The sequence below is a fragment of the Myotis nattereri genome (genome assembly GCF_964212035.1).
Source record: "Myotis nattereri genome assembly, chromosome: 7".
Taxonomy (NCBI): domain Eukaryota; kingdom Metazoa; phylum Chordata; class Mammalia; order Chiroptera; family Vespertilionidae; genus Myotis; species Myotis nattereri.
Window position 1 is genome coordinate 16,258,696 of NC_138082.1, and position 144,179 is coordinate 16,402,874.

At 37.5% G+C, this 144,179-nt stretch overlaps 1 protein-coding gene and 1 pseudogene across 2 annotated transcripts; both read left to right on the forward strand.

The window, feature by feature from the left end:
* Positions 1-5,261: 5,261 nt before the first annotated feature.
* On the forward strand, positions 5,262-87,342 carry CPS1 (carbamoyl-phosphate synthase 1). Its single transcript, XM_081096033.1, has 30 exons — positions 5,262-7,483; positions 8,525-8,663; positions 9,237-9,314; positions 10,941-11,039; positions 12,178-12,273; positions 15,808-15,997; positions 16,921-17,078; positions 18,799-18,927; positions 21,451-21,595; positions 23,048-23,258; positions 25,152-25,350; positions 28,375-28,551; positions 31,808-31,926; positions 50,725-50,866; positions 52,418-52,483; positions 53,405-53,468; positions 55,216-55,397; positions 60,168-60,362; positions 60,768-60,835; positions 62,481-62,556; positions 64,825-64,902; positions 67,342-67,449; positions 69,294-69,383; positions 70,976-71,146; positions 73,555-73,629; positions 76,307-76,405; positions 83,096-83,155; positions 83,925-84,037; positions 85,381-85,510; positions 86,271-87,342. Exons 1-30 carry the CDS (start codon positions 7,467-7,469, stop codon positions 86,367-86,369), a joined length of 3,573 nt encoding a protein of 1,190 aa, XP_080952159.1. The 5' UTR covers positions 5,262-7,466; the 3' UTR covers positions 86,370-87,342.
* A 13,792-nt stretch (positions 87,343-101,134) lies between these two features.
* On the forward strand, positions 101,135-101,726 carry LOC308522747 (large ribosomal subunit protein uL6-like; annotated as a pseudogene). Its single transcript has one exon. The product of its transcript is annotated as a large ribosomal subunit protein uL6-like (transcript).
* Positions 101,727-144,179: the final 42,453 nt, after the last annotated feature.

The following is a 144,179-nucleotide window of genomic DNA, read 5'->3' on the forward strand; positions in this document are numbered from 1 at the left end:
AAATTTCGATGCCTTTGACTTTGCTTACCCGGATCATGGTCTCAGCCTAAAATAACTGATTGTACTTCTCAGAGTGGTTTCCAAATGTACTGTGAAAATTGCTTTATCTTTCCAGGTTGAGATAAAGATCTCCTGCTTTTGGTTATGAGTATTTATAAAGACATCAAACTCTTAGAGCAGCTGTTTAAGTCCCCATGAACTGATCCTGTCAGCACCTTCATCACTGCTCCCTCCTAATTGTCTAACTTTTTAATTTGATAGGGCACCACGCTTGGGAAGATTGAATTTGAAGGTCAGTCTGTGAATTTTGCGGACCCCAATAAGCAGAATTTGATTGCTGAGGTTTCAACCAAGGTGAGAAATTTTCTTTCAGATTTTGTAGTTCTGTTTATCTTCCTTTCTTATAATATCAAAATTTTCATTTAGGTCAAAGTCATTTTAGAAGCACCATACTTGAAGGAGAAATGGGTCTTAAGCAACTAAAAAATATATATATTCTAAACCCGTCCATTTAACATTAGAAATTGTTTAATATTATTTTTAACTTCCTTTTTTTTTGGTTCCCCAGTTCAAAACTTTAACAATGTCAAATAAAGGAACTGTTGACTTGCCAGAGACAGGCATAGTGCCGATCAGGAGTCAGAGTAATGGCCTGACAGAGAGTGGAGAGCACTTTAAAGAAATCAGATACAATAAACAGAGTCTGGGGTCACTTTGGGTAGGGGAAAGTATTCCTTGAGATACTGAAGATTTACTGTATTATAGCTCAATTCAAAAATGAGTGTTCATAGTAATCACTGTGCCACTCCAAAGTCAGATATGTTTAGTGTATATTTATAAGAGGGTGTAGAATACATTTTAGAAAGATGTCTGTTGGATGTGATTGAATATTTATTAATGTAGGTGTAAGTCTCTTGGGCTATAGTCTCTGTCCTTGGGACAGAGCTAGTGGGACAGGCAAATGAGTAATCACCATGGACAGAATATTGTGGTAAATGCTGTCCTTAGAATGCACAGTTTGCCACAGGAGCAAGGGCATGCGTGGGGCAACGTTGAACTAGACAGCTGGATCAGGGAAAGTTCTGCAGAGGAGTTGGGTTTGTTCTGAGACATAAAGAGCAGGTAGTTAAATGGATGCACTAGGAGAACTGAGTTTCAGGCACAGAGAATGGCATGTATTTGAGAGGCATAGAGGTATGCAACAACATGGTACTTTTGAAGAGTTATGTGTTTTTGGGTATGGTTGAACCAAAGCGTTCACATATTTGGTTAAAGATGAGTGGAGATGCACTATGGCTCGGTCCAGCAGGGGTGGGCAAACTTTTTGACTCGAGGGCCACAGTGGGTTCTTAAACTGGACCGGAGGGCCGGAAAAAAAGCATGGATGGAGTGTTTGCGTGAACTAATATAAATTCAAAGTAAACATCATTACATAAAAGGGTACAGTCTTTTTTTTTTTTTTTTTTTAGTTTTATTCATTTCAAACGGGCCGGATTCGGCCCGCGGGCCATAGTTTGTCCAAGGCTGCACTCTAGAGGGTTTCTTGTCATTGGTTAAGTCAACAAAACTGGAAGCAATTGGGAACTCATTCAGGATCATTTCGGAGAAAAATAGACTGGATAAAAGAGCAATTAACTAGGTTATTGTGGCTAACCAGGACAAAACCCGCGAGAGCCTGGGCTGAGCCATAACAGCAGAAAAAGAGACATTGAGGTGAATTAGACAAATGGGAGAAGGAGGCACTGGGTGTGACCAGATAAAAGATCAGCCTATTTTATCAGCAATTTCAACTAGTTTGAGTGAGCACAGTGATGCTTTCAATAGGAGTTTGAGATATCTGTTGGATTTGCTATGGGAAAAAAATTTTGTACTTTAAACTTAAAGGGTTGATTGCTACTTTCTGTTTTTACTACATAAAATAAGAGACAAGGCAGAGTTTTCTTTCCTAGGAATATGAATTTGGTTACCATTGAACTTTAAATGTGGAGAATTCGGGCCAGTTGAAACCCTTTTGAAGTCATTACTATTGGCTGGCTCTACACTGGAAATTATATTCACTATAGAAGAGATGCTATAAATGTCTCTTCCTTCATCACTGGGGCAGCAAAGCGTATCTCTTTTAAATTTCATTTTAAATAGAATTATTCACCACAACATTTTATTCCTCTATACATCAAACATACAATTTCTTGCATAAGATAGCTCATGGTTATAGTGGTCCATTTAAAGAGGCAGTTTTGTCTTAGAAAAAATACAACCAACATTTTTTGACTACTCAGTTAATTCTTATTAAACAACAACAACAACAAAAAACAATAAAACACAACTCTGTCCAACCAGTGTGGCTCAGTGGTTTAGCATCAACCTATGAACCAGAAGGTCATGATTCTATTCTTGGTCAGGTCCCATGCCTGGGTTTCTGGTTCCATCCCCATCATTGATGTTTTATTTTTCTCTCCTTCTCCGTTCCTCTCTGAAATCAATAAAAATATATTAAAAAAAAAAACCCTACCCAACTCTATTTCATGGCTGAGGAAACCGAGGCTTATCAAGTAAATCTATTTAAAATCAAATGAAATTTGCCAAAGTCTTTTTAGAGCTGGCCTAACTTGAACTCCAGTGACTCTTCATGCTAACCTAATGCTATTTTTGCCTCTCATGTTGGTGTGGTTTGACTGAGACATTTCCAGAAAGCGCCATTTCTAGGATCTTGTTAAGAAGCGTTCTCAAGGCTCTTGGTGACTTTTGTTCTTCTTGACCCACATCTGGCAGGGTCAGGATATGTTTGCATATTCTGCTCTTCTGCCTGGGATCTCCATTTCTCTCTCCTCCCTGCTTGCCTTCAAGAAGTCAGTTCCTCTGTGAAGCCTCTTATGACTTACTCCACCTTTGTATTCCATGTCATTTTATAAATAGCTTTGTTTAAAAACAAAGAAACACAACACATCATATTTAGATCCTTGCAAGAATTGTCTCTCTCACTTTTCTATGGTTATCTGTGAGTTTTAAAATTAGACACATACTTGTTTATATATCTGGAATGTGATCATGCCAGATGAGATATTCACTTGTTTTAATTCTAAAATTTGTCCATTCAAATGGCATGATGCTATATTCTTTGTATTTGTTTCTATGCATTTCCATGTGAGTTGATTTAGTTTGAGGCACAGCATGAGAAAGGGCTATTTTTCCTTTTAAATTTTAGAATTGAGAACTATGTTAAACATGTAGTCTAGCATTTTTCAAACATGAAGGATATTGAGCCTGGAGACATTCACCTTAAAAAATTTCTATGGTCAAACAAGGTTGAAAAACACTGCATAATATATCCCTCCTGGAGTGTCCTAATGCAAATTCATATAGTCACATGTCTGTGAGGTCCTGGGTAACTTCTATCATTCTGTAGGGAGAGTATGTAATGTGTTTGTGTAGAGATCAGTTAAAAGGAGCCTATCTGTATCTTCATATTAAATCAAGGGAGAGAGTGCAATGGTGAAAGCTGGTTCTGTTTCTTAATGCCAGAACAATTAAATAATTTCATTTTACCTGTGATAAATGTATATTGGAATCAAATCATATTTATTCTATGAATTTTGCTTTGGTGTGGTTGATAACTTAATTCATTGTCTTGTAATTGCAATTTGATGTAGCTACAACTAGACCTTAATGTTTCTTTGTTTTTTAGCAGAAGCCTAAGGTTAAGAATAAATCTATACTTTTCAGATTATCTGAGGAGAGAGATTATCTGTAACATTTATGGAGCAGTTCAGCAATAAATCCTCCGGATCACAGATGGACGGGGGTATTTTCTTCTCTAGAATAGTCAACAAGACAAAAAATATAAACTTCTTCTGAAATATAGTCTAAGGATTATGATTTCACATTCTGTAGACTTTGTGGAGAGAGAGACATTCCAGTGAAAGTAAAATGCTTTTTCAAATATTCAGATTGCAATTTTAATCTAAAACCTTTTGCAAGCTTTGAATTATCCTAAATTCAGAATGTGCCAGTGAACTCTGAAAGCTGGTATCCCTATGGATACCCAGCTCTCTAGGCTTCTCTCCCTGTATTTCTATTATTTTTCCTTTTATGACTTTGGGAAACTACTTCTCAGGTAAAAGCCTGTGAAAATGGATCTGACTCCACACAGTGCTTAAGACATAGGTAATGATTATGTTATGCTCCGGGATCCTTTTATGAAGTCTACCATTTAAATGCAAACGATTGCACAGTAACCTTGAGGGACCAATGGTCTACACTAGCCCAGCAATTCTTCAGACTCTCTCTCATACTGATTTTATCCATTAGCCCCACTGCATAAGCCTAATGCTGTACCCTATCCCCACTTTACTGCAAGTTGACGATCAAGTGGTATTTAAAGCATGATATACCTATTACCACATCTGTCTAGTGCTGAATTGAGCAATAATACTTGAAAATTCCATTGCTACTGTTTGTTAGTGAGGTAAAGCATGAGAAACATGGTTGTTAACTATGGAAGCAACCAATTTCTTAGCGATCATTGTTATTACTGTAATCAAAATTTTATATAAAATAGTAAAGCACTTTTTTTAATCATAAAAAGGATACAGACTGTAGCACTTGCTGTGTCTTTCTTAAAAATTGATTAATTGCCAGTCATTCCCAAATACTTAGCAATCAATCTGCCGCCAATCTAAGTGTGAAGCATCCTCAGATATGCTTACGATATTGATGTATTGCTCATATCTGGAACTTCCCTCTCACTCTTTGGTTTTTAAAATGGCAGGATGTTAAGGTGTATGGCAAAGGAAACGCCACGAAAGTGGTAGCTGTAGACTGTGGGATAAAGAACAATGTAATCCGCCTACTTGTAAAGGTAAGTAAATCATTCCATCTCAAGGGTAAGGATTTGTAATATTGATCGTTTAGTGTTAAGCTGATTTCCTGTTTCAGAAAAGCTTGTGCATTCTTCTAGAATGTCAGGGAATCTGCTCTCTTCTTGTTGCCTTTGATCTACAAAATGATACACTTATCCCTGTTAAAATGAGAGAAGTGGACCATGTTAAAAAAAAAAAGACCTCAAAGGCCACAAAAACAGAGGAGAAAATGATGACTGTTCTTATCACTTATTGATTGACATTCTGAGACATGCCATGTTCACATTCTTGGGGTTTAGAGATAAAAACAACAACAACACAAAACAAACAAAAAAACTAGAGTCGGTTGGAGAACTTCTCTATTGGGCTTTATTTATTATGCACATCTTTGCAGAGGTCATTCCCTGATACAGTGCAAACTTTCATGCTGTTTTATATCAACTCTTGGACAACCATTAATATTAAACCTTAAAAATCCTGTAGGAGACTTTAACTATAGTGTTTAATTACAGTGTTTTCGTACATAGTTGTTTTTGTTGAGTTTTCTCCTTCTCCCCCTTCCTGTCCCGGTCTCTGTTACTGCCTCTCTGGGTAAGTCTGCCTCTGTTTCACACACACACACACACACACACACACACACACACACACGCACACACACACGTACACGTGCGCGCACACACACACAGGCACACACAAGCACACACACGCACGCACACACAGAGATATATGTGCATACTATCAAATTAGCATGAGTATCGTAGAATTCTTTAGTTCTTTGTTAGAGAATATCAGAAGTGTCCAAATCATGATTTTTAAATTCTGGTCAAGTTTAGTAACAACAATGTCCATGGACTCTTCAGTAGCAGATGCTGTGGATGGTCTGTCCATATTTCCCTCTGCGTTCAACATTTTGCCTGACTTCCAATTGCAAGTGTCTGCATTTCATTGACTGAGGGCTCTCTGTGGTTGGTTGGAGGCTGCTGGCATGCAAAGTGCCATCGAATTAATGATCTTGCTGCAGCCCCAACCAATGACTAGAGAGGGTCATTGTGTAAATATCCCAGCTTCTTTGCTCCATAGCTGGGCTGTCTTCAAGATGGATGTTCTCACTGGCGCTCAGAGTTCCTGGGCTGAAGCTCTGGTTGTCCATATGGTAACTGCCTGAGAATGCATACTTGATTGGAATGCCTCCCGGTGTCATTTTCTATTGGTATTTCTTGAAAACACTTCAAAATAAACTTCTTTTTCTCAAATCCTTGTCTCAGGAAATGTGTCCAGGAAACCTTCAAAGATATCTTCTTATTTATATTTATGTAGAGAAGTTCTAACTTTTCAATCAGAATATAAATATAGGTAATGTGAGAAAACCCCTGAAAGAAAGCTGATTAAAATGTGATCAGACAAAAAAGGCAAAACTGAAAAAGGTGGTAGGTGACCCATTTTAAGTTTTGCAGAAAATCAATTTACCATTTTTTGTAATTCTTTATCCCATAATTCTAGGTAAGATAGCCTGTATTCCCGTGTGCCCAAGCATGAAGCTTTTAGGCTCTGAGACCTTCTAAAGTGCGGGAAAGTGTATTATCTATCTTTTCAGGATCACATTTTTATTAGTGTTTTTTTTTCCCCCTCCACTTTTTATTGACCATTGGCTCCATTTACATCACACAAAAACAGTGATGTTTTTGTCTGTCTCTGTTAAGCTTTTATTTGAATCACATGCTATTTTTTCCTTCTCTTTCGGGAATGGTTACTCAAGAGACGGTCTAGTGAAATTACACTTTGGCAAAAACAATGTTATTAAAGTCTGATCATTCTTGTTTTTCCTTTCTAGCGAGGAGCCGAAGTGCATTTAGTTCCCTGGAATCACGATTTTACCAAGATGGAGTATGATGGGCTTTTAATTGCCGGAGGACCTGGGAACCCAGCTCTTGCACAACCACTCATTCAGAATGTGAAAAAGGTGTGCAAACCTGGGGGTAGTGTGTATCTGTGTGCGAAGTGGAGGTAGTCTGGTCTATTACTGCTCTCAGCTGCAATATACTTTATTTATTCAGAAATTTTTTATTACTCCTACTTGTGCCCTCAGAGGTAATGTCAGCACAGACATGTATTAGGGCGAACCAATGAGGAAAAAGAGCTATTTTTTTTTAAGATAAAGTAATTGGGATTGTGTCCTTAAGTTCAGAGAACTGGAGCCCAATCTCCAAATGTGTCGTTCCTTACAATCATGGAATGACAACTTGTGTTCCTCACCATGACCTTGGGACCTATAACACACCCAAGTTTCTAAAGAAATTCTAAACTAGATTTATTTTAATCTGTATGTTAAGTACATTTTATTGAGTTCTAATGCTATAAATTTGTCAATCATGTTCTGATTTATAATTTACCTTTTTATTCAATGATCATTCTGTTTACCTTGTTAGTTAAGGGAAAAAAGGATGCTTCCTTTTTATTCCTTGAGAAGCACTTTTTGGGACTGTACTTCTGGGTTAATAAAAATTCTTCCTGATTTAGATTTTGGAGAGTGACCGCAAGGAGCCATTGTTTGGAATCAGTACAGGAAATTTAATCATAGGATTAGCTGCTGGTGCCAAATCCTACAAAATGCCCATGGCCAACAGGTAAGGCAGTTACACTTTGTTTATAGTTAGACTAGCCGTAAAATACTATTAGAAACTAAATCCAGAAGACTTAGTGATCTCCCATGCCACTTTCTTCAGAATAAACAGATAATCATATATGGCTCACAGGTGTCTGACTACCTGATACCACTTTCATTGTATTTGTGAAAGGCAGCCTTTTCTAACAATAACATTGCTGTATTTTAAAGTTATTTTTCCTTCCCTCAGCATAAATTGAGATTATAATACTCAATCAAATGGCATTCTAAGGAAACTGTTCTGATTTTAAACTTGATTTCAGAGCATTGATAGCGTTGTAAGGCTGGGTGACTTAAGAACTGAGAAATCTTCAAATCCTCTAGTCAGCAGCTCTCAACCTGTAGGTCGTGACCATCGGAAAACACATATAGCATATCAGATATTTACATTACGATTCATAACAGTAGCAACATTACAGTTATGAAGTAGCAACGAAAATAATTTTATGGTTGGGGGTCCCCACAACATGAGGAACTGTATTAAAGGGTCGGGGCATTAGAAAGGTTGAGAACCATTGCTTTAGGTTTTACTAGTACTTTCTTACCCCAACGATGTTAACCTATTGTACATGGAGCTTTCCCTCATGGATCACCTTTCACAGGAAGTATAATTCAAATTGATTCCAGACTGAGTCGTTTCTCTTTATTATCTCCTGTAAACTCTCATCTGCCTTTACAATTACTGTGGCTCCTTAAAATAAGTCGCTTAGATTTGTCAGTCTTTGTTAAACTGGTAGGCAACTCTTAAGTTCTTCGTATGAGTGCAATTCTCCCTTTTCCAAAACTGATTACAGAAGTTTAATAGATATGATATTTAACACACAACGAAGCTTCCCGAATTGATTTTTGTTGCTAAGATTACTGGGATTAACAATCTGTGATTTTTCTTACTAAACAATTGAAACTTTTGAATTTCAATAGTCTTTTCTTTTTGCTATTTTACAACGAATGTGCTTATATTCTCCCCCTCACTTTTCCTTCTCCTTCTTTCTTTTTTCTCCAGAGGGCAGAATCAGCCTGTTTTGAATGTGACGAACAGACAAGCTTTCATTACCGCTCAGAACCATGGCTATGCCCTGGAAAACACCCTTCCTGCCGGCTGGAAGCCACTTTTTACAAATGTCAATGACCAAACCAATGAGGTAAGTTGGGGATGAGAAATGCAGGGTTTTTAATACTCTTATACAGATACCTTTCTCCTGTTTATGTGAGCTCTTTGGGGGGTGTGTGGGGAACAACTCTATTTATAGGAGTTCATAGCCCTCTGCTTTTCCAAAAGTAACTTCTCGGTCTTATTTTCTCATCAGTTGACTCATTAAGATCCATTCTTTGAGTGGTTAATCAATGACTGTCTTGCACACTCATTGTTAATGGGGCATTGGTAGAGATCTGTTGAAACCACTCAGTGAGCCTCTGGGACTAAGCACATGAAGTAGCCTTTGAGAAGACCCCTGGAGAAGCAATTTAGGAGATGAAGATCAGAAGAGGATTTGGGTGTATTATGAACAGAGCTTTGAAGGGTCCCAAAGGCTATAAACCAAATCAGTTGTTTTTATTAAGGGGACCACATTTGGTTGAATCTTTGTTGGATTATTAGCAGTTAGTTTTTTCTAATGTTCTTAAGCATTTACCTCAGCTTTTTGATGTGAATAATATGTAGCCTTGGTTGGCACCCATTGTTTCAGAAGACATTTCTCCCATTTCTCGTTCCTTAGGGGATTATGCATGAAAGCAAACCCTTTTTCGGTGTGCAGTTCCACCCTGAGGTCAGCCCAGGGCCAACGGACACTGAGGTATGTTAGAAAGATGAAGCCTGTTATAGAATTTTAAGTCTTTAAATTAGAAATGTATTTATGTGAAAAATCGAGAAACCAAAATAACCACCTTAGATGATCTTGTTACAGAACATTCTCAAGATGGGTGTTGTGATAATATTCTCATTGTATCAAAATTTCCTCTCCATAACTGTCATGGAGGAAGTGCCTGTCCTTTTTTTGTTTTTTTGTTTTTTAATTCAAAGTGGGGAGTCCCTTAAGAAACCTGATGCAATGCTATTTTTATTTAAATTATTATCATTCTGATATATTTAGTTCTAAAATTTATAATTGTTGTCCTATGCAAATGAATTTCCCCTTGCTCTCTTATTCTCATAACTGAAATGAAATTTTAATCCCCCATCTGTGACTTCACGAAATCTCTATGGCAACTGGTTGTGTAGCCATAGAGGGAGAATAACCAGCCGCAGGAGAAGGAAGGAGGGCAGCAGTGTTGGGCAGAGAAGGGGGCATATACCAACATGCATATGAGTTGAATGACTTAAGAAAAGAACCATGAAGAATTCTTAGAGATGTTTTGTTTGTAATTTAAATATCTCTACTTTTATTGTGTGAGCTTTTGGTTCAATGTCAAGGACATCTTTGCAAAACAAGAGCTTGCAGTGATACTCAGAAAAAGTCTGGGAAGTGTGGTGTGACTCTGCATCTCTAACACCCCAGGGCCTCCAATAGTAATGCTGATGATTCTTCCCTGTCAGCAGATACTCTCAGAAAAGACACCTAGGCAAAAAGAGGGAGAGAATAAAAATTTTCTGTCTGTAAACTCTACTACCTCATTTAGTCTTCTACTGAATTGTGTTTTCAGATTTGTGGGTTTTTTTCTTGTTTTATTATAATTAAGAAATAATGGTTCTTGATAGCCAAAGTGAATATAGCATTACTTACCCACAATAAAACTCATAAATTAAAGTGACTTATGTACACATATTGTCTAATGCATGATACTTTTTTGAAATTTAAAATGTAAATATTGCCTATGTAGTACTTCAAATTAGGAACATTGAAATCAAGATATATAATATGCAGTATCACTTAATCCTTATTTTTATCCTGCCAAATAGTTGCAAAATGAATATTTTTGTTGAAATTTCTTAAGCCTGTTGCAAAAATAAAAGTAAATTTATTGGTAAAGTTTAAGAATAATCTTTAGAGATATTTTTAGAGCTTATAGAAATTTTAAAAATCCAATTATTTCTAACTTTAGGGAGCACAAGAAATATAGCATAAGTAAATTATCACCAGAATTTTACTTAGAAGAAGAAAATGATTCATAATTAAGAGGCTGCAAACTTAATATTCTCCAAAGGCATTATCTGAAATGTTCACTGTCTGCTGAAAAATTTTTAAATAGGATGTCACATAAGCAGTTAGAAGTGTTTATTTGATCTAATTTCCGTAGTAATAAATATTTAGTTTTGCCAGAATTGGCAAAAAAAACAAACAAACAAAAACAAATATTGCATAGAAATACTTACCCTAAAAATTATTTATCTAAAGTTCAAATTTAAGTGGGAATACTGTATTTTATCTGGCAACCCTGTGAGTTTTGAAGCTTCTAACTAGTTGGTTACATTTTTTTTCTAGTATCTGTTTGATTCATTTTTCTCACTGATAAAGAAGGGGAAAGGAACCACTGTTACATCAGTTCTACCAAAGCCAGCCCTGGTTGCATCTCGAATTGAGGTCAGTATGTGTGGCCTTCTTTTTGGTTTATGTATTTTGGATTTGCTCTATCATGTAATGATATATTTAAGTTAATATGTAAACTTTTCCAATGTTTATGAAAGATGATTGGTATTATTGTAATCTCCCATCACTTTAGCATCTAACTATTTGGTCTGTTCTTGATTATGTTCATTGGAATTTTCATGTTTAGATTTAAACATCTTTTAAAGTTTAATTCTTCTAGGATGTTTGTAATAAAATAGCATAGTAAACAATAGGGATTAATTTAGCTTAGAATTTGATACATTTTTTCATTACTCAATAAAACCATAGCTTTACATATGCTTGAGACATAGTTCAGACTACAGAATTGTTATAGGTGATGTAATTTTTTAAAAAGGATTATTATTCAATATTATGAATTGAATAATATTTACCTTTAGAAAGCAAATGGATAAGAATTAATATATTCTTGAACCCTTACCTGTTTGAACGTATACTTTAATATAAGATCTCTACCCATTTCTTTCGTGGTTTAACCACACAAATACCCACACATTATTATTCAAAATTTAGAGAGATATATATGTATATAGTTTACAAACAAAAATAATTGATTTACATGTTTACATGAAATAAGTTAAGTTAGATAATTTAATGAGTTCCATGACAACCTTTTCTTTTTTTTGAGATGAAAAGATTGGCCAAAATCTAGCTTCTCAATGTGGAGTTAAAGTGTGGGTTCTTGGTAGTGAAAGAAGCCACATACCATATAGCATTTTTTCAGATGCTTTTCTTTTTTTTTTTAAATAGTGAAGGAAATGTATAATTTAGGATTTCAGTGACTTGCAGATAGTAGGTGCCCAAAAAATACTTGGTGAAGCAAATCAAGTTTTCCAAGCCATTGTCTCTTGCAGTAACCAAGAACATCTTTCTCCTCTGGAGGGCTCGGCAGTTTAGGAAGACCCAGAGGCTTGTTTGTTTTTGTGCCAATCTTTTGTTCAGAACAAACCTATGAAATATTGAATGCAATACACTTACTCAATTAAATTTTGGGAGATTTTTATCTAAAAACATACATATATGTACACACATGAGATTTATGAACCAAATCTTCTTAATAATAAAAACAATGCCTTTTTTTAATTGCTTGCAGGTTTCCAAAGTCCTTATCCTAGGATCGGGAGGTCTGTCCATTGGTCAGGCAGGTGAATTTGATTACTCAGGATCGCAAGCTGTAAAAGCCATGAAGGTGAGAGAATATGATCTTTGCTAAAATTTATTTTCACCCTTTAATGAGTCTAATTAGTATTGCATAATTTAGATTTATGACACTACTTCTTTTCAAAGTCACTATAATTAATTTCCTTACCTATTCTACACATCTTTTATTAAAGGAGGTTTGATCACAGACAAGGTATTTACTTTCTCCAATGTGCACACCTATACATTAATTTAGATTGGTCCTCAAAATTGTCTACATTATCTCCTATTTATAACAAAAACATATAAAGCCACACTTATAGGTGTTTCTAATTTCTTTTGAGGTAGTGAGCTTTTTGTCTTTTGTGTGAAAGAGTGAATTTAGGCATCCTTGGTGCTCTAAAAGTACTTCAATGTTCTTCGGATGCTTCAGGCATTTCTCTGGTTGAAATGGGAAGATCCAGTTGGAGAAGCAGTGCCTTTTGTTCAAGCTCTAGAAGTTATTATCTGTCATTAGGGAACCCAGTTGTCCCACCTGTGACTTGGAATGGATGACCTATCAGGATGGTGTGGTTGCATTTCCAAGTGGAAAAGAGGATTTGATACTACCCAAGCTGGGAAGAACATCCTCCCTATTTCCTCAAAGTCTCTTGAGATCTTCCCAACTCTTCACCTAGTAAATGAAACTTGAGAAAAATTACACTGTAGATGTAAGGTATTTCTATTAAAGAGCTAACCAGGCTTCTTTTGGTGTCCTTATTTCCCTGGATAGTCCCCATTTAGGTGCTCATCAGGCCATCCAGAGGCACAGTGAGCTCTCTGTGACCTTGCCTGAGGCTTTGCAGTGTGAAGCCATTTACCAGAGACCTGACTAGGAGAGAAGGACATAGGGAAGGCAGCAGGAGACTCAGACAACAAACATGGGAAATAGTTGGCATTTTTTAAATTTACTTTTTGTTTTATTTAGTATTCTATATACAAAGCTTTTCACTTGCCAGATGCCTGATAAAAAATGTAGAACATAGCCCCTAATTACCTTACTCTTCTTCCCATTTGTTTTTAATATTTTCCTCCATACACACATGGGTGTTCGTACATATGCACACATATTTTCCATGTATATTTTAAAAGGATACTTTATTGTACTGTGATTCAATTGATCTTTAAATAAATAGTGGATGTCCAATGGTTTAGATTGATTAGAACATAATCCAAGTGTGTTCTGGATTTAGAACACATTTTACTAGCAAATTTTTTTTAAGCCTACTTAGTAGTTTTATGAATAATTAGTATTTTCATGGCTTGTATTTTTTATGTGCTTTAACATTCATTATGTGAAGTTATTTAAATAATATAAATTATTTTATATAGTATTATTAATTAGGAAGTTAATAGAGATACATTTATGAACCAAATATTTTAAAAGAATTAAATTTTGCATGTATTATAGCCAGAACTATATGAGAAAATGATGTAAAATTTATTAAAATTGTTTGAAATTATTCTTAAGTTTTAAAATGAATACCCATCACATGCACATATGGGACTTTTACTATATAGTTTTATTTATGAAAATACCTATATTCATCATACAGTCCATTCAGGAAAATACAAATATATTTAGGCCTGTTGGTACTTTTCTGTCGTAGCAAGACCTTGTGCAACTTCTGTTAATGGTCCAATATCAGTTTAGACCTAATTACTTACACTCCAACCCATATTTTTAAATGAAATTGCTTATCTGTATGTATCTATTTAATACTTTGCTAATACACCTGATAATCCTTTTAAAATAATTCCTTCAAATTTTGAAAGATGACTGGTATTGCGGAAGGGCATAGGACTTGAATCATAAGAGTTGAATCAAGTTTTAATTCTGGATCTTTCCAGCTATATGATCTTTGGCAAGTTAGTTAACTATTGAATCTCAATTTTTTTTTTATCTGTAAGGTGGAAATTTCTCTTGTAGTCTTGGTATAAAAATCAAGTAAGTTAATAAAAAGTATAAGTTTTAAGGCACTATTTGAAAATAGCATGAGGTATATTTAATTTTTTAATTCAGATTTCCCCCCTAGGATGTGTAGGGCTTTCAAAGATAATTTCTGTACTTTCAACTGAATATTGTTGACTTTTTAGAAGGTTCAAAATTGATATGCTAATAGGTAAAATAATAAGAACCATCTGGCCATATTTTATAATCATTATTTTTGCTAAGTTTCACTCTCATCCTGGTTTATAAAGTTATTATTCTTAGTAGCCTACATGAACAATTATTTTGGTGGTCTCTCCAGATGTCAAGAATGAGATAGGCTATGAATACCTTCAGACACACACATACACGCACATATTTTTTCTTTTTCTTTTGCCATATGGTCATTTTCTTTTTATATAATATGTATAAACAGTTGTATAATGCTCTTTGTTAAAGCACTACAGCAAGCATGAAAATATAAAGAAAATAGAAACCAGCAGAAGGCTCTCAGTGCTTCTAGCAAGAAGGGAACACATTACCGTGCATTTTAAATGTGCACCAATGTTCTCCGACAAACATTAGAAAGGGAAGCAGCTTTGATGATGCCTCCAGTTCCATTTCATAGTTTACTCATTAATTTTTTTTGGAATATTATGTTCTTTTAAGGTCGATTGAACTGTAAAGTTCAGTAGTACTCAATGTCAATGATAGGGTCTTGGAAGCTGTGGCCTTAAGCAAAACAATGTATAATGAAACCAATTTTACCATAGCCTAAATGATATAAATAAGAGTTAAGTCCCTATGGAATTTTTCTGGCCACCAAAATTAACACCAAACTTCTAAATGAAGATCCTGAATACTTCTAATATTAAACCTTGAAATAAATGTGAGCTATACAGACATTTAAGAAAGATGAATGAAAACAAGTAAGAGGATTATTTTCCAATCTTCTGTCCACTTCAGGGTCTTGAATGGCCAGAGCCTCTCTCAGAAGTTCAGGGTATAGACAGGACCCACCCCTGATAGGAGGTCCTTCCATTGAAGGGTGAAATCACATCCACACACACTCAAACTGGAATCATTTAGACCCACCAGCTCATCTCACTGCACATCTTTGGGATGTGGGAGGAATTTGGAGCACCTGAAGAAAACCCATGCAGACATGGAAAAACGTGCAAAATCCACACAGACAGTGGCCCCATCCAGGAACTGATCACCCTGCCCCATTCATGTTATAACAAAATGACTTGAACAAAACCACATTATTTGGGGACCTGCTATATTTTTGGATATCTGGTCAAACTCTATAGAAATCATTTTCAGCGTTGCTTGATAGCTTCAGTGGCAAGAAATTCAGGATGATCTTTATGAGGGAGGCAGTTCTTTTTTGGATAGTTTTATTTTCACTCAATTTCTTCCTTCCTTTCACCAAATGTTTGTTTCCCTCTAACTTCCATTTACTCACTCACTCACTCACTCACTCACTCACTCATTCATTCAGTACCTAATCCATTACCTAATCTAGTCATTACCTAATAATGCCCTGAATTGAAATATGGCCATTCTCTTCTTTAGACCATGTTTTCAGATTTCTGGATCCTTTTGTTTCAGGAAGAAAATGTCAGAACTGTCCTGATGAACCCAAACATTGCGTCCGTACAGACCAACGAAGTGGGCTTAAAACAAGCAGATAGTGTCTACTTTCTCCCCATCACCCCCCAGTTTGTCACAGAGGTCATCAAGGCGGAACGGCCAGATGGGTTAATTCTGGGCATGGGTGGCCAGACAGCTCTGAATTGTGGTGAGTTCTTTTAAGTTTGATTGTAGAATTTGGGTACATGCACTTATGTGTAATATTTTTTTGCTTGATTCGACCTAACAATTTATAAAAGATTTCCTCTAATGTGTGAGGAAGCAGCAAATAGCTACCTGAAAATGTCATATGATGAGTAGAATGTCTGAGGAACAAAATGAAACCTTTTGCTTTAAGGCTCCAGAGTGGCCAAGTAGGTTTCTTGGGTCTCCATCCTCTATCCCAGGATATTGCTTCTCTCTGTTACCAGTGAAGTCCTAAGAACTATTATGAATGAAAAATGAGAATTAACATTGATAAGTGCCTGGCACCCTTATGTCTCAGCTATTTCACGTCTATCTTCATGGTCATCTAGATCAGTCTCTCTGCCATCCCTTCATTTATATGCTGAGTCGAGTGCTCTGTCCTCTTTAAAATGCCTCAGACCTTTGGAACTAGATTGTGAATGAGGATATCATTAGCTATTTGGGGTAAGGAGTTGGCGATGTAATTTGTATGACAAATATAAAACACTTAGCTAAAGTTAGCTAGTGAGTTAGTGAAAACACAAACCGTCTTGATAATTTTTAATTCATATCTCTGGGCTTATTTAAATCTCATTAAGAATGGACCTTAGAATGGAAGGAAATATACTAAAATCTTAAAGCTCACTATAATTCTATGATTTTTATTAAAGACAATAATAAAATCATTTGAAGTGGTAATAGAAGGAACAGTTATATCAGCAGAATATTTTGCTAGAATATCTTCAGAATTTTTAATTCAAATTTTTTTTTTTACCTTAAGTACAATTCTATTTTGTATTGTGGTGGCTTCTTGAAGTTAATTTTAAGATTTAAAAAAATGGTATTAAAGAAGACATAAGAGTTTAAGATAAAAAAAAAAAAGCTGATTTAATTTGTTCTTCCCAGGAGTGGAACTATTCAAGAGAGGTGTGCTCAAGGAGTATGGAGTGAAAGTCCTGGGGACCTCAGTTGAATCCATTATGGCCACAGAAGACAGGCAGCTGTTCTCAGATAAACTAAATGAGATTAATGAAAAGATTGCTCCGAGCTTTGCTGTGGAATCGGTAAGAAACCTTTGTTCTGGAGAGACAAGGCCATTATCTGTTTGGTTGTAGGGAGAATGTTTGTCATGCCTAAAAGAAAAGTTACAATTATTATACTTGCATATGTGTTCTTCCAGAAATGTATTAGCACCTCAGAGATATTATTTAAAAATATATTTTAAAATAGATTTTAGAGAGCAAAAGGAGAGGGAGAGAGAGATAGAAACATTAATTATAAAAGAGATCATTGATTGGCTGCCTCCTGCATGCGCACCATTGGGGATCGAGCCTTGGACCCAGGCATGTGCCCTGATGGGAATCAAACCGTGACCCTTCTGGGTCATAGGTTGATGTTCAACCACTGAGCCATGCAGGTCCAGCAAGATATTGTGTATTAATTGCACCATTCAATGCTCAACTTTTAGGGTTAGGTATTACTATTTCATTTTATGAAAAGAAAAGTATAAATCAAGAAAAATGATTTTATCAATGCCATGGAATCTCAATCTCCTGAATTAAAACTAAGAACCATACTAACTTGCAATGCCAAAGTAATTTTTACCTTCTTCCCACAATCAGTGACACATCTTGTGCGTGCAGACGACCTGCAAATGGAAAAATCATTAGATTTAAATTTTCTTATTAAAATGAGATAAACATTTAAAAATGAGATTATTAAGATAAAAAAGCCATTGGACCTAATTAGTAAGATTTATGACTGAGAAATCCATGGCTTAGATGTTGAAAGAGGACAGATTATATTGCGTTTCTATTAACCGTTTTCCATTATATCCTGTGTATATTGATGGGCATGGAGAGAAAGTCAGCTTTCCATGCATTTGTTTTTGCCCCTGACTTTAGTCCTGATTTCCACATATAGTCAGTGGAGTGGGGGTGCTGGATGCAGTTTTTGATGCAACTTCCCCATTGAAGAAATTGGCAAACCCTTAGGGATAAGGGGAGTACAGCTGGACTGACTAAATGTGGGTCATGCATGTTTCAGTAAAGAATGCTGTCAAGTACGTGCTATGTTACAAAGCTGTCAGTCAGGAATAATCCCAGGACAGCTCTGCTGAACATTTGGAAAGCTCCTGCCATCCATTCATTCTTTCATTGCCAGATTTAATTATGTCCTTGCTTCCTCAGGATGAGAAACAGGCATATGGGAAAGGTGTAATTACATTCCCATTGGTGGTGTAATAATATTCCATGACAGAAAAATATAGCCATCATGTGTTGTATTTTGTAAGTTATAAAAAAGAATTCCAAGCTTTTGGGACTGCTCTCTGACTGAACTTGAAAAATTTTCTCTATATAATATTCCTAATGGCTTATTGCAGTAATAATAAGTTAGTTTCAGCAACAGAAAACCTTGTTTCATTAAAAGATGAAGACTTTTAAGCTGAACTAAAAATTCAATATGGTGTCCATTCTCAAATTAATGCAGGATATTTTATTTTGGGCCATTGTTTTATGTTGGGTTTTTTTAAATGCAAAAATAAAATTCACCACAAAGAAATTAAAAAGGGTCTTCACTGTATACTGAAATAATCCTAGAATTTTACTTAAAAATTGTAAAACAACACTTGCTTTATGGAAGGAGATGAGAGGATAATAGAACATGTCCATAGTCATTCCCCTCAAATAAACTGATCTACCTGAATGGCCAGACTCTCTTGGAATGATTGTTTCTGCTAGTGTGGTCAGCTTTTAAACTCTGAGCTCTTGTTCTTGTTGACAGATTGAGGATGCGCTGAAGGCAGCAGACTCCATTGGCTACCCAGTGATGATCCGTTCTGCCTATGCCCTGGGTGGGTTAGGCTCAGGCATCTGTCCTAATAAGGAGACCTTAGTGGACCTCAGCACAAAGGTATGTATCTTCATAGACCATCTTAACAATCGAGACACTGATGTGACATACCCTTTCCATTAGAGAAAGTTATGTAGACAAAAATAACCTTTTTTCTATTTATTAAATCACTGTCATGTTCTCTAAAAGTGTCCAAATACAACTCCTTTGAAAAGGAAATGCAGTATAATTACTTACATTGGAACAGAGTGGTAAGCCAGCTAGTCCTAGGTCAATCTTTATTTTCCTGGCTATTGATTTCAGTATTATGAAGTCAATCCAATTCTACCTTCCTCTGCTTCATAGTCTGTTTTAAAACATTCATAATGCTACAATATATTTTAGTGGTTTAAAACAACTAGAATATAATGTTCCATGTTCCATTATTTTTTGAAATAATATCACATGAATGACATCCAGTAAGTGAAACAACACACATTGACTAGTTTAACTTTACCTCAAACTCAGCTGTTTAATGTGTATGTAGTATAAACACCTCTTAATAACATAATCAAGTGAGCTCTCTGCCAACTAACATACACATATGGGTATAAGCAAAAGTGAGATTTGAATGTTTATAATTTATTACTATAAAAATGACTTTAACATACTACTGAATACTTCTTTTCTTAAGTATTAGAAGGCAAATCTGGACAAAATTAATATGTGGTCCAAAAAATAAATTAGAGATGAACACAGAAAACATGCTTTATGAAAGCAGATAGTTTTGCCCACACTCCATTCCCTCAGAGTACAGCAGCGCCTGGCAGTCCTGGGGGCTTGTTGAGTGCATGCATGTTCAGCCAAAGGGCCATGTAACATACATGGAAGTCATGCAAGAGAGTCTCTGTGAAGGCAATTTTGGGGAGAGCTAAGTAAAGAGCCCAACCACAGCTTTTAGCTTTATCGTACTTACTTTTAGAGTGAAACAAAATGAGGCCCTTCAATTGTTGAAGGATTTTGAGAAAAAAATAAGTAAAATTAAATATACTCAAATAACTATAATGACAAACTTACATGTCAACAACTTGGATTTAATATGTATTTATGCTCTATTAAAATATATACTTTTTACAGTATAGAAACCTTTTGAATACTGAATTGTCTAATAATTTTTACTAATGAAGACAATTTTGTATTGGGATACTTTTTATTCATATTCATATTACTCTAAAATAATCAATAAGCTATTGAATGATTTTCTTTGATGAAAACCTTGCTTTTCTCTTGAGAATAGCTACTGATATCATTATATCCTAAAGTACCCCTATTCTCTTGAGGTTATAATTAGCACCATAAGAAACTGCACTAACTCATCTGAGTCCCTAAGTCAATGTTTTGTATAAAATCTGAGATTTGAAAGGGGAAAAAAAAAGAAGTTGAGGCAACAGGTGAATATGATGTAAATTGCCCCTGTGCCCAAATCTTTAGTCTACTTCATTAGAATGCAAAACGCTTTCCCAATTTCACATGCTTTCTTTCCCAGATTTCTTCTTTTAGCAGGCAATTCTAACAACAAATTAATCATTATTAAATTGTTGACGCTGGCTACAGAATTTCCTAACCACTTTGAAAACCTTATTATGGGCAGCTGTGGGGACTAGTGTGTTCCAGTTTCAATTGCACATGTTGGAGCCAATGGTGTTGACTGAGGTCAAAACAATAGTGTTGAGACCCATTACGGACAAACTTACATTGAGTTATTTCATTTTACTGCCTGCTAATAACTTGAAAACCATTTACTTTCCCCAGTTGCTTTCTCTTCTTTTCAATGCCATCACAAATCAACTGTATTAAGAGACAAAGGACATTTCTGTCTTGGATTTCAGCCGCTAAATGTCCTGAGGTCAGAGACGGCCTCTTTTATATTTTGAGTTCAGTTCTACCTACCGCTGAGTACTCAGTAAATATGAAATGATGATTATACTAATTCATATCTGTTTAATCAGGCATACATGATATATGACTCAGAGTACTTAAGCACTTAGGCAGTGATTAACCATAATAAGAATTGCATATGATTCTTCTAATTCCCAAGTTTCATATGCCATCTTGGCTCACTGTTTACAACCATCATCATCGCCTTTCTTCTCCTCATCAACATCAACTGACTTTCATTGTGTATGTCGCCGTACGCAGCACCCCGAGCTATTTTGGAGAAAGCCAGAGTCTTTAGATTTATGTTTCTATATTTATTCACACTTATCACATTTTCTGGTTTCACAGAAGCCTAGCTGCCGAAATAATTTCATTTCCCTCTGCCTGATTGCTCAATTATTTTCCCGAATTAGTTTGATTTAATGTCATATCAGCACTTTGAATGGCAAGCCTCAATAATGTAAATCAAGCATATTCACTGCAGGATGCTATTCCTAGTACCTCACTGATTTTTTGACACATTGCGCCTTCCGGAGAGCAGAGGAGGATGGAGGCTGGGCTTGAGACTTCGGTGCTGACCAGTATTTAGGCCAGGACGCTGAAAATATTCATGTTTAAACCAGTGCCTTTTCTTACTCTTTGATACCTTTTGTTACCCATTTTTAGGCCTTTGCTATGACCAACCAGATCCTGGTGGAGAGGTCAGTGACGGGATGGAAAGAAATAGAATATGAAGTAGTCCGAGATGCTGATGACAATTGTGTCACTGTGTGTAACATGGAAAATGTTGATGCCATGGGCGTTCATACAGGTAGGCAAAGAATCTTTAAGAATTATAGTAATGCCTTCAGCTCATGTGTCCGATAGCCCATAGCAGTCTTTATTAAGTTTTTTCCTTTAAATTGCCATTCTTAGCTGACAGTCTAGTGATAAACATTTTTATACATAGAGTAAAATTGAAAATACTCTCACATTTTATTTGATCATCAGAAAAATCCTATGAAGTAAGGCAGGGATTATTATCCTGATTTCAATCGAGGAAGGCATCAAATCTAAGCAATATAATGTGAAGGTGAAATCTATAAGACTTGATGTTGAGAAGTAAGTAGCGATGTTAAGAAGACTTAAAGCAGACTGAGGTGTTTGTCCCTAGTGAATGAGAAAATAGCCACAAGTAATAGAAATAGGTTTCTCAGGAAGGAAACTAGTTAGACAAGGGGGCACAAATATTGACTTAGGATTTAGAAATGCTACATTTGATGTATGGGTGAAACTCATAAGAAGAGGGTTAAGAGTATAGGATTAGAATTCAAGAATGTGATAGAAGTAGAGAATTTGATATAAAGTCATTGAAAGTCATTGGTATAAAGGTAATAATTGAAGCTGGAAGCATTTACTAAGTATTCAAGGGTAGAGGCATAGAAAAAAAGAGAATAGGGTAAAGGATGTAACATTAAGATTTTATAAGGCAGAAGAAAGAGGAAGGGTTAGTGTGGAATAAAAATGAATGATAGGAAGAAAAGCAGGGGAGTACAGTATCAAGTAAGCCAACCTAAGAAAATATTTTATAAAAGAGCTTTGGTTTCGGCTGTATAAAATGCTCTGAAAGGTTAAAAATGAGTTTTTAATATGGCTTTGGATGTTCAAGAGGATAGTTTAAGTACAAAATTGGTTATGTGAGCCATAGTGAATGGAATTATATCTCAATGAATGATAAGCAGAATTGGTAAACGTTCAAGAAGTGTAGGCATGTAAAGAATGAGAGATGGGTTCTTGTGATTATCTAGCAATGTTGAGGGAGGGGCTTCTTGGGCTCCTAGAGATCTGTCATGTTTTCAGGCAGAAGGGATGGTGACTACAGACCAAGAGATTAAAGATACAAAGGACTCTGATTGGAGAGGAGTGAGAAAATGGGAAGGAATGAGATATAGAAACAGGTGGAGAGCCAGTCTGAGTGAAGGGGAGATGATATTTTATGAGAGGAAGAACTTGAGAGACAGATAATTTGAGATGAAGAGAAGGGAAATTGAAAAGTTAATGCCAATTCAGTAAGTAGATGACCGAAGCCTTGACAGCTAGATGAGTTTGGGAAAGGTTAGGAGGGTTTCTGTAAATGTCAGAATAATACAGGTAAAACAAGAATCAGAGGAATTAATACCTGATGTGCCTTATGTATAAGATAACTCTTCTCCCAACAAACCCTTAGACTGTTCTGTGTCTTGTATCACACACACAAATTAATGAGTGCTGCTTGGCTGTACAGGTGATTCGGTTGTTGTGGCCCCTGCCCAGACACTCTCGAATGCGGAGTTTCAGATGTTGAGACGCACTTCTGTCAACGTCGTTCGCCACTTGGGCATTGTGGGTGAATGCAACATTCAATTTGCCCTTCATCCTACCTCCATGGAGTACTGCATCATTGAAGTGAATGCCAGACTGTCGCGAAGCTCTGCCCTGGCCTCCAAGGCCACTGGGTAAGACCAGAATGCTCGGCCATGGGTTTGTGGATGGTTCACAGAGAGAACCGGGAAACTGGCAGCTACTGAAGACTGTGCTACATTTACAAACTAAAGTCCCCATTTCTGTATGCTGGCTCCAAATCATTTAGGACCCTCAGGACATGGTTATTAACGAGCTTGCTGCCAGATTGAGGCAAATGGTATTGCTAGCTGGCTTTGTTTGCTGGCTAATCACAAACTAATCAAAATCTGGGTGGTCAAAGCAGGCTGGGGAAAAATCTGCTTCTTAATTACACTTTGCAGATGTTGTTAAAAAGTGCAAATTAATCCTTAATTTTACTTCTCAATCGGCTTTTTCACGTGTAGCAAATGGTGGACAAATAATATATATAGTTCACTTGACTCAAGCATTCAATATGCATTATTTTATTTTAGCAAAAATTCCACAAGACCAAACAATATAGGATTTTTCTATAAATAAAGGTTGCCACCAAATAAATAAATTTGTCCTCCACATAACAACTGCTGACAAGCATCATTAGAGGAAAAATTAATTAATACTCTTTATTACTATTAATGTTATGCATCTGGCATTTAAATTATATGCCATGTAAATGAATAAAATATTTACCTCTAAATAGAAGGCATGTTGCTCTAGGCCAGTGATGGCGAACCTTTTGAGCTTGGCATTTTGAAAAACCCTAACTTAACTCTGGTGCCGTGTCACATATAGAAGTTTTTTGATATTTGCAACCATAGTAAAACAAAGATTTATATTTTTGATATTTATTTTATATATTTAAATGCCATTTAACAAAGAAAAATCAACCAAAAAAATGAGTTCGTGTGTCACCTCTGACACGCGTGTCATAGGTTCGCCATCACTGCTCTAGGCAAAAGACAGGAGACCCGAGTTCTCTTTCTGGTTCTTGTATTGACTGTGAGACTTGGAACACATCACTTATTATCTCTCTCAGTCTCCTCACCTGTTAGATGGTGGAATTGTACTACAGAACTCATAAGTAATTCTACAGTGTCACACTGAAACTATAGTTATCACACTGACACTCCAGAAGAAGCTAGTCCAGTTTCCAGAATGATAGTTCTGTGGAAGCCCAAAGTTCAAAGATAATTTGGAGATAGAGCAAGGACCTAAACTTGCAATGCCTACTTTTTCTGACTATTACATAACCCATAGTTTCAGCTAACTCCACTGTGTTCTCAGGTGCAGACATGCATATATTTTGGAGGTTTTACACAAGTGAGCACTTTATCAAGGCAACTATTTATTTTGGGTTGAAAAGATGAAGGTTGGGAGCTATAGCGCTGCGTGTCAGACAAATTAACCTTTTATTATATAGGATGTGAGTCACAATAAAGTATAGGGATTTCTGCCTCTATACTTTATTGTGATTCACATCCTATATAATAAAAGGCTAATATGCAAATTGACCAAACAGTGGAACTACTGGTTGCTGTGATGCGCACTGACCACCAGGGAGCAGATGCTTAAGTCAGTGCACTCCCACAGGGGGAGCACTGCTCAGCCAGAAGCTGGGTTCATGGCTGGCTAGCACAGTGGCCATGGTGTGAGCCTCTCCTGCCTTCGCGGCAGCGCTAAGGATGTCCGACTGCCAGCTTAGGCCTGCTCCCTGAGGGCTCCTGGACTGCGAGAGGGTGCAGGCTGGGCTGAGGGACCTCCCCACCAAGTGCACAAATTTCTTGCACCAGGCCTCTAGTTATTTTATAAGTAGCTATTCAATATTTATCCCAAATGGAGAATCATGTGTGTTTTAGATCCTGATGTAGAATAATATCAGAATTTCTAAGAAAGACCAATTTATGTTTTAGGCTCTTTTTAATACTTATTGCTGAAAGAAAAAAATAAATTTATCTCTTCCTTTATAGATACCCATTGGCATTTATTGCTGCAAAGATTGCCTTAGGAATCCCACTTCCGGAAATCAAGAACGTTGTGTCAGGGAAGACATCAGCCTGCTTTGAACCCAGCCTGGATTACATGGTTACTAAGATTCCTCGCTGGGATCTTGATCGTTTCCATGGAACATCTAGCCGAATTGGTAGCTCCATGAAGAGTGTAGGAGAGGTGAGTCCTTGGTTTATTTCTTTATTTCATCCTTATTCCCAGTTATTTTGTCTCATTTTGAATATCATTGAAAGTTCTAAGGTTGCCTGGACACTGGGTTCATAAGTGAAGGATATAGAGGAATTTAATTTCCTCCCTAGTGTTTCTCTATCTCTTTATTAAACTGTTAACATTAGGCATGTAATGACCATTTAATGGATTTAAGAGCATCTAAGCATTCTAGTATTCTAAAGGAGCATTCAGAAGGAGAGGCCATATGTGTAGGCATGTAAAAAATACACATGTATTAAAACACATGTTTATATTTAATAGTATATAACTGAATTGTAATGTAATTTATAACTAAATCAAGACAATAATAATATATAAAAGATAACATCGTGTACAAAAGACCAATGAACTGTGATTAAGAGTTCAACCTTAGTTTCTGAAAATTGTGGCTGTCATCTCTGGACCTTACTTTTCTTCTAGAAAAGAATGCAGCAAGAGTGGAAGATCTCTCATGATCCTTCCAGCTCTAAAATTCTACATTAAGATGAGCACAGTAGAGTATTAAACCCCTTTTATTAAACTGAAATGTTCCAAGCTTTTAGCACCTTTCAATTTTACATAATGCTCTATTTTAAATTCTAAATTAAAGTTAGCTTTTGATTATTCCTTCATCCGAGAAGCAGTGCTCTTTGTGCAGGAAGAAACAAAAGAATTCAGATCCCCACCTCTGAGATTCACTCTCTTGCCACTTCCACCAAGTGTTTATTTCTTTTTGCATCCAGGAGGCTTGGTATAGTAGAGAGAACATGAGAGTTGGCACCAGATGAACTTGGGTTTAACTCTTGGCATTGCCACTTACTAGCTAGAGACACTTGTGTGAAACACTGAGCCTCAGGTCCCCCATCTGAAAAATGGGAGATGATAATACTCTGTGGGGCTCTTGTAAGGTTTTGGATTAATACATGTAAGTGCTTAGTAATAATTTTTAAGGTAGATTCACAGCACATTTCCAATAAATGTATTGCATCAGTATTATTGTCATTGTTTATGAGTAGAATTCTTTGAACACAAGCAGTATGTACAAATCTCAAAATCTATCTCTATCTGCCTGTCTGTTTTACTTTAATTCATCGCTATCTCTGTATGGTCAATGTAGGAGTTCTTAGTGTATGTCTAGATATCGAAGCCAGTTTAGATTACACAGCAAAATAACCCCTACTTGTGACCTAATGTTCTATTTGGCCTTCATTTCCCCAAGATACAGGTTATAGCATAAACTCAGACTAGTCATTTTAGAAACTCAGACTAGTCATGTCACTAATTATAGGAAATACAGTAAACCATCCACTAATGCAGGGGGAAAGAAAAAAATGACATTTTACTGATCAATCATATTCATATGTGAAAGGCAGACCTATTACTGTTTTGGTTTCCTTAGTTTCCACAATATTAATGGAAAATTGTAAAGTAATGACAGATAAGGAACAACTTGACCTTTTAAATGAAAATGTCTTACTAGTTGTAAAAGACGAGTAGTAGTTTTTCTTCTTATTGTTGTTTTAAATCTTATTTTTTTCTATAACGCCTCAAGGTACACAATAGAATTAGAACTCAAATGCCATGAAAAGTTTTGTTGGTAGTTTGTTTTGCCAAAAAACAATGTTATTTAGTTTACATTTTGTGTGAAGTGTCCCTTTTCATAATGTTTAGTTTAAAATTTGTAGGGAAAAGAATATGAGATAATATTATAATGTTTTCATTTAGGGCTTAATATCTGAGTTATTGTCAGTTAATTTTAACCTTCAGTTCATATAGTTTAACTCAAGTTAGTGTATACTTCCTGAGGTCTTACTACCTGCAGACACTGGGACAATAAAGCAATGAGTAAGATAATTATTGTGACACATTAGTTAGTTTATAGGGTTAACACTTAAATATGTAATACTTACAAGTGTTATTTAATATTTCAAACATATTTTCTTAATTTGACAGTACCATGAAACATCTTATATCTGGCAGCCTCTCCCATGTCTAGCTGAGCAAATCTGTGAACATATTGTCTAACTCTTCAAATACCACTATGCCTTGCAAATTGCATATCTGAATTGCACTAAGATTTCATCTATTCCCACTCCTGAGAATCTTCCCTTATTTCTAATTAAATTTGAAGCAGTGTAGAAAGGTTATCTGGCATGCTTTAGTGATCTTTGAATATGTATCTTGTCACACAATTGACAAGAAGATTTACCAAACTGATATTCATTAGAATTCAGGTCCATTTGAGGAATCATGGGATTTTACTGACAGCAGCATTAATACTATTATTATTTTGAATTGGCGACCAAAAATGCATAGCAATCTATTATTTCATGGAATGATTCAAAGACAGTGTTTATCCACTGAAAATAACTAGGTAGGCTTCAAAAGTCAATTTAAGTTTAGTTCTGACTTGTAACTTGTTCAAACTAAATCACCACGTTGTTTTTCTAATTGATTAGTGTATCATCAGCTGTAAAGATTGTGGGAAGACACATTGAATTTGTCATGGAGAATTTAATTTCCACCTACTCTTAAAATCTGAATCTGTCAGTATTTGTTACGACTCTCAAGGTTCTATTAATATTAATGCTTAGCTATAAGAAAACCAGCCTGTCTTGGGTACTGACTGATATTTGCTCAGAATAGTTCTATTTATGTGTTAATGTATGCCCAAGGACGGGTCTATATGTTCTGGCCACAGATTCCTATTTTAATACTATGGTATGGAGCAGGTACATGTGATGTCCTCCTCAATCTCAGCAAATACAGCAAAATTCTCTAAGTGGTAAAAGACTGACCTAATGTTGAAGTCTTTATATCAAAATCATTGAGATAAGGAGAGAAGAAAAATAAAACCTAAATTTGAGTAGTATTCTTCTGATATTTGTTTTATTCCTAAGTCTTTTCTGAAAAATATTCCTTTTCTAGTTCTGTTACAAACTAGAAACAAATAAACTCTTTCTTTAAGTGAGAGTTCTTAAATGTGTATTACAGGTCATGGCTATTGGGCGCACCTTTGAGGAGAGTTTCCAGAAGGCTTTACGGATGTGCCACCCGTCCATAGATGGCTTCACTTCCAGGCTCCCAATGAACAAAGACTGGCCATCGAACCTAGATCTCAAAAGAGAGCTGTCGGACCCATCCAGTACCCGCATCTATGCCATTGCCAAGGTAATATATGACAAAGGGTCCAGAGACACTATTTTTTCAGAATATAGGCAGCCTGAACATTAAAGTAAAATCTTAAATTCAGGGACTCGGGGAAAGATTTTAATTCTCTTTAATGCTATTAAACTGGAGATTTCTATGGATTTAATCAGATTATTCTACGTTAATTAAAAAATTACCCTTTTTTTTTTATTGGGCTTTAAGCCTAGAGTTAAGGACACATTACAGTTTTAAGGGATGATCAGACAGATGAAATGTTTCTCCTTTTTAGTGTATATAGTATCAATACTCTTAAATAGTTTTGATAATATTGGCTTGTCATTTCTTATCACTCTCATAACTTGTTCCTTGAAAATATGTTAAATTATATTTTAGAAAAGAAGATGTATAAAATAGAATCACTTAGTATGGGTTACTTAAGACTCTAGAGTACTCTATTTACTTGCTTCTTTTTCTGTGTTTAAAAAACAATAACAGACTATAAAGAACTTTCATGATTATAAGCTTTTCTCTATGTAATTATTTTATTGGTTTTACTTTTAGAATAAAAAAAGACCCACAACTCTCACTTCCACTCCGTAGTTCCCTTTTATGCAAATTAAATGCCACATTAATCTCCTTTCATGTTTACTATGCTTAGAGTTTTGAAGTTGGAGCTTATCTGATTTTATAAAAGGTGACTTGGCCAGCTGGGATCTGTCTGGTCAGAAATCCCTACATGGCTCTTTGACATTTAAGGAAGCTTAGGCATTAATCCTCCCATAGTATCAAACCACACTGGAGTTACAAAGCCCTGCTGACCATTTTTTTGCCTGGGTGTGTGCCTGTGGGATGAGTTGATGGAAAATATGAATTTTGTCTTTAAAAAGGGAATGTGTTTTTGTAATTTGTCTCCTTGTAACTACAAAAGGCTGTTAGTGATTCTGAACTCACTGCAACTTTCATGTCCAGATATTGAGAGTCCTAGCATATGATGTATACTCTTCTCACCTTTATGGCTTCTAAATGCAGAATATTTCATTCCCATTCAAATTCCGGGAGATACTAGTATCTTTTGATCAACATTTCTCAATGTTGAATTTCAAGGTACTAGAGAATTAACATTTTTCTGTGGTGGAGGGGTGATAGTAACGATGAGAGGTTAACTCTAGAAAGCCATCTCACCTTCTTTATTGGTTTTATTTCAGTCTTTTGTTTAAAAAGCAATGCACTATATTCATGTGTGTATGTGTATGTCTATATACATGGATTTCCTCCCTTAAGTCTAGTTATCATGCTTCTGCCATTTTGAGGCAAATGAAAAAAAGGAAGTATTTCCAAGTTCCCAGCAAGGCTATAAAACTCAAGCAAACCTTTTATTCTTTTCTAACAGATTTATAAAGGATGAGAATTCAGGGGAAAATGTGCAGAGATTCTTTCTTGCACAGAATACCCTATGTTTGAGCGAGAAGTGCGGGGTCTGGGGTATAAATTATTGTCTACCAGAGTGCCGGGAGAAGGAACTGATTTCTATTTGTTAGAGGTCATCATTACTGTTCATTTCCACAGCAACCAAGCACTTGGTGATTTTGACAAAGAGTGTGAGAACTGTGGAGGGCTGAAGGGGAAAAAGAATGAAGGGAGTGTGTAAATCTTCGCTCGGTTTCATGATTCTTAGAAAAGGGCAACTTGCTCTGAGGTCTGATTTTTGCAGCAGTCTTATTTCAGGATGACTGGATCATCACCTATTTTGATTTGGGGAGAACACAGGGCATTACTTTTGGTTTGAGGAACATTAGCGTCACCTCAAACTTGTTTGGGGTCATTATGAACTTCATTATAGCCGTGCTACACAGCAAAGCCTTGAAGATGAAGTCCCAAGACAGGCGGGATCTTACCCTCTGTTCAAAACTGCATGTGTGACTGTATTTGTCCTTCCTCATGGTGACATGATTACAGTATTCTAGGTCTTCTGTCACAAGCAGGGCTATCACCGTTATGTGATTATATGCAAACTTCCTCTGGTCTGTCAACAGTGCTCCAACTTCAGGCTCTATCCTCCTCACAGTGTTGATAGCCAACAGCTAATTGTGCTTTAATTGCTTGGAAAATAAGACAGAATAGTAACTTCTTGGGAATCTGTCTGTAATTACAGGGAGAATTATACTTACAAAATGAACATGCCTTTGAGTACTCCCATTAGATGTCATCTTATTCCAATCAACAGAATTATGAACTGTGCTATCTCTCTCCACAGTTATAATTATGGTCTCTCTGATACTAGAAATAAGTAAAAGTTTTAAGAAATTTCAGTTCTGTGGGTTGAAATATTTAACACCAGAGTGCTAGTCACATCTACCTCTTAATGGGATTTAAAAAGATAGTGTGCCATTCTAAAGTATTTTGTTTTGGAATAGTATCAGATTATTTTTTATTTGGTATAAGTATATATCTAAAAATAGTTAAAAATAAGAATAGACATCTTTTGAATATGAAAGTTTTGGTTTTGAGAATTTATCTCTTCATTTAGTCGCTTTTTCTACTTAGCCTAATGACCCATAGCTGTAATTTTACTTTTGAGAAATTGCTAAAATAAGCTTCAGAGAAAGGCTGAGCTGCCTATCAGAACTGAAGCTATTACTAAACTGTTTTGGAATATATTAAGATTTTGCAAAATGTCTGTCTTAGTGCTACGTCAAAGTAACTGATTCTAAATAATTTCTTGTTTGAAGTCCTTTGTGAGGGTATAGTCTAGAGAAATAAGACCAAGACAGATTTGACCCATATATTCTCACTGACTAGTGTGCATGCATTTGGAATGAGGTGATAAAAGGATGCTATTTGCTAAAGGGTAAGCATCCAAAATACAAGTCAAATGATCATTATAAAAATTCTAGATTTTTCTTACCAATTTGGCTTAAATGTAGTTTCAAGAGATTTCCTTTAATTCCAAAAAGATGTCCCAAATTTAGGATATAATTGGTAATATAGACATATTAAGAGCAGGAGGCAGAGCCTGTTAGGGTGATTTTTCTGAGTACATACCACTCTGATTAACTCAGCACACCTCCTTTGATGTCATTGTAAAAATAGTTGGCAGTATCTGTAGGTTTATTGAGAGGAACATCAGTGATATGGTACCAGTTTCATGTTTTATGTCTCAGACTATAGCCTCAGGCTCTCTGAGTAACAAGGAGAGGGATGCTGCTCAATGTTTTCAACCAAATAAGACATTTATAAACTGTTTTCCAAAAAAATGTATCTCTTCTCCTTTTGGCAGGCTTTGGAAGACAACATGCCCCTTGATGAGGTTGTGAAGCTCACATCCATTGATAGGTGGTTTTTGTTTAAGATGCGTGACATTTTAAACATGGAAAAGACACTAAAAGGGCTCAACAGGTAAGGCAGTATGGCTCTAGTCACTCCAGATATCTCCTGGGTAATTTTCAAATAGTTTTCCTCTTACCCTTAAGCATTTGGACAAAATTACGGTTCAACAAGGTAAATAGTGCCAAGCTTGAAAAGCAGTGGCCATAGCCAGAAGAAATGGCAGTTTTAAAATGTTTACTTATTAGAAGGTACCTATTAATATTTGAACTGTCTCCTACCCCCATCCATGCCATCAAACATAATGATGTTTTTATTAGGTCTTTTGAACTTATGAAAAGCAATGTACGCTTATGATATCATGTGCTATTTAACTACTAAACATTACCTAGTTTAAATTTGAATAATCAACAGAGTAATATTCCTATTTTCTATACATTTTCTGAATTCCAAGTTTTTCTCTTTTTAAAAAAATTGGTTTAATTGATATTTCTTTTTAGAGAGAGAGGAAGGAAGAGAGAGACAGAAAAATGGATGAGAGAAACATCAATTGGCAGCCTCCTGCATTCTCCCTTCTGAGGATCGAGCCCACAACCTGGGCATGAGCCCTAACTGGGAATCTAACTGCAAGCTCTTGGTTCCTGGGCCGATGCTCAATCCCTGGGCCACACCAGACAAGCCTATTTCTCTCTTTCAACATCAACCTACACATCGCTGTACATTGATGAGCCAATGTATTCTGCTTGCATTTTACTGATTTTTTAACAGTGGGACTTCCAGTTCAGCCTGTAAATAAGCCACATTCCGGTTACTGTTAACAGACTCTTTACCTCTCACTAATTTACATTTTTTTACCTCCTTCATGGCCAATGACTTTTAAAATTTCATGTTCACAATATTCAGATAATGTCAGTTCTTTAAAATGTTTTTAGTTTATGAGGTTAGGCCATTTGTTGGGGCACCTCAGGTTTATGGAATCATAGATAGGTCTTAAAAATCTATTTAAATGCCTTATTTATTTATTTATTCATTTATTGTTGCTGATTTATTATTTTTTAAAATTTACCTTTATTGTTGAAAGTATTACAGATGTCCCTTTTTTGATAAGAGAGGTCATTATCAATTTAAGGGACATAGTATAATCCTCTTCAGCACTCCCCTTTAAGAGAGCTCTGAAATATACTGCTATTGGAAAGAAGCCTCACCTACAAGCATATGTTTAGGGAGGGAAAACATTTTTCCAGTATAAATTGTTCTCCAATGATTTGAGAAAATGTAGGAAAATTCATTAGTAAAAATGTGGTTGAGGACAGAGGAGGATCTCGAAGCCTTGATTTTCAACTGTTTAGCAGCCACAACATATACTGTGTTTACTTAAACAAGATGCATACAGACTGAGCACTAAAAACACTTGCTTTTCTTTTTGAGCAAAATGAGGTTCTTTTTCATCTATTCAACAGTTGCCCAAAACAAATGCTTGATTTTGAGAACTGGCAATTCCGATCTTGCTTAGAAGTCATTCTTCCCAGTGATCACATAAAATGAACAGTAGAGAGCAAAGGAGTTAAGAACCGAGCCTATACATTCATTTTAGAATTTTGCTGACTCAGAGTTTCCTTTCTGGGTTTATGATGCCAGCAGAACTTCCATGTTGAATTATAGTCAGTTCCACCGTTTTCAGTTTCAAACAGCTGATTTCAAATGCCTGTGAAACTGCTCCAATGAAACCACAAGAGGGTGCTAGAAACTTACAGTATGCCTGTTGTAGCCCTGGAAGAGACAGGTTGAAAAATAGCAGATGTTATTGTGATCTAAATTTCCACTTGATAAACATTCTGATTTTTAGACAAATTCAATGTTTTGACTGAATAGTTTTTGTTACAACCAGAAGGCAGCTTGAGATTCGAGCTAAACAGAAATAAGTGTATATTGATAGTGATTAAGTTCCTAGGAGGATTAGAACAAGTCACTGTTACAGGTCACATAACAGCTTTCTGACTTCCACATCCTGTTGCTGATAATTTGACATTTTCAGTCATAATTTTCTTGCATAGGTCTATTTTTAAATAAGGGTATTTTCTATTAGTCATAATTACTTACACCAAGCACTTTTATATAAAGCTTTTAATAATTTAAAAGATTCCAAAAAGTTATACTTACAATGATCTCAACAAATGACTCATGGTATTAGTAAACTTAAACCCTGAATTCATTATTATCTGAGTAATACTTCACTATTTAATTCATTTCTTTCTGGTGTGTCATAGATGCACAAATAGCTTTTTGATAATGGTAGCTATTTAGAGGTATTAGATAAGTGAAATAAAAATAGATGGCCTCTGAAGCTATCTGTCTCAGTCTTTCTGTGGGGGTCTGAAGGTGAAAGCATATTCCAGCTGATGGCATGTGTAGGACTCCAGCTTTCTTGCCCTCTTTTGATGAGCTTCACCATCAGTATCTTCTTCTTGTATGGATTATGACATCTGCTTTTTCTCAGCCTCTAAATATCCAGGGAGGGTTAGTCCTTAGGCATATATAGCTCGATCAGTAATAGTAGCTCTCTAGTAAGAGTTGGTGCTCTATAGCTGAATTACGCATTGCCAGTTTAGAGAAAGGGTAAGAAGATCACTTGTTCTTTTTTATTTGCATTTATTTGAGGTTCACTTATTTTTTTTTTCATTAAAAATATATTTTTATTGATCTCAGAGAGGGAGAGATGGAAACATCAATGATGAGAGAGAATCATAGATCAGCTGCCTCCTGCACATCCCCTCCTGGGGATTGAGCCCACAACCTGAGCATGTGCCCTAACCTGGAATCAAACTGTGTTCTCTTGGTTCATAGGTTAGTGCTCAACCACTGAGCCACGCCGGCCAGGCTGTGGTTCACTTATTTTCAAGATCTCAACTTCTTCAGCATCGGAAAGTCTGGCTTTAGGCATAGGCCTAAAGGAAGTAGCTATGTATATGGTGTGATTTGAGAGATTCCCCCAAATTCACTTGCTTCAACATATCTCTGGTACCAATGTGCCCGGTCTCTCTGCACTTTTCTTATGGGTTCTCATAATAGGCATCGGGGGTCTCAACTGGGAGAAAAGGAGAAACTTAAAGAGAAGACATAGTATAGATACTAGATGTGGAAGAAGGTTCACCTGGTTCCTTCCCTGTGCACCGGAAGGGGCACAGGCTGTGGAGCCAGTTGGCTAGACTGCTGTGCAGTCTTTCCCACTGAGGCACGTTACCTCCCTCACTTCTTCAGCCTCACAGTCTTCCTGCTCCACTTTATAGTTTATGGAGCTTAAACGACATAAGTGTAAAGGAAACCTGGCACATAATGAATATCCAAAGAGGTTTTCCCTTTTTCCCCTTGAACATGAAAATACTACTTATTCTAATGAAGACCATTTTGTGACTTAGATATATGCATTTAAAGACTTTTTCAGAGTCACAGTTTGCATTTGCTTATCTATATTGCAATATATCATTCCTTAATTTTCTTTATGATGCACTGTCACTTATTTTAATACCAGATTATACTTTTTTTAAAAGGAAGCAACGATATCTCATCATACAAATGTTGTTATCCTTATCAAAAGATCAATAACACTTCATATGCTAGTAAACAAAATTTCCCACTCTATAGCAGTTAATCATGCTATAATTCTTCTAATATTTAATAAACAGGGGATGAGAATATCATTCAGATTGATGGCCAGTCTATACTTATATTTACAGATAGTCATCTCAAATGAGATCTAGAACTTGACTCCCAAATTGAATATACCCACATATTTAGAATATATGCTAATGTCCACTGACTGGAATGGGGAAAACAAAACTGATCATAGCAAGGTCAGCATTAAGGAAATAGATGAGCTTTCCATGTATTTGAGAAAGTGAAAACTTATGGTAAGCAATCCCTTGACTTGAAGGGTGGAGATAAACACAAAATATAGTGCAGATGATGAATGAAATCCCATCCTTCTTCTGGGTGATGAGACAAATTAGGTGGGTGTTAGGATAACCCACTCAGCTCCTGGTTCTGAGTCTTTGCTCTCATCAGAACTTGTCGTCTCCAATCCATGAGGATAGCAATGGCGACCTCATGAGACTTCCAGAGCAACATCCATTCTTACTGACCTAGGAGATAATCATTACTCAGACAGCTTCAGCAAACACTTTCTCTTCCCACCTGAGTTCCCTGACTTTCTCCTTTTCCTCTTAAATTGTTTATGGTTGCCCAGGGGTATGCTAGGAAAGTTGACTGTTCCAGGCTATTCCCTAAATTTATAAGCTGGTGTAGTAGTATCAATTGACCTAGAGTGATAATATATTTTGTAGTGGGTTTCTTAAGGCTTTGAAAAGTTTCTCTTCACTCAGTTTGATGTGAATTGTATCATGTAGGATTCCAAGGCCTATTACATACATACATTGGGATTTAGATGTTTCATCTATTAACTTCACATTACCAGATCACTTTGCCAGAAGTTTAAGAAAAGTTAAGTCTGCCAGAATTTTTAATGGAGTGGCATTTATATAAACCTTATCCATTGGCCTTTACTACTGAGATAGCCAACCTTTAGTATGCTTATTTTCACCATACTTACCCTATCAATACCGAGTCAAACATAAATGCTCCTCCCATATAGCATTTTCACCAATATTCACTAGAAGGGAAATATGCTTATTTTCATCTATGAAAAACTACAAAAACTCACCTATAGTACTTTCTTCCATTAGGGCATTGACAGATTCCACTTTGGTTATGCAAATAGATCTGGTGTAGAGGGCAGAATTGCAAGTACCATAAATCAGATACTTATGTCAAGTGTCTTCATCTATGAGGTTCTCCTGATATAGCTGATTCCCTAACGTAACAAAATAATGTAATTAGAACTCTGTTAACATAGAGACTTGGATTTTGATTCTCTCAAACAGTTCTGAGTGCCTTCCAACTGTAAAATAATAATCACCAAATGTATTGACTACATATTAGGCACTATTTTAAGCTTATTGTTTTATTTAATGCTTACTACTACGAAAGGGAAGTAGCAATTACCCTGATTTTATATACAGTAAACTGAGACACTGAGATATTTAGTAACTTCTTTGCTATCACATGCAAATAAATGACTTACATGAGATCAATCCTGAGAGGGACTACAGAGCCTAGGATATTGGATATTTAATCCCTATGTGATCTATGCGTATGCATGTGTATGTACACACGCATGTATACACACACATGTATGTTTAGTTGTCTGGAAAGGCAAATTATAGATAACATCTGGAGGAAATAAGATGACATATAATAGAAAGTTTCAGTAGAGTAACAGTAGTAAATAAAGGATGATAGTCCTATCACCATAGAACCAGCACATACCAGTATGTTAAGGTTTCAACTAAATTCATAAACAGGCACAGGAACAAAGATCTCACAGCGGAACCCCTTTTGTCAAGGAAGAAAATTAACTACAGTAAGGCTTGTTTGTGAGCAGGAACTATTTCAGGACATTTTATCCCAAACATTTTTATTTATAGCAAGTTGGATTAGCAATTTTTGATGGAAAGGCAACCATGATACTTTAAAAAAATGAAACATGAACAGGCAAGGAAAAAAAATGTGAGTGTTCCAGTTGCCAGCTTTGAGCATCCATTTACCTTCTGCTCTTTTTCAGTTTTTACAAATTTCTTTATTTTGATTTTTGAGGTTATTTATCTATTTTTGACTGCCATGTCTAACTCAAGGATTTTATTATACCTGCCTAAATTATATAATTTTTTCTTTTACTGGATCAAACTATGTTGAATTAAGTTTTGAATTCTTCCTACGTTTAAGTGATTGCTTAAAGGAGATGGCCAGCCTCTACTCTAGCGGTACCGTGTTAAATTACCCGAGGAAGGTTTCCGTCATTTATCATGATTGCTTCTTCCTTTGCATGTACTTCAATTTGGGCAATTTTCTTGGAATGGCCCATTTTGCTTTCTGTATCTTTTGTACAATCGCTGCTGTTTCTGTTAGCAACATTGTGGGTTACTATTTTTTTTTAAAAAAAATCTGTTTCATGCATTTTAGATGAAATTAGGGGATTTGATCATTGTGACACAGTTCATCCCATACAAGTATAGGAGGCTGAGATTTGGATCTCTTTCTCTATTTTTGATATTATCTTAATTTACTGTGGGTAATTGTGCAAATTATCCAAAAATTGTTTTTACCCCCACCGTTCTATAGGTTTCATGCGTGGTTGTTTTTTTTTAACTACTTTAATTCTAATAATTAACATCCATTCCCCCTTCATGGCCACTTACTGCTATCTTCACTATAATAAAAAAGAGAACGTGTCCTTTTGAAGGCCCAACGACAATAACTATGTTCAATGTGATAAACTATGTGCATTGGTTAAGTGCTGAAACATCATAGGTGTGCCTATGCCTCAGAACAGCCTAGGGCAAGCCTGGTGAGTTCCACTTGGGCATTCAAGTGCTAAATTGAGCTCAGTAGAGTTGGCCATTTCCCTGCAGCCACAAACTTCGGGCAGATGTAATAATGCAAGTGTCACCTTAGCTGGAACACTCCCTGTGAATGTCCTCTCCTACACATGTTAGTTTCTATTAACTTTTTATTTAACTTGCTCACGAAGCATGAACAAGCCAGACAAGAAAGTTTTGTACTTATATTTGATTGAAGTTTCAAGAGAAAAAATGACACCTAAAAGATGTTAAAACTTAGATATAAGACAGAAAAGAGCTGGCACTTATTTCTAATGATAATTTATATTTTCTTGTAGGAGAAAATGAAAAATAAACAACTTTAGCTTTAAAGTATACTAAATATAGAAGAAATTAAGGGAAGAAATATGTATGTCTTTTTTATAACATATAATTGCATGTTATAATTTTTAATGATACTTTGCTATGACATGTCACTGTTTTCCCCAATCCAGTTTGTGGACATTCAAATATATACTACCTTTGTGGGTACTTATTATTTTGATGTAGAATGGAAATGGAAATGTTTGCACATTTTAGTGGAACCCATTGATTTGATTTTTAGAAAATGAGTTATTTCCTTTGACCTCACTATCAACTCACACTATATTTCTACATCTCCATTTCACCCTACTCCTTTCTTATTTTACTGGGCAGCCATGAAGCTAGATGGATATATAATATATGTGAAGTAATTAACTCTAAAGGAAAATACTTTTATCAGTTACTACATATTACCATTCTATGATTTTAGCCCTCATACCCTAAACCACTTATCTAATGAACCTCATTAAAAATACTAGAAATTGGGATCACATAAAAGGTTATTTTCTCTCTATAAAAGTGGAGTATTACTGTGGTAATTTCCATGCCTCTGTGAACTAATGCTAAAAATACACTTTATTTTAATTTTTTTATGTTCCATATGATAACATAGGTTATTGTAGGTAATGTCATAGATTTGATAGCCCTCCATTAATTTTTTAACTGATAATTTGTTGAATAAGATAGAATAAAATTTTCATTCAAATGCTTAATGTCCTGAGAATTCTCATTGAATTCATTATTTAAATAGTATTTTCATAGTTTTGACAAATAATTATGCAGTTTGAAAGTATGAGAGAGTAGTTGATTCTGGCATGGGCAAGATGAATGTTTTACTTAAAATGTTTTCAGAGTGATTTCAGATCATTCATAATATGAATCTTGTATGCTTTCTTAGTATTGATTCTTATATGCTTAATCATTCCAAAATTTTTGTTGATTTAAAATAACATATACTCATAACTTGCACGTAAATATCTGTCAATAGTCAATAATTAATAGATTTCCCCTATGTCAATATCTCAGCCTGATGGGTTATGCATTTACTTGATGGAATTTCTCTTTATTAGGAGCTGTTATTAGACCAAATGTTATTTGTTCATCTATTCAGTCAATGTTATTTATTACCTATTATGTACCAGACATGGTACTAGGTCTAGTGCTATTTGTTGATGAGTAATTGGTAGTCCTTAACCTGCCTTCAATGAGTTTGTAATCTATATTTGAAGATTAAATATATGCATAATGATATATAAGACAGGGTGCTTTTTAAATTTTTTAATTAATTTTTAGAGAGAGAGAGAGGAACAGAGGGAGAGAGACAGACAGACAGACAGACACACACAGAGAGAGAGAGAGAGAGAGAGAGAGAGAGAGAGAGAGAGAGAGAGAGAGAGAGATGTCGATTTGTTGTTCTACTTATTTATGGATTCATTGGTTGCTTCTTACATGTGCCCTGATCAGAGATTGAACCTACAACCTTGGCATATTAGGATGACACTCTAACCAAGAGAGCTACTTGGCCAGGGTAAGGCAGGATCCTTTTAATGTACCAATAAGAGGCAAAAGCATGAAACCATGAAAGTTTATAGGAGGTTAAAAAAATCTCTAAGACCTTTGCATATGTTAACTCATATAAGTCTCAATTTAAGAGTTCCTAGAAGGTATGCATTCCTACCCCATATTTTATAGATGAACCAATGGCTAAGAATGTTTAAGTATGATTTTCAAGAGTTCAGAGGTAGTGCATGTTTGAACCAGGATTTGCGTTTTCAGGACTTTTGGAATCCAAGGACAGTGTTTTTCTTTCAATATATCCCAATGTCATGGGAGCCAAAGGAAGAGAGACTTTAAAACAAAAGAAGTAAAATAAGGAGACACTTTCAACAATATTGCAGTTTAGGGAGAGCAGAAGGGAATTCAGCAAGTCCTCCAAATTTGATGATAGGGGGTAGGAGTAGTAGCTGGATTATAAGGATCAAATGTACAACGAGAAAGAGATAAGTAAATGAAAAAAATTTACTTAGAAAGTGACAAATCGTGTTTGCTCTTCTTTTGTTATATTTATGCTATGTTTCATAAAAATGAAAATCTTTTTATAAAGAAATGAAGTATATGAACAGAATTGGGTGGATATTATCTACCTACTAGAGGCCTGATGCATGAAATTCTTGCAAGAGTAGGTCTGCTTTCCCCCGGCTGCCGGCACTGGCTTCCCTCTGGCACCTGGGACCTGAGTTTCCCTTGCAGCCCCAGGGGTCGTCCAGAAGGTCATCCAGAAGGATGTCCAGTCTCATTAGCATATTACTTTTATTATTATAGATTTGCTCAATATATATACTGGAGCCACACTCTTTCACTTCATTGTTCTGTAAATATTATATGCATGCTAGTGACAGTCTCCAATTAAATTGTAAATTCCATTATGACAAATTCCAATATACTATTATAAGCTTTTCTTAAGAGCTTTTGCTATGTTTGTATGCAGAATAGAATTCACTATCCTAAAGTATAGTGTGAGTTCTGAAACAGAGGACCAGCTTCCAATTCTTTATTTACCATATGTTTTCTTGGAAATTGGCCTTGCATAGAGTAAACACTCAGTAATATTTGTATGATAGCATGCTCATTAAATAAATGAAGAACTATTCCTGGTAGAAATTGAAAACCAGAATTTCTTTGTCATGCCAAAGGAGAAAAATTGAAGTGAAAAAAATGCATTAAAATTTTTGGTTGATCAAATGGACCCACAAATTTATTAATTGAAAAATATATAGTCCAATATATAAACTCACTCTGTGTTAGAAAACATTGTAAATTAGCATCTCTAGTTTTTCATTTTTCTAAGTGACTATATACCTACTAATTAGTTGGGAAGGTTCTGAGTAACCTGTTTTCTAATGAAAAAGGACTCATTTAATTGTTTTATATTGACAAATAGAGATTATAGACACTGTAAGCATTATCATACTTATATGGACATAAAATCTCTATTGCCCTTTGAGAACAACCATTTGTATTATTTTGACAAAAAATTATCCAAGTTTTCAAAATTGTAACTTTTAGAAAAGTGTTTCTGAGAGAGATTCATCAATATTTATAGTTGTAGTGAAGTCTCTGAATTAACTGGCAACAGCAAAGTCTTTATATACTTATAGTATTTATAACACAGAGATCTCTGTTTCTCTGGTGACTTTAAGGTACATTTCTCTTATAACACAGGTAGAAAATGATCACTATTCTATTTTTGTGGATGGTGAAACTGAGTCACACTGAGATGTGGGTCATGCCTCATGTCACACCAGTCAGAGGAAAGCAAGAAATGTAGCCCAGGGCTTCTGCCTTTGGTTCTAGTCACTAATTTTCCAAAGCTTCTTTTCAGAGAGATGACTTTTAAATCAGACAGCTGGAGATCACTTCCTCCTTAGCTGTCAAGTGGTGAGCTGTGTGTTTTCCTGCTTGAATTGCTGACCCCATTTAGAGCAGGAACGCTGTAAGAGATGTGCCCTTCTCTAGAACCCTTATGAGGAAAACACGAGGTCTGGCAGAGAGAGCCCCCACAGGTCACCTTTGAAAGACTTAAATGGAATTTCCAAGGGTACGGGGATTTCCTTTTTAATATTACTATGCTTATAATCAAAGACTGTAGGTACACATGCATGCATGCACATACATCTATTTTTTTTCTTTAAATAAAATGCAAATGCCTAACTTCCCATGTTAATGCAGGTGTGAGTGGAAAACTTCTGAAGCATATAATAGAAATTGAATTTAGGCAAAAGAGGCTCCATGAGCTAAGTGACAGGAGCTAGATCATCACCGACTGACCCCCAGAATTTGTTCACGTGCTCATTCATACCTGAGATGCCTTTAAGGAGCGTAGAGCCTTCTCATATGCCCTTGGCAATGAAGTGGTGTCTGTCCTGAGGAGCATAAGGCAGTGGTTGTGCCTCCCAGCAGAGGAAATGCCTGATGCACATTCTCTCCAGATTGCTTGTAATTGGCAGGGAGTCCAAAGAGGTGGCCCTCACCACCACAAGGTGTAGAGACAGGAATGGTTCAGGGAAGAGGGAGGGGACTGCGAGGAGCTGGGTGCAGGGGACAGGTTTAGGTGACTTGCCGGTTCTGTTCTGCTTAACTGCTGCTATTTCTTTTCTTCTTCTTCCTTGTTCTCTTCTCCTGTAAGGACTGCTCCCCCCTTCTCCTCCTCTGGCAGGAAGCACTTATTACCAGCTTGGCATTGTGCTAAATAAACTCTTTATACTTTTATTGTTTCATCTGATTGATTTTTTTTTCAGCATAGTCGGAGGCTGACTCTAGATTTAGCCCGTGGTATTTGCCTAGCAAAGGTTGGAATAGGCAGTTAGGCATTATTTGCTGATGTGAATATAATGATGATGTAATGGCCATCACATCAGTGTCAAATTGGCCATGTTGACATTGCACATACTGCCTCATCTTCGACCCTACTACATACTCTTTAGCTGATGGAATGATTTAATTGACCACCCTTTGCTCTAGGCAGCTTGAAGAGTGAACTACTCAATTTGGTCTTGAATATATATATATATATATATATATATATATATATATATATATATGTATAGTCATTAGTGTGAAGTACATGAGAATTGTTGCTATGATGGCTATTAATGTGCATTTATATGTCTTCTTCTACAAAAAACTCTCAGGGATAAAAGAGTTTTGATTGCCATGTAGGTAGTAACCCTCCTATTAACATAGATCTAATATGACATGTGCCAGGAATTTAAATCTAGAATTTTTCCACATTCTCTTAGAAATGCCTTCTCATTCCCCCTACATTTCTCTATTTAGAAAAGGCATGATATTTCTCATTCAAGGACTAAAAAAATTGGTCAAAAATTATTTCTATATATCTTATATTTAGTCATACATATAATTATATTGTCATCAATAGTATATAAATGGCCTTACCAGATTAAAAGCAACATCACAATATTTCTGAATTATTGGGATCACTAAAAATTTTTTAAAAAATTAAAAAATTGCCTACTTAAAAATATCTACAGTATCTATTTCTCATAAGGTTTTCTCCTTTGTTTTGATTTTGTTGTTAATAGACTTTAAAGTGAAATATAGCCGAAACCGGTTTGGCTCAGTGGATAGAGCGTCGGCCTGCAGACTGAAAGGTCCCAGGTTCGATTCTGGTCAAGGGCATGTACCTTGGTTGCGGGCATATCCCCAGTAGGAGATGTGCAAGAGGCAGCTGATCGATGTTTCTCTCTCATCGATGTTTCTAACTCTCTATCTCTCTCCCTTCCTCTCTGTAGAAAAATCAATAAAATATATTTAAAAAAATAAAGTGAAATATAGTTTTATATTTCACTTTGTATAGCTGTCCTTAAAAATCAATACTTGTGCTAGTATAGCATTATTGTGATAGTGCTAAGTGGACCCAGATTCTAACAGGTAATTTTCCTGATGGCAGCCTTCTGAACATATGGACAGTGGATATAGACGTTGTTTGTCCTGCGCGTGAGAGAAAGATAGAGGTTTTCTTAATTCCCCCAAAGGCCTTATTGCTTTATAGAATCAGGGCATGGTGCTCTCAAAAACGGAGAGAAAAGAGTAGTATTTATCCAATTGCCTGGGCTTTCTAAATGCTGTGCTGCTTTTGAAAAAAAATATTTTTTTTGCATTTTTCTTAAGGAAAGAGGTAACAAGCTATTTCCTTGAAAGAAAAGATGAGAGACATAACTTCTCCAGTGATTGCATAATTGTGATTGTGGCATGGTCTTGAACTTGTGAAACACCACAAGATAACCAGTGAAGCTGTGTAAAACTCGGGGGAGAGGCTGATGAGGGGTCTCAGGGCGGAAAACGTTTATCTTACTCAGTTCTCTTTCCTTAATACAGCAGGTGTCATTCCTGAGCACCAGGCCTAGGGTTTTGCCCAGCTTCTGCCTTTGGGGGGATCTTTAAAAAGAAGATAATAAAACTGCAAGTCCCTCCCATAGTTGTAGGCCAAGTGAAGTGCTCATTTTCACATTAGAGCTTGTGCAATCTGGAAGGATATTTGTTTAGTGTTACTTGTGAGTTGGTGGATTAGATAAAAGCCAGTCAAGTGTAAGAGTGGTCTGCGTGAAGTGCGCTGTCTCCCTGGGTCATTGCCATGCTGCCGGCGTTCCTCCAGTCTGCTAATAGATTTCCCCAGCTCCTCCATGCCAGGTGAAAATTTCCTCATTAACGGGAATTTATTCCATTTCCTTTTATCATTTATTATTGAAGACTAAGTGTGAGTGGAGGAAGTTTCAGAGATGAAGGGGTAGAATTTTAAACAACAAAATCTACATTGGAACTCAAAGAGAGAGAGAGCAGAAAGCCTGGTATTGTTTATAAAGCCAGAGAACACACTAGAGACTTACCCCTGTAGCAGCTGAGCTGAGCTGTCTAACCGTTCAAAGATTATGGCCGAGTGTGTAAAAGTCTTGATTGTCTGTTTTTCAGATGTTTTTTCCCTTCTCAAATTTCAGACTGTCATTTTGTGCTGCTGGGTAGAGAGAAATTGAAGATTATGAAAAAGCCAGCATCACAGTTATTTGGTGTTTCTTTGTTTTATTGTTTAGCATGATAAAAGAGTAACCTTTGAGGAGTTTGCCCTTGAACTCTGAAAGCAAGGAAAGCTAATAGGGGAAAGAAAATTTGGATATATAGAGGACACAGCTCTGAAATATGGATTTAATGTTCCCAGAAGTAAAAACAAACAAACATATTCAGTACACACAAATCCCTATTAAATAACAGAAGGATAATTTATTTATTACATATATTTTAAAACTGTGCTTTAGTACAAGGTACTCCATTCAGCTGATCACATTTCTCACTTGGTATAATGCTCCTTTGATTTACAATACAATATAAACGGAGCATTCCCTACTGAGGTTTCAAAGAGTGAGTAACAAATTTAGTGTTTATATTTCTTTTAGCAATTATTCTGTTTCGAGTTTGTTCCAAATTAAGGTATTCATTTTCCTTTGGAAAAAATAGAAATATTATAGCCCTGTCCATAAGTATGCTTCTTTTTAGCTTGATTTAAACAAATCTTACTCTGATGAAAGTTCTTTTCAGCAGACAAAATAGAAGGCAGCCCAATCTGGGCAGATAAAGATGAGGATCATGTATCTGAATCTCCACATTGTTAAATGAGCTTTTATGTTCACTTCAGATTATTCATCTTGTATTTGACTCTGAAGAGGTTTAACCTTATCTGAATCACTGGCCCAAAGCTAATGAATTGTGTCTTCAAACTGTCTCTTCTTTTATTTTATTATAATGGGGCTCAAAATAAAATTTTGTATCCGAACAAGTAGGGAATAAAGTCAATTTTCTTCTGGGTGTAATGGTATGCCAGCCAGCCTTGTGTTATGCAGAAGCAGTAGAGAGAGCAGATGAGGGATATATATAGAGAGAGGGGCAACCTGCTCTCTGTCTTGGAGTTAGGGTCATTCTGCAGAATTAGGTGGGAGGGATCTAACTTTTCTCTGTCCTTGTAATTGCCAGAGTAGGTCATAATCAACATCTCTTTTCTCAGTGAGGGGCATTGTAAAGTGCTTTATGCTATTTCATGGACATGTCTAAAGCATAGACATGAATAACCAGTGAGACCATGAATGAAAAACTATAGAACATACGTCACATTGAACTTCACATGAACATTCCTACCCGATATTTGCATTCAGGTTGAGATAGATGAACATGAATATATTCACATGCCATTCCAATTAATACATGCTAATTTTCAAGATGTTTAAAAAATATCAAATCATGCTATTGATCTAATTATTTGAATATTGGACAAAAGTTAAAGCAGTTTTTGGCTCACCAAGAAAATATCCTGAGATTCAGTTTGTGAGCTTAAAACATGCACTCTGCAGGCCAGCTTGATGCATCTGTTTCAGAATTCTCACCTGGTATGATTTGAGGGGGCACCAATGGAGAAGGAGTTTCAACTACCATTCTGAAATTCTGTCATTCATGATTCATTATTTTGTGTTGCTGTTGCTCTTCTCAGGCATCCTGCTAAATAATGAAAACTCTCTGGGGTGGATACGCTATGGGGAACAGTAACAATTGAGTTATTCCTAATGACAGATATTTTTTGCCACCAGAGCTGAGCACAAAATTAATTCACTTTACTTTTTTATGCATAAGGTCAGTTCTATCAATCAGCCTTCCTTTTATTTAAAATTTTTGTTTTGTTAGTAGGAGTTCAATATTTGGTGGGTGGAGAAACACTTTGTATATTTTCTGGAAATATCTTTACATATTCTATTGGACTTTTTTTTAGTGGAAAAGAATAAGAGGAATTGTGCATATTTCAGCAAAAGAAAACATTGCATAGCCGAATGTGGACAGAACAAATGCAAATGTATTGCATCCCTAATAGAAACGTGAGGAATTTGAGTGGTTTCTTGTTTGCTTGGTTGTTTAACATCATTATTTATAACTTTCATTTAAAGCAATATAGGAACCTTTGAGGAATTATTTTCTTATAATTATTTTCTTATATGTTATTCCATATAAGAAAAAACAAAAATCACCCAAGGCAAAAAACAAAATAACAAAAACCCCAAAACATGACCCAAAGATTAAAGATTAATATATTACTTCTGGTCATCTTTGGACTTGAAGAAATTGCATTTAAGCTTGTCCATAGTCAAAATTATAGGCACGGTGGTTCTTTTCATGGCATATTTCCTATGTGTATGGTTAGGCTTAGTTATTTAGGTTGGTGCGATGGTCAATATAGTAATATAGTGTGGGTTTTGCCTCAGATAGTTTTTGTAATAAAAGAAATGTCTTACTGAAGATCTACTTATTCTTTGCTCATCTTTTCTTTTACGCTATCCCACAATGATGGGAAAATGCTCTGGCAAATAGCTAGAAAAATCTATGGGTAAGAATTGATGCAATGTTATATGTAGTGTGGTTCTCCACTTAACTCAACCTTCATACCTATGCTTTTAATATAATTGCAGATCACAGAGAAAATGTGTAGCTTTTCCTCATGCAGGCAAACATTAACATGATTTGAGATCTTCCACAAAAGTCATAATTGAAGATATTTATTTGAAAAGAACATCATTCAAATTTCTAATTTAGAAAAGGAGCTTATTTTTCAAGCACTTCCACTTTGGGGCTGAATGCTCACTTGCACATAAACAAATGAGCAATTGGTTTACGATCGTAGTCTTGGCACGGAAAGTGGAAATATACCTTTCTAAAGCAAATATCAACAGCAACAAATCCCGTCCTCTGCTTTTGTCTCAACAACATTTTTGGGGGCAACACTAAAGCTAACCGCCATAAAGTTGTATGATTCAAAGACTCTCAGACGCTCAAAGCCTTTCCAGACTTTCCCAGTAGAAGCTGGACACACTTCCTCTGAGCGAGCGCCTCCTGTTGTATACTTTTCTCTTATAGCACCTCTCACAGTGTAGATACATCAGTAGGTATTTGGTTGCCTCCTAATATATTCTAACTTCCTTGAATGTAGAGATTCTATACTTTATCTCTCTGCCATTAAAATAGGTAGCACAGAGCCTGATACACAGCACATGTTTACTAAGTATTAAAGAATGACAGTGAATGTAGCCCTACCTCCACCATCCATAATTTCTTACTTTTTCCAACTATAAATCCTCCATTTGTTTCCTACACCTATGATATCTATTGCTGCCTCACATGATTGCAATGAAGTTGCCCTTGCTTATAGCACATCTGTCAACTCCTTCATCTATATAACACTACATTTTCTTTATGGATCTATTCTCATCCTTCTACTGCCATAGTATTTCTCAGCTACAACCACTCACATTGTTATCTCCTTTTTCTGACCTCACATTTCACCACACAGCTTATCTCCCCATAAAATGTGTTGAATCACTCTATCATTCCATTGTTTCAAATATTGTTTTGTATCTTCTTGAGAAGCACTGTCTAGTAGAAATTTCTGAGATGATAAAATATTCTGTAATCTGCACTGTCCCGTGCAATCGTCACTAGCCACATGTGGCTATTGGGCACTTGAAATGTGGCTAGGGTGACTGTGGATCTAAATTTATAATTAAAAAATAGTTTAATTAATTGACACTTAAATTTAAATTTTTATGTGTGGCTAGTGGCTACCATGTTGGACAGCACAGTTCTACAGCATATAACACAGTGCTTGACACACATAGTGAATGAAAATCAGATTGTGTTCAAGAATTTGGCAGGAAAATGTATTGCTCTGATAGAATGCTTATCAGTTACCTGGGAAGATTAAAAATCTAAATGGGAATATAAAAATAAGAAATGAAATTCATTGGGAGAAATAACAAATTGATTTGAGAGACAGAAGGGAATTTAGATGGTATAGGAAAAAGTATATTAAATAGGAAGAGCTGTAGCTGCAAAAATGTAAACTAATATTGATATCAAAAACCCAGAGAAATCGCTATTAAATATACCAGCAATATTCTCTTTTTTAAACTCAGAATATGAATTCATTAAAAATGATGGAAGAACAGAATGAACAAAATGCAATGGATTTCATTCAACTACATTCTAATAGGAGAATTTCAGTGAAAATACTTTATTTATTATTAGATCATCTGATGACACACTGTTATGTTTTAATTTTATTTAATTGACTATCAAACTATCATAACAGAATTTTATTGTACTGACTATTGCTGGTCACAGTTACTTGGTTAAAGATGCTTTTACAGCAGTATTCTATATTTCTGAATATTGGGCCTGTGTAAATTATTTTTGTGTACATTTTGAATTCTAGTTACAAGCTGATTTCAATAGCTTATTTGTCTTTTCTATAAAATAAAAAGCCATAGAATTATAGTTATCTTAATTTATTTAATAAGTACTTATTAAATGTTTGTGGGCCAGACAATGTGCTAGGCTTTGGGAATAATTTGGTAAATAAGTCAAATGTATTTTTTGCCCTTGTGGAACTTGAATCTAGCAGAGAAAAGTCTGGTTGCTAAAAATAAAATAAACGAAAGTAAGAAACATTTAAAATACCAGGTGGTGATGCCATGTTAAGCAGTATGCGTCCGAATTCCAACTTGGTTTAAAATGTAAGCATCAGTTAGGAGCCCAGGAAGGTCATTGTAGATGAGAACAGACTGAGAAGTCTTCGTGTTTGAAGCCTGGCTTTTATTGACCTAAGAAGGGTGCTTGGGAGGTGGAGAGAAGCTGAGTAGGTAACAGGAATAGCCAAGGCTTTGCAGATGAGAGAAACAGCATGGATCCAGTCCAACTCATGGAAATGAGGGTGGGGAAAGTGAGGAGATAAATCTGGCTTGAGTGGAAAATAATCATAAGGCCAAAAAATAACTTTTTAACAGAATGATATGTGATATTAGTAAATAAAGGCAGTTTATGGAGAGAATTTTTAGTCTGATACAATGTTGGGATGCCCAGGAAAAGGTGATTCTCAAAGTTCATGTACATAAAGACCTGGACCACAGGTCAGACACTGGAGAAGGGGCTGCAGATTTGGGTGTCATTGACTGCTCGTGAGCCAGACTAAAACTTGAGGATAGAGCCTTGGGAATAAATAGTAAATGGTTATTGGGAATAATAAAGTAGGGTGAGAAGCAACTTATCATAAGCCAGAGGAAGATACTTTAAAAATGGCGCATCAAACATGCTGACAGGATAGGAGATGAACATTGAGGAAGAGCTCCTCAATTTAGTAAGGGGGGGTCCCTGATTATTTTTAAAGAGGAAATTCATCAGGACAGTAAGTGCAGGAACCATTTTTTCAGGAAATAAGAAGAGGGTGCATACGATGTGAAAGGAGGAATCCACATATTTAGAAGATCAGCATTGCAAATAGTAGACTTCATAAAGGCCATAAGTGTTAGTGGGTTATTTGTGTATTTTTAAAAGATAGATCTAAACAAGTTGAACCTAGAAAATAAAGACCTTAGTGTTTTTGAAATTGAATAGTTCATGGCTGCTTATTGTGGTTGTTTCAAACGTGAGTCTCTTTCTCATTAAATCCCAGTGAGTCCGTCCCAGCAGAAACCCTGAAAAAGGCAAAGGAGATTGGGTTCTCCGACAAGCAGATTTCCAAATGCCTCAAGCTCACTGAGGCCCAGACAAGGGAGCTGAGGTTGAAGAAAAACATCCACCCTTGGGTTAAACAGGTAAAGTAGTTTCCCTTTCTTCTCAAGATTCCTCAAGTGAAATGTGGGTACCAACTCATAGGGTCATTGTCAATAAAAAGTGGGGTGGAATTTGAATGTGACTCTGCTTGTCCCATCGAAGCCCAATTTTATTCGGCGCAGGATTTATTTATGCTTAAAAGGGAAAGGATTAAGGGGTAACTGGGATGCAAAGGTAAGAGTGAGTACATGATTTTCTTGGCCTAAATGAAAAAGAAAAGTCAAAATGACTTCTCCTCTGCTTTTTGACCAAGTGCAAATATATCTGTAGAAAGAGAAATCCTTAATGTAACAGAAGGACTTGTAATACCCTAGCGTGTTGGCTGAGGCTCTTGAAAAGAATACTTATCTCTTTTGGCACTAACTTTTTACAAGGTAATACTTTATTTTAAGTGCTCCATCATTATGGATCATTTAGTATTCATTGTGATAGGGTTGGGCATAATGAGCTCATCTAGTATTCATGACAATCACATAAGAACTTCCATAGGTGTACCATTGCGATTTTTTTTTTTTTTTTGGCCTTTAATAGTAAAGCCATCTCTGGCTTAAAGTACCACCAGCTGGTTTTGTCCTTTAAAATCAATGACCTTTCCAGTGTGCTCAGGGGGCACATGCATACCCTTAGGTCTCAGGCTTAATGCTGAATATTTTCTATTCAGCAATTATTATCTATTTTCCTTATCACCTGCTTGACACGAGCTTGCCCTCTAAGCTGAGCTTCTGGCCCTTGAGAGCTGAATTACCTCTATTGATTTTACTTTTTTTGTTAAATGAAAACTTGTCTCCTTTCCCCCTCCCCCAGGCTTTATGAAATTTGTGTCATCCAATTGTTCATTGCCATAGGTACTTGAATCAGACGCATTAATTTGTGAAGACATCCTACATATAGGTCTTTTGTTCTGATTTTAGATTTTATCTGCAGCTGTTTTAGACCCCTTGGCTGAGTAAGCCTTGGTACCCTGCTGATTATATGACCACATTGTTGTGTTCATGAGAGGTACTACCATAATGACTCAGTGATACTCTGGGATGTATATTGTCATTATTGCTCAAGTGATAATGAAATTCTTTCATTCCCCCCACCCCTCTTACTTTCAGAATTAGAAAGCAATTGGATTGTACAACATTTGTCTTGTCTTTATTTATGGTGGTAATAGGCATTAAAGGAATATGAGTAGAGCACCAAGAAAAACCCCAAATCATTCTTTTAAAAAAATGTTAAAAAATCATTTTTTATTGATTTCAGAGAGGAAGGGAGAGGAAATGAGAGATAGAAACATGAATGATGAGAGGGAATCATCAATCAGCTGTCTCCTGCAGGGCCCCTACTAGGGATTGAGCCCGCAACCCTGGAATGTGCCCGTGACTGGAATCAAACCTGGGACCCTTCAGTTCTCAAGCTGACGCTCTATCCACTGAGCCAAACTGGCGAGGGCCCACAATCATTTTTAAAAAAGAAATTATAACAAAGAAAGAAGAAAACTCCTTATTTATTTATTTGTTTATTTATCTATTTATTTTCTTTTTCAGATTGATACACTGGCTGCAGAATACCCATCAGTAACAAACTACCTCTATGTTACCTACAATGGTCAGGTACAAACTGCCACACTGCCATATCAGAAATCTCTAGATTTAGTAAATGGTACACATGGGTGAATATCTGTCTTTTGTCTTTGGTTATCCTATATAATAAAAACCTAATATGCTAAGTGTCTGGTCGACCAGTCGGCCGTTCAACCAATCAAAGTATAATATGCTAATGATATGCTAAGGCCGTTTGCTATGACATACACTGACCACCAGGGGGTAGATTGTTGACCAATTGACCAGTTGCTATGATGTGCAATGACCACCAGGGGGCAGATGCTCCAACCGGTAGGTTAGCTTGCTGCTGGGGTCCTGCCGATTGAGACTGAACAATTTGGGCCAGACATGCCCTGGAGCCCTCCCACAGTCCCTCCCCAGCTAGCCAACCTCCCACATCTCTCCCCAGCCCCAATCGTGCACCAGTGGAGTCCTTCAGCCTGGCCTGTGCCCTCTTACAATCTGGAACCCCTTGGGGGATGTTGGAGAGCTGGTTTCAGCCCAATCCTGCAGGCCAGGCTGAGGGACCCCACTGGGTGCACGAATTCATGCACCGGGCCTCTAGTCTAGTGGTAATAAAGACATCATGGGGATCAGATGTGATGATGTCTTTCTGTACTCATCTTTGAAGAACTGTCTTAAGATGATGAAATCAAAAATCTTAAAAGATAAGGACAATCATTACATAAACCATACAGTTATGCCATGTTCTAATGACTAATTTAAAAATATCAAACTTATTATTATTATTATTATTATTTTACAAACAAGTAGAGCTTTTATAGCTTTATACTTGGAAGTTCCCAGACTCATAGAGGATGCATGTCAGCAAGAGGAAGAACGAGAAAGACATATTCAAAAGCAGGACACATAGTTTAATTAGAGGGAAGAATAACAATGATTTTCACATCTTCTTTTTTGTCCTCTCAGGAGCATGATATCAATTTTGATGAACATGGAATGATGGTGCTGGGCTGTGGTCCATATCACATTGGTAAAGTGATAACTTATATTTACATAGGGCTTTACAGGTTATGTAGTACTTTTCACATGTTTTTATTCTAAAAACTATGTAAAATAGATGCTATCATAATAAATATTTTGCAAATTAGAAAATTGAGGTTCAGAGAGATGAAGCCCAAACATATGCAGCTATTAAGTGGTACAAGTGGGACTCAAATGTGGCCTCCGCACAAACTCCATCTCCTTTCATTTCATCATCATCCCTTTATCATTTTCATCCTCATGAACTAAATTGAGTCTTTCACTGGGGTTGAGGAATGAATTTCACTTTGACTTTTTTCTCTTCTAGCATAATATTTCACAAAGATCTATATACATCAGCCAGAATTATGTTTGTAGATGCAATTTCTGACTTAACATATAATTTCTGTTGACATCAAATGCAAAGAGCTTTTCTTATTGGTGCATAGAGCATTATATGATTTGATTAAGACATTCTCACCAGAAATTGTTATATATTCCTCCCAGACACTTAAACATAGATATTTAATAATGAATCAAGATCTATTACAGTTGCAAAGTATGTGTTTAAATAGACAATGATATTTCCTAATAAGTGTATTTAACATTTAGTTTCTGTAAGACATTCTAAAATGGAAATGATAAAATAGATTACTTAAATGTATATAGCCTTACTTTGTTACTTTCAGCATAGTCTATTTTAGCTTTTACAATTAACTAAGTGCTTTAGATATGCCAGTTTACCAATTTTTGGCTAAATCATGGAAGACAAGTGTTTATACTTTTACTACTGTACCTTCTTATGGCCCAAACTCTGTCACCAGGACCTACCCTTTTCTTTTCTAGACCTATTTTCCTTCCTCTTCAAATTTTACCTGATTAATGCAAAAATTCTGCATTACCCGATGGCCCAGGGAAAACTAGCTGAGATGACAGTCAAATCTATATTTAATTGATAGTGAGAATTAACTTGCTACTGCATTTGCATAACTTATTCTAACAACAATTTTTAGGAGACAAAGACCAAATGCCAAGGATTAGTACAAATCCTAGAACTTTCAGTTCTATGACATCCCAGTAGAGGTGATATTTTGAGCCATTTAAGGCCATTATTATACTTCAAATTACTTCTTAGAAGGTCACTCACTCTGCATGGGGTGGCCTTGCCAACCTTAAAAGGATATGCTTGGAAAGGACAGGATTTCTAATCGATTAAGATATGTCAGAGCTACAAGGCACCTCAGGGGATCATTGGGTTTAGCCTTCAGACAGCAGCGTAAGTGGAAGGACTGAAACAAAAACTCAAGTATTCTGATCACTAACTGAACTACTTTTGTGTACTGAGGTCAGTATGTTTTCTTTGAATTTCTTTTCAGTAAATGAGGGCTGTTTTTTGTTCTCATTACAATGATCTCCCATTCACTCTAAGGTTCTGTATGCTTCAAATATGGATATGACCTATTGCAGAACTTAGCATATAAAACAAACCAACATGTCATTGTTGCTTAATTAATCTCTGTTTTTCCTGCTATTAAGATAGTACACATAATGGATCTGAAATTTATATGTTGGAGTTTTAAAAATTGAATTGAATTGAGGAAAGGAAGGGGCAAATAAATCAAATGTAGGCAGAAAAAAAAAATGGAAAGGGCATTAGCTACCTTAGCTTGAACTGACTGGCAATATATTTCTGCTACTCTTTGTGTTGTAACTTCAAGCTTCTCCTACCTCTCTTCCCAATCTCATTGTCTCCACAGGCAGCAGTGTGGAATTTGATTGGTGTGCCGTCTCCAGTATCCGCACGCTGCGTCAACTTGGCAAGAAGACTGTGGTGGTGAATTGCAACCCTGAGACCGTGAGCACAGACTTTGATGAGTGTGACAAACTGTACTTTGAAGAGTTGTCTTTGGAGAGAATCCTAGACATTTACCATCAGGAGGTAAAAAAAAAAAAAAAAAAAAAAAGAAAAAAAAGAAAAATATAGGCAGTGCACATTTTATATATGTGTTCATGTATATAGATTTAGATTGTAATTCCCCTCAGGATAAAAAGCTGTCAGTGTCTTCTGTTGTCTAATTTTGTAGTGAAATTCTAAAAATAATCACCCCAGTCTTAGATTCTAGAGGCCCTGGCTCAGAGTGATTATTTTTCATATAAAATTCACTCTTTCTTTCTAAGCATTCCAGCTATATTAAAAACTCCTCTTGGTAACAAGTGCCAGGCACATATTAACTAGTACAAAGCAACCCCAATAGATATTTTGCAGAATGATTGAATTGGTCATCCAGACATACAGCAAGCAGCCTCTCTCTAGTTCATGAACTTGATAATGAATCACAGTTCCCAGAGGAGAGAAGTTGCTTGTTCACAAAGGACCAGTTAATTCTTTGTGCTGTCAGATGAAGCCATTAGTCTTCCATTTAGATCGACGAGACCATTGCGAATGATTTTGTAGGAGCATTTTCCTACAGATGCTCCTCCACTCCCACTCTAATATTACTGAGTGTATCTTCCCTGTGGATTCAGATAATCAGTACTTATATTGTTCTTTTCTTAATGAATTATATGAATGTAAAAGTGCACTACATGCATGTACTGTGAAGGTAACATAAGGTTTGTGGTTGAAATCCCATTGTAAAATATAAAGTATAGTGCTGGAACAATGTGCTGATTTTTAGTGTGAAGTAAAATGGACAGAAAAAAAGAAAAATGAACAAATTTAGGATGATGTACCATTAGTTGTCTATTTGGGTCTGGTTTACTAATTTTTGAATATAATACATTTTAACCATTAGGTAGAATATGCACAATTTTTAGTTTTCTCCCTACCATGGTTTATCTAATGATTCTGTAATATTCATTTCAGATGCATAGATGGGGATAAAAAATAAACGTAGTCTACAAATGTTTCTTGAGCACCTTTTAAATGCCAGGTTTAGCAAGATAGAGAGCAAAACGGCCAGGTCCTCACCTTCAAGGCATTAAAATAAAACTGGGATTCATGACATAAATATGGGAAAAATTACATAATTATTTAAAAATATTAAGCATTGCAGGCAGTAGCAGCAGGCATTTTACACACATAATTAATCATTTCCCCAGGAATTCTTTAAGGAAAGATTAGAAACGTTTGTGACTGCCTTTGGATATAGTTACATGTGGATATTAATGCGTTCTTTTCACATATAACTGTATTCAGTGTGATAGAAATAAATAAATTGCCCTTTTTGAAGCTAATTGGCAATTAAAGTGCTACTATATATTATAATGTTATTTTAAATGTTATGTTGGAGAACATAAGAATAATATTCCATTAATGCACTCTTTAGACTATCTTAGGAAGTTACACAAATCACACATACCTGTACATATATGTGTATGTATTTTTCTTTTCATGAGGTGGTGGTGTGTCTCCTCATAGCAGGCTGCACAGTTGCTCATAACAGGTTTTTCTCAACCTTTAGGAGACTGTCCTTATCTGACCTTGGATGCCCCTAGTGAGGCTGAAGGCACTGAGGCATTCCGTAGTAAATTTGCTGAAAATTGGAAGCACATCTAAACTTATTCAAAAGCACACATTTCAGTCACTTAGAAGGGCAATGGGCTTTCCCAAAGATCTATAGCTACACGAGATGATAGAAAGTATGATGGGTCTCTTGGTGTAGTTCAGGATCAAAATGGTTTCCATGGCATCAAGGGAGCACCTCTAAAGAAACATGAGGGAGAAGTAAAAAAGGTGACCTGCCCTGTGAGTAAAGCTGGTTGCTTTGAAGGGAGTCTTGATCAGAGGCTGAGTGAGAGGAGATGCTAAGAATGCTGAAATTTCCTTCCTACTTGCTCTTGTTTTTTTAAAATATAAAATGTTATAATGATATATTCCTTTGGTTGCAGACATTAGTTTAGTGCTAATGGGTTTTAAAAAGTAGGAAGCTAAGCTGGGTTAAAAAGATACAAACACATGTAGGTGAGAGCAATATAACTTTGGGAGTCAATGGAATTTGTTTAGGCTAAAGGTTTTACATATTTGTGAAACAATATTTAAATCTTAGAATATTTATTTCAGTAAATTACTTGAAACTATTTAGATGTGAAGTGATTACGATGATGATAATTTACCTGTGTGAGATACCAGGTTCTCTTCTCTAAGCCCTTGCAAATTCTGTACTTGGAGTTGGGGCTATTTTCAAATAGAATTCTATAGAGTTCTTCTAGAAAACTCTCCTATATTAACTTTGTCTTACAAACATGTTCTTTTCTACTGAATTCCTTTTGCTATGTGAGCAAAACTTGCACTACACCATCTCACCATTACTCTCCCCCATTCCTATGGGGATGATTTGTCATCCCCATGATGATCTGTATTTCTGGAGGTCAATAATGAGAATAGGGCTTTGCCAGTGAAAGTTTTTCTATCTACCACTTTTCAAAACGAATGTTTTAGAATAGCTCTTCTTGTATTCTGTAACATTAACCATCTCTGAAACCAGCTAGAAAAATCGTTAGCTTAAGATACAAAGATTAAACACAGCTGCTTTACAAAATGTAGAATTGAGTTCAACTAAGAAAGATGGGCAAGTCATTTACCTTTACCAAACCTCAGTTTCTTTAGATGTAAAATGGGGAGAGGAAAAACCGCCTCAGAGAGACACTCTGAAGGTCATACAGATGTAGTAACAAGTAGCAGTTTATATTATTATTGTTTTGCAAGTTGCTAATTTCTTAAAAAATAAAAATCAATTTCATACAACTAACTACTTTGAAAAATGTTGATATATTTATTAATTAAAGGCTTTTAATTCAATTTTAAGCTCCTATTTAGTCCAGTTAACTCCAAATTTTTCTCCCTTAATTTTAGAAATTATTTTGGAGTCATTCACATAAGAGACTTTTGTATACATTTATTTGAGAGGAATTTGTTTTTTAAGCTTTTAAAATATTAACAACATTCATAAGCTAAAAATGAGCAAATACAAACATTATAATCAAAAGAATTCTTAATTTTTTGAAAAGTACATATTGAATATAAAAATGATGATAAAAGTAGCCAAAATACATTTGTAAATATACAGAACTGTGGATTATTATTTTCAATACTATTTACAATGCATTTAAGCACGCAATTGCAGGTGTTTGTGTAGGCAGAACTATAATTTCTGAGAGAAATTAGCTTCATTTTTTTAAAAAGAGTATTTCATAATGATTTCAAATAATGATAAAATGCACTTGGTACATATCTATTACTTCAGCAATTCTAATATTTCATTAGTAGGTCATTAAAGTAAACACAAATTATGTCAAAATCAATGGCCTAAATATTAATATTATATTTCCTAACCTATAATAATAAAAGGGTAATATGCTAATTAGAGCAGACGTCCTTCTGGACAAAGCTGGGGCTGGAGGGAAGCCCGGGTCCCGGGTGCCTGTCTGTGGCCAGAGTGAAGCCCCGGTCCCAGGTGCCAGAGGGAAGCCAGTGCCAGCAGCCGGGGGAAGGAAGGCCTAGTCTTGCACAAATTTCGTGCATCGGGCCTCTAGTATTAATAATAATGTCATTTATACACTTGTATTAAAAACTTTACTGTTTATTTCTATGTAATCTTTACTGTTTATTTCTATAGTGATCTTGTGAAGTAGGTAGGTACTATTGTCTTAATTTTACAGATAAGAATTCTGAACCTTCAGGTGGGTTTCACAGAGGGAACCAAAAAGGGAAGGGTCTTCCAACTTCAAATCCAGCTTCCAACAGTCCACATTAGCTCACCCTCACCACTAGAACACCAGTCTTGAGGAACTTTGAGATTTTATGTGTGTGTTTTTTCCTTTTTTAATTCTAAAGTTTTGACTAATAATAGAAGATTAAGGTTAAAGATTTGGGGCTGATTGTAAGGCAAATAATAAGGAAATAGGATCTAAAAATATCAGTGAGTCCTGCAGACAGGCTCCAGGGTAGCAGGAAAGCAGAGAAGATGTTAAAATAGGAGATGGGATTTAGACTGGACTTTGGCGTAAGGAGAGTTAGAGTTTAGATAAGGGAGAGGAGAAAAAAAGGAAGGAAACAATAGTAGGGGGAAGTGAAGTAGTGCAGGAAGCTGTAGCTGGGGACAGTGAGCCCAGTCTTCTGCCTGGGGCCAGGTGAAGTGATGATAGATAGTTTGGAAAGTTTTAATTGCTCTGTTGGTAATGAGTTTACACTTCATCCTTCAGGTGATGAGCACCCTTAGAGAACTCTGAATATAGGAGTATCTTGTAGGATAATTAATCTCAATGTGAGTGGGTGGGCTGGAGGGGAACGGAAGAGGCCAGCGTTCGAAGGATGGATCTGAATCCACTTAGGAAGTTACAACAGTAGTCCAAGAATAAATTGATTTCAGTGTAGAATATGTGATAAAAATATTTATGGGTTTGCTTTTCTTTTTCTAATTGTCACATATGCAAATGTCACACATGCATGTGTAATTGTGAGGAAGTCATATATGGTAGTAATGTGGAATTGTATAGGACCTTACATGTAAGTGCCTGGCAAGTCAGAATTAAGTCCATCTATCTCTTTGTGGCACAATCTAATATTATCCATTGACAGGAGAAATGAAACCATCATGTTAATTATTTTCATGTTAACCATCATGTTAATTATTTTTCATAAGGAAATGGAGGCAGTTTCTCATGATGAAGGTACCCCAGTGGCTGATGTTGCACATGTCTTTTCCAGGCCTGCAGTGGCTGCATCATATCAGTTGGAGGCCAGATCCCCAATAACCTGGCAGTGCCTCTGTACAAGAATGGTGTGAAGATCATGGGCACCAGCCCTCTACAGATCGACAGGGCTGAGGACCGCTCTATCTTCTCTGCAGTCCTGGATGAGCTGAAGGTGGCTCAGGCACCCTGGAAAGCTGTCAACACTTTGGTAAGGAGAGAAACACATGTCTGTTTTCTATGTTCTCTTTTGAAGAGTCACAACCTAAATGTTAACTACTGCAGGTGTTAACTGCAGGGCACATAGAACACACTCTGCTTAGTGAATTTAAAGTTGTTGTATTTCCATGATTGCAGTTAAATGTTGGTTGTAAATTGATAGGAGTCTCATAAAGATTCAGACAATGAAAAAAAGTTCAAACTCGTTTTGAACTAGGTTTGATATTTAGAATTAGACACTAGAAATTTTATGTATTCCGATGTCCAATTTACATTTTAATGGTGTTTTTTGAGAATAAAAAGAGTTGTGTTATTACTTATAAGGAATCTGTTCTGCATTTTCATGGAATATGTTCAACTACTTATACATTTTTTTGTTGTTGTTTCCATTCATTAGAATGAGGCGCTGGACTTTGCGAGATCTGTGGGCTACCCCTGCTTGTTGAGACCTTCCTATGTTTTGAGGTAATATCTTGTTTTCCAAACAATGATTTAAAAATGAAGAGATAGAGAACGGCATGCTGTGTGCTAATAGCAATAGGCTCTGATGTCTAGTAATTTGTAAATCCATCAACAATCCCAAAACCAATACAGCCAAATTGAGGACCTATGCAACAGTCCTTCAGTTTAATGCTTTTCCTTCAGGGAGTGGCAATAGGAAGATACTGCAGTCCTATATCTTAGAAGCATGGCTTCAGGCATCTTCTTGCCAAACTGTGGGAGGATAATTTTACATTAGAGAAGAGGACAATTAGAGAAAAAACAAACCAAAACAAATGTGAGATAGCTCTCCTCAGCATCTGTTTTCTATTACCTGGAAATGACAGCTTATTTTTTATTGTTGTCAGCACCTTCTGATGGTGCCTCTGGTTTGAATTCTTGAGTTTTTGAGATCACATTTTTTAAATAGATGAATTATAATGGTGAGGGAATGGGCAGTGAGGATCTTTTATATTAAACCTTGAAACTAAAACCTATCATCAAAGGAGAAGTTGTGAATTATCACTTCCTCTCTTCAGATGTTGCCACATGTAAGGAGCTACTTCACTGAACAGGGGATAATAAGAGAAACAACAATTTGCTGTGCACAATTTGAAAGTGTAAATGGAATTGGAGATGGGATCCTTTAAAATAATGAAAAATTTCAAATGAGGTGGAAAACTTTCCTTTTTATTCAAATGACATTTTGTATAAACCACAGTCCAGTAATACTATTCCTTTGAGATACTACTGTTAGTTTAGTTTAAACACATAAATATTTAAGGGGGGGTTGCAGAAAGCAGTTTTGACTATTGCATTTTCTTTCTCATCTTTATCTATATCTTTGTTTTAGTTGCCTATACTGTGAATTATCAGTGTTATAGCCTTAGCTTTCCTGTCTTAAATAGATAAAGAAATTGAAAGCTCTTTATGCAAAATTTTGCAATAAAGTAGAAAAGGTAAAAAAAATTTACTACTTTTAAACATGGAAGTAGAAAGTAATTTGTTTTCCTTATTTTCCCCCTTCTCTTAGTCTTCCTTCCAGTCCACTTTGAAAACGTCAAAATTCGGAGTAAATAGATTTCAGATAGCATTCTTTCTGAAATATTTAAAAAGGACACAGTTGAATACCTTTCAGTCACATACTGTGCATTATATTTTCAAATGTTACTAAAAAAATAGATTCTTGTGTAACCTGGTTGAGATAGTAGTCTGACCTGTTTTGGCTGGGTAATGAACTCTGAAGAAACAGAGTTAGAGAAACGAGATCCTGAGAAGAAACTGTTAAGGTTCAAGAATGAACTGGAACCACTAGAGTGAAAACAAGGACAGAAATCAGAAAGGACAAACGTTGGGGATGTGCCATCTCTAGAGCTACCGTGGTTTTCTTTGGGCAGTTATCATAGGTCTAACCCCTCCTCTTCCTCTACTTCAGTGACTTTTTACTTTGGTCACTTGTTCTGTTGATTTAATGGAGTAAAGTCTCAATTTAGAAAAAGGTATCTTTTTATTTATTCTGGACCAAAACTAGAGGTTTCCTAGAACCTTTCTGAGAAGCAATCAAGTCTAGGATGCTCTACTTCCAAAGTGGTAATGAAACTGACCTATTTTTCCCCACCTCTTTTCCTAGTGGGTCTGCCATGAATGTGGTATTCACTGAGGATGAGATGAAAAAATTCCTAGAGGAAGCCACTAGAGTCTCTCAGGTAGTGTGCAGTTTCCTCCTGTTGATATCTACCTCTTCTGCTCATTGCTACTGTATTTCATGTGTTGTTTTTCTTTGCACATGATGTTGTTAGGATGGTTTTCCTTCTTCTTTTACCCACTAGTCTCCTACAGGTGGGGATGAAAAAAATCAAGTGAATTTACTTTTAGATTCTTAGGGTGAGTTGAAGAAGAGGATAACTAGTGCGTATTTGATCACAATAGAGGTTGATATGACTTTAGATAGGAGCTGGTTGGATAAACATCCTGTCTGATCATGAGTGAGATGCTGGTTAAATGATCCCTGGACTCCCCAGCCTCAAGGGCTGCCCAACCATGCTCATGGACCCTGATTTTTAATTCTCATCTTTGGAAAGATTTTGCCTAAGTCAACCTTGCAACTTTAATGGTAAATGCCTTCCCTCACCTGTTGATTTTTTTTCACTTTGGTATATTCTGTTTTAGTTAATAAAAATATTTGTAATTTTGTGGTGATTCTACCACCTTTCCACACTAATGCAGCTTTTACTTTCTCTTTTGGTGTTACCTCAGTGCAATCCATTTAAGATTTGCCCCAGTTGGGGTATTGATCTGCAGATCTTGTAATGTAGTAGATGAAAGTAATGTTTTCCTTTTAAAAGCTTTCAAAAGCTAGTTGTGGAGATTATATATATATATATATATATATATATATATATATATAGAGAGAGAGAGAGAGAGAGAGAGAGAGAGAGAGAGGGCACACAACTTAAAGAAAGAAGTTTGATGCTAGGTGAGTGGAATTTGGAGGGAGCTAAAGAGTGAAATTAGAGGCATTTCAAAGAGGAATAAAGAGCATGTGTTCCTGTACACATGAAGCTTGACCTCCCTTCTGTGTGATGGTTGCCCCGCCCCCCCCCCCCCCCCAACCAAGGACATTTGGGCAGTGAAGAGAATAGATAAACATAAAGAGTGATAAGATACAAGAAGTGTAAAAAAAGAAAACCAAGTGGATTTAGAATTCACTTTTGTGTGAAAGTCAGATAACCAAGGGCAGAATCTCTCCAATGGGCCAGTCTTCACTCATGTGCTCAGGAGTGAGACACTACCCTTTGTTGAATTCTCTGCCAACAGTCCTGTTGTACTCCCCTCTGGAGAAACCAGCAGCTAGATCAGCTGGTCTCATGTGAGTGATGAGGCAGGTATTCCCCCACCCCACCCCCCCGCTTTTTTTTTTGCCTGAACAATGGATCTCATAGAGCTTCTACTTGTTAGAATATTTTTAAAAATATTTTTTTTCTCGCTAGCATGTAAATAGAATGCTTGCAGGACCAATGCGTTAAATAGAGATCCTGACTGAGTACTTTCTGGTGCAAGTCTCCCCATCAAACTATAGCAGAATCTTGTATACTCAATGCAGGGACTCTAGAGTAACTGCTACCCCACTCCCTTCCGTCACTCATCTATTTATGAATTTATTCATATTTAGCACCTGCTATGTAATGGTATTGTTCTCAGTAACAGGGGTTATATTCATCAAAAGATAGATCAGCCTCTGTTCACATGAAGGTCTCTCTTTGCTAGAGTCATCAGAAAATTAGAATTAAATACAATTAAATATGATGAGCATTACAATAGAAAAAGATATATGATGTTGAGGTATAGTGTATAGGTATTGGGTTCCAGTCCCTAAAGAAGAGATTTTTAAATGGATTTAAAATGGTTGATTCATAATTAAAATATTTACATCGTGGGTGTGAGAAGAAAGAAAGAACAGCATTGTACAGACCCAAAAGCTGAGGAAAAGCATGCAGTTTCTACCATAGAAACTGGTCAAACATTCACTATATGGCTAAGGCGCCAAGCATGGTGAAAAAGATAAGCGTAGGAAGACAGAAAGAACCTGAAACAACAACAACATATAATTATTAATAAAATACATATTTCATTCCATAAGTTATCTGTAACTCTGGAAACAGAAAAGGAACCCCATGCTGCCCTCTCCTTAGTTCCCTCCTTTTTCTAACTCACCTAGAAGCCTATATTTGAAATTCCAAAACTCGTGTTCCATTCACTGAGTCCTTAAACTTGGAGAAGCAGCCTCTGTCTCGCTGTAAACAGAGAATGACCCGTTCTTACAAAACAAGTTGGCTCGTGTGTTTGTGTAGTGTGAGAGCATTAAGTTTTTTTGCAAGTATTGCCCTGATTTTTGCTTAAGGTACACAGCTTACTTGACAATACACAGATAATTTCAGCTAAAGGTTCTGTCGTCCTGTTTTCCGTGGTGACAGGAACACCCAGTGGTGCTGACAAAATTCGTTGAGGGCGCCCGGGAAGTTGAAATGGATGCTGTCGGCAAAGAAGGGAGAGTAAGTACTTTATCTCCGTCTCCCCCATCCCTGTCTTCCCATCAAATATCACTTTCCTTGGCAGTTTTGAAACATAACACAGATCAGAGTTTATGATTTATACAAAACAGGTCTTTAATAATAATGGACAAGCTGCTCAGTCGAAATAATTTTCAAATTCACTGACAACTCTGTTGGTGTGTCATGGGTACCACATTTCCTATCTATCATACTGTTAGAATTTCTCTTTGATGATATTCAAAATTAATTATCATCCGGTACTCAACATTCTTTTTGAATAGATTTTCTCTCTCATTTTCTTTTGTTTAAGTTTCCTTTTATGTTCCAGTGGATATTATAAAAACATCCAATACTTTTCTTTCAGAAGTTCCTAATTGAATCCTTAGTTTTTCTTCTCTCTGGATTTTCCATCTACCCCCTTTTTAATAAGGTGATAAAGGCAAAACCAAACAGACTAGGGTGGATAATGATAATAACATAAAATTGGCTTACACATCACGTCTCAGATTGCTAATGCAATGAATGCATCCAACTTCAGGGAGAAACAAAAATGTGAAGAATGTGTTCCTTCAGTATGCTAGATGTGTAGTCAGGAATTTATGATTTATCTGGCAATATAGGAAGTTATGTTTTAAGAAGCTCATGTCATTTTATTTGCTTTAAGAAAATATAAAAGGTTGGCCTTTGTCTTCTACTGTGCAGATGCCACAAAACACTACTGAAGATGTAAAAAAAAATTGTCTTCTAAATTAGCAGTTCAAAATGAGGTGCTTTTTTGATAAAAAAATCTATATAATAATGATGACTTCTTACCACAGAATCATATAATCCTTAGGATTATTTATTTTAACCCCACATCCAAAGATGAACATTTTTTTTTTCACTGCATTTGGGAAGGTGGTGATTTTTGTTGTTGTTGTTGTTTAACTCTTGGTGATACAGAGCACAAAAAGTCATAAAATTATATATATATGTATATATATAGTTTTGTTTTGAGGGTTTTTTTTTGATATCTCACATATTCCTTCTTTGAACGAAGGTGTGCTTTCCTATAAATTTTTCTCCCTGACTTCCTGACGTCCAGAATTGTAGAGCATATGTAAAAAAAAAAAAAAAAAAGGAAGAGAGTCTTTCTACTTTTGTAATCGTTTAAATATCTGAGAATGAGTTATAAATAAGAGGAATGTAGTCATACCAGTGGAAGTGGGGAATACAAGACTGGCTTAGAAAAATTAATATTTTTGTTCAATTTTGTGCTGGTAAAGTTGGTCTGTTGGTCTGATTTGGCTCTAAGTTGCAAGATATGCTTTTGCCCTAAGCTTTTCTCAGACAGGGACCACTACTTATCATCCTGGCCTACCTCTTTTTGGAAATTTTCCAAGTTATTCACATTATTTTAAATGGACACAGTACTTCGGATATATAATATTTGCAAAGCTCAGTTGGACTATTGCCTCCTTATTTCTGGACACTGTAAAAAATTAAGTGCTTACTATGCACTAAATATCATGCCAGACACTCTATACGTTTTCTCTTTTATCCTCACAAACATTCTATGAAACAGACACTACTGTTATTTCCATCTTATCAGATCCTGCCCAGGCCACAGGACTATAAATGACCGTGGGACTGAGACTCAGATGCCACTGTGCTTTAAGTCATCTATAAATATGATAAGCAAATTGCAGCTATAGTTTATTTAAGTCTTTTACAGTCACCCAATTATTCTCCAAGACTCTAAGCTTTATCGTTTCCCAAAGACACACATTATTAACATTCTGGTTATAGTGCTTGAGGCCATAAATATTAGGCTCTGACAGATAAAAGTTCAAAGTCCTGACTTGGCCCCATAGTAGTCACATGTACTTGAATTATTTTATTCTTATATTACCTTAGTTTACTCACCTATAAAGGGGACAAGAATATTGTCCTTTAACTTCCTTCCTCTCTCAGATTTCAATTTGATCTCTTGATCTTTATACCTGAAGTGTTCTTTCTGGTCCACCTGTTATGACATTTACCTCGCTGGCTATTGATCTATCCCATCTTCTTTCCCTTTCCAGTGTCTAAAACCTAACCTGGAAGGAAGAGATAAAGATATCTCCAGTGCCTCCCAAATGCTTTCGTTTTCTATCTGTTCTTAAACATCAATAGGAGTTGGGTTAGTTGTCCTCTTTTCCTATTATTTATACCTGTTCCAATCACTGGGAGAGGGAGGTATGCTCTTCACCACTCTCAGGCTCCCCTAAAGGCAATCTGTCACTGCACAGGGAGGCTTGACAAGTCTACTGTGCAGCTCCTTCTACTCTGCTCGTCGGGGACTTGGCAAAGAAACCGGTCAATGCTCGAGGCATCTTTCAGAATCAAAGGGGTGGGCAAGGCAGTAGCTTCATTGAAGTAGGTGCCTGACAACTCTTTCCAAAATCTTCTCTTGGCCAGGTCATCTCGCATGCCATGTCTGAACATGTGGAGGATGCAGGTGTCCACTCGGGAGACGCAACTCTGATGCTGCCCACACAAACCATCAGCCAAGGAGCCATCGAAAAGGTCATCATTTATAAATAAAAGTCAAAGGGGAAAAGCAAAGATAAAAACATTTTTTAAAGCCAGATAGCAATATAGGATGTGATTCAGGCAAAAGTTAATTATGAGGGGAACTTCCTTGCTCAGAGTCTGCTCAGTATTTTGGAGATAACAGTTCCCATCACTGCCTTTGGAGTCATTTGGTTGTGTGCTAGCCCAGTGGTTCTCTAACTTCAGTGTGCCCTATGGCCACCTGGGGAACTTATTAACGTGCAGATCCCAGGACTCACCCCAGTTTCTGGTTCTGTAGTTCCTGGCAGAGCCCCCAAATTCACATCTTTAACAAGTTTCCAAATGATGCTGTTGCTACTGGTCTGGCGACCACCTTTGGAAAACTATGCTGCAGATGATGCTAATTAATGTTTGAGAGCTACTTATGGGTGAATAGCATATAAAGCAGTGTCTCATGGTTAGAAGCAGGTATGCAGCAGTCCTGCAGGAGTCTTCTGGAAGATTTCACTATTCTCCCCTAACTCCACCTGAAACCAGAACTCTCTGAAATGTCATTTTTTTACCTCTCTATTAGAACCACTGCTTTAAAGACCTTCCCAAGAATGAAGACTGACTCAGTTCTCAGTATGCACTGCTAGGTGTATTCTTAGAGACTCTCATATTATTTCTGGCAGATGTTACTTTAGTCTTCAGGTATTTTAGGTCTAGCTTGGCTTTTTTAGTGAGTCTTTCTAATAACCCTGACATCAGAATCTAGGCAGGCCTGTCTGGCTGGCGGTACATTGGGTGTGATTCTGAAGGTCTTACCTTATTCTAGAATGAGAAGGTAGCAGGATGCTTTATAATACCAGAGGCATCAAAGAACAACATTCCAGGGATACTGAAGCATGCAATTGACTGACCTATTTGGGGGGTGGGGAGGGGCAAGAAGAGATAACCAAGGAACTTCATATACAGACAATAGTGTGGGGAAGGCATGGGGAGGGAATGAATGGGAGCACAGTGAAGGGGACCAGTGGGTGGAGGGAGAAGGGGGACATCTGTAATACTTTCAACGATTAAAAAAAAAAGAACATCCCCGGATTTCAAATGCGTTTCATTTTCTCTTATCAGAATAAATGGCTTCAAGAGCTCTGATCTTTCCAAGTCTCTCAGAGCTCAATATGCCATGACCTCTACTTCCTTTAATAACCAGTTAAGTTGCCAAACCACTGTTGTAAGTGTAATGAATGAGGAGTTCTTGCTTCTACAGTTAGGGCCACCTCTTATCTTGGGTATCATCTGGCCCTGGCTATAGACATTCCTATATGTGACATGCAAGCCCTCCCTGCAAGGAAGAACTATTTCCTTCTGCCCATGATATCTACCCTTGCAAAGTGCGGGGCAACAGAGAAGCACATAAAAGAAATCTCTCTGGTCTCTTTGCAATACCATGTAATTTCAGGCCTGCACCTCTCAGAAAGAGGGTCTTTAGATTAATATAGAGTTTGGTCTCAGTTTCTGGTCCTAAAGCAACTAAACTGGAAGATTCCATTTAGCCCTCAAAGTGAAACCAGAATATATTATTGTAGGTAGATATGAGCATTTGGCAGAGATATAATTCTGTAAATTATTTGCTTTTTCCCCATGGTATTCTGGTGTGAATATTTAGCACATATTATTATTTTGTTAAAAGAAGCCTAATAGTGTCTATTACTACTACTACTACTACTACATCATCATCATCATCATTATTATTGGAAATGTAGCTCTCTATACAGAGAAATTGAAGACATACAAATTTAAGGATCTTTAACTTTTGGGGAAATTTATCTAAGATATGCTCTTAACTCTATATTATTGTTCTTTTGATTTAGGTGAAGGATGCTACCCGAAAGATCGCAAAGGCTTTTGCCATCTCTGGCCCATTCAACGTCCAGTTTCTCGTCAAAGGAAATGATGTCTTGGTAAGAAATGCCAAAGCGTGAGAGGAGAGCACCGCTGTGTTAGATGTTGTTGGTTTGTGTCCTTCTAGTAATCTTCCCTGTGGACACAACACAGAGCAAGTGAGACCACCTGCCGCTGTTAGTAACTGGGTATAGGATGTTCACAGTGTATAAAGCCTGCCTAGTTTGAAAGCACAGGCTCTTGGAGGCCCTGATGTGTCAGTCACAACTTTGTAAAGCACTCTGATCCATTGGAGAGATCACTGTCTGCCACCTACAGTATAGTATAGATGGATACAGTGACTACCATAAAGTAATCAGAACACGACATGTGTAATAGTTATACATTACATGCCCTGAAGTGTTGCTTTACTCTTTTCCAAAAAAAGAAAGCTGTTTTTTTTATACCATTTACCAAAATATAAAAAAAGGTTAAATCAACTAGGTTAGTTTTAATTAATTTAGTCTATTTCATTTTGCCAATCAGTAAACAGTATTGATTCAGCATCTGCCATGCAAAGTCATATGATGGTTACAAAAATTTATAAAACACAGTCTCTGCTCCAAAATATCTTTAATTTAATGAGGGCTAGGAAGAAGATGAATTTGTAGAAAATCAGCCCAGCTGGCATGGTTCAGTGGTTAAGCCAGGGGCTCATGATTCAATTCCGATCAGGGCACATACCCGGGTCTTGGGCTTGATCCTCTGTATAGGGTGGGTAGAAGGAAGCCGGTCAGTGATTCTCTCTCATCGTTGATATTTCTATCACTCTCTCTCTCTCTCCCTTCCTCTCTGAAATCAATAAAAAATATATATTTTAAAAAAAGGAAACCATAATATAAGTTAGAGTACAATAGCTGCTAGAAGGGATGTACAAATGAAATGGTATTGGCATCACAGAATAGAGAGAGCATATCCACTGGTGTGCATGTGTTTGCATGTGCACAAACGTGCACACACACATATGTGCATGAGCATGTATTTGAGTGTCATTTGTCTGGTTGTTTGGTTTGAAGTGGATTATAAAAGATTTCAAGGAAGATTTTGTATTTTGAGCTCTATCTTAAAGAATGGCTAGGAGAAAGTTAGAGAGGACATCACACATAGAACATCTATGAGAAAATTCGGCACATTTTAGGAGATAATGACTAGCTCAGTTCAGGAAGATCATTTTTTTTCTAGGGAAATAATGCAAGGTAAAATGGAAAGCAAGATTGGGGCCATGAAAGTGGTACAAGATAACACAGAGGGGCATACTGAGACAGGAGGGTAGAAGGCCTTCAAGGATTCCGCTTTAATCTGATGGCCAGTGAAAATCCAATGACAGCTTTCAGTAGGGATGTGGGATTATCTGAGCTTGCATTGACATCAGTCCGTCAGCAATGCAGGGCAATGGAACTGTGGAAAAGGAAAGAAAGTCAGAGTTAAAGTGACTAATTGAAAGCAAACCAGTTAGAAAAGTGCAAGCAGTGGGAGTAGAGGGAGAAGCTGGCAAAACAAGGGCTGGTCCCAGGCAGGAAGAGCTGGAACTCAATTGCTGGGGAGAACATTAATATTATTGTTATTCGCTCTCACCATCTTTGTCTTCTTTTGAATTTTGTTATCTTTGTAGGTGATTGAGTGCAACCTGAGGGCTTCTCGATCCTTCCCCTTTGTTTCCAAGACGCTTGGGGTTGACTTCATTGATGTGGCCACCAAAGTGATGATTGGAGAGAGCATTGATGAGACCCCTCTTCCAACATTGGAGCACCCCATCATTCCTTCTGACTATGTTGCAATTAAGGTAACATTTGAAAAAATGTATTAGTCATTTTTGTAAGTTCCAAGGAAATGAAAGGAACAAGTTTTCATCAATAGAACCTTGATATTTTATGAACCTTCTCACTAAAGTGCTGGACTGGAAAGTTAATGATATTTCCTTTGAATATGTAATGAAGATGCACTAGAGTCAACTTTATGTAAACCACTGTGCATTTCAAAATAACTTTAAAACCATTTAGAACTGAGTCAAAACTGACTAGCTGAGTGAATTATAGACTACGTTTATGAAGCTGATGCATGATGGTGCCAGTTTAGTTGGTAAACAGAAATCATGGATATATAGTGTTAGGATGAGGCTTGAACTGAGCCACATTTGAATTGTGCCAAGACTTCAAGAATGCATGAATCTTGTAACAGTCTTTCTCCTGTGGTGTTGGTTAAATTCTTGCCACCTTGCCAATTGTTGCTTAGTCTCTACTTTCTTTAGTGGTACAGTTTTCCCACTTGAAAACTTGAGATAGCAGTTGCGCTGTGAGACTGATGAAGTTGCCAGCACCTTTATGAAGAGTGACCAAGAAAATTTAAGGGTTGTTCACTAATTTCATATATATGTGTATCTCATATTTTAAAAATATTTTTATTGATTTCAGAGAGGGAGGGAGAGAATCATTGATTGGCTGCCTCCTGCATGTCTCCTATTGGGGACTGAGCCCAAAATCCTGGCATGTGCTCTGGCCAGGAATCAAGCTATGACCTCCTGGTTCATAGGTCACTGAGCCACACCAGCTGGGCTATATGTATATTTATAATGATAACTCGTAATGAAGCCATTGTGCTTCTCTAGCTGCTTCCGGGTATCCATGCCCAGAGCATTTATAATTGTGACTTTAACTACTTTAATGGACAGGCATGAGGATTAGTGAGATATTATATCAACATATATGAATTTTTTAGTTGAAGCACACATGAAATTAATTTATATTGAGTGACATATTTATGTGACACATGTTTTAGATGCCTTCCAGAAACTTCCATTCCTACATGTACTAGTGAACTCAGTCACAACTGTGCTACAGTGGAGACTCTGACTTCTGACTTACACAGTGGAAGCCTTACCTTGAAGCTATAAATAAAAGTTACTTATTAATCTTACTTAAGTTAGTAATTTAGGATGCTTGGATTTTATAGTGTACTGAAATAGAATGTCACTTTTTATGTTGGGGAATGGTAGCATTTTAAACCTGGAGACTATGACAAAACATAAATCATTAAAGCTTTCAAGGGAACACACACACACACACACAAACACACACACACAGACATATGTGTGTGTGTGTGTGTGTGTGTAAATTATTTTGAGACCAACAAGGTCCTGAAAAATATTTTCCACTGAAGATTCTATATAAATTTCAAATTCATGTTTCTTTATTCATAGATACAGGAATATGTATACACATGAAACAAGGTATACATATGAAACAATTTCCCACTAAAAATAATATTGATGGGTAGATATGCATTTTCAAAATGTACTGTATCTTTTAGTTTACTTCTTTCCTAGTTATTATTGAATATGAATCTACTTTTTTCAAATTATTTATTTATAGTGAATCTTAATATAGCCCTGGATAGGTAGGTAGACATCAATAAATGAGGGTATTGAGAAGCTAGAGGGCAGGAATGTATGATAAGTTGACTAAAATGACTCAGTAAAATGACTCCAAGTTAGAATTCCCATGACAACTCAAAGGGTGCCTGAATCTAAGGAGAAATAGTCTAGACCAGATAAATGGATATATGCAAGAAATAAGAATTCAGTTCTCACTGAGTTGCACTGATAAAAATGAATGAAAAGGAAGCACTCCTGTCCATGTTCTAGTTCATATGAAAGTTCTGAGCGAAAGTGTTTCCAAGCAGAATGTTTTTTCAAAGCTTTTAAAGAGGTGTCAACAGCAGTTTAATATCTCAGAAGTCAGCTCACAGACAGACATTTCTGGCAAGGTGGCTTCTTGCAAGTTCAAATGATCAAAACAAGAAGAGGAATGTTTCAAAAGCCAACCAAGAAAAAAATGTGTTTGAACTCTGTGTTTGGGTAGACCAATGCCCAATAGACTTCGTTTGAAATCACTCCAGTAAGACTCTGTGTAGGCCAGATTAGAAACACTGGCTTAGACTGGTCACAGGGGCCCTATTTACAGAAATAATTTGTGATTATTTAACCCAAGTTTTTGGCTAAGAGCTCAGGAAATTCTTGGAACAGAGTTTTAAAGCCATTTTTCAAGTCAGATGCTTGGACCAAAGAGATTCTTTTTCCATGTCTACCATAGCCTAAATGAATTGTGTGAGAGATGATTCACTTAATATATTTTTTCTCTCTTAGTCCTTTTAAACATTTCTCACATGCGTTTTCCTCCCCCTTATTTCTGACAGGCTCCAATGTTTTCCTGGCCCCGACTGAGGGATGCTGACCCCATCCTGAGATGTGAGATGGCTTCCACTGGAGAGGTAACTAGTTAATGATAACAAACACTTTCATTAAGTCTACTTTGAAATTTCTGGTTTTCTGATCTGAATATAGTAAAGTAAGTTAGTAAATAGTAATGAGGACACAATCTTCTGTTATTAGAATAAGTCTGAAAAGGGCTTAAGAATTTTGAGCTAAAGAAAAATCTTTTACTTTTGGGGACCAGATTCTAAAATCAACTTGTGAATATAATACATGTATTTCTAATTGGTTTCCAAATTACACATTGAGAATAGCTTTCAAATATTTTCTAGGTCTTTCTTTTTATTTTAAGGTTTTCAGGTCTCTCTGAACCCCTCCCCCCCATTAGATCAGTGGATTTTTACTAACAAAATGTAAAATAGATGTGCATCATCAGAAAGATCATGGTCCTAAATATTGTGCAACATGCAAATATATGCAAAATTTTAGAACGACTTTCAAAGCAACTTTAACCTCTTGGGGATTATCTAAAAACTATAATGGGAGTGGCCACTGGATGTCCCTCTTCACTTGTGTTGGGACTCTGTCAGCTGAAGGTTTTTTCAAGAATGTGAAATGTGTTTCTTGTAGAGAGCTGTCAGATTCTAGAAAGTTCCCTACATGTCAGTGTCAGGACATTTTATGAATCACCTAGCTCTTGACAGACTCACCAGATACAACCTTCACATTCTCATCCATGCACGCAGGACTGTCAATATTAGACTGTGAGGCATCATTGCTTCCTCTTGGTATTGAGGAAAACCTGAAAGGGGAAACGTTTAATTGCAACAAAGACGTGATGTTTTATATGGTTGCCTGGTTACGAGCATGGTCTGCAATGAGGAACCATGTGAGACAGGAAGGCAGGCAGTGAGGAATAAATGGCTATCTTGTTTGTATGTGGATTGACGACTGTATTCTCTTAGCTCCTTTGCTGCTTCTTTTAATTTACTAGGTGAGAAAACCCACCATGAAAGCAAAAGGCCTCCATTCCATTTCCAGTCATTGAAAGAGACTCTCTTTGGGTTTATCTTGAGCCCATGGGCACTCAGTAGAGGGGCTATTTTCAGCTGGCCCACGGTTCAGAGCAGGGAGAGAATGTTTTCCTTCATGCCATTTGCTCTGGTGTGGCAAATCCATTTTCAGTGCCGAAGTCCATTCTGCCTCCAGACGTACATTATTGGTGTTGTTGAATTATGGAAATATGAAAAAAATTAGAAATTAGGCTCTCCCTCTGTTATATCTGTTTCAGAAATATAAAAAGATAATTCTTCTTCCATTATTAGAGTCATATTTCCAAGTGTCACTAAGTCTGATGTTACAAGCTCTATTGTATAAGCAAAATCTGAACAATAATTCTAGCTTAGTGCAATGTCAATTATGTTTCAAAAAGACATTTTCAGTGTTCAAATGGCTTATTGAGGGGTGGAATGAACCTTTAGCTCCTGATCCAGGCAAGGGCATTTTATTTTCCTTGTGGTGAGGTAAGGATGTCAGTCCTAATCTTTACTTGAATATCTGACCATATGTTTTTCGGTAGAAAACAGCTGAAACCTCTTATGTGCTGTTGTACTTATATGCACTTATGATGGGATGGCCCAGGTTCTTTCATTAAAATTTGGGTACCATTAACTTAGGTCCCATTAAGTTAGTTGGCCAGAACTTGACCAAAGAAAATGTTTACTGTGGAGTATACAGGGTGGGGCAAAAGTAGGCTTACAGTTGTTCATATGGAAAATAATACAATGGTTAATAAATAACAATGCAAGAATAAACTCTGTGTTTAATGTACCTGCAACTGTAAATCTACTTCTGTCCCACCCTGTATATTGGTGGTCAACTGAAGGTCAACCTGATTTGAAAACTTTCCTTTCATAGTAAAGGAGTCATTTGCTTAAAGAATGAATTTAGCCATCAGTGTTATTTACTATAATGGTGGCTCTGTACCTGTGCCAAATGATGATGTGCATGGCAGAATCTACTCCCATCCTACTCACATATACCACTTGTTCTATAGTTGTGCTGGCCATGTGACTTGTAGTTATATTGTAGTACAATTATGGTAGATAAAGCCTCTATATATCGTAATGCTATATGTTATTTTGGAATTGTTTTTTACTTATGGCTGCAAGTTTCAGGGCTAGCAGTATGGTATGTAGGTTCATTTTATGGAAATTATAAAAAACAAACAAACTCCTTTGAGATTTTCATGGATTTATTGAATTGCTCAGAAGGCTTTCGCATACACTGTGTGAAAGGACTCCTGAAGGATTGATCAGCAGTTATGCATTTGTGCTACTGACCTGTGAATTCATGCACTGTTGCATAGCATACACAGCATACACTGTTATTTAAACATTATGTCAATTTAACATTTGGTAACTCACCGCATTATGGACCAGAAGCTGTGATTTGTATCCAAATAATTCACGGTAGAATCCAGTTATGTTGTTCCGTGGAGTGCTGTTGGATAGAGAAAGAATTGCTTATTCATTCATTATGTTTAATTAAAAACATAAGATACATCTGCCCTGGCCAGCCTTTTCATCCCTGAATTCCAATTGCATGGGCAATTTAATAAAACCTGGAAAAGGTATCTATGAGTAAAGTGCTTTCCATTTGTAGTTGTTTTTCGGTAAAGGTGGTTGACTATTTGCTTCCTTTTATTTTATCTTTTTTTTCATTTATTCTTAACAGGTTGCTTGCTTTGGTGAAGGTATTCACACAGCTTTCCTAAAGGCAATGCTTTCCACAGGATTTAAGATACCCCAGAAAGGCATTCTGATTGGAATCCAGGTACGTGGTCTGTGGTTGTATGCATGCCAGTGGGCACATGCTGGAAATGGCTGGGGGAAGGGACCTTACTTATGGTATCGAAGAGGGAGGTGAATTTGAAGTTCCTCTAAAGAAAACAGCAAGTTATAGAGAGAGTGGTCATTTTTCTCTATATGTTCCCTGATTTTTGCCTTTTTCCACTGCAGTGGCCAATACAAACAAGTAAGTGGATAAATAAAAAAAGAGAAAGAAAGTCTCTAGTGAAAGGGTATTTGTTCTGAAAGGAATTTAGGGTGCCTTTGAAAGGAATTCCTTGGTTACATCTTCTCTGTATGTTTTACTCGTAGTTTTCCTCCTTAGCCTTAAACATGGGCTTTCCAAAAGGTTGGGTCTTCCCTCTTCTTTCTCTTTCTATGTCTGTGTCTATCTCTATCTCTTAACTTCCCCTTTTCCAAGTCATCTATGTATACAATATCCATTCTCCTATCTAAAACAATCACCTTTCAATCATAATCCTCAGCCACCTCCTATTTCCATCAGTCTGATAGATACCTCTCTCTGGTTGCTCAAAACTAACACATCTCCCCAATATGAAGTCATATTATCCTTATCTTGACCTCTGTTCCTTCTTTTCTTACACTCATTCATTCACATTTCAATTTTTACTAAACATCAAAAATTCAAAGTTGAAGAAGATGGGGATTATTTGAGAAATTTTCTCAGCCTAGCTCTCCATCACTGATTGTAAGTTCTTAAAGGGCAGTGACTTCATGGGCTTAAGAAAATCAGCATATCCCACAGAGTACCATGGAGGTTCTCCAAATATTATTATTTGGTAAGCCTTCTAAGTCAAAGCAGGGTGCCATAATTATAAGTGAATAGCTTCATATAAGGAAAAGGGCTTTATTGGTTTATTGTTCCAGGCCAAATATCAATCTTACTGCAAAATGATAGTCAGGAAACTTCTATTACCACTCCTTGGAATAGTTATTGCAAGAATGTAAAACCTGTTCTGTTTATAAATTTCCTGAAAAATACTAGATGCTTCCAAAGGGTCATTCTCTTTCTTTTGAGAGTAGTAATTCTTGGATCCTTTGCAAACAATAGCTGGTCTTATATATCACCCCTGCTGTACTTTTAATAATCTCAAACCCTGCATGATTACATAAAAATCATTAAAATATAATTAGAACAGTACTAGGTATTCTCAAGCCAGTGGGGGATTATTATACATGCCATCTTATTAGGGTGTCTTAATATCTACAAATTAGATCCCAGAGACTGGATAGGTAGTGGCCTTGGAGAAGTTTCTGCAAAGAGTAACTTGGGATTTTGCTTTATAAAGGTGCCACGAGGGTGAAGGTGAACAGTTAGAGCACAGACTAACAAGATGACTTGCTATTGCAAATCTTAATGGCAGTTTAGAGACACATCCCACCGTATGAGAGAATCATTACGTTATAAATGGGTATTAAGTATTATTAAGTTGCAAGTGTGAGAGTTTTTGCCCAACTTCCAGTTATGGCTTAAAGTTTAATGTGAGACCTGGGGGCATTCAGAGGAAGACCATGCCCTTAATCCCCATCTTCCCAACTAATCATATAGTGCTCACATTTTAAAATACCAGTTTAAAAGGCAGTGATGTATAAAATTGTGCTTTGTTTGGTTCTAGTGCTGCAGGGAAATGTGAGGCAAAAATTAATCTGATCCCTATAAAGTATTTGTGCAATTTTGGTATCAGGGAACATAATTTTTGCTTTTCAGAGGAAAAAAGGGGAGGGGGTTGGAGAAAAAAGAGTTTTCTTAAGCAAGGGATTCTGTCCACTGAGCTTCTACCTTTCCATGTACTCTTTTATTTAATTTTATTTTTTTTAACGAAATAAATGCTCCAGCAGCTACATGAGTTAAGAACTTTCTCCCTGTGCACGAGTGCATAATGTTAGAGATTTAAATATATATGTATTTTAATTACAAAGATACAAAGAAAATATTTAAAGAAATATTTAAGAAAATATTCACAGCTGTGCTAAATTTGATCAGCATGACTCTATGCCTTCAGAGATATATAAGAATCACTTCCTTTGTTCTCTCCCGCTTACCCCCACCAAAGGACTTATATGCAAGCATATAGGCCTAACCAATGGACACAGACAATAGGGAAGTGAGGGCATGAGTGGGGGGGTAGGGGGTAATGTGGGGATAAGAACACATATGTAATAACTTAATCAATAAAAAAAGAAAAAAAAGAATCACTTCCTGATTTACTTTATATGGGAAGCAAGGAAAGCTGCCATCATCAACAATTAATGCACAGACTCACCATTACTATATGAAAGACTTTCACTGATAGTGATTTTAAAAATATGTAGTCATAAATTTAACACAACAATATGACAGAATATATTAACTAGAGAGTTACTATCCAAAAAGTCACCGGGCATTTCTTAACTAGAATGGGACCAAATCTAATCAAACTTTTTACCCAAACTTCATAGCAACTGTGGGCAAAGTAATTAGGGTTCCATATCTCAGGATACACTGTACTTTTAAAAATCATTTTATTTAACATGATTCCATTAGGTCAGAAGAATTCATATAAACTCATTCGAATATGTAGCCAAAACTTAAAAGTATCTAAAATATAGAAATGAGGGTTAGGGCCAGTAAAAACAAGGGAAGGCATTTAGGTGAGTATATAAGGAAGCTCTAAGAAAGAGAGCCCACAACTGCATTTGAATTTCTTAAGACAGCCATTGATTTAGCATGGGTGTGGCCATCACTCACAGTGAATTTGCCCCATCATTCCTTCATGCGTAAATGGAAAGGATGGTCAGTATGTACCGAATGTATTTGAGGCAAAGGTCTTCTTTTCTCTTCATCTCTCCACCTGGACCCATCTGCCTGCTATGAGCAGAACAATTTAATTGAAGATACCTTAATGTATCATGAATATTTTACAACAGGTTATAAGATAAAATTAGGGGGAAGAGAGCTATGGAGAAACGTAAAAGGGGTTCTGAGCCAGGGAGCATTTTTCTCATTGTTGGTGGTTTAATGTATATGTTAAAAAGTAATTATTACTAGTTAATATCAGCTTCTTCAAAACATTTAGTAAATAGTTTTTTTGGGGGGTCATGCATATACTCATTGGTGTTATTGTAGTCTTCTTTTTTATGTATATATTTTATTGATTTTTTTTTACAGAGAGGAAGGGAGAGAGATAGAGAGTTAGAAACATCGATGAGAGAGAAACATCGATCAGCTGCCTCCTGCACATCCCCCACTGGGGATGTGCCCGCAACCCAGGTACATGCCCTTGACCGGAATCGAACCTGGGACCCTTCAGTCTGCAGGCTGATGCTCTATCCACTGAGCCAAACCGGTTTCGGCTATTGTAGTCTTCTTAACATTTTTTTTTTTCATTTTGCTTCTCTTTCCCCCGGAATCCTTTACACACAGACCCCCTGTGTCTGCCCTTCCAAGGTTAAATCCTATGAGTCAAGTTACCCAGGAAATTTGAAATATTTATAATATCAACCTGGTGTAACTAGGGCTTTGGAAAAAAAAATCAGGATTTAGATTTTGTCAAGGGATCCTTGTCAACTTAACTACTACATGCATGCTGTCTCTGCCAAGAGGCTTTCTATAGGCATGGATGCTAATATAAGAAACACATAACGCAGTTTACGTGGGAACAGAATCATCTTGGATTCCCTTGTAGTGTTTCCAGCCTCTTTCATCCCATCAGGGTTTATCTCTAGTTGCTTGGAGCAGGCAATCTGCCTCGTTTTGAAGTTTTCTGGAACACCCTTTAACGATAAACGATTTACTCTAGAGTAGATCAAGAGCCCTCGCTGTTTGTTCCCCTCTGATTGGGCTATTCAGCGATGCTTGTGGAGAGGCGAGCGCCATCCGGACAGCTGCGCTTTGGCATCAAGCAGAAACATAAAGCAAGCATTTTATTTGAAAAAGACAACTCCGAGTGACTTGAATAACCTTTTATCTTCAATACAGAATCATTAGGAGCAACCGTAGAGTTGTCAGTCCAGACGCCCCTGTAGGGTCCACAGGCATCGCATAGGATGAGCTTGGCTTTTCTGCTCCGTGGGCAGAAGTTGGAGTAATGTGAAAATGATAATTGGAGGAAAATACAAATATTAAAAGGCTTTCTTATAAACATGTTCCAGGCAATAAATCAGCTTGTACTTCTCACCTCTAGTTACAAATGGTTTCTTACCCAGGTATTTCCAATCAGCTCTTAACTCTGGGGCCGCTCAGATGCAAGCTGACAGCTGTAATTTCTTTCTGTAGAGAGGCTGTTTCATGTGTCACAAGTGCTCAATACACGTTGGATAGAAGCTTATAATGTGGCTATGAAAGCCGACACCCCGGACCGGGAGGCAGAGTGGTTGCCTGGCTGGGAACTGCCAATACTGTCATGTAGGATATTTATCTTTTCCAGCACCGGATCAGCTCCATAATGGGGTTCTGACTGGTGTCTGCAGACCTTAGAGGACTGGCTGACTTATTTGACTTTAAAATGGTAAAGAAAAATATTATATCCTAGCACTCCTTCCTCAACATTTTCCACTGTGTCTTTGGCCAAGGATAGTGCCTCTGCACCTCAAATTATAAAATGAGAGGAAGATGGCCCTCCTGTCTCCTATGGCCTCCTAGACTCCAGTGTGTCTCGGAATCACCAGGAGGGTTTGCTGAAATGCAGATTACTGGGATCCATGCCCAGAGTTCCTGATTCTGTTGATCTGGGGTGGGGTGTAAAGTTTCATGTTTTAAACAAAATTTCAGGTGATGCTGCTTTCCCAGGGGACCATATTTTGAGAAACACTGTACTTAAAAAATGGTATTTTTAGGAAACTGTTTCAACATTATATTATCATATGACCACATATTATCAGTGACTTTTTGCTAGGGGAAAATTGAAGAGATTGAGAATAGTTTGTGCAGTTCATGGTTAATCTATTCATTAGTCAATAAGTGTTTGTTGGATACCTTTATGTTGTGCCTTCCAATGTACTTTGGCACTTACTTAAGTCTGTTCTGTGTTACACACAATGTAATGTTCCAAAATTCAGAATATTTAGAATATTTCATGTATATTTGCTGTATATCAAGGAACTTTAAACATGAAGAAAACCTAAAATGCCATCTAATTCAGTACCTTACTTTCTGAGCAGAATCAATGTGAACAAATGAGTCCTATTCTTCTGCTAACCTGTTCTTAAAGCGACTGCCACATAGCTCATTAAATTGCCCTAACACCACTGAGTTACTCTCTGCTTTTATACTTTTTTATTTTATTTTTTTGTCTAGCCATGAGCTTCTTACAGCTAAGCCCATTTCTTGTTCTTTGGTCCTACCCAGAAATGGAAAGCTACTTTTCTGGGCATGGTTACAATTCGTGTTCTAAGGCTGTCATGAATAACCCTGCGCCTGCCTTAGCTGAGATTCATCCAGTTGCATTTATCTTTTCTATTTGCTGATAGTTTCCTGTCATAAAACTGCTGTTCTGGGAGTGAGTGGGCCGGGATCTGAAAGAATTCTATATTTGAACACAGTCTTTGGGATCTTTTCTTAGGATTTAGATGCGTTCTCAGAAAGCCTCTGCAAGTAAATATTAGGAGGATTTTGCCATGTTTTGTTATTATAATGTGTAGTTTCTCTAAAGTTCTAAAATAAAATTATATCCATGATTTTTTCAACCAGTGCTAATATAATATAACCATTACTAATGTAATAAATAGATTATAAACATTTACCAAAGTAACCAAATTAATGCCATCTGTGTATAAACTTTTTACAAGGGAAAACAGCCAAAATGCTCTCATTTAAAGCAGAATAGGGGTTTTAAACTTTGCATACTGTTGCATGCTTGTTACTGTATACTTATGTTTATGAGCTCAAGGTCATGGGCCCATTCTTTTACTCCTTGCCTTAGAGTAAATGCAAAAGTGAGTTCTATATGATTGACTTATTGCAGGGTGCTTTGCATGATGCTAGGACAAGGCCTCCTTTCTGAAGGGCAGTTCAAAGTTCGAATTTGAATTCAGCAATTAGAACGGCTTGAACAGGCAATACATCCAGCAAGGCGGAGTTGGCATTGAGCTCCTAACCTAGGTGTCTTTAAATCCTCCCTGATCAGAAAAAGGATCCGTGCAGAACTGGGGTCTATCTGTCTCTACAGACAGAGATTAAGTGGATTAAATAGGGAATAGAGGAATTTGAGGGCAAGGTAAAAAGCAAGAAAGCAGAGAGTAAGACAATGTGGATGGAATTTTATCTATATTGGAAAATAAATAAGCACTTGCACTTGCTATAGGACCTTGGCTGCACATTAGAATCACCTGGGAATCTTTTTAAAATCCTGATTTCTGGGCCTCATCCTCCGGAAATTGTTTCTTTGTTACTAATGTTGTGGCCCCACCCCATAACAAAGAAACAGAATTTCCGGAGGGTAAGGCCCAGAAATCAGGATTTTAAAAAGATTCCCAGGTGATTCTAATGTGCAGCCAAGGTTGAGAACCACTGCTATAGGAGTATAGAGAATAAAACTTGTCATCTTTAAATAGAAAACACCTGGAAATGTCTGGCATTACCTCTCATGGTGGCATGAGAGAATACCATATTACATATGACTATATAAGGAACATGTATATTTAGAAAGTGAATTGTATTAAATTCCTTTAATTTCAGCAATCATTCCGTCCAAGATTCCTTGGTGTGGCTGAACAATTACACAATGAAGGTTTCAAGGTATGTGAATTTTTTACAAGTTGTTTTCTGTCAGCATTGAACTCTCTCCACAAAAGAAATATTGAAACATCTTAGAGAATTAAATAGATCAAAATATATCCTAACTTAATAGTTTCATATCTTCAATGGAATCAAATAATTAGAAAGACCAGTTTTAACTTTAAAAAATGTATTTTTATTGATTTCAGAGAGGGAGAGAGAGAAACATCAATGGTATGCCCCCTACTGGGGATCGAGCCTACAACCCAGGCGTATGCCCTGCCTGGGAATCAAATCATGACCTCCTGGTTCATAGGTTGACTGGACTAGTTTTAAGGTTTAGTGCATTTATCACAAATGTAGAAAGTTTAGCTTACACAGAATTGGGACACAGTTCCAATGCATTTCCATATATTTCCTCTTTTTCATTTATCTGTTCCCATTTGTAGTCATAATTTCCAGCTGTTACAGTTATAGGCAAAACTTCTTGCTGTAGTAGTGTCAACAATAAACATAAAGGAAAAAAAACCTTCTTTGCTTGAATACATTTACACAAAGCCTGGCTTAGTTATTAAATTTTTTATCACAGCAAATAATGCAGAAATATTTGAAGTGCCCATGACTCCGGGTAGTGAGTCTAAATCTGTATTCATGGGATCACATTGGTTCTCATATTTATCAGTTTCTTCTCCTTTATGTTTCAAGTGACACGTGTGTCCCAGCAGGCTTTTTTTGCTTCCTGAAAGCCTTCCTTGTGATCCAGTAACTGACTTTTCTGTTTTAACCGCAGCTCTTTGCCACAGAAGCCACGTCAGACTGGCTCAATGCCAACAATGTCCCTGCCACCCCAGTGGCCTGGCCGTCTCAGGAAGGACAGAACCCCAGCCTCTCCTCCATCAGAAAGTAAGAACTGGGCAGGATTGTCTGAGATAAGGAAACAGATAGAGGATCAACTTTGGGAACCAGTGTGATAGGAATACTTCATCTTACCCCCTTGCAAGTCTTCTAAACGTCCTCTTGGGCACCCAATTTCAAATGAGTGAATTTGTGGATGATAGTCAAGTTTCATTCTCGTGAACTCTGCTATCACTATGAACACATAATGCCATATGTGCACATGGTGATACGTAGCATCTTCAAAATAGTTCCTAGTAAGGGTGCTTTCCTTGACAGACACTGATGTCTCAAGTGATGAGAATCATGGGCATGAAGACTGTAACACAGAACTTTATCTTTCACACAAACTTATATTATGTATATATGTGTATGTCAAGTACGAGTTTGACCAGCTGTCTTTCACTGAGGTTATGCTTCAATGACTAGTCAACTTCTTGAGCACTTGCCACATGTAGAAGACTCTGATGAGAGCTATGATAATGTCAGTCATTGGATTACTTAGTTTGCTATTCTTTGATCAGGTGGGTTACTTTGCCTTAGGCTAGATTTCTAAGACATACTAATTCAGCACGCTGTGTGAGCCTTCCAGAACACCATTACAGAAACACAGAACTATGTGGCATAGGCACATAGGAGATAATTCTCAGGGATATTACACCTCATTGAATGGCTAAATCACACCAAATCTATGCACTATACTACTTGTTAGAGCTCCTAAGAAGGTAGCTATAAATCATTATCAAATGAATAAAAGGGCAAATTTTTCAGACCTTAGTTAGACTTCCAGTGATGTTATAAGCTCTCGTTTAGAGCTTTGCAAAACAATAATTAGCATTACTTCATGCCTTTGACATTTAAATGTCTCCTTTGTGTGTAGCAGCCCAGCAAGAGAATGTGAAATGGTTTTACTCAGAATCAGGTGACATGAATTCTCATACCATCACCGGAGAGGCAGGGGGATGCAGGCATGAAAGTAAAGTTAATCTGGGAGTGGAAATATGGGGTGGGGTGGACTTCAACTCTGGGGAATCACCTCCTTGTAAAATAATTAAATACCTGTCAAATTACCAATTCTTACTATGGATAGATAGCATTTTTAAAGAGAAAACCAACCTTTCCATTCATTTTGTTAGACTTTAACCAGAATTCTTTCAAGAGAGCAATAATAAAATTATAACTCCCCAAATAGTGTTATGTGAACATTTACTCTGAGGAGGACAAATGGCCGTCAGCTCAGTATGGCATTGATTCAAATGGCTAAGAGAGTTATTTACGTTAGTATTTTAGAATTAATTATAAAATATACATGGTCACCTGCAAGCTTTTGTTTGTTTTGTTCATCCTTCCAGATTGATTAGAGATGGCAGCATTGACCTGGTGATTAACCTCCCCAACAACAACACCAAGTTTATCCATGATAATTATGTGATTCGGAGGACAGCTGTTGACAGTGGGATTGCTCTCCTCACTAATTTCCAGGTATGTCCTTTTCCTCAAATACAGGCTGCATGAGGAGTTTTATTTTTGTGCCTCCCTTAAGAGTGTTTATCGATCTATGCACATGTCTCTCCTACCCTTCTTGTAACATTCAGAATGGAGAAGAATTTCTAAATAGAATCTAAAATAATGATGCAATTATGGTAGGTCGTGGCCTAACTGAGACAGCTGGTGATCAAGCAATTGAGATAATCAAAAGCCACGGATAGCCATAGCTCTCTCATTACTCATACAATTATCCTTTAAATAAGAAGTGTGGTGTGGCATGGAATCAAGATACAAACTTTTATTCCATTGTGTCTAAGTGAAAGCCACCCCATAAAAGCAACAGGTTAATGATTGAAGACCCAAGATATATGCAAGCCCTTGTTCAATTCACAGAAAATGATCACATGAGGCATGTTCAGTTCTGTGTGGACGTGACTCCTCAAGTTCTTTATTACAGAGAAAGACTATTCTTTGAGGCTCATTATCTTTCTGCCCATCATATTTTTTTTCCCCTGGGTCAGTTTCAATTCCTATTCAGGGGGTGAGGAGTGGGGAGGGTGGTGGGATAAACTCACTCATGGTGATGTCTGAAATATAGCAGAAAGTCCCCATTACATAAAAGAAAAAAATTTCTTTATTTCATCTCATGCCCCTTTAAAAATTGGGAGCAGAAACTGACTTTTCACTCCTGCTTCATTAAACATTCACTTTCATATCATCTGGGTTGCTAAGACTCCTACGCTTACATTTTCAGGTGACCAAACTTTTCGCTGAAGCCATACAGAAATCTCGCACGGTGGACTCCAAGAGTCTTTTCCACTACAGGCAGTCCAGTGCTGGGAAAGGGGCATAGAGAAGTGGACGCCGGCTCCATCCCCAAACCAACCGCAGCCACATTTTATCCCGAGGAACTGATCCCCAGCTTCCTTTCCCAGAGATGAATGTTGATGCCAAACCTTATTTCAGTTTACTCATTTATGCCTTAATGTTCTTTCCTGTCGCCATTAAATTGTCGTCAGCCTTGCATAGAGTCCTTCCTCAGTCACTTGTTCTTCGCGAGAATGCATCTCTGCGCTAGTGCCTTATTTCCGGTGGCCAAGCTTCCCCACGTGCTTACTTGCAGCTAACATTTTATGGTGCTGATGAATGATAATCAAGGTAGAAGAAGTTGCTGCTCTGTCTTCTGAACTCTTTCTATGTCAACTTCACAGGCATTATTGTTGTTTATCAATAGCAGCTGCCACCTCAGGACCCTCTCACCAGGCACAATACTCTAAAGCTTTGTTAAAATGAAGCCTGGATTTAATTTATGAAGCCCTTTATCATGATGTTTGTTTATTGCTCCTTTTTAATAATCATTCTATCTGGTTCATCCAGGAATATCATTCTTCCTTCCCATGGTACTGAATTTGAGAAGTGTGACAGAGGTCTTTAAGCAATAAATTTCTTTAAAAGACACTAGTTTGCAGTTTTGGGTTTTGGAGGATGTCAGCAAAGGGTAGATACCGCTGAGGTGGTTTTATTCCTGTTGTTCTTTCGAATTTTAACCTGAGCCAACTGTAATCTTCAGATTTATGCCATTTCCCTGCCCTCCCCACTTCCTGCCAATTTTGGATACACTTGGGTGTTACATTCATTCCCTTCAGATTATGGATTCTGATGATCTTCTGAGGCCCACACTGCACTGTGAGTTCCACACATTTTAGGCACAAGATCCCCTTCCCATCTGCATATAAGAAAAGCCCTTCCTTAAGGCAGCCTTTGTATCTTTAACCTTTTTGTGTTATTAATTGTGAACTTTTAAATAAAATACTGTTAAGAGGCAATGACATTGTACTCTTGCATTTATTTACTTATTTTATGTTGATGTATCTGATGAAACAGGGTTTGAGGCCAAATAATTTCACTTTTTCTTTTTTCTGTACAAAGAAATATAAAGTATGAACAAATAAATATCTATACAAATGAATATCTATACTAGTAATATCCTAATTAGACCGATAGACCAGCAGACGTCCTTCCGGACAAAGCCATGATGGCAGGGGTGGAGCCAAGAGGTGGTTAGGTGCAATCAGACAGGCAGGCAGAGTGGTTAGGGGCGATCAGGCCAGCAGTCAGAGGTGGTTAGGGGCGATCAGGCAGGCAGACAGGTGAGTGGTTAGGAGCCAGTGGTCCCGGGTTGTGAGAGAAATGTCCGACTGCCGGTTTAGGCCCAATCCCTGCAGAACATCCCCCAAGGGGTCTCAGATTGGAGAGGGTGCAGGTCAGGCTGAGGGAGCCCCCTTTCCCCATGCACAATTTTCATGTACCAGACCTCTGGTTAAAAATAATGAAGCCTAGGCTGTTGCATTGTTTTTCTTGTCTCCCTCTGGTTTATAAGACTCATTAAAAATTTTAAAAGGAAATCTTTTGAGACAGCATGGATAGACCAGGAGAGCCTTATGCTAAGGGCAGTAAGCCAGTCAGAGAAAGACAAGTAAGATATGATCTCACTTATATGTGGAACCTAATGAACAAACAAACTGACAAAACAGAAACAGAGGCATGGATGCATGGAGCAGACTGACAGCTGCCAGAGGGAGGGGGGTGGGGGATCTAGATGAAAGAAGGTGAAGGGATTGGCCAAAGAACATGTATGTATAACCCATAGACTCAGACAACAGTGTAGTGATGACTAGAGGGAAGGGGGACCAGGGGTGGGTGGAGGTGGGCAAAGAGGATGGAAAATGGGGACATCTATAATAGTGTCAACAATAAAGACAAAGACAAAAATTTTATTATGTGGTTATGTGATTATATACCACCTTTGATCCAAATCCTTGCAAATATGTAGTTACAATCACATGCGGACTAAAGGTTGTCACACACATAATAAACCGTTAAATAACTAGCCTGTTATGGAGAAAAGTACTTGGATCCAAACAGAGGATCATCCATATTGCCTGGTGGAGACAATACCAATTACCACGGTGATACCATATCCTAGAAATACCACCTGCAATGTGACTTTATGAAGGTCCTAAGATAATGATGACATAATAGCTTATATCCCTTCTGTCTCAGTCTGAAATCAAGGTTTTACTATTTAATATAGACCTACACAAAGGCTTTTCAAATTCAATTTCTCCTTCTCTCCACTTTGCTATCACTGTGAGATCTTCATTACTTCTTCCCTGCAATACCAGAATAATGTATTCCTTGATCATCCATTCCTTTACCTGAAAATATTTAATATATTTCTGCAATGTTTAGTGTGGCTATCCCACAATCCCTCCTACTACTATTGTCCTCGGGCTTTTCTGATAGTATACTACTTGTCGCCATCTTACCACAGTACTACCATAACATGAGGAACACCTGTTATTCATCAGGCATGTTTAACTTAGCATGAAGTAACCCATTTAATCTTCAAAATATCCCTCTGAGTAGGTGCTGTCATATTCCATATTATAAATTAAGAAACTGGGGCATACATGACCAAGTCACACAAAATCTCAGTCTCATTTTTATGTCTTATATGCTAATGAAGATAGACATGTAAAAAAATCATTTCTCACAGTGAAGAAAATACTTAACTGGCTTGAAGAGATCAGGGAAAGGATTTTCTGCTGAAATGGACTACTGTGTTGTCTTGAACAGTATGTCATAGTTCCTTGGGCAGATTAGAGGATAAGGGTATTCAGTTGAGGAAATGAGTAGTATGGCATGGTTGGATCTCAAGGTATGTGTGGAGAGAAAGTGCTTGGGGCAGGTGTTGAGACGGATTCTTAATTGTGCATGTTTAAACCACATGGGAGTTTTAAGACATTTTATTTGAAAATAATTTTGGACTTAAAAATGCAAAAATAAAAAAAATATAGTACAGCCTTTACCCAGACTTACCTATTGGTAACATTTTACTCTATTTGAGTTATTATTGCTTGTTCTATCTGTCATCTATCTCTCTACATCAGTGGTTCTCAACCTTGGCTGCACATTAGAATCACCTGGGAATCTTTTTAAAATCCTGATTTCTGGGCCTCATCCTCAGGAAATTCTGTTTCTTTGTTATTAAAGTTGTGTCCCTGCCCCATAACAAAGAAACAGAATTTCCAGAGGATGAGGCCCAGAAATCAGGATTTTAAAAAGATTTCCAGGTGCCCTAACCGGTTTGGCTCTGGATAGAGTGTCAGCCTGCGGACTCACGGGTCCCAGGTTCGAATCCGGTCAAGGGCATGTACCTTGGAGGCAGGCACATCCCCAGTAGGGAGTGTGCAGGAGGCAGCTGATCGATGTTTCTCTCTCATCAATGTTTCTAACTCTCTATTTCTCTCCCTTCCTCTCTGTAAAAAATCAATAAAATAAAAAAAAAGATTCCCAGGTGATTCTAATATGCAACCAAGGTTGAGAACCACTGCTCTATCTAAACACGCAGAGGAGGAGGAAAAGTAAACTTTGACAAAAACTAAACGGGCTGCAGGTGAGCGATGTAGAAATGCCTCTCCTACGGTGAAACCAACAACTGCTTCCTGAAGGTTCCCAAAGTTTGAAGCAATACTTAATGTTTGCATTGTGGGGATTTAACAAAAGTTCTCAGTTTTTATATTAATTTGAACAGACTATTTGCAAAATATAGGAAAATAAGCAGAGTAACAATAATTAATCAAGCAGCATTTTTCCCCCTCTAAAGAAACCCTATGTTTGTTGCTGGAAAAAGAAAGGGTCTTTGGAAAACCAAAGACAAGATTTACTATCTCCGTGGTTCTGAAAATGGAATTATATTAATGTTTGGTTTTGTTATCTTCCCGTTTTCTAATGTTCAAAACCTTAAAAAGACTTAAAGAACAAGTAGTGAATGCACCGACGAGCTTTGGTTGGATGAGGGAAACGCAGGAAAGTGGAGGCACACTTGTATTCCGACTTGGCACGGCTTTGTCCTCTCGGAACATTTTTATTCTTCCGTATAAACAGGTTAACACGTTTTTAAATGTCTGGTTCTGTTATATATCACAAGTGCAGACAACCTCAGGTCTATGTCTGTAGAGCTTGAGTAGAAAATCGAAGTCGCTTTTTCCACACTGAGAATTTAATAGCAGGCCAGGGGGACCGGCTCTGCTGGGTGGGGGAACAGGAGCTCGGCCAGCTTGTGAACTGAAGAGGAATAAAGAATGATCCATATATAGATTTAGGATTTTACGGCTTTGGAAAGGTAAGTAGACTGTTTTAACTGCACTTTTGTCAAACTTTCCTCTTAAATAGTATTCCCACTGGAAACTTTTGCAAACAGTACAACTGGAAACTTTAAAAACAGCTACAGCATTCATTTATCTCAGCAGCTGCAGGTATTTGAACCTCAACTTCTACAGTGCCCACAGCTTCTTGAACAATGAAAATGAAAATTCTCAGAGAAACAAAGTGTGCTGACTTCAGCTAAGTGCTCTGTCATTGCACCCCAGTATTACCATTTGGCTGCCGCGGTGGCCCCCTGCAGGCCCAGGTGCCATAAATGCTCACATACACCCAATCAAACTCACAAAGACCTTTCATTACACATCATTGGAGGCACCCATAGCTTGGCAAGGACTAGCTGAACTTAATTTTTCCCCTTCTTTCTCTCAAGGGTCCTTTCACCATTGTTATATATAAAAATCCTCTCTTTCTTAATGATATTACCATGCTATTTTATAAGAAGATGCTGCAGTTGGCGAGTGGGAAGGTCCTGTGGCAGGAGGAAGAATGTCTATCTTCCCACCGAGTGGCTCCCCGGGCTCTGTGAAAAATCGGCAGTAATTGTCCCTACTTCTCTTGTGCATAATGTAGGGTGCGAGGGTTCCAGAAAGAGAGTTTAAGTACCTACAGCTGCTGAGATCTATGTAGTAATGAGAGAGAAAAAAACCCTCAGCAAATCAAAATCAGCACTATTTGTGCATGCTTCTTGATGCTCAAAGATCATTTTTGTGTCTTTACAACTTTCATTTTTATAAAGGCCTTGTATCCACAAGAACACTATTGATTGTTGACCAAAACAAAAATAGGCTTTTCTGGTAGCAAAGGTCCACTTTTCCTCTCCTGAAACTGCGAGCCTAGCTAATTATTTCTTTAAGGTGTGACCTAAAAGAAACACACAAACCACAGAGAAGTGCTTTGTTCATCAAAGGAGAAAACACCACCAGTCTCACAAGACAGCGTAAGATGTTTGGGTCCCCAAATAACAGTTTCCCACACAAAGCTCAGTGATGTTTGCAGCCATAATGAAGACAAGCAAAACAGCAAAGTGGGAAAAGAGGAAAGAAGTAAAAAACCCCCAAAAAACCTCAACATGCATTATAAAAGGAGAGAAATAACTTGAAACATGTATGTATTTTATTGGTAAAGATACATTTGAATATCCAGTGTCTAAATGACTATATATATATATTTTTTCTTCTAAAGTTTAAGGGCATTGTGGAATGTCTTTTATGGCCTCTCTACTGCCTGCTGTTGGGAGACCTAGAAGGATAAAATATGGCAGGATTTCGGGGTCGTTAGCATAAGAGAAATATTCTACTAAATGTTTTCTATAATCTTTACAAATGTTCACAAAGAATGATGCAAATGAAATTTATATGGAATAACTTAATTTGACTGTAACATTTATTTTAATCTCGCCATTCAAGAGGATTTACATATAAATTCTTTAAAAAATGTTTTCTAATTAAATTGAACACATAGTGTCATATCCTTTGCCAGGTTTGATACACTTTCTTCCCCTCTCATAATTAAAATATATAGGGAGCTGCAGGGGAAAAATAGGGTGGCTGCAGTTAAAATGTGAGTAGCAGTTTTTAGAGATTTTTAAAACCATGAGGCATAAGTATTTAATGTAAATGAGGCTCATACTTTATTCATTGTATCAGAATAAGATGAAGCATAACTGACTTGACTTTCCTAACATTGGGGCCTCCAGAGCAAAAAATTACCTTGTGCTGAATCTATCATTACATGCCTTGTGGTACTGTGTGGAGTCCTGTTTGCCTCAGAAGTAATTCACTAACTCTAGTGCCTGGTTCTGTTGAAATCTGTGGGTATGTGGGGCCTTGGGGATTTCTGAATGCAAACAGGTGGTACATTGTAGACTGACTCATCAGGGAATGGTCCCTGCCTTACCTTGCATTTTGCTATGCTAACCTCCGTGAAGACTGGTTTCTAACAGATATTCTCAGAAATACATGAAACAACAGGTTCTTGGGTTACTGTACTCATACTAATAATGTCCATATGATGAAGCTGGTTTTAATCAATGATGCTTTTTTGTTGACTCATGAAGATTACCCCACTATATATACTTTCAGATTACTCAGCATCTCTTTTTCTCGAACCTAGAGCTGAGAGCCAATCATGAATTCTGGTGCTCATATAGGTACTAGTATATGGAAGGTTCAGCCATATTTGTTATTGATTTTTGCATTCCTGGAATGTCATTATAGTAGATGTTCAAACCCAATGAATTTACACAGTTTTGATTTTTAAAAACTGATTGTGGTGAGAAGTGTTTGATCAGAATGACTATGTTCCTATCCTTAGTTACAGGTTTCTATTTCCTCTCTTCATTACCGGGAACTTGATCCAGTTTACACTGGGCCTCCAGTTTTAATTTTGCTCTTCATGTATTCAGGAGGCTGGGACAATCTGTAAAGGAAACACTGATAAACACTAATTTTCCAAAATCTTAAATCTACTTTCTCTCCGAGACTATCATAGATCAGTAGAACTATATCTTGGTTATTGTTTCAGTAATCTTATGAATGCTTGTGTATATCTCCTTGTCCATGATATTAAATAAGCATGTATTTATCAACCTCTGAAAGTTTTATTTTTATCTATTCCTTCATTTATTCTTTCTCCATTTATCCATTATAGTTTCATCATGGCCACTTACCATTCCTTTTACTTCTCTTTAATTTCTTATTGTAGAATATATCACACTAAATATGGGAATGCATTTTTGACAGAAAATAGACAATTTAAGAGTATGTAGTTTTTTGAATATAGTATCTCTGCATCACTTTTCTTTAACCCTTTTGCGCTTTAAATTTATTCACTAATTTCACAAACACATTTTGGGTAACTACTTTAAGAAAAATAAATCAGTTTTGTACTCATGAAACTTACATTTTAGTGGGGAATGCAGATAGTTTTTTAAAATTATGCTAATAGAGCTTGATTGATGCTGTAGTAAAGGAAGTTTAGGAATTACATGAAGACATGCCAGGGCAGATTAGGGCAGGCTTCCACCGGAAGCAACATCTAAGCTGAAACCTGAGGGATAAGTAGAATTTGTCCAGGTGAAGAAGTTGTGGTGTGTTCTGCAATGTGCACACACAGTAGAAACAGGATGCATGAAGACCCCGAGGCAGGGAAAACGAACGCTATTCGAAGAGTTGAAGGAAGCTGAGTGTGAATGGAGCATCAAGCCTGTGGGGTGGATGAGTAGGTTAGGGAGATATTACACTAAATCGTAAGAGCCCTGTAAGCCGTGTTAAGGTATGTGAACACTTTTTTAAGGATACACGGAAGCTGTTGAAGTGTTTTAAGGTAGGAGGTGATATAATTAGATTTGCATTTGGGGAAAATTTACTTTGACTGCAGAATGGAGAATGGATTGAATAAACTGGGATTGGAGGCAGAAATAAACTAGTTAGGAGATATTGCAATATTACAATGATCCAGGGGAGGAGGGGAGCGAAGGGGAAGGGAATTAGATAATTGAAGAGAGAATTAAAGAGAGAGAATAGCATGATGTTTCTTGGTGCTAAATAACCAAGAAATTAGAGAAGATTTATGATTGAAAATGGTAAGTTTTGTGTTAGGCACATGAGTTTCAGGTGTCCATGAGAGGCAGAACAAAAATGGTATATAGTTCGTGGAGCCAGTCTTCTTGGGTTTGAATCCAGGCTCTGACATTCAGTAACTGTGAGCTTTTGAGTAGGTTATTTACATTTTTCATACCTCTGTTTTCTCTGTAAAATGAGAACAATAATGCCTACTTTTGGGTTTTTGTGAAGGTTATTCAGAGAAAATGTAAATTAGGCTCCTGGAATAGTGTTGGGTACAGAGTAAGTGCTGAGCATTAGCTGTTATTGTTGTATTGTTATGATACACCTAAATAGAGATGTCCAGAAGGCGGTTGTATATCCATTTTTAAAGATTGGAAAGAGATCAGTTATCATTAAGTACATGTCTTACTGAATATCTCATATTCTGGGGAGGAGGGTGAGCCCTAAAAAAGGACATTCTAATAGTTATCATTGATCTAGTAGCAATGTTAAAGTGAAATTGATACCGTGTTAAAATGTTTAAAGATTCCTGAATAACATATATTCTAGGAAGACAAAATTGCAATTTATTATTTCTCTTAGTTGATATGTAAAAATATATTTTACCCACGTTATACTATTTGGACTAAGCTAGCATGTTTTATGTTCTGTAACATTGGGTTAACCCAATTTAAAATAACTGCTATGTCTATCAGAAATGATATAATTAATTGAAAAAAAAACTATAGAATTTTAATGGGTAATTCAGTTGCACAAATTTGAATTTTTGGACTAGACTCAGGGACAGTTTGGCAGACAGTTCTCTGTATGATGGGATTGGACATTATACTTCTTCACTCCATGACATGCTATGAGTTTCTGGGCAGTGTGGTTACTTTGATTTGAAGGGTTAGATTATGGTAGAGGTGGTTCCGAATGAGCCCAAATTAGATTTAGATTGTTATAGGAAGGAGTGATGACACATTGTAGTTGGTAGTCAGACAGATATTTATTGGCATGGGATAACTGGCAGGGCCACTATTATTTTAGGCTGACAAATAATAGTAATGTTATAAATAACTGTGAATCTATTTTGAGCAGTTACTCTGTATCCTGTGCTATGCTAGCAGTTAAATTATGTGATCTTATGTTAATGCTCACACCATTCCCAACTTACAGCATGGAGAGAGGTCAAGTGACTGCAGGGTCATACAGAGGTAAAGGGAGGGAGTATAAGAGAAGCAGGAGATCTCAGAAAAGGTGGATCTTCAGAGGAGACCGTAAATAAGAGCAAGGTGGACTTCAAAAGAGTTGAGAGAGGAGGGCAGGGGGAATGGACAAACAGATAAAAGAAGAGTTGGACGTTGTCTGAATACCTATTTGGTTACAAGAGCTGATTTTGGATCCTTGATGAAAACCTGAGTTATAGTCATAAGCTGGGAGCTGGTGGCTTTCAGTGGACCCAGACAATGTAGAAATCTGCCAGGACAGCAGTCAGCTTGTGTGGATTCATTCCTGAGTATGTTGGAGACGCGCTCTGAGGGGCCAGTTGTAGGGAAGTGTCAGTGCTTATTTAGCTTGATCCCTATAGGTAAGGCGAATCTGCTTATAATTGTGAAATGACCTGTTTAGGGCCTGGGAACTACAGGATTATGTGATGATAGAATCAGAATGACAGGTTTGATTCCCTTGCGACAGAGCCAGATATCATACCCTCTGTGGTTATCCACTGCTGCATAAAAACAAACAAGCAAACAAACAAAAAAACCCCCAAAGCTTAAAACAACTATTGTATTATATCCCATAATTATGCTAAACAGACTTTGAACCAGACTTTGCTATGTAATTCTTCTGCCTTTGTGACACTGGTTGAAATCCTTTTTTGAACTCAGCTGGTAGTTGGGCTGATTTTGAAGGTCCAAGATGACATCACTCCCATGTGCAGTGCCTTGGGAAGGATGAGTGGAAGAATGAACCCCGCTGAGACTGTTGACCAGAGTGCCTACATTTGGCCTCTCCAACATGGTGGTCTCAGGGCAGTTACACATTGTAAGTGGTAGTTGGCTTTCTCCAGAGTAGCATTTTGAAAGACCTAAGTGGAAGTTGCAAATCTTCTTATGACCTATCCTTGGGATTCCCAGAATGTCACTTCCATTTGCATTAAAATTGGTCAAAAACATCACTAAAGCCAGCTCAGATATGAGAGAGGAACTAAACTCCACCTCTCAATCAGAGGAGTAGCAAAGAATTTGTAGCCCTATTTAAGTAATAATGCTCCCTAACTTTAACTAGATAACTTGCAAATCATTTCAATCAATCCAGAAGTCTGAGGACCTCTGTGCACAGTCACCATCACAGCCGTAAATGCCATTCACAGTGCAAATCTCATCAGCCGTGTATGAACAACATTTTCTTATTTGAAATACATCTCCCACAGCACAAAATAATATTTGCTGTTGAATGCTAGGTGGTACTTAAAGTCAACTGGGGTGAAGATCTGTAATAATAGTAATTTTAACTGATTCAAGAGCAAATAAAAATCTTTGCTGGAAACCTATTTGGATGAGGTTTAGGAAAGAGATAGGAAGTTCTGAAGCAGTTGCATAGCTAGAACTAGGAGCAGACTGTGTATGTTTGGCAATAACCGTTACTTTGGACATGATCTACCAAAGAGCCCCTACATATATATATTCTTATGATATTGACCGTGGTGCTTTAAAAAAGTAAGCACATGACAAACTTTAAAAAAGCAAGAGCACATGCATGTGTACATCCCTTTCTACCCTCTAGTCAAGTGCGAGTATTGGACTATAAGGATTAAAACCAGGGTTCTTGAGTTTAAAGTCTGACTCCATCACTGACTTGCTGCATGACTTTGCACAAATTGTCTAAACTCCTTGTGCTTCAGCTTCCTAATTGATAAAGAGGGGGCAGTAATAGTACCTGTTTTATGAACAGTGGTACAGGTAAATAAGATAACCCATGTAGACTGCTATAGAAAAGTACCTGGCACATAACAAAAATTCAATAAATGTTAGTTCTTATAGTTACTTTTTAAGAATAAACTGCTGGTTTCTGGGGACAACTTAATCCTTTGTGGGTAGAAGAGTCATCAAGTTTACAACGTCCTTGTTAATACACTTTCAAGGGATGAAGTTCTCATTCACAAACAACAGTTGACCCACTGTTGAATCTGACAAAATCAGAATGAATTATGAAATCTTTTGCCCTGTTTGCACTCTCAAGCTCAGAGATTAAAAAAATTAAATGTAAAGACAAATATCCAGCTGTTCAGAGATAGAGGGAAATATTTTTAACAGATAATAAAGAAAGAAGGTCTCTAAGGTACAGAGAATGCCAATTACATGAAGACATCCAAGAGTTTACTTCTTAATTAATAGTTTTTCAAAATACAGGGACTAAAGTGAAGTCAATGGATGTATTTGACATACCACCACAAGGCAATGTTATACCAAGTCTACTTAACTAAAAATAAAATTATATTTTAAAAAATCTTCTGTTGGAAAAATAGCCTCAACAAATTTAACTCACTAGCTACAATCAAGAAAAAGCCTATTAAGCATAATTGGTGAGTTCTTCACTTTTAAGAATCCATAATTAAGTTTTATTGTCTTGTAAGTGATTTGGATTAATTACATCCATAATAGACTGATGCTCATTCCCCACTTTAAGGGAGGAGATAGCAGCTTCATGGAACCGAGTCATTTATTGCCATCCTCAAGCATTTTGTTTCCTGCCAAGGCAAATCTGCTGTAAAGCTCCAGCTCCTCTTAGGATTTACTGAAAAGTGACAGGTGTTGATACACTGGTATCTTTCTCAACAGATCCGAGTGAGCTAAACAAAATGACTTCTCTACCCATTTAGGCAGAAAAATAAATGGGGACACCAGCTAATGAGGGAATGTAGAGTTAGCTGGACTCAAAGCCTTCCAAGCTGTTGGCAGCTGGAATCAAAAAAGGAATCATGCAGACAGTTGCTCATGTTTATTGCTGAACACGAAATTAGAAAGATGCTTCATCTTCCCCACAGGTGCAAGAACATATAGTTATTAATTACAGCAAAACACATTTATTGACAACCTCAAGCCTACAAAATCTCACACTCAGCAAATAGCTTTCAAAGTTCATCCAAAAAGCACTTTAGAATCAATACAAAAGCATTGCAAAGTTGATGAATTGTTGTCTAGTAAAATTCTGTATCCTGAAAGCGTGGCATAGACTGTCTCTTAATATTTATGGAGTTGAACATCATCAATACTTTCTTTGTTCTTGTAGTAAACCTATTAGACAACAAATTTCCTAAAGTCCCATTGCTTTTATAGGTATGATTCCAGAATATTAGGAACTGGTTTGTTTTTTAGAAGTTTTAAAAACAATATTACCCCTTCATCGAGCAGTTTGTTCATTCATTAATTTAATAAAGGTCTATGGAATACCCATATGTGCCAGGTACTTTGGAGAACATATATACATATATAGGGACTTACGATATCTATACTATGAAACAACTAGAGCATACTATAAGACAGCATTTGATCGAATGCTGAATTGTAACCAGTGGACTTTAAGAGCTACTTTAGTTAAAGGATTTGCAGGGGAGAGGAGCCTGAGGTAGGCTGTCTACAGACATCAAATGGACATACATATTTTATATATTTGTTCTTTTTTATCTGACTTGTCTCATTCTAAAAAGGATTTGAGAAAACTTACAGAAATACATACAGTGCAATGTGTTAAGATAAAATAAAGAGATGGGTAAAAATGATACTACGCAATAATTCTAAGACTGCATTCAGGACTCCAGATGTGCACCCTAAATTTCTTTTTCATTTTTGGAGGAGGATCTCAGATTTGGTTCTGTGTTTGTCAGCCAGGGATAGAAGTAAGATAGGATACAAGTGATATATGATCCCAAGTCAAAGCACACAAGTTATTAATTGATCTTGTATGTAAGTATGCAAGATAAATATCCCCTATAAATCCTTCAGAGGAATACTGAGGGATATAATGAATTAAATCCTCCAAATTTTATTATAATATAAAAGCTAGTTTTTATGGCTGCTGTCCCTCAATGTAGGTCACTACGCTGATAATCTAGCTTTATTTATTTATTTAAGAAATATTTAAAATATTTATGGAGCACTTACTCCACTGTTCTAGACACTGAGATAGACAGGTAAATGAGATGGATAAGGTTTCACAGATGACATACCACTTGGAATATAGGTGACCAACGGACAAATCACTAAACTAATTTTAATAGTGATAAATATTATGAAAATGATACAACATGTTTAATTTATGGAGAGTAACTAAGAGATTGAAAAAGGCCTCTTTGAAAGACGATAATTGAGGCACACTTAAATGATGAGAAGAACCCAGTCATGACACATTCAGGAGGAAAGCTATTACAGCATAGACAATGACAGTTGCAAAGTTCCAGAGGGGAAAACCAGTCTTGGTGAGTTGGAGAGATAACGAGAAATGTGGTCTGGGTGAACCACAGTGAATGAGAGAAGGAGGCATGCTAATTTACGGAAAAACATGCAGATTTTATCCTAAGGACAATGGGAAACAGGTTATATGATTTGGCATATCTAGAAAAATATGTAATTGAAATCATCTTTGAGTTTTATTTATCATCCAACAATTGTAAAGAATTGGACATCAAATGACTTGAAAATATTTTCTCTGGCAAAACTTGTAAGCCAGAAATTCAGTAAAGGTCAGGGCTGTTCCTCACTTCTAATGGCTAACTGAGTTTAGGAAGAATATCTGACAAGCCATATGATGCCAAAGCAATTTAGTGTCGGGCCCATTCCAACAAATGAGCGAAGAGGCACTCAAGTTTCCAAAATTGTATGTCAGAGAACTCTATAACATGGTTATAATAATTGGAGTCTGAAAAAGAGTCAAAGCAGATGTTCCCAATTGTTCATGATAGTCATAAACATATCAATAAGGCAACAGCAGAATGCCTAATATTAATCAAAGACAGCTCCTGGTACACCTCCAAGATAAACTGGTTACAAAAATATACCCCTAGGTAACTAAATGAATTGACCTATGCTATAAAGTTGTTAACTATAAGCCAATTAAGCTTTGGAAGTCTGCCAAATGATTATTAAAGCTTTTGAGTAGGTGTTATTAAGCCACACTTTTTGACAGTAATTAGGTGACAGGTTCAGTTATCCACTGAGGCAACTCTTAGTTGATGACAATAAAACACATGGTCAGCATATACAGACATTCTTTCCTCCACCCCCACCCCCACCCTTTTTGGTCTTAGGATAGAGAGAAAACTGAGTTTTCTCACCAATCAACCAATAAACAAAAACTGCTTTCCATAACCTGGGTTGTCTGGCCTTCTTGATAGAAAGGGCTGCCGTGGGAATAAGAGTTGGATAATTATTCCAGGCTAGCTAAAGGTTTTCAGCAAATAAGGAGATTCAAGCGATCGACAGCCTCACCAAACTAGCCTTGAGGAAGTTCAGGACAGGCAACAATAAAATTTTTTATTATATCCGAAGAACAATGGAAAGATATCATGATTTAAAAAAAAATGATTGCTTTACTTTTAGGGTCAGTAATTTATGCACATGATGCAAAATACAAAATGTAAGCAGAGCACATGATGAAAAAGTATGTCATCCTCCAAAAACTGTCCCCCAGGATAGTCGTTTTAATTCTCCAGATCAGCTATTCTTATGAAAATATTCAGAGGTACACAAATATACCACAACACACTTTTTAAACACCAGCTCAAGCATACTGTTTTACTCCTTGCTTTTTTTTTCATTTAAGAATATATGTTATTTTTGCTGCATCTTCTGCAAGGATGAAGAGCATTCTTGGCAATCAAACTGTTGGCATCCCAGAAAATGTCGATATCACTCTCAGGGGATGCACGGTTATTGTGAAGGGCACCAGAGGCACCCTGCAGGGGGTCTTCAATCACATCCATGTAGGACTCAGTCTCCTTGGAAAGACAAAGAAGAGACTCCAGGTGACAAAGAGTGCGGAAACAGAAAGGAACTGGCCACCATTCGCACTGTCTGCAGTCAAGTGCAGAACATGATCAAGGGTTTTACCCTGGGCTTCTATTACAAGATATCTGTGTGCGCTCACCTTCCCTTCACCATCATTACTCAGGAGAATGGTTCTCTTTTTGAAATCAGAAATTTCTTGGACGAAAAATATATCCTCAGGGTTCGAATGAGGTCAGGTATTGCTTGTTCAGTATCTCAAGCCCAGAAAGATGAGTTGATTCTTGAAGTAAATAACATTGAAATTGTGTCAAATTTAGCTGCTTCAATTCAGCAAGCCATAACAATTTTTTAAAAAAGGAGAATCAGAGAATTTTTGGACTTATCTATGTCTCTGAAAAAGGAACAGTTCAGCAGGCTGATGAATAAAATCTAAGTTGTCCAGCTATAGAAACAGCAAGATGCCAAATGTTTCCTCAGACTTACTTGAGATATTTTAAAGATGCAATAAAGGCCATGTATTAAAAGTGAGAATATATTTTAGATATTGTTCCGTATCCATGCATCAAAAATTACCCCAGTCTTTATACAAAAATACCACTGTATAAACAAGCTACACTATGTTTAATTATTCCTTATTAATGAATTTATAGGTTATTTTCAATATTTTACTATTATAAAATTATGGTAATAATATCCTTGTACATGTGTGGGTATTGGGTGTGTCTGTAAAATAATTTTCAATGAACAGTATTGCTGGATCAAAGTGAATGTGAATTTTTATTTTTGATATATAGACAAATTTCTCTTTGTCACAGTTTTCATTTGTATCGGTAGTTAGCCTTTGCTGTGTAATAAGCCATGCTTCTAACCAACAGGTAAAACAATGGTCATTTATCCGTTCAAGATTTGTAGTTTGACAATAGGGATAGGCTCACCTGGGCAGTTCTGCTGGGGTTGCCTGGGTTTCTCTATACGGTTGTAGTCAGCTTATGGCTGTTTGATGCTAGATGGCCTCACATGTTTGGAGGTTGGTGGATCAATGGAAGTGATGGAGCCATGCGTCTCTATCAATTAGCAGGCTAGCCTGTGTTTTTACACATGGTGACTGGGCTCCAGAAACCCCCAAAGCAGAAGCCCCAATGTTTAATGGTATTTTAAGCCTCTGCATGTATCATGCTTGCCAGCACCCCATTGGACATGCTGTACTAAGTGATTTCTAAGAGGATAAAGCGGAAGAAATGATTCACTTTATCATTCTGGCTGCAGTATGACAATGGTTTGTAAGAATACAAGACTGGACATGATAATGTCTTTTGGGAGGCCACTTGCAGTATTTCAGGTGATAGGTAATGTACTCAATACTGGACTACAGGGAAGCTAGTTCAGTTACTGTGCAACAAACTTCATGTATTTCTTAACTGAGGAAATGTTTGTGGTAGATACACCATTTAGTCTAATTCTATTCTCTTACATAAAAATCTCCCCCTTTTAGGCCAGCAGGTGGATTTTTATTTTGACAAATAAAAACTTCAACTAGGACCACTGTGGATTTTGAAGTAAAAAATTAAAATCTGCCTTTCATTGATTATGCCATCATTTGCTTCAGTTTTTCACTTCAAATTCAATTTCAGTGCTTTTTATATACTAACATGTGCCTAGCAGGCACAAGAGATAAAGCCTAGAACTTCCTTCAAGGAATTCATGATGTTCTAAGCATAGTTTTAAGAGGCTATTTTCTTAATATTCACATAAAAATGTGTTAACATCTCAAATATTAAAATTTACACATATAAATCCATGATTAGACTAGAACAAGTCATGTATAGGTCAATAAGTTTTATAATAAACTGTTTCTATAACAAATTAAACTTAGAAATGTCTGGTTTTACTGGTATCCTGGTAACATTTCTCCTTAAAAGGGGCACAAACTACCTTTGTAGAGCATACCTAAAGGGTTTAGGAATACTTAAAAAAATAAATTAGAAGGAAAGCTCCAGTTTCCAAAATTCTCCTTTTTATTATCTGTATCAGAATTTACACTAATTTCTCTTTCTCCAACTCTCAAACAATGCTGAGGAATGTTATAGGGTTAAAAAAATTTAAGGTAATATTTGCATGAGGTGGTAGTCTGTGAGCCACACTTGAGCAAGGAAGTGTAGGCAGTAATATTAGCAGACCATGTTTTCCAGGAGGTAAGAAAGTTAATTTCCTTATTGCAGCATAAGTACTTGTAGTCATGAAAAAATTTACTGTGTATACCCAAACCCTCCACACACAGAGTGAAATGAAACCTGTGATTTTCAGCTGCATTGGGTGACTTATGCAGAATTACTAAGAAGGAGAGATATAGTAAATCTTTTTGTGCAAGAATTATTTTTGTAAAAGGCACGTGCGGGTAGCTTCACTTAAGACTAAAATATTTTGACAAATAAAAACTTCAACTAGGACCACTGTGACTAAATTTAAGTCTATATGTTGAGATATCATATGGCACTAATTACATATCTCAGCTGTCAGAATCCCTGGCAGAGAAGATTAGTGAAAAAAGAAGCCATAAAAGAACAAGAAAAAAAATTTTGACAGGGAAAAAGATGGTTATAAATGCAAAAAATTTTCTCTGTAGATTCTAATGTTTTCACTAAACAAGTCAAGAAAAGTTCATTTAAAATCTCTGTAAGAGAATTCAGAAAGTCAAAAAAGACATGAAAAAGACTGACTATACAAATGGCAGTTAAGAGAGTGAGGATAAATCCCTAATAATTCGTATCTAAGGTCTTTTAATTTTATTGAATTTGAATGTATTCCTAAGTTGGAGACATTAGGAAATCTAAGATCAGATTTGTTTTTCCTATTGATATTCAGCTGGAAGGGTAAGTCATACATTATTTAAATAAAGAATAATAAATGCATTTGAAGGGACTAGATCAAACTCATAGAGATATGTATTATTCTCCCAGAATTTCAGACTCCAAAGGCAAAAAGAAGACCTCAGAGGTCCTGTAGTTCATTTTCCTGTACTCAGAGCACTCCAGAAAGATAGCTTTGTTTCTTCTTATTAATTTTGCAGACAGGTAGTCACTATACTGCTGGTCCAATTTCACCCATTAAATTTGGGTTCAATGATTTCTTCTTTACTGTCTTCAACATCCCATGTATTCATTAGCAAATACCAAGTATATGTCAGAAACTGTACTGATCACTGAAGAAACCAAGGTAAATAAGAAGTCTTCTCTCCTCAGGAAAATACAGAGTGCTAAGTGAATTAAGTGGGTGTCCCGGAAGTTTGGGCAAGGCATCTGAAAGGAAAGAAAATAATAGAAAAGAAACAAAAAAAAAGAAATCAACAGCAGAAGCAAAACTGGAAAACTCACAAATATGTGGAATTTAAACAACATGCTTTTGAAGGACTATTGGTTCAAAGAAGAAATCAAGCCCTAGGCAGTTTTGCTCAGTGGATAAAGCGCCAGTCTGTGGACTGAAGGGTCCTGGGTTTGATTCCAGCCAAAGGCATATGCCCTGGTTGCAGGCTTAATCCCCAGTAGGGGGTGTGCAGAAGGCAGCCAATCAGTGATTCTCTCTCAACATTAATATTTGTTTCTCTCCCTCTCCCTTCCTCTCTGAAATCAATAAAAATATGTATTTTTTTAAAACGAAGAAATCAAAAGGGAAATTAGAAAACACCTTGCATTGAATGATTTTAAACCAAGAAACAGACATGACCAGATTTTTATTTTGGAACTTTGCCAGCTTTGGAGACACATTAGAAAGGAGTGAAATGGAGACAGAGAGACTGGAGGCTACCATGGGATTTACAGACAGCCATGCAAGCATGAACTAAAACAGCAGCAATGGAATGGAGAGGAGAGGTTAAACAATAAACAAGAGCAATATTGATGTAGTTGGAATCTGATGGGAGTTCCCAATAAAAATAGTGGGTTCTGGAGGCTATAGGAAAGTTTGGATGGGGAGGCAGGCATGGGAGGAAACACCAGATGAAGAAAGCTTGGAGGAATCCTATCTAATTAAAGAGTTATATGCTAATTAACCATCAGTCCAACACACAAGATGGCTGCTCCCATGTGGACACAAAATGGCTGGAGGGGAGGACAGTTATGGGTGATCAGGCCTGCAGGGAAGGGCAGTTGGGGGGAACCAGGCCAGCAGGGGAGAGCAGTTAGGGGTGGCCAGGCCAGCAGTGGAGAGCAGTTACGGGTAACAAGGTTGGCAGGGGAGGGCAGTTAGGGGCAATTGGGCCAGCAGGAGAGCAGTTAGGCATCGATCAAGCTGGCAGGGGAGTGGTTAGGGGCAATCAGGCAGGCAGGCAGGCAAGCAGTTGGGAGCCAGGAGTCCTGGATTGTGAGAGGGATATATAACTGCTTGTTTAGGCCCTATTGGAAATTCCTCGAGGAGTCCCAGATTGGAGAGGGTGCAGGCTGGGCTGAGGGACACCCCCCTGCCCTGTGCATGAATTTTGTGTACTGGGCCTCTAGTATTGAGATAACAGTCCAGGCAAGGAAATAAAACAGAGGAGCTGAACATTTAAATCACTGTCTCAGGACCATGAAGCCAAGGGTAATATCTGGAGCTTTAGTTCCTCTCACTACTAGATGGAGGTACCACGGCGATATCAAGACTATATGATGCTTCAAGTATGTGGTCTAGTCAAGCTTTGTCCACAGAAAATGTCCTAAGCTTTGGCTCTCCCCCAGCTGATATAATTGCCTACACACTTGTTTGGCTTCCTACATACCTTCTACCTCCACTGGATGTCTACAGGGGAGTCACTAACACTCTATAAAGGGTTCTTCAAGGGCAGTTTACAGTTCCAAGGAATCTCGAATGGCTCTGATAGCTGCTTACTCAGCTGATTGCCCTAATACTTCCTGTTTTTAATCCAGTTCTTGATTCCCTTGAAAACCCCTTTAGAATCCTGTCATTCTCACACTCACTTTGATTCAGGTGAGTGATGATAATTTTGCTCTCCCTTTTGGCCACTCTGTGAAACGACAGTTTCACACTGTGGTCAAGTCCTTGCCGGCATCTAGATATAGTTAGCCTGATTGTTAGGTTGATGCTCTCGTAGGATGCCCAATAGTCCTGGTTTGCTTGTGGCTTAGGAGTTTCTGAAATGCAGGACTTTCTTTGCTGAAACAAGGAAATTCTGGACAAATGATGACAGTTGGTCGCCCTAAGTAGCTGGGTCTGGCTTATTCACCACTATCTTCTGGCACAGGGTCTGCCACATGGTAGGCCTTAAATACTTCAAATAAATACTACCTGTAATTAATTGAAGGTCTGTGAATACCAGATATCTATATGCATTATATTGCTGGGGTCCAACCCCAGCAGGTCCAGGGGTCACCAAAGGTGTGGACGGAGTCGGCGAAGAAGGAATGGCACTTAGAGTTCAGTTGATCAGCAGCATAGCCAGGATCTCTAGCCAAGTTCTGGTCAGGATCTCCAGCAAAGTTCTAGTCAGGATCTCCAGCCAGGTTCTGTGTCCATGTTCTCTTGCTAGGTTCTCCAGCCAGGTTCTGTAGCCATGTTCCCTCACTAGGTTCTCCAGCCAGGTTCTGTCCAGGTTCTCCAGCCAGGTTCAGTCACCAGGTTCTAGTCAGGTTCTCTTGCCAACTTCTGTAGTCAGGTTCAGTCCAGGATCTTTTGCCATGTTCTCTCACTAGGTTCTGTCTCTAGGTTCTGAGGCCAGTTTCTGTCCAGGATCTTTTGCCATGTTCTCTCCACTGAAGTTCTTCTGTCTCTAGGTTCTGTGTAGGTTCTGTGTCTAGGTTCTGTGTAGGTTCTGTCTTCTAAGTTCTGTCTTCTGTTGTCTTGTTACATCTGTATTTATACCAGTTGATTCTAATCCTATCAATCTCTATTCCAAAGGTTAGGGCGTTTCTTATCTCCATTCCAGGGAGTAAAGATTATGTAGCTTAAGCAAGATTGTTCGTAGTTAAAGTGATTAATTACCCGCCTGGCACTTAGTTGAGGGGTTTTATTCCCTCCCTAACTTCAGGGGAAAATCCCTACCTGGGGAAACAACCTTTCTCAGAGAGGTGACCTTGGTTAAAACACATAGTGCCAAGAAGGTGAGCAAACATATTAAGAACAGAATGCCATATATGCCAGGTCCCTTGAAACAGCAAGCATGGACTGGCTCCCGGCATTATATCATTTTATTATGATTTGAACCCACCTCTAATTTTAAACTTGTGTTATTTCCAGAATGCCACAATGCTGGTATAACCTCCATCCTCCACTTGCGTAAGCTTTTGAGTCAGTGTTGAGCTTTGGGAGCTGTCAGAGAAGGCACCCAGGGAATGAAAAATGTTAATAGAGAACATCACTTTGTAAAATCCCAGTAATAGCTACTACCCCTTTCTCTCCAGGGCACCTTTCCCCAGGGTGGCTTGTTATCTCTAAGAAACATGAATTCATGAGAAAGAGAAAATTCCTAGTTATCAGCATGAGTTAGAAGTCAGACATGTGTAGTTACTTTAATCTCTGTGCACATATCATAAAACATAATGCTTAAAAAAACCTGTCTTTATATACTTTTAAAATAACAGTTTTATAACTGAAATTAAGAGGCCATAAGGATAAAAGAAAAGATTTCTTTGCTTACTTCCAGTTATCGTCACAATAGAATTGATGCCTTATGTATTTTTTATTGACCATCTCATGATAATAATTGACATGACACCTTCAATTTTGGAACAAAAGAACTCTCCAATCCCTCTGAATTCTCTTTGTAGTTAATATTTATAATGCACTGTTGAATTATCTTAATAGAATATTAATATCAGATTAGTTACTCATATGGCAGCTATTATTTTAGTAATAAACAAATGTAGCTCATAATGGTAAACTGTATTGTGATTAATGAATATGTCACCCTCGCATAGCAGTAACATATTTGCTCTTTTTAAAATCAAATTTGGAAGATGAAAGAAGAAAATATGACAACCATTAGAGATGAAACTGATAATGTAGCTGCTTCTCTTTCCTGTTATGAACAGTTTCCTTGATATAAATTATATTTGTAGCCAGAGTTCACAGTGCACTAAAATATTCACAGGGTCACACATGCATCATTAATTAAATAATCCAGTGTGAAAAGTCCTCTTTCTTTAAAAAAAGGGGGGAAGGGACAATAAAAGTGAAAATAACCAATGCTTTGCCTGATTAAAACACACACACACACACACACACACACACACACACACACTCTTCCAAATTGTCACTGTTTGTCTTCCCTGGTGTATGAAGTACGGGCAACTCTAAAATTCTAGACTAGTTGTGTTAGCAGGTAAAACTTTTCAAAATGTGTCTAATATCATAGCCATTATACTGTTCACTAATTAAAAAAATAGCCCAATGCAGAAAGTAATAATTGGATACCAAAATGCTTTAAGAAATAGTTCCATGATTAATTTTAAAAGAGAGTATTTTATAATACCATAGCAAAACAAAAATGGCTTTGTCACTAGAAATTGAGGTCTTCTGTAGCTTTTGTTTTTGAAGGAAATGAGAATGTCCTTATTTCTATAACTAAGCATAAAGAAGGATTTAGGCAGCCAAAGTGAGGACCATGAGTAATAAACCCAGTGAGTGATAATCTCAAGAGCAATATGATGGTTATTGTTCAAAGGAGAGTCAAACCACTCATTTGGCATTCTTATTATCTCTTTCTCTCTCTGCTTTGAAAAAAAAAATATTTCATTTATTTAGTTTCTAATTATCTGTGACAAAATAAATTTTGTCTTTCCTTGTATGCCCCATAAAGTCCAGCATAATAACTCACACCTTTTTGACACTTGTAAATATACATTGATTGCTGGATCTATAATTTTGAAATAACTGTATTAAGAACATGGAAGGATTACTATTGAGACAAGCAAAAGAAATTGATGTGACATATCTCCAAGTAAAGGATTAATCAATTATGCTTCAAATTTGATAGAAGGAATAATATCCCACTAATTACAAGGATTTAATGATCCTTGCCATCAATTTATTGTTGCTGCCTTGAGCGAGGAGAGGGTCTGATTCCCAAGTTAGATGTGGTTGGCTAAACAAAGGCTATTTACTAATGCCCAATACGTTTCGGCCTGTTACCTTACTCTACAAGCATTATTTCTATGTGAAAGTCTTTAAGTTGTTCTCACAATATTATGAGCATTTATAAATTATTGGTAATAGTTTATATGAATTTTTTTGATAGGGGATACCACCAAAATGTAAAAATATACTTAAGTTCCTTAAGTTCCATCTGGCTCCAGTTTCAGAGTCAAATCATTGCTCATACAAGGAGTTAGAGTAAAGAAGTGCTGGGTTCAGGAGCACATATTCTAAAATGGGAAAGATACCGAGAAGATTAGCATGGCCCCTGGATGACAGGCAAATGCATGAAGTGGCCCAGATTAAAAAAGAAAAAAAGAAAAGCAAAAGAAAGAGTAAAGAAAAGAACTCAACAGCCCTGGTGCCCGAGAGAGTGGGCTCTGAGGGACCATGACCTGGTGGGAGATGGAGGGGAAGGTGTAGAGGTTTCTCTATTCTACTGTGTACAGGGAAGGATATAGAACTTCCAGATGCAAGTTGTTTGCAAATGTAAACCATTTTTCTCTAATTAATGTGGACACTGATTAATAATCTATGGCTGTGAGAGAGAAGTTAATGCTTTAAAAAAAAATGTTCTTTTTTACTTCAGAGAGGGAGAGAGAATCATTGATCGGCTGCCTCCTGCACACCCTCTACTGGCATGGAGCCTGTAACCCAGGCATGTGCCCTTGACCTGATTGAACCTGGGACCCTTCAGTCCACAGGCCGACACTCTATCCACTGAGCCAAACCGGCAAGAGCAGTTAATACTCTTTTACTCTCTAATCCTGAGGACAGTTGAGAATATACTGCTAGAGAGGTTTTTAACCACCAGCTGAGATGTGTAACGTGAGTTAAAAGATCTTTTACTTAAAAGTAATTATTAAGAAATACATTTTAAGTCTTTATTTCTAAAAGACATTTTATCTCGAAAAATTATGCTTCATTGGCTAATGTTACTTATATTTACTTGCTTTAACAAAGAGTTATGTTTTGGTATCAAAGGATACATTTCAATCTCTTTTCTTAAATATAAATGACTAAACTCTGACTTCTTAAAAAGCACAGATGTGGTGCGGTGAGCTGAAATTACAGGCCCAGTGTTTTCCAGTGGTGAATAAGCCTAATTTTACAGATCGCCTCTCCTAAACTTAAAACAAAGCATAGAAGCACATCGTATGTCTGAATAGAATCACTAATAATGAATTAAGCAACCCACTGATTTGAGAGCAGAAAGGACACTATGGATCCTATTTACTAAGCCTCAGAATCTTTTGAGGCAAACCCCATATCATTGAGCAATATTGAACTTCTCCATTCCTGCCCATGTGCTCATTTATAGAAACATATGCTTTATTATTGAAACAAATATATACCTGCAGAGACCAAGTAATTAAAAGTTCTCCTCTTTCTCCATCATACAACTAAAAGGAATGCTCTAGAAATTCTTGGGCAAACAAAATTTTAGATAAAATCCTAATAGCATAAATATATTAATTCAGTTAGAAAGGTAACTGGTTGCATTTCCAGTTTTTATTGAACAGTTTTATTGGGTTATAATTTACCTACCATACTCTCCACTCATTTAAAGTGGTATACAATTTAATTGCTTTTAGAATAGTCACAGATTTTCTTTTGCAACTATTGCCACAAGCATTTAGAATAGTTTAATAACCCCAGAGAGAAACCCTGTAACTATTAGCAGTCACTTCCCATTTCTTCCCAACAGCCCCAGGTTTAGGCATCCACCTCACTTTCCATATCTATGGACAAAATGTGCTCTTTTGTGACTACTTCATTCATTAGCATAATATTGTCAAGGTTCATTTATGTGATAGCATGTATCAGTATTTCATTCTTTTCTTATTGCCAAGTAATACATCATTATATGAATATACCACATTTCACTTATTCATTTTCTGGTTTATGAACATTTGGGTTGTTTCCACTTTTCTGGTTATTATGAATAATGAGCATTTGTGTATATATTTCTGCGGAAATATGTTTTCTTGCGGGGGAGGGCTATATACTTAGGAGGCGGGTTGTTAAGGTCATATGGTGGCTATATGTTGCACCCTTTGAGGAATCTCCAGACTGCTTTCCAAAGTAGCTACAGCATTTAGCATTTCCACAGACTTTCTATGTGGGTTCCAATTGATATTTACTAGTACACTGATAGGCTCCTCCAGGCTCACGGTGGTTGATGATATTTTTTGTTTATATTTTTAGTTGCTTGGCTGGAGTATTTCAGTGAAATCTGTTTCCCCGACAGTATGCTGCCTCCAAGGATGCAGCCTTCAGCATCACACACACCCTGGGGTAACTAACAGTGGCTTAGCAGGGCTGTCTTCACCTTTTCCCAATCTCTGATGGTATCACACCCAGCTGCCAGCCTCCCCTAATTGCTGGCTGATTGTTCTATGGCAGTGGTTCTCAACCTTGGCTGCACATTAGAATCACCTGGGGATCTTTCTAAAATCCTGATTTCTGGGCCTCATCCTCCGGAAATTCTGTTTCTTTGTTACTAATGTTGTGGCCTCACCCCATAACAAAGAAACAGAATTTCCGGAGGATGAGGCCCAGAAATCAGGATTTTAAAAAGATCCCCAGGTGATTCTAATGTGCAGCCAAGGTTGAGAACCACTGGTTCTATGGTTTCAACAATGTCCCACAGCCTAAACCAGTTAAACTCCAGTCTTTGCTGGGACAGTTTTTGAAGCCAGCCTTTGACGGATCTTTTTAGCTGTCTTTTCCTCCCGGTTCTTTCTGTTTACCTAGTCTGTGGCTTAGTTTGTTGCACCCATGAAGCTACCAGCCTCGTTTTAACTGCTCACCACTAAAACTTCCGCATCACTGCTCCAGAGCTGCGAAGGATAGCAACCCACTTCTCTGGAGGTGCGATTCCCTCTTTACAAGTGGGATACGGTATAAGGCAATTAGCTTTTTGGACTTGCCTCTTCAGACATAGAAACTGCCCAACCTGCAAGCAAGCAGAGACAAGGCAGTTGGGAAGCAGTTTTCTTGGTCTGGCGCAGCAATTGGAGTGAGGGCCAGGGGGAGGAAGGGAGCACCCCAGGCCCCTCAGCCACTCTTGCCTGGAATAGAGCTTCTGCAACAGGAAGCTGGAAGGCGAGAAGTACTGTGGGCCTGCCCTCCCAGGGGCATAGTTAACGCTGGACTGGGAGCTGGGCTGCGCCTGCCTGGAGTAGAGCTACGGTCACGGTCACCTGGAACTGGGGAAAGGCCAGGTAAAGAGGCTCAAAATGTCACAGACCACCCTGTTCTTACCGAGATCGCATATATTTTCTTAAATAAGTGTTTCTTCATTGGATGTATGCTCTTATGACAATACCCAATATTTTTTCATAAATTTTCTCCAGTTATGGTTGTTTTACCAGTGGTAAGGTCAACAGAACTCCGCATGTTGCCTTTCTAAAAGCATTGCTAGCCATGCCATCCAGAAAAATGTGTAATTTGTTTAAATGCCTATTTGGTTCCGTCAAAAAGAAAATTCCAACAGCTACAAAAGAATAAGGGCAGATCACCTAGGAACGATAAAACAAAGCAATTGTATGTCACACGTTTTGCAACAGAAACCTGATGACAAGAAGAAAATGAATATTACAAAAGTATTGAAAGAAAATAAACCAGCTTTTTATTGTTTCACAGTTTTGGGGTCAGGAGTACAGACGCCTCGTAGCTGGGGTTTCTGCTCAGGCTCTCACTATCTGCAATCAAGGTACCAGCCAAAGTTGCATTTCCTTCAGAGCCTGGACTGAGGCCAGTGCTGCTGCCTAGCTCCCTCTGGTTGTTAACAGAATTCTTGCAGCTGTAGAGCCAAGGTTCCCATTTTGTTGCTCCCTGAGGGCTGAGGGCTGCTCTCAGCTACTAGGGGCTGCCACCCACCTTTCCTTGCTGTGTGAGCTACCTCTTTAGGCTCACAACATGGTTGCTGACTTCAAGGCCAGCAGGAGAATTTCTTTCTCCAGTCTTCTAAGTCACAGTCTTATATAAGGTGACATAATCACCAGAGTGGCGTTGCTATCTATGCCAAATAACCTAATCAAAGGCATGGCATCTGATCTCTTTTGCCATAATCTCTTTTAGAAGCACTTGCCAGTTCCACCTACACTCAAGGGGAGGGCATGACTCATTGGGGTCACCTTAGGGTGTGTCCACCAAATGTTTCTATACTAAGAAAAATTGAAAGGAATATTTAATGAATGCCAGTATGCAAGCTGTTTGTTTAGTTTCAGAATAGCCAAAGGAGGTTTACTAGTTGAACAATCAGTTCACAGTGAAGAACCAGCCAAACATCTTCCTTCTTAACCTCCCTGGTGCAGAATCTCTTCTCTCAGGGCAATACCCCCACCTTTATGTATTTGCTCTGAAGGCGCTGATGGGAATCACAACATCAAATTACAATATGCATTATTTATTTTTCATTTCTACTTTACATTCTGTGGCTTCAGCTTCCAAGGAGTAGGTAGGGTATATTCTTGCAATCTTGTAGCTCTTAAATTGATCTTTAAAAAGTAGAGGAGGAACTTTGGGAGAGGATGGTGTAAAAAGGAGGGCCTGGGCTAGCTAAGAGAAGGAATTGAGGAGGCAGATGCATACTTGAGATAAAGAAAAAGAGAAATAGCCAGGGACCAAATGGCAAACTTTGTAATCTTGTTTATAGCTCAGTAGCAAATCAGAAGAGAAATAAAATCAGCTCAATTGTTTACTCACACACCTTTTTAAAACAATCTCCAGCTAATCTGTTAATGATACATTAAAAAGAAAGTTTAAAAGTTTAGAAGATGTGAGAACAGGCAAGGTTTAGGCATTCCTCAAGATTAACACAAAGACTTTCATTCAGCAGTGATTCCAGCTAAAACTATTCAGGCAGCCAGTGGCTTATCAATGCAACACAAAAAAGGGCTATTTTTCTGTACAGATTTTGTGTGTGTGTGTGTGTGTGTGTGTTTAATTGTTCTTGTCTTTCCATATGGTTCTAATACTTGGTGGACTGCAAGGCTATGTAAGCAAGGAGGCTGTAGTTGGCTTTGATTTCCAGAAGCTGATTAATGGTGTCTTCCTAAGTAAGCAGAAGTTACCAATAAAATTGACTCTAATGGGTGCTCGGGGTGTTGTTAGTACACAGATGCCAACAATAAGCCAAGAGAGAAACAGCTGATGTACATCTTGAGATCAAGATAAGAGGTGGTGCTTAGAGCTATAGTTTAATAGAAATTACAGAGTATTTATAGTACTTACTGTATTTGTGTGCATTAGGGGAACTGGCAAGAGTATAGTATGAAGAGAGCCATACATCTAATGCTCAAAAGCATGCTGAATAGAGGGTGACAACTCCTAAATCTAGCCAGTCTTCTAATGTGTCTGTGCAGTCACTGATGTGGGCGAGCCTTACAAATCCGAAAATCTGCTCATACCTTTCATCAGCTTAATGTCTTTGTTGTTGAATTTTTTGTTCTTTTAGGATGAATTCCCAAAACTTTACATGACCTGCAAAACTTCCCATTATTTCCTTTTCAGCCCATCCCTAAGCCTTTGCTTCAGGTGCCCCAGCCTTCCAGGATCATTCTTTTCTTTCAAAGTATCTTACACACTCTGGCTTCAAGTTTTTCATACATGCGGCTCCTGCCATTCCTACTATTCTCCCTTTCTCTTTCCCTCGTTGACCCCACTCATTCATCTCTCAGGTTGTATGTTTCTGACTTGAGGATGCTTTCCTTTATCTCCACAGTAAAATCAGCCGCCCTGCTATTTACTTAGAACTCTTTATACCTCCTATGGTCCATAACACTTAGAAACTGTTTGAGATGCATTCATTTTCCACCTCCTCTGCTGGATTGAAAGCTCCATGAGGCCACGTGACTGCTGTGCCCTTAGCCACTAGGTCAGTGTTGAGCACCCAGCAGGCTCCTTTGTATCTATTGCTCAGGTGAAGTGATTAAGAGCGGGCTTTGGAGCCAGAAACAACCAGCCACCAGTTGAAGGTGGAGTATCACCATGGGCAAGTTAGCTAATCTCACTAACCTATTTTTCTTCCATGTGAAAAGGAATAATATCTTCCTTGCACAGTTTTCTGAGAATTAAATTAAATGAGATCACGCTTCTCTACCTGTAGGAACAGTATAAAAACTATGGTAGATGAAAGGCATCATTTGGATGGGGCCTTCACATGATACGACACTCATTATCTCCCTTGGTTTTTATTTCTTTTCTTGCTGAAAAAAATGTACATATATCAGAGCAATGAGAAACACAACACATTTCACAATAGGCTTGTCTAATTTAATTCATTTTTGACAGTTGTGGCTGGTGTCTGGGAGGTTCTTTTTTCCCCCCTCTCTGGGTCATCAGCCTTTATGTTGTGTAATTGAGGGTCATAAGATCTAAAACTATTTTTTTCTACAGTCATTTGTGGACATTCCTGCCACACATAGTTAGGTCTCTTGTGTTGTTCTTATGTTTTTGTGCCATTGAAACATTCCTTGTCTGTTTATTCTCTGCCTCTCTTTCAGGAGGTTGACAGTGTTAGAAGTGCCATTTAAAAAGCAAAAAGAAGTTCAAGAAATTGTAAAAAAATATTCTTCAATGAGGAATGTCTAGCATGTTGCAGGTACTGCAAAAATGCAGTAGCAGAAAAGGGTCGCCACGTGGATTTCACTGAGACTCCACGTTTTTTGCTGACTTAAAATTTTTATCTAAATAATGTTAATGTTAACAAGAGCCAGGATTTATTTCCAGGCACTGTTAACATTTTTGTGTGTTAATATTTGCAACAATATTTGGGGGTAGGAACTCTTAATATCTTCATTCTAGGAACAAGATACAAAGGAAGTAAAATGACTTTATCATATGATGGAGCGGGCACACAAACGCTTAACTACTATACCACTAAGCAAGACACTAGAAGTAAATTTCACATTTTTTATAGTAATTAAGAAAAACCCGATAAGCATTTTTTTAAAAAAAACATTTTTTTTTCCCTAAACCCACTACCAAAGACTGTGATTTTATAACCTGGGTTGGGGCTTAGAAATCTATTTTTAACCCATGGTTCTAATGAATTAAATACAAGTGGTCCACAGGTCACTTTGAGAAACAGGTCTATATATCCTTTTTTGACTTTTAATTTCTTTATTGATTAAGGTATTACATATGTGTCCTTATCCCTTCATTACTCCCCCACCCCCCACTCATGCTCTCACCCCCCTGTTGTCTGTGTCCATTGATTAGGCTTATATGTATGCATACAAGTCCTTTGGTTGATCTCTTCCCCTTACCCCCACCCGCCCCTACCTTCCCTCTGAGGTTTGATGTTCTGATAGATGATTATCTGTCTCCAGATCTGTTTTTGTTCATCAGTTTATGTTGTTCATTATATTCCATAAATGAGTGAGATCATGTGATATTTATCTTTCTCTGACTGGCTATTTCACTTAGCATAATGGTCTCCAGTTACATCCATGCTGTTGCAAATAGTAAGAACTCCTTCTTTATATATCTCTAAAGAAAATGTAATTGCCCTAGCTGGTTTCCATTATGGTCAAGGGCACATGCCCAGGCTGCAGGCTCAATCCCCGGTGGGGGGCATGCAGGAGACAGCCAGCCGGTCAGTGATTATCTCTTTTCACTGATGTTCCTATCTCTCCCTCTCCCTTTTTCTCTGAAATCAATAAAAATATATTTTTTAAAAAAGAAAATGTGATTAATCTTTTGAGTTTTATAAGATAAAATGGAGTATGAAAATGTCACCAAAACCCAGGTTTGGCTCCTGCTACAACAAAAGCCAATCTTGTGAGACAAGTGCTGGTAAGGGGAAAAGAGGTCTATTCAAGCATCATATACTGAGAAGATGGGGGACTCTGGTCCCAAAGCTCATCTTAACATCTCATTGCAGGCAGGGGTTTTATAGGGAGGGAGAGGGAAAGCAGAACAAAGAGATCAAGGGGAGAGGGTTGAAAAGTTCTCTCATGCAGACTGGCACAGTCCATTCTGATGAGGGCCTCAAAACTGGTCTAGCCATAGTCTGGTGTGCATCATCCTAGTTTTCATCATCCTGGTTTTGTAGTTGAAGGTCAGCAAATCTCCCAGAGCTGGGATGACTAAACGTCAGAGTCTGTATCTTCTGAAGTTAGTTCCTAGAATTCTTACACAAACGTGCTGTTTATCTACAAGGTACATATGCAGAGTCAGCATTTACAGAAACACTGTCTGAAGAATGGTGGGGTGGGTTATAATTTCCCACTGTTACAAAAACTCTATAAAGTTTTTTTCTAGGTGAAAAAATCATTTCAATGTGTAAAACCATTTTTATCTTTATACAATGGAAACCAATATTAACCAGGTTAACTGTTACTGCTTTCAAAATCCAGGTTTCCAGAAAATAATATCATATGTGTGTATGCTGGTGGGAAAAGACTGTCTTCAAATTCTAGGAATCAACACTCTATCTGTAGTATATTGTGATTTGGGTCCCTCAGGCAAACTTGGCCCTCATCCGTGTGCCCAATTCACGCCATATAGCTCTCTTAGTTTTTCTTCTGTGTTGCAAGCAAGAAAGAACTTCCAAAGAAAACCTAATTAAGTATATTTGGTTAATTCAGGTGAAGGAAAGCCAGGGTCTCCTATAAAATAAGCCCATTGTCTTATAATAATTCCCCCTGCTATGCTTCCATCTGAGAAAATAGGATGGGTCTCAGATGACTTGATTATGGTTGACTATGCTATACCCCAGTACATCGTTTCCTTTTTTAACCTTTTTTTCATAATTCTCAGTAAAAATTCCTTCTCCAGTCAGACAGATATATAGCACCTGTCTTGGCTTCAGGCTTTTTATTTGCCAGGTTGCCCTTGGTGAATCCATGATCAGATTCTCCTGAGGCCAATCAAACAGGCTAATCAGCCTGCCCAGACTGACCCAATTAAGTTTAATTAGTTGTTTTTTTAATCTCTAAATTTTCTAGCCAGGTAGATTTTATGGTTTTTATTAAACAGTGAATAAGAGTTGAATCTTTGGAATTAGTTGGTCTCTCAGGTGCTTTCTGTTGGCAATAAAACTCCAGGAAATCTTTAAGTCTCCTCAAGGAAGTCAAATGATACTGAAAAAACAACAGGTTGACTTCTCTTCTGTTTGACTCTTTCTTTTAAAGGGAAGTTATTCCTACCTCAGTTTCAACACATATCAATCATATTATTTTTTTGTTTAAGTCTCAACACTCTCCCCTCCCGCCCCCTGGGAAACTTTTACGACATTTTCTATTAGTTGGAAAGTCAACTGGATAAGTTTGAAATAGACAATAAAGTGGGTTTCAAGGAAGTAATGAAGGATCTAGAATGAAAGCAGAGTGAAAGTAAGTCATGAGGTGAATTACATGGAGAATAGGACTCCTAGGAGGTATATGCCTTGGAGAAAATTTTTAAAAAAAATAATTGTTAATAATGGAGGAATATAAGGATTATGAAAGTATATGTTGAGCTACTTTCATATTGGGTATTTTGTGACCCAAATTTTTACATAGATATTGCAAATATTAGGTGCCAGGGCACCTGATGTTTTACTTTAATTTTCTCAATTCAGAGTACAATACTGTGGAGCATTTATTATCTACTTCCAATTGGGAGACAATCATTTATTACCATCAAAGGATACTTATGATTCTCCCTTTCTTTGCCATTCCTCTTTCTTCTCTGGTTTCTCACTTTCCCTATCTCTTGTCCCCTCCTTCTTTCCTCAACTCCTCTTTCTCTTCTCTCTTTCTCTTCCTTCTCTCCTGTCCTTCTTCTTCCCACCCCTTTCTTCCTCACCTCCTTGGTATTCTTTGTCCTGCCCCCTTCCCATCCATCTACTCAGTGTTTTGCAAGCTTTTCGTGCATTGTAATCACCCAGAGAGTTTGTTCAAACACCAGTGGCTGGCCTGTATCCCGGGTGTCTGATTCAGTAGGTCTGGGTGGCGGCCCAATAATTTGCATTTCTAACCCTTTCCCAGGTGATGCTACTGGGAGCATACATTTAGAACCACTTCTTTAACTGACATCGATAACCTGGTCTGTTTCCAAAGTTAAACCAGCAAGACTTTAGATCAGTCTTAGGATTTGTTTGTAAAATTGCCTGTAGTGTCCTAGGCAATCTTTATTGTCATTCCGTGTAATGAAAATGGATGTTATAAATACTTAAAAATAAATATTTGATAGCTCTTCTGATGCAATATTATAATATTAATGCTATCAATCAGAATTACTTTCAAAGTGGGAAGAACTGAAGCTCCCAAATTGGGTAGTCCCTGAGCTGTGTGTAATGCTGCTGAAGGAAGTTGTAGAGACAAGAAAATTAGAAAAGCATAAAGGATTGCAAAATTTTTCACCTGACTTAAACAACTTCTAATTTTATGTCCAAGGTAATTGCTTTTGGAGTCTGTTTTTCTTTGCCTCTGCTATCTCTTGCACTATTAAACCATTGCCCCTGATACATATTAAATGTGATTTAGTTTCCATGTCTTTGGGAAGAGAGGCTAAAACTAAAAAGGGCTATTTTTCTGGTTGCTACAAAAGAACCAGCTGTTGTCAGGTGGCAGGATCACACTGCAGATGAGTAAGTCAGGGTTAAGGCCAGGGGGGCACAGAACAAGGATAGAATGAAATTCCTGAAAACAATTTTCAACCCTAAATTTAAAGATAAAGTGCCCAGGGGCATGTGATTATTCCTTCCTCCTAAAAACATGCTCTCACACAGTCTTTTCTGATATTCCTTGGATCTCACCGGCAGCTCTTTTCTCCCCATTTCTTCCTCTTCAACCTCTAAATGTGGAAATGGTTGTGCTTCCTGAGACCTTTTCTTAAAACTCATTTTATAAGTGACCTTACAGTCTCATAGCTTGAAATAATGTTTATATGCTAGTGCATTCCAAATTTGTATCTTCAATCTATTAATCCAGAATGTTATATCCAACTGCCTGCATAATATTTGTATTTAAATATTTAATATTTATCTTAACATGCCACCTTTAAAAACAATGTCTTTGCCCCCCTCAAAAACAGTTTCATTCCCAATCTTTTTAATCCTTATAAATTGTTTTTCCAGAGTTGCTCAGCCAAAAATGTAGGTGTCATTCTAGTTTCATCTCCATTAACCAATCCTTTTAGCTTTAAAATAAATACTTCTCACTATATTCTGCCTTGTCCAAGCAACACTGCTTCTCCCTTGGACTCCAGAAATATTGTCCTGATTTCCCAGCTTTAGCAAGATAGAAGTTCAGGAACATTTCTCCTCCGTGGAACTTTTAGAGACTCGCTCACATTTATTCTCTCTTATTATTATGACGTGGGACGGCTCCATTTGCAAGCGCTTCATAGTTCAACATTGCTGTCCCAGCTCCACCCTCCAAATTCATATTCCATCTAGCAGGAAAGATGTGCCATAGGAAAAAGATGAAATGATAGTCTTTCAAGAGGATTGCAGAAGGTACCTCATGAAGCCATATCCCATGTGCCAAAACTTAGACACATGACCTTTACAAAGAAGACTAGGAAACAGTCTTATTGTGGTAGGCTATTATTTTGCTGTGTTTTTATGGAAATAAAAAACAAAAACATACTTTCAAGAGTTCCTGCTAATGTAGCATACTGTGATTGCTAGCTTTGCCACCACTTGTGAAGATAACAGATGCCTATTAAAAATATGCCTTCCAGTTAAGTCCTGAAGAAAGCTAGAAACCTTTCCCCAATGATTTATATTGTATCACTAACCTTTGATTTTATAGTCCCATAGTGAATCTTGTCATCTTTCTATTAAATATCTCCGCACTTACCACCTAACCCATATTGGTCTACCTGTCCTACCTAACATGTTCTCCCAGTTCTTCTTAATTTCTTCCCATCACTTTCTAAAATTCATCACTTTGATATAAAATTAAGAATTATGTGATAATTAGTACTAATAGTACAGGGTGGGGCAAAAATTAGGTTCACCGTTGTGAGTATGTGAAAGAGTTTATTCTTGTGGTATTATTTATTAACTAGAGGCCTGGTGCACGACATTCATGCACTGGAGGGGGGTGAGGGGTTCCTCAGCCCAGCCTGCACCATCCGGGACCCCTCAGGGGATGTCTGACTTAGGCCCGACCTCCCCTGAGGGGTCCTTAGCTCTGCAGTGGAGGCAGGAGAGGCTCCTGCCACTGCTGCTGTGTTCGGGAGCCATGAACCCACTTCTGGCTGAGCAGCGCTCCCCCTATGGGAGCACGCTGACCACCAGGGGGCAGCTCCTGCATTGAGCATCTGCCCCCCTGGTGGTCAGTGCATGTCATAGTGACTGGTCATTCCACCGTTCCATCGATTTGCAAATTAGCCTTTTATTATAAAGGATTATTGTATTATTTTCCATATGAACAACTGTAAACCTACTTTTGCCCGACTTTGTTTAATACTAAGATGTCTGACTCTGCCTCACTTTTTCTTTTCTCCAACAAACACACATACCGCCACCTCTCTCTCCCTCTCTTTCTTTCTTTCTTTCTTTCTTTTTTGTTTCTTTCTTTGTTTCTTTCTTTGTTTCTTTCTTTGTTTCTTTCTTTGTTTCTTTCTTTGTTTCTTTCTTTCTTTCTTTCTTTCTTTCTTTCTTTCTTTCTTTCTTTCTTTCTTCCTCTCTCTCTCTCTCTCTCTCTCTCTCTCTCTCTCTCTCTCTCACAAATTTCTATAAAACAAGCCCTCTTAGGGTTAGCTAACTAAATGGATGGCCACTGCTTTTTCTTCCCTTTAGTAGTGTTCTACCTCCTACTGGCCTTATGGGTAGAATATTAAATTGATGGTTATTAACCCTTTGAGGACCACTTGAGAATTTTATGGAACCTGTAAGATTCCCACCAATGCACACAATTAATTAGTATATATGTGTGTGGCAGTACTAGATTTTTGGACTTCCTGAATCATGTTTGTGAACCCCAAATTGAATTCTCTTAAAGTGCCAACCCAAGTTTGTTTGGGAGCTATTTTTCACTCTCCTGAGACAGAAGGACACACACATTGTATGCTGAGGGTCTTTGCACACTCTTTGCTCTTTCTTGGCAGAACAACAGCGCTCGCTGCCAATCATAGTTAGCAGGACCAATAACTGGTTAGTAATGACTGCTGTGATTTAGTCTTCTTCCTTGTCCTCAAACATGTTACACCTATATGTGTAAAATAGAGATGCCTGCAGGGGTGGTGGGGGAAGGGGGAGGGGAAGCTATGGAATCTCTCTTTATGTTCAATAGAGGATCTGATGATCCGATTCTATGACTTTGAATATTCAATAAAGAGAGATGAAGATTTTCTTCTCAGGTGTTTCCCTTCACTTTATGGTGGTTTATATTTTGTTCATTCTTTTTCAGTTTCTAGGATTCCTCCCACTCCCTCTCCTCTCATCTTTCCCTAAATTCATTTTGTGCAGTCCAAGGTCTGTTCATCTGCTCCCATCAAATAGAGCAGAGAGAACACATTCCCGAGTCACTTCCTCATCCCCTTCTAATAGGATCAGCGAGCACACAGGACAGGTGCCTTCATGTGCATCCAGTAGGAAGGCAGACAGATCCTTCCCTGGAGGTCAGGGGAGGGCGAGTCCATACCTCTTGTCGTTGTAGTCACAGTACTTTGTGATCTTCCCTGAGAAAATTCTCCATGAGCATCACAACAAATGGCCTCTTTGCTCTGCCTTTTGACATCTGAACCCCTTGACCCTGTGTTGATTTACTCCCCTTCCTGTTGATTCATTAATCATTTGCAAGGGGCATTCACAGGACCTGGATGTTGCCTCCTTTCCTTCAGCAGACCCTTGATGTTGTGTGTGAGAAATCTTTTGTAGTTAGTGTCAAACTGGACATTGAATGATTTATTTTGGTTTGGGGAAAAGATAAGCTTTGTTTCTCAGCTTTAACATGATAAAGAAACACTTCCCAGCCTGGTCAGTTAGAGTGGAGGTAGTAGGTATGTTCTCTCATTGAGTTTGAAACTTTGCTCTAGGGACCGATTTAAAGGAATGGAACACAGTTTCCAGTAAGTACTCTTATCAGACATAGTGGATAAGGCAGGAGGCTTTGAAAACAACTGCTGCTTTTTCATTTGTAAAGCAGTTGAATCCATTTCATGAGCCCTTAAGACATCAATTAGATAGATAATGGTCAAGTTTTACATTTACTATTCTTTCTTGGCCCTGATGTTAAGTGCTAATAATTTTGTATCTGGAACGAGATAGTAAAAATCCCATAAAGATTGACTGGAGTACTATGTGACATTTGAAACTGGAAAATTCTTTAATATTTGGAAAATAACAGTTTTCCAAATATCTATCTTCCTTTATTGATTGTCTTTCTAAAGATGACTTCAGCCAAGTGGAATATGGAATTTGAGATAGTGATGAGATTTTCACTTATAAATAGAAATGCTTCTCACTTTTAAAATGCTCCATTTTATTTCTGGGCTTCTGGGTTTCAAGTATCCATAGCTTCTGATGTATCAAATATAAAAAATAAATTGCTGAGAAATTACAATTGATTATAAATAAGGCTTTATAGGATCAGAATGTGGTTTTCCTTATTGATTTTAGTAAATGCAAAATTCAGTTACACTGAATTAGTGTTGTAATTATTAATAATAATTGTCAGCATAATTATAAAACCTTTCACCCAGACAATCAAAGCATTCTACTCATTTCTCCAATTAATTGAATGCAGGGAGAGTTAAATAATTAGTGTAAATCCAGAGAAGTAGAGCAGCAACCAAACATGTGGTTATTTATTGACCTTTTGTTTAAAAACATAATTTTCTGAAGACTCTTTAAACCAATAACATCCAGAAAATTATTTGGACATGTGTTTCTTGGAAAAGATAAAGTTGACACAGTGTTTGGATTATATTAATAGCATGAATAACAACAAATTAAGACATAGCTTTTTATGAAAGGCTGATTTTACAGGAGTGGATTTTGAATTACAACAGTTCTAGTGAATCTGAATGGTTGACAGCACTTTTCTTCTTTCTCCTCTGCCTCCTCCTCTCTTTCCTCCTTTTTAAAAATAAAATCCTCTTTATGCCTATGTTCCTTTGCATATTGAGAATCTGGGAAGAACTGAAGCAAAACTACTGCATGGCCTAACAAAACTATTACAGATCTCTTAATGAGGCCACCCTCTGGGTAAGTAGCCCCAATTTTTAATCCAATCAGATCTTTTTTGTCTAGAAAAGTGCAAGAGTTCATAGCTGACTTATCGAACTTAATGTGCGTGATACACACATTTGACTTCTGGAAACACACCAGAGAGTTTTGATGAAAATTTTCTCAGATCAGGCAATCACTCAGTTAACAATACATAAAGAGTTCTCTGCATGCCCAGCTCTGTCAGTAGCTTTCAAATAAAGATTCATGCTTTCTTGCCTACAGTTCTGAAATCCCAAGTCTCAGAAAATGAAAATCTTTCTGTTAATTCATTTGTCTACACAGTCTGACCTCCACTGAGTTTAGGTGAATTATAATTTCTTAAAAGCTATATTCAATTTGAATATTCATACATTTCACTACAGAATATTAATGTGTTTACTGTAATCAGGGGTGCTGCCTCAGACCTCACTGGAGGTATGAAATAGAGATAGAAGAACTCTCTACCAGACTTTGCAGTGTATTATCTTTCTAAGATCTGAATAATTCTGAATTCTAAAATTTGTCCCAAGAGTTTTAGTTAAGGGACTATGGACCTCTGCTACTACTATTGTAAATCATTTGACAAAAAGTTTTATTTTTAAATTTAATTAATTTATTTTTTCTTTATTGATTAAGGTATTACATATGTGTCCTTATTCCCCCCATTGCCCCTCCCACCCCCCACTCATGCCCTCGCCCCCCTGGTATCTGTGTCCATTAGTTAGGCTTATATGCATACATACAAGTTTTTGGTTGATCTCTCCCCTTACCCCCACCCCCCCACCTCCACCTTCCCTCTGAGGTTTGACGGTCTGATTGATGCTTCTCTGTCTCTGGATCTGTTTTTGTTCATCAGTTTATGTTGTTCGTTATAATCCACAAATGAGTGAGATCATGTGGTATTTATCTTTCTCTGACTGGCTTACTTCGCTTAGCATAATGCTCTCCAGTTCCATACATGCTGTTGCAAATGGTAAGAATTCCTTCTTTTTTACAGCAGCGTAATATTCCATTGTGTAGATGTACCAGTTTTTTAATCCACTCACCTGCTGATGGGCACTAAGGCTATTTCCAAATCTTAGCTATGGTAAATTGTACTGCTATGAACATAGGGGTGCATATTGACAAAAAGTTTTATAATCAGTTTTTCAGCACTTATTATTATTATATTTAGAAATTTTAAAAATTGATTTGAGAGGAAGGGGGAGAGAGATTGAAACATCAATGATCAGGATCATTGATCAGCTGCCTCCTGCACACCCCTGCTGGGGATCAATCCCATAACCCAGGCATGAGCCCTGACTTGAGAATCCAACTGTGACCTCCTGGTTCATAGTCAGACACTCAACCACTGAGACACACCAGCTGGGCAGTACTTAAATTTTGTTAAGTATATTGATTTCATATTATGATTGATTACTTGTTTGGCAGACAAACTTTCAAAGAATGTAATATATTTTAAATATTTTTCTATTGAACATTTATTATATGTGTGGTTCCCACTGAGTTATATAATTTTTACATATATATATATATATATATATATATATATATGCAAATATGTATATTCCTCCACCACAGATACTTTTCTTTTAAGTCTAAAGGTTAGCATACTATCCATATCTTCTTTATCTTAATATATTTTGCACATAATTTCATATCTGGAGCATGAGGACATGTCTCATTTAAAATATACTTTCATTTCAAATATAAAATAAAAGTAGATAAATAAAAATTATAAGAAACTTTCCTGAACTCATTACACAGCATTTTAACAATAACTCACAGCCAGTCTTTTTCTTTTTAAAATTTTTATTGTTGAAAGTATCAATATGTCCCCTTTTGCCCACATTGACCTCTCCCACCCCTCCACCCCCCACCCACACCCTGTGCCTTCACCACCCTATTGTCTGTGTCCATGGGTTATGTATATATGTATACAAATTCATTGGTTGATCTCTTCCCACCCACTCACCCTCCCCTGCCTTCCCTCTGAGGTTTGACAGTCTGTTTGATACTTTTATGTCTCTGGATCTATTTTTGTTCATCAGTTTATGTTGTTCATTAGATTCCACATATGAGTGAGATCACTTGATACTTACCTTTTTCTGACTGGCTTATTTTGCTTAGCATAATGCTCTCCAGGTCCATTCACGCTGTCGCAGATGGTAAGAGTTCTTTCTTTTTTTATAGCTGCAAAGCATTCCATTATGTAGATGTACCACATTTAATCCACTCACCTGCTGATGGGCACTTAGGCTGTTTCCAAATCTTAGCTATTGTAAATTGCACTGCTATGAACATAGGGCTGCATATATTATCTCTGATTGGTGTTTCTGATTTCTTAGAATATATTCTTATAAGTGGGATCACTGAGTCAAATGAGAGTTCAATTTTTAATTTTTTGAGGAAACACCATACACAAAAATAAACTCAAAATGGATAAAAGACTTAAATGTAAGACGTGAAACCATAAAAATCTTAGAAAAAACCATAGGCAGCAAAATCTCAGACATCTCTTGTAGCAATGTGTTTACCAATACATCTCCTAGGTCAATGGAAACTAAGGAGAAGATAAATAAATGGGACTACATCAAAATAAAAAGCTTCTTCACAGCAAAAGAAACCATCAACAAAATAACACGAGAGCCCACTGCATGGAGAACATATTTGCCAATGATACATCTGATAAGATTAACCAATTTCCAAAATTTATAGGAAACTTATACAACTTAACAAAAGGAAGAGAAACAATCCAATTAAAAAATGGACAAAGGACCTAAATAGACACTTCTCCAAAGAGGACATACAGAAGGCCAAAAGACATATGAAAAAGTGTTCAAAGTCATTGATCATCTGAGAGATGCACATCAAAACAACAATGAGGTACCACCTCACACCTGTCAGGTTGGCTATCATCAACAAATCAACAAACGACAAGGGTGGTGAGGATGTGGAGAAAAGGGAACCCTTGTACACTGCTGGTGGGAATACAGGCTGGTGCAGTCTTTTGCATTTATATCCTCACCTACTTTCTTTCTTTTCTATATTGTTTTAATGCAAATCCCAGGAACTTTATTATTGGAGAATTAATGACAAAATGTTCTGTCAACCCTTAGTTTTATTATCCCAACTAGGGGCCCGGTGCACAAAATTCGTGCATGGGGGTGTGTCTCCCTCAGCCCAATCTGCACCCTCTCCAATCTGGGACCCCTCGAAGGATGTCAGACTGCCCGTTTGGGATTGGGTCTAAACGGGCAGTCAGACATCCCTCTCACACTCCAGGACTGCAGGCTCCCAATTGCTTGCCTGCCTGCCTGCCTGATTGCCCCTAACCAATCCCCTGCCAGCCTGATCAACACCTAACTGCTCACATGCTGGCCTAATTGCCCCAACTGCCCTCCCCTGCAGGCCCGGTCACCCCTAACTGCCCTCCCTTGCCAGCCCGGTCATCCCTAACTGTCCTCCCCTGCCAGCCCGGTTGCTCCTAACTGTCCTCCCCTGAAGGCTTGGTCACCCCCAACTTCCCTCCCCTGCAGGCCTGGTGGCCCCTAACTGCTCTCCCCTGCAGGTCTGGTTGCCCCCAACTGCCCTCCTCTGCAGGCCTAATCGCCCTCAACTGCCCTCCCTTTCAGGACTGGTCCCTCCCAATTGCCCTCCCCTGCTAGTCTGATTGCCCACATCTACCCTCCCCTGCCGGCCATCTTGAAGCGGCCATCTTTGACCACATGGGGGCAGCCATCTTGTGTGTTGGAGTGATGGTCAATTTGCATATTAATCTTTTATTAGATAGGACTAGAGGCCAGGTGCACAAAAATTTGTGCACTCGGGTGGTCTCTCAGCCTGGCCTGTGCCCTCTCGCAGACTGGGAACCCTCGGGTGATGTACACCTGCTGACTTAGGCCCCCTCCCTGGGGGAACGGGCCTAAGCAGGCAGTCAGACATCCCTCTGGCAGCCCAGGAGCCCTCAGGGGATGTCCACTTGCCAGCGGGGAGCAGGCCTAAGCTGAAGTTGGACATCCTTAGCACTGCTGAGGAGGCAGGAGAGGCTCCCATCACCACCGCTGTGCTGGCAGCCGTCAGCCTGGCTTGTGGCTGAGCAGAGCTCCCCCTGTGGGAGCACACTGACCACCAGTGGTCAGCTCCTGCATTGAGCATCTGCCCCCTGGTGGTCAGTATGTCATAGTGACCAGTCATTCCCAGTCGTTCTGCTATTAGGGTCAATTTGCATATTACCCTTTTATTATATAAGATAGAGGCCTGGTGCATGGGTCGGGACCAGCTGGTTTTCCCTGAAGGGTGTCCCGGATCATGGTGGGGGTCCCGCTGGGGTGCCTGGCCAGCCTGGGTGAGGGGCTGAGGGCTGTTTTCAGGCTAGCCACACCCCCTTCAGGGTTGGGTCCCCACTGGGGTGCCTGGCCAGCCTGGGTGAGGGGCTGAGGGCTGTTTTCAGGCTGGCCATGCCAGTCGGCTGGAAGAAGGTATCTGGGATTTATGTTCTATAATTGAAACTTTGTAGCCTTGAGCGGAGCTCAGGGCCCACAGGGCAGGCGGGAAGCTTGGCTTCTTCCATTGCCAGGAGCAACCCAAGCCTCCTGCTCACTCCAGCTCCGTGGCCACCGCCATCTTAGTTGAGTTAATTTGCATATTCACTCCTGGTTGGCTTGTGAGTGTGGCTTGTGGGCGTGGCTTGTGGGTGTAGTGGAGGTACAGTAAATTTGCATGTTTCTCTTTTATTAGATTAGATAATGGTTCTTATATATCTGACTCATTATATTGGGTGCTAATGTTAATTTTGTAACTTTAGCATTGTTTCTACAGTTGTTAGTTGGATTCTACTATAAGGAAAAGATTTGCTTCACCTCACTATGTGAGTTTATTTATATCAGCATAGATTTATAGATACATGTATTACATCAAACTGAGGTATAATTTACATATATAAATGTATCTATTGTATGGGTGCCATTTAATGAGTTTTGAAAAATATAAATACCCCTGCAAACACCACTACCATTAAATTAAAAAACAGTGCCTGGTGCCAGTGCAGTAGGTCCTCCCGCCCCACCCCAAACCTAGGCAAACACCGACTTCCTGTCTGTAGGTAGAGATGATAGTTCCCTTTTGTTTTGTGTCAGGCATATTTCAGGCAGCCTAATGTTTTTGAAATTCATCCATTTTGTTGGCTCTTTTTTTGTGACTTTTTATTACATTTCATATGAATAGACACTCGAAAATCCTATTGAACAGTGCTGCTTTTTACTCATTCATTTTTGCTATTTATTATTTCCTTCCTTATGGTTTCCCTAGGTTTACTTTATTGTTTCTTAGCTTTTAATTGTGAATTTAATTCATTTAATTAATTTTTCTATTTTAATTATTATGAGTTTTGGTTTATGAATTTTCATGATTACTGCTTTCAGTGGAGCCCAGAGGTTATGCTACATAGAATTTCTCAAGAGTAATGATAAGAAAGTGTTTATCATTTTGGTTTGTGCTTTGCCTTTTATACAAGAGTTGTTCAATATGCTTTCTTAAATTTCTATATAGGAAGGCCTTTACAATTTGTGTTATTCATTTCTAGTTTTATTTTGTTTTGAACAGAGTATTATTTATAATATTTCTAGTTCATTTTTTGTGTACTTAATTTGTTCTTATATGGAAAGTAGTACATTAAAATCTCAGTACTTACATTGTAGGCATTTGAGCTTAAATGAAATGTTTCATTGTGGCTTCCATAGTTTTAATTATTAATAGTGGCTACTCTGTTATCTGACTTACAGTCACAACTGTTTCAACTTTATTGTGAATTGTGATTTTTTGCATTACAAACTGTCTTTTTTATTCAGGTAATATGAAGTTGGTTAAGTTCTCTATTGTCTAGTTTTACTGAATGACTGGTCACTATGACACACACTGACCACCAGGGGGCTGATGCTCAATGCAGGAGCTGCCTCCTGGTGGTCAGTGCACTCCCCCAGGGGGAGCTCTGCTCAGCCACAAGCCAGGCTGATGGCTTTCAGTACAGTGGTGGTGGTGGGAGCCTCTCCCGCCTCCTCAGCAGTGCTAAGGATGTCCGACTACAGCTTAGGCCTGCTCCCCGCTGGCAAGTAGACATCCCCTGAGGGCTTCTGGGCTGCCAGAGGGATGTCTGACTGGCAGCTTGGGCCTGATTCCCCAGGGAGCAGGCCTAAGCTAGCAGGTGGACATCCTCTGAGGGGTCTCAGCCTGCTAGAGGGCATAGGTCAGGCTGAGGGACCCCCCCAAGTGCACAAATTTTTGTGCACCGGGCCTCTAGTGTATGTATATGACTCATCACCATATTCTTAAGAAATATCTTCTGTTGGCAAATGGGAAACTCAAAAAGCTCTTCACCATCTTATAACATTGTTGGGTAGCAGGTGTAGCTAGTTTTTGGTTTCAACCACAAAAAAACAAAAAGTACCAGGGAAGGAAGGAGTGGTTACTTTTGTACTATAATGGATTGATCATCTATAGACAAACAATGAGATAAATAAGATTGAATCACGTAAAAATCAATGGAGAAAAACCCATATACAAGTCATTTAAAAACAAGGCAATATTTGTGGTACATACTATAATAATGCTATATTTGAGACATGGGCAAAAAGATATAGGCAGTGAAATGTCAGGTGTTGGGGGCCATCTGGAGTTTTAGAAGCGGGAATTTTCAGAAGCCTTGGGAAATTTGTACTTGGGGAAATGTTCATTTCTTTGCATATTAAAACTGATTTAAGTAAACAGTCATGTCAGTTTCCCTGTGAGGGTAGATTTTCATTTCCAGAGTGAAACTGTGAATTCGGGGAGAGGTATAAGCAGGATTCAGAAAGGGCCTATAAAGCTGACTTCACTAGCCAACCTCTCAGTATTTCTGAGCTAGAAAGTTGGCAGGACTTTTGACTAGATTGCATGCTGTAATTATTGTACTTGTGAAATAACTAAATGAGCTTTTCTTTGCCTTTGTAAAAGGGATGCGGGTACGTAGAAACCTACAAGCTATAACTTATGTGTATGTCAACTCAAGATTTATTTCTAGGTAAAAAAAAAATAGCTGGTTTGCCAGTAACACTTTTAACTGTTGAATCTGTTATGATTCTGGATTTAATTAGTTGTTTATTGCTTATTTAAAACAGATTGATGATGTTGATTTGAAACAGTTTGTGATCATAACAGAATTGCTTATATAGGCTGTTTCTTGATATTTTTCTTCTTAGACTATGTTCTGCCTGTCAGAACACTGTGTGTTTGCCTAATTCAAACAAGCCCACCCCAATCCCATTGCATGTGTAAGGTAATCTTGCTCAATTAGTTTGCATAAATTTACAACAGGATTCATATTTATTTTCTGTATTAGTTTTCATAAACTGAATCAGAGCTCATAGTTTTATGTCTAAGCATCCGAGAGGTGTAGCACTCTATTCCCATTAGTTAAGGAAGGCTGTATGATATGAAATGAATTTTAAGGATTGTTTGATCAAGAAATTGCAAGCTAGTGGTGAGAGTAATTATATCCAGGTTCCCATCACCTACCCATCTCACTATTACACACAGCTTTGAATGTTAAATAAATTGTTATTCATATTTTAAAATGATACAAAATTTGGATTTCAGGCTTTCTTGAAAATTCAAGGTGTCTGGCCTTGCTTGGAGAGGTTACCATATGGTAAATCTCAACTAGAGTGCAGAACTCTGTCCCCTTCACATGGGCCACATTCTCTAGCTTAACAGTCTGTACCACTGCCTGGTCGTTGTAGGCATTTGAGCTTAAATGAAAGCATATCTGGCCCACATTTCCATCCAGGTCAGGAAAAGTTTTAAGAAATCACACTGGTGTTGCTCAGTGGTTTGAGCATTGGGCTGTACATCAAAGGATTGTGGGTTCAATTCCAGGTCAAGGGCATGTGTCTGAATTGCTGGTTTGATCCCACATGTGGGAGGCAACCAATTGGTGTGTGTGTCTCTTTCACCTTGATTTTCTCTCTCTCTCTCTGTCTCTCTCCCACTCTCTCTAAAAATCAATGAAAAAAATATCATTGGGTGAGGATTAACAAAAAATAAATAAATTTAAGAGTGGCCATATGTGTTCATATCTGGGAAATACTAGAAAGCGATAAAGAAATGAGACCCCCAAAAGCATGCATTTAACATTAGTCACTCTCCTGAAAACTACTCTTTAATGTATGAGAAAGATTCTTCATTTTATTTCAGAAATATTTAGTATGTGTATACAGGTAGGACAAAAGAAGGTTTACAGTTATTCATATAGAAAAGGATAGAATAATAATTATACAAGAGTAAACTCATGTACTCACAGCTGTAAAACTACTTTTGCTCCACTTTGTGTGTATATATATATATATATATATATATATATATATATATATATATACATATATATATATACACACACACATACAGTAAACACTAGAGAAATAATAGAATTTCAGAGTGGGTGGAAAACAATCATTAATTTATTTATGTTTATTTTGAATTTAGATATACATTAGCTACATATTCTGATACATTGTAGTTTACATCTTTATCCCATAAACTGGCAATTATGTGTTTGGCAATGTATAATTACTTTTTTTAGTCAGGAAGATATGGATTACATATCTATTTATCTTCACTTGGTAGAGATAAAGGTCTTACTAGCGACTTAACATGCCCAGTTATTTTTCATTGTCGTTGTTGTTGGAATTTAATTATGTAATATCTTGATGGAATTCTGGTCAAGAAAAGGTACTGACTACAATGTAGTTTCCCAGAGATTTAAGACAGAGTCAAAGGTCCGTGATGGGTTTTTCCCCACAAATTTATAAGTGTAGCAAGGGAAGAAGATTTATGAGCTTAAACTTTCAAGTGAGGACATTTTCCTTTCTATTCTTCTTCAAAGTTTAATGTACAGATCATAGGTGAGAAAAGCAGGTTGGAAGAAAAACTGTACCACAAGAATCAGATCTTTTTAAAAATTATAACTTCCCTTCTTTTCCTCTACTATTTTTCACTAGAGCAAAAAGTATTGTAAACCAAGTCCTGATCTTCAGCGGTGCTGCATGGAACACTAATCTTACAATTCTTCTGCGGTCCTATGCAACTTCTCTAGCTTTTGCCTCCAACTGCCTATCATATCAGGTATACTAGTAACTTTAAAGACTATGTTTTTGTTAGTTTCTACTTACTAAGATATTATCAGTAAATTTTATTTTTGTAGTTATTGCAATGTTAACGAAAATCCAATATTTTTAGACACTATTTTTGTATTTTTCTTGAAACATTTTTCAACATTTATTGAGTATTTACAGGTATTCTGCTTGGAGCTAGAGTTAAGTGATTATGAGTCTAGATATTTTTTTTCTGGATCATGGTTAAAATCCCAGGGCTACAGAATTCCTTAATATAAGAACTTTGACAACTTACTTAAGTTGTTTGAATCTTGTTGGCTTTATCTGTACAATAAGGAGAATAGAAACTATCTCAAAACAAGACAACCGCACCCTCTAGTATTTAGGTTTCTCTTGAGAATTGATGGAGAATTCACTCAATTTTTATGATTCAAGTTACGCCTCTGTTGACTTGATCTGAAACTTCCACATATACAGATGAAGTAAGAATTTGCCCATCTACCTTACATCTAGCATTACCATGGTCGTAGGTATCTGTGAGTCAGACTATTCTGATTATTGCTTTGACTCTGTCCATTATGGTAACTATGGCCACCTTGACCCTTGACCCCTGCCACCACATGATCCAAAGTTTCCTATTGCACTTAGGTTTCTGATTCAGTGGCAGCAATTCCCACTGTAATTTCTGACCTACAGAAAGGAGCACTCTTTGAGAATGCTGGAGCTCCCCCCGGAAAATTTATTGCTTACAATCCTGGTGAAAAATGTGTCCTCTGGACCCTTCCAGGATGGGTGACTAGGACTTAAGTGATAAATGCACTCTAACATTCAAATCTCCCGGAGCTTCTGGATCCCTTCCTCTAGTGTATTCAAGGCAGTGTTGACATTTTGTCTTATTTATTATAGGCTACCTTTTGGTTCACGCTTCAGCCAATCAATCAAACTGCAACATTAAATTCAGAATACCTGCATAGTAGAGCCCTGTCAATAAATTTCACACTGTTAATATCCATTTTCACCCCCTACCCGATTTATGTCTGTATAAATTAGAAAAAGTACGTAGTTCTTTTTTAGAGTGTAGCTCACCTCCTCACGAGTCACAATTTGCATATAACCTTTTTAGGCCTGCTGGGACATGAGTCTACTTTAGGTTTAGAAGCAAAGTGGGGTGGTGGGGGAGGGTCCTGAGGTGAACTTGAGTGTCTTTCAAGGCAGTGTCTCAGGGAGACCCTCTCAGTTTCCTCAGGCAAATAAGGGTTAGTGACCTCCGATGGGTGTTGAGTGGCTGCTTCTACCAGCAAAGAAGTCTCAACAGAATTTAAGGTTTCAGTGTCCTCAGGATCTTCCTTTATGTCCCTGTTCTAATTTTCAGGGTCTCATCATTTCTTCCCATCTATGCCCTCATGTAAACAGCAGACACCCTGTGAGATGGGGACTTCGATTCGTGTTGCAATTCTTCCACAGAATGAGATTTGGGTTTAGTCATCAGGATCTCAGTCCTGCAGCTGCAGGAGCTAAGGGTTCCTTTCAGGATGGACAGAAAATGCAGGTCATTCCTGAAGTGCTTCAGCTGAGAATGGGAAAACCTGAGCTGAGTCTTTCCTCTTCTTCATTTTCCCAGCACAATTAGGCAACTGGCCAATTTCATTATGCTCATTAGTTTGGCAAAAATTTTCTAAGGTATCAAATACATGGTCACCAAGAACCTTGTACCTTATAAGTATTTGATTAGCAGTGGTGATAGCTTCTGTATCTCTATTGCCATGTCACACTATGAACTATCAGTACTCTCTTTGCAACTAGAAATAAAGCCAGTAGTGCTTTTAACTCTAATCAGAGCAGAACCAATTCCAGAAACCCCAGAACCAGTTCAGAAAACTCACCATTCAGATTCTGTTTCTATAGAATTACTCTCAGTACCAAAATCTGTGTTAATCAAGGTTTTCCAGAGAAACAGAAGCAATAGGAGGTATATATATCAATATCTATCTCTCTATTATCTATCTATCTATCTATCTATCTATCTATCATCATCATCATCTATCTATCCATCTATCATCATCTATCTATCATCTATAATCTATCATCTATCTATCTATCTATCTATCATCATCATCATCATCAACTATCTATCATCTATCTATATCATCTGTGTATCATCTATCTATTGAGAGATTTTATGGAATTGGTTCACACAGTTGTGGGGGCTAGTAAGTCTGAGATTTACCATTCAGGCCAGCAGGCTGGAAATTTTGACAAGAGTTGAGATTGTAGTCTTGTGTCCAAAAGTAATATAGGGGCACAATTCTCTTCACTGGACCTCAGTCTTTTAAAACATCTAACTGACTGGATAAGATTCATCCCACATTCTGAAGGGAAATCTGCTTTATTCAAAGTCTATTGATTTAAAAGGTAATCACATCTTAAAAAACACATCTAGATTGGTGTTTAACCAAATAACTTGGCATGATAGCCTAGCCAAATTGACACATAAATTTTGCCATCTCAGCATTGTGACAATAATGTGAACATAATATAATCTATTGAAAGGCTTGGTTTAGCCCATAGTAAGCATTCATCCAAAGTTACTATTTTTTTAAAATATATTTTATTGATTTTTAAAAAAAATATATTTTATTGATTTTTTTACAGAGAGGAAGGGAGAGAGTTAGAGAGTTAGAAACATCGATGAGAGAGAAACATCGATCAGCTGCCTCCTGCACATCTCCTACTGGGAATGTGCCTGCAACCCAGGTACATGCCCTTGACCGGAATCGAACCTGGGACCCTTTAGTCCGCAGGCCGATGCTCTATCCACTGAGCCAAACCGGTTTCGGCTTTATTAATTTTTTACAGAGAGGAAGGGAGAGGGATAGAGAGTTAGAAACATCGATGAGAGAGAAACATCGATCAGCTGCCTCCTGCACACTCCCTACTGGGTATGTGCCCGCAACCAAGGTACATGCCCTTGACTGGAATCAAACCTGGGACCCCTGAGTCTGCAGGCCGATGCTCTATCCACTGAGCGAAACCGGCCAGGACCAAAGTTACTATTAATAATTACTCTTCATTTAATACATGCTAAGTGCTGTGTTCGGTTTTCTCACTTAATACTTACCACACACTGTGAAGTATGTACCACTATTCCTATTTTACTGATTAGCTCAGAAACTGGCACAAGGGAGTTACAATCATTAATACAAAACTGCTCAACTTGTCGTGAGGTAGTGAATGCAAGGGAGTTACAATCATTAATACAAAACTGCTCAACTTGTCGTGAGGTAGTGAATGCAGTCAATACGTTATATTTTTGCACCCAAATTCTCCATTTTTTCTCCAGTAATCAAAGCACTGTCAATTTTATTGTTGGACTGCTGTTAACTGACTTCCAGTTCCGAGGCTGGACATTGTCATCGACTTATCTAGTTATGCGTATCCCTGGCTTCAGTGATTGGCTTAGGGTGGGCAGAGGATTCAGTCAGAGTTAGAGTGACAGGGAGAAATATCATATTCTTTTTGCTGGGCCTGCTCAGAGAGTAAGAGGAGGACTGAGGGATATTGGTGGAGGCCTTTGCACCTGGAGAGGCCATGCTGCCTGAGAGTGAGCACCACAAGGGAAGAGACATAACTGACAGGTAGAACATGAGGAGGTCCTGACAATATTTCCTAACCTTTCATGACAGCACAGTTCTCAGGGACCTCAATAATGTCGTAAGCCATTAAATCAATAAGCTTTTTTTTTAAAACTTGGCTTGTGGTGTTTATGTCTTAAATAATGCTGGCATTAAAGTCTCCTTTCCCTTCACTGCCAGGGCACTTGCTCTCTGGCATCACAAAATAAGAGAGGGCATTGGGTACAGGAGGAGCAGTGTGCCCTGGAAGTGCTGTCTATAGAGAATGTCGACGACAATCACAGAGATGAGAGCTGAGTCTACTTACTTCTCATTATCACCAGGAGTCGGGAATTCTTAATAATGTCAGTGATAAAATACTCCTTCCTAAAAAATATTTTGTTGGTCTATGTTTCAAATAATTTTTCTAATTACTTTTGAGTTTTAATACTATGTATGTAAATACAGTTGACTCAAGAAGTGCAGTCTCAGATACACATTTTCATTTTAAGAATAAACTGAAGAGGTTTTCAATAGATTCAGAATCAGCTGGGCCTGATTTTAAACTGTTCTCTCTAGTCACTCTACTGTTTTAATGTGAAACACAAATCTCCAGAATGACAGAATGACAGATTTGAAGTAACTCAAGTTCTTTTTTTACAATCACTGTGCTTTCATAATTTATTTCAAATCTCCTACTTAAATGGAGGAATATGTGATATCACGTGGGTTGAAGACAAGTGAGTGCTCCATGCAAATGGAAACATTTCTGACCCTTTACAAATATACCAGGAGTTCTCCAAATTAACTTCCATTAAAACATGGCAATTATTAAAGAATTTATTACCACAAAACAGCTAATGTGAATCTTATTACTGGATAGAATTTTTGTCATATAGAGAAGGGGCAGGCCTTGGGTGTCAATTATTCTAAATATAGCACTTCCGTATGGATCACCAGTTGGGCATTCTCACATACCATTTTATCTTGAAATAGATTTTTCAACCCTAAGGACAGGAAGAAGGCTTGCATTTATCTTTATCCCTCTGGCGATCTTATACAAGAGGTCCTCGTAAGTAGTTGTTTTGGGTGAGTGTGTGTATGAGACTGATGATGGGGGTGTATGGTGACAGCACTAATATTTAATGAGTCCCAATGATATCATAGGTGCTTTACAAGTTAAAGATAAAACTTAGCCTTGATTGGTTTGAGCACTAGGTCATAGACTGCTGAGATAGATAGATGGGTTTGGCTGCCAGCCTATGCTATGTAACCATCTTCCGGTGCGCTTACTTGCCCTTACTGCAGGAGGGGCCCACGTAGCCAGGTTTATATCACATGGATTCAGAATCCAAGCTGAGAATAACAGGTTCTCTTTCTCTAAAGAACTGACATTTTCTTAAGAGAAGCAGAATCTGAATAAGTTTGGAGACTTAAATGTTTAGTGAATTGAGAATTCAACATTAGCATCATGGCAATGCAAAACCAATCATTACCAAATGTTTGAAGGAGCAAAAGTTGTTCTCTATTAGAGATAGTTGGAAGACTAAAGAATGGATCAGGTTTATTGCAGAGTTGAAGAGAGATAGAGAACAGAATAGGATATTTCGGTTCCTATGCCAGCTGTATTGCTCCTGGCAGGTGGGGTCAATACAATTCTCCTGATTCCTTAGAAGAAAATTCCTTTTTATTTAATTCAGTGTGATTGGGTTTCAGACCTTTGCTCAGGTCACTTCCTTGCCTTTCCCCTGAACCATTTCATGTAGATTCTATTTATCTTTTAAAAAAGAACATACGTTTTAGGAGCCTTAGATCCTTGCCTTTGTGATAACTTTAGAACTCTGCATGTTGATGAACCTAAAAAAGATTTCAGAATAAAACTAAATATTTGCTTAAAATCTTACTTGTCCTGTGACTATAATCATTTCTTCATACTGACTATATCATAGTTCTTAAATATTTTAGGTAGAGATTCTCTTTGAAACTCTAGTGAAATCTATGACCACTCTTTTCAGAAAAATTCATATTATATACACGCATTCACGCACACAGGTACCAACACACAAAACTCTGCATATAATTTCAGGGGTCTTACAAATTCTAGGAAATCTAATAAACTGTAGTAGGTCAGGTTAGAAATCTCAATTTTTAAAGTATAACTACATTTCTGTAAAGGTGTTGATATTAATATATTAATAATTCATCATGGGAGCTTTCTATTAAATATTTTGTAAATTAAAGAAATCTTCCTTAAACATAAAGATTTTTATAAGTTTTTTTTCATTTATAATTCTGAATTTTAAGGCATATAACTTCTTTAATACCAATATTATAGAACTCTAAGCGGGTATGAGATTTAAATTGTTTATACTAACCTAATTATGAGGCTGCCTCACCATATGCCTGGTCCAGAGAATGTTGTTATATCAACCTTTCATATGAGAAAAGAAATCCACTTATTGAGGAGGGTTTTTAAATTTAATATTAAATAATTAAAATCCATCCTCACATAGACATCTTAAATTAAGATTGTTTACATGCTCTTTAATTAGATGCAATTAAGAAGCTCTCTCAAAGCGTTTCTGCCCAGAGGGAGCATTGGCTGCTTTGACAGAATGACTCTTAATATGGGAAGTTGCCTTGGTTTGTAGTTTCCCTTGGAAGACATGATAGGTGCACTTTTGTTTTTGCCACAGGAGGAAACAGATGCTGAGAATTTTCATTAGACAAAGACAGATGAAATGGTCTGCCTGACAGTCCTGGACAGTAAGAGGTCTTCTCTGCTCTGCTGTTCTTTCAAAACTCTTTTCTCATAGTGATACCTAACCCAACTCCATTACTCACCATGATTAATAATTTTCCTGTACATAAACTCCCTCTGTCATCGGGAGGGCCAGGTTTTAGAGAGCTAGCTCACCTTTTTCTCCAGGCCTTGTACCATTTCCTTAAATTAACCTTTGCTTTCTTTGCTGCAAACTCCTATTCACATTTTAATGGGCTTTGATGCATGCAGGCAAATAAACAGACCTCCTTCAGTTCGTATCACCGTGCTGGCCAGGCCCTAGTGCTGTGTGGGATCATGCTCCTCCATCCCCAACTCACACCGCTTTTTGTTGTTCTATCTCCTAATCCTTTTTCTCTGGTTCTGGCTTACTTGGTTCAAGACACGTCTGTCTGAAATGGTCCCTGAATATTCACCTGGGTTCCTTCATCTCTGTTCAATATTTGCTCACGTGCCAGCCTTTAGTGGGTCCCTTCCCTGCTACCTTCCTGATCCCTTCTAGATCTTCTCCAAAGGCCTGCATTCTGTATGCCACTTCCCTACTTTATTTTTTGCCATGATAATGATTACCATTTGACATATTCCATATTGTATATGTCTAGTCAGTTTATCTTTTTTTTTTTCTGGTAAGGTATAAATTCTAAGAAGGCAAAGGTTGTGACTAGTTTGCCCCACTATCCCAGCTCCTAAAAGATGATCCAAAGTAGATGCTCAGTAGATTTAATGCATGAATGAATTAGTGCACAGATGAATGAATGGAAAGGGCCTAATGGGATTTTCTGATAAAATTAATTACAGTTTTTTAGTTTGTTAAATTTTTACTTTTTAAATGATATATTTTATTTTTTGGGAGCTTGATCTGGTCTGTGACTGTTTAATTGCAAAAGAAACCTACTTCCCTCAAATACAATGGTGAATTTACTAGTAAGGTTGCTTTAGGTCATTGTGGCTGAACTGCCTTGGCCTAAAGTAGGAACTTCAGGATTTTGTTACAGTAGTTTCTATAAACAATTATTTACATTTAAACAATAAGATCATTCAATATGGCCCCACTGTTTACAACAGTGTAAATTAAATTCAGGAAAAAAAACAATACATTTGAAGAAGCGATTAGAAATCATAAGACAAAAATATCAAGTTTGAGAATGACCTTGGCAAAGAAAATGGGCCTTAGATAAGTCTTACTCCTTTTTTGATCTGATTAGTAATCATTAAAAGCTCTAACTGAAAGTGGATGAACTAGAAAATAAAAGTAAGTAAACTTTTATTCATGTTTAGCAAAATCGCAAGAGACTTGGTTATGGCAGGGCTGCAATATGTTCTGATTTCTGGATGATGAGTTCTTACATCAGAGAAGAGAAGCTCTACTTTGTTGTTAGGAATTGTTCTGTGTTGGAACAATGTAAGAGGCAAAGGATGCACAAGTTTTTCAAAAACAGACCTTTTTGCTATAAAAATTACTCTCGGGCTAATCCTTTTCTAACTACAGTGTGCAATGAATGCTGGGAGAAACTCCAGAGAGATTCAGAGCTCTAAATTTGAACCATAGTTTGTTGTGTATGAAACATCTGCATCTCTTGCTCAGGGTCCAAGTTACCAGGCACCTAGAATTGGGTCATATTCATAGACATTCTTTGGGTTATAATGATTCTGTTCTTATACCCAAAAACTTAGAACATGAGGTCTGAAAAATACATTGGAAGTACTGCTGTATGCTATTAGACATATGAGACATAAGCCACGCTTCTGGCAGGTACTGTCAGTGGATCAGATTGGGTCATTCTGCAGTTTTGGTAAGGGACTAAGTTCACCTACAGTCAAATGTATGTCTCAAGAGTGGCAATTTCAGCAATGAATTTTCCTTGAAAAGATAGGGAATTGAGCAGTCACTACCTGGGCAACCCTGGCAACTGCAGGGTAAGTTAAATGACCTTGTGGAATTTAATGTAAAATCAAATGAGAAGAGAGATTTGCTTAGTTTGCCTTTGCAATATATTTAATTTCTCTGTTCAGTTTTACACTCCAGGGATTTGTGAAGCTATATCACCATCATAATCTGTTGGTGATTATTCACATAAATGAGTTTATAGATCCTGCAAGGACAAGCATTATATTTGTTTTCTACAAGCAAATATTATCAAAATTACTGGCATATAAAAGAATTGAGATCAGTGGTTAAACTGGCGAGACATTAAAATAAATTCTCTTTCTACCTTGTAAAATACAAATGGCAGATTATTAGGTCATTTAAATAAAGGGAATGTTCTGATTTGTCAACACATCTCATGATTCAGAATATTTAGGAATAAACACATGATGTTCCAAATTTTAAATGAATGTGAAAGAAAAATAATTCTTTCACTAATGTCAGTTTTTTTGTTTGTTTATGTGCTTTTGGTGGGGGCTGGAATATTCAGTCTGTTTGAATCTATTTTTCCAGAGTAGTGGTATGTTTCATTTGAATATTTAGCTTGTGGTTTTAGCTATTCCTTCAAGCTTATATCACACTAGCTGCCCTCTTGTCATAGGTAATCATTATTGTTAATACTCATTTTGGAATATACATCACTGAAGGTAACAAAGTTTCAATTATAGAAGGTAAATAAATCTCAGAATAAAAAAAATAAAATAAAAGGAGAAGCTGGGAGCTTCCGTCACTGGGGGGCTTGGCCAACCTGAAAACGGCCCTCAGCCCCTCACCCAGACTGGCCAGGGACCCCAATGGGGGCCCCCACCCAAAAGGGGGCTTGGCCAGCCTGAAAACAGCCATCAGCCCCTCACCCAGGCTGGCCAGGCACCCCAGTGGGGACCCCCACCCTGAAGGGAGTGTGACCAGCCTGCAAACAGCCATCAGCCTCTCACCCAGGCTGGCCAGGCACCCCAGTGGGACCCCCACCCTGATCCAGGACACCCTTCAGGGCAAACTAGCCGGCCCCCACCTATGCACCAGGCCTCTATCCTATATGATAAAAGGGTAATATGCAAATTGACCCTAACAGCAGAACGACTGGGAATGACTGGTCACTATGACACACACTGACCACCAGGAGGCAGATGCTCAATGCAGGAGCTGCCCCCTGGTGGTCAGTGCGCTCCCACAGGGGGAACTCTGCTCAGCCACAAGCCAGGCTGATAGCTGTCAGTACAGCGGTGGTGGTGGGAGCCTCTCCCTCCTCCTCAGCAGCACTAAGGATGCCAGACTGCAGCTTAGGCCTGCTCTCCACTGGCAAATGGACATACCCCGAGGGCTCCCGGGCTGCCAGAGGGATGTCTGACTGCCAGCTTAGGCCCAATCCCCCAGAGAGCAGGCCTAAACCAGCAGGTGGTCATCCCCCAAGGGGTCCCAGACTGTGAGAGGGCACAGGCTGGGCTGAGGGAACCCCTCCTCCCCCCATGCCCAGTGCACAAATTTTTGTGCTCCGGGCCTCTAGTAGTTTTATAAAATTAGATGTTACCAAAATTTTTTTAAAAATAATTTTATTAATGAATCCATAAATACTCAATATTCCCATGTGGCCCAGATGAAGTTTAGAACATGAGGCTAACCCCCATGTGGTTATGTGAGGAATTTCCTGAAGAGAAACATTCTTTATGCTAAGTCCTAGATTTAAGCTATTATTATTTATGGGCAATAATAACAAGGATCATTTTGCAGTGAAGAAGGGTAAGTGCTACCCTTAAGGAATGATTCTCTTTCCTAAAGGAATCATCAGGTAGTCTTTTCGTTAGTTGGTTGGTGTTATAAGTAGATAGTTGCTAAGCTACCTTAAATTATCCAAGTCCAGCCCATGTGACTAAGTGTTTGAGCATCAACCTATGAACCAGGAGGTCACGGTTGGATTCCAGGTCAGGGCATATGCCCAAGTTTCGGGCTTGATCCCCAATGGAGCTTGAGCCTCAGTGGGGGCCATGCAGGAGGCAGCTGATCAAGATTCTCATCATTGATGTTTCTCTCTCCCTCTTCCTTTCTCTTACTGAAATCAATAAAAAATATATATATTTAAAAATATTTTAAGGAAAGACTTATTTGAGTCAAACTATGGTATTCAAATACTATGT

What these genes read in the sequence shown, in the direction of transcription:
- CPS1 (XM_081096033.1), top strand. An exon ending in TCAATGACCAAACCAATGAG is followed by an intron (nt 8,664 to 9,236) that starts GTAAGTTGGGGA and finishes CTCGTTCCTTAG; the next exon opens with GGGATTATGCATGAAAGCAA. An exon ending in ACACTAAAAGGGCTCAACAG is followed by an intron (nt 31,927 to 50,724) that starts GTAAGGCAGTAT and finishes ATTAAATCCCAG; the next exon opens with TGAGTCCGTCCCAGCAGAAA.